Raw genomic sequence first — 143,305 nt, 5'->3', positions numbered from 1 at the left:
AGAGATGGGACAGGACATTTTCATAGCACTAGCTCTTTTGAGTATCCAGAGGCTGTGGACCCTTTTAAGAGGCTGCAGGCAGATGACCTCAAAGGAGGGTGATGTCAGCTAGCATCAGTGTCAGCAAGGATCTGCTCCAGCCAGACTCCTTTGCCCCCTTGGTTTAAACCTAATTCCTCTTAAACTTTCCCTCAAGACTTCTCGGTAAGTTGCTTTTTCAGTTAGCATTTTTATATCCTATTCAGTTAGCATTTTTATAGCTAATGAAGTAGGGATTTGTCACCAGTTTATTACCAAGTCTCTCTGCTTTCACTGAAGTTCGGTTCATTCTTGATTCGAGTCAGAGTCCTCTGGGTGCAGTTTGTATCCTGGGCAGAGTAGTGCTGTTCACTACATGAGAACCAGAAGCAAAACTGGCTAACTTGATCTTGTTGCCCAAGCTGTGTGCAGGGCAAAATACAAAGTAAAAGCAAGTGGAAACAACATTATATTGGCAAAACGCATTTTTAATAGTTTAAGCCCTGATTTTCTATCCTATCTAGTCCAATTAAATATTCTGGTGAGCCAGCTCAGAACTGTACGTTTAGATGAGAGAGCAAGATGGCTGGTAAAAAGGAATTTACTTAGATGTGTTTTCATAACTCAGTCCCTCTGTGCAATATGACTACATACTAAGTATGTAAAGAAATTTTTCTAGTCTGTTTTCCATAATAAAGAGTTGTGTAGATTCAGTATTGTTAGGAATCATATTTTATGATTTGTTTGTTTGTTTTGAAGTTCTCATTTCCTGCCTGGAAAAATTGCTGTGAGAGAAATTTCACAGCAAATTGGGCTCTATTGCATGTTGCCCCTGGAGTAGAAAATTAGGGAGTTTTATGGGTCAGGATTAGGAAAGAGGGCAGCTAAGCTTGCAGGTAACCTCCAATTGCCAGGCACATCAATCTCATATATTCTGCTGGGCTGACATTTGCTTTTCAGAAGAAATATTCTACTAAGCTGGGGAGGTGGTGTGTGATATTACCGAGGATAAAAAGGGGGAAAAAATGTTAAATACACACAAAAAAAGCAAACCACTGAGGAGCTTCGAGAACATTTCCAGGGACTAGCTGGATCACAGGCAAACAACGCAACTCGCTCAGCAAACACCGTTTGAGCACTTTGGTGGGTGACATGATGGGAAAGAGCCCCAGAGGAATCATGCTCTCCCCCCTCTCCGCTTTTCCCTAATTCCTCAGTCCAACCTGGAACAGAGACTTCTCACAATGCTGGCGAATGCGTACACACGTGCTCCCCGTTAAATGTACAGCTGCTGAGTTCTCCCCGCCCTGCTTTTTTAGGAAGTGCCTATTGTTTTTGTGGTTTAAGACAACAATGCAGCCCATACCTCTTAAAAATACAAAAGAGCACTCAGTAGGAGAATCCAGGGAGAGGTGAGAAGCTTGCAAGGGGAGGAGAAGTAAACATGAAGCGCTTGGGTAAGCAACGAGGAGGGCAAGGACCATGTGGCTGGCAGGGGAGCGCAGTATCTGTCACGTTTTCTCAGGGCGCTGAATACGCCTCTGTTCCCCCTCCCTAGCCAGCCCTTTCTGTGCAAAGCAGCAGCTTAAACCCCTCCTCTCTCTGCTTCCACTCCCGCCACCTTTCCCATTCCTGTTCATTCAGAATAGATGATGCTCCTCATCATATGCACTCCTCTCTCCTCCCTCCCCTCTGCCCCAGCCCTTTAAATAGCTTTATACCACCAAGAATTCATTTGTGCTGGAGCAGGAAAAGGGAGGGACATTTGACAGGCAAAAGTAGCATTGCAGCAGTGGAGAGCGAGCGCTTGGAGCAGCTCTGCCGGCGCGAGGGGAGTCGGGGATACCTTGGAGCAGGGGAGTGAGCTTTTAAATCCACAGTGTCACATAAATGTCTCGTACTAACAGGCAGGGGGAAGAAGGGAAGAGAGAGCCCAGGGACAAGAAGAGGATCCCAGCTCCCTGGTGATGGCATGGATTGGACACTTCTCCAGCCGCTGTGTTACCTACCGCTCCCTCGAGTCACCATCCAGTGTCCCCGAAGTGCCCAGGCACACAACTGATGCCCAGCTGCTCTTAGCAAGTAAGTTATGTTGTTGTTTGTTTTCCCAATTCACTTGCTTTCTTTTCTGGCTTTTAAGGATTGCTAGCCCAGAAGGCAGGACAAGTGGCTGAGTTATTGTCAGCTGAACACCGGGTTTCCAGGCTTAACCCTGCCAGAGTGACAGCCGGAGACCTGATGTTGTCTAACTTATTAGCTGCTTGGGAACTCTTTGGGAAGCTGGGGACTAAACGCTGATCTTAGGCAAAAGCGCTGTCAGACATAATAAAAACGTTGTGCAGAAAAAAAAAAAAAGAATTATTTCATATTAGGATGCTCCCTAGTGAGTTTAAGGTTTAAGAAGTCTCTCCAGTTTATTCTCCAGGTGATGAATTGTCACATAGAGGACAGACAGCGTAACATGTTGGGAATCAGTAGGGATGTTTATGGCTCTGGAATTAAAAACCTGGCTCCCCTTTGTACTAATGCCACGCTGAAGGGTTTAGAAAGGCACCTGTAGTCTTTTTGTTTATATTAGTGCATCCTGCTTGAGAGTAACAAGGTAACTTTTATATATGTGATCTCTTATTTGCTTTTGACCTGAGAGTTTCGTGCAGCCCATGAAGGACTAACAGAAACCATCCCTATCCCAGATAGCTCACAATCTGACTTTCTGGATCTCTGAAATCAAACAGGTCCTTCCTCCTGGACCCTTTGACTTGTAGACCTGTAGTGGAGTAGCTTGGAAGAAAACAAAAGGGGCTTTTTCTGCTAGTTCTCTGGCCAGTCCAAGCAAACGATATGTTCCATATCATGTGGGAAGCCTGCCTAGCTGTGTTTGTTTTGGGGGGGTTTCTTCACTTCTGGGGACTAGGTCCTTCCCTCATTGTTGTTCTTCAGGCGCAGATAAAGGAGCAGGATCACATTTTTGGTTCCATTAGGGAAAACACTCTGTCTCTGGAAGCTTCCTAATTATTTCCACACTCTGAGGAAAAAAAAAAGAGTAAGAACTTTGGAGTCATGCAGTTTGATTTTCTACAGCTCATCTTTCCTTGTAGCACTTCGCGGGGCAGAAAGAGCCTGTACTTGGTCAGTTCATCTTTGAGCTATTTGGAGTTGCTACAAAAGTGTGAAGTGGTATTAATACCCTTTGATTTCATTTTATCTTTTTAATAAAAAAAATCCAGCTGCAGGATTTGATACTGACTGTCTGTGGCTAATATAGGTCGATAGCTAAAAAAAAAATAAGTAATAGAAATATTAGTGCTTTGGGGCCAGGATTTTCTCTTAGGGCTGTGGTACTGCTTACTCTGGCAGTCAGTGTGTGTGTTCTGCATGTAAACAGTCAGCAGCAGGAGAAGCAGGGGAGTGTCTTGTGATCAGGACAAGGGGGGCTCTTTCTCTTTGTTCACTTGTGTTGGTTAAAAGATAACAGGCAAATTTTCAATGACGCCAAAAGGTCTTCCTAAAAATAGAGTCTGGGGTAAAAGTACAGGGACAGAGATGCTGCAGAGAGCCTCGGGCAGAGGCACTTCCTTGGAAGGGAAGGGATCAAAGCGGTTTAGTTTCAGGTTTTATTTGTTAAGGAAGCCATTATCATTTGACTGTTAGAAACCGATTCAGAAAAATAGCTGAGAACATAATCTTCTGTGTGCGCCCTTTGTACACAAAATTGTATTCACATTCCCCTTTGGTAATTCCCCAAAGACTAAAGAAATTAACTGAAGGGCTGTGTTGATTATGTTCTCCTGTGCACTCCATGCATTCGAACTGTGTTTGTATCCAGTAACAGATACCACTCCTGTTGTGGAGACTGCACGTCCTCTAGGCATTGTTCTACGGCACATTGTTGCCTGCATATCCAATATGTCCTGCATATTGGGATAAACCAGCCCCCTTTTCTCCCCCCTTTTCTTTTTGCATCTCATTTTTGGCTTGAAAACTTCTCAGTGAAGACAGGAATGTTATTTTACAGCATTAGAGGTAATCTGGCGTGGCTTTTTCTTTCTGGTGGGAAAATAAAAGGGCTAAGCTATTTCTTTGTTTAAATGTATGGCTGCAGCTCCCTTGAATTTGAGGCTAAAAGAAATGTTCTCACTAGTTGCAGATTTGGCAGTTTTGATACGCGGTGACCATTATTGAATGTTAAATACGTAGAAAAGTTGCCTGGAAAGAGCCCTCTAACCTAGAAGCGTTCTGTGGATTTTAATCTGAACATTTCTAGGGTTTACTGGAAAATGAGTTCTCATTTATAGACTTTCTGCAGCACTTACAGTTCTCCCGTGCAGAGTAACTCTGAGAACCTACTAAATTCCTCTTTCTTCTTTGCCAGCCATTCTATGGCCCTGAACAGCATTTCCTACTGTGGTACCTGGGACAGTTTGTACTGGAATTTCCTTACTCCACACAAGTACCATAAAGTCCGGCCTGGAAGGGCAGCGAGGGGGTTTGTGGCACAGCCTGCTATATAAACTGCAGGCCTGTTTGTAAAGCACTTCAAAATTCCCTAGGAATTACAATAATTCTTGCTGAAAGTTGATAATGTGCACGTTTCTCAGTGTACTGTACTCTTTAGATACACCCAAAACATACAGGGACTGTATTCACTGCTGGTGCAGTGGTGAAAGGGCAGGACAGGGATGTGATTACGGACACTTGCTTAGGGTTTTGGAAACTCAAGGTTCAATTCCCTGCCACAGACTTAGAGTGTGAGCGTGGAAGAAGCAAGCAGGGTCCTTGCGACGCACTTCCCTATCTAGAAAAACAGAAAAAGAACATTTCCTTATTCCACAAATCGTTTTTATTTTATTTTTATTCTTTTTAAAGTGCACGATATCTGTGTTGAGCACTGTGAAACATTCATGTATTCTGAGAATGGGTGTACCACAGCTTCCTCAAAACTGAGAGCAAAAGGGCTCACAGGTGTTAAAATTGTGATCATCCAACATTGTGGAGGGAAAGGGAGGTAATTAGCAGAATAAAAGTAAAGTCAACATATCCGTAAGCTCTGTCTTTCCCATGTCATGCTGACTTTCTGGTCACAGAGGTTGTTTTACAAGGATTTTACAAGGATATCACCTTATGATAGGGTATTTCTGAGCCTCATGACCTGCAAGCCAGCAGGCCATCTTCAGCCCAGCTCTATAACAAGCAACAAAGTCATCTCGCTTCCTTTGGTAGCTGCCATCAATCAGCTCCCAAGGAATCCTATTGTAAAATCGGGCCTGCCAGTGTGTTAGAAAAGCACTGCTGTGGCTTAATGAAAACCCAGAGCAGAAATGAAAGAAATCTTTCTAGTTTGGTGCTGAGGGAGAGTGCACTTTGAAAGGCAGTTATTTAGAAGGGGAGCTTTCAAACCACATGTTTATTAGTGCAGTGCTGTGGGTCCCGTTTTTATGTGGTTTCCTTAAATTGTTTGCCTGGTTTGTGAATAACATTGCAACAGCTGTTTAAGAGTAGCATTGTTTAAGAATGACAACTGTCGCCTAGTTCCCTTCACCTGTGGCTTTCCAAGCACTTTCCAAAAGACATAGCCATCATGATCTCTATTTATAGGACAGAAAACTGCAGGGTGACATGATGTGCTCAGCAGTGCTTTGTCTTTCTCATGTATATCCTATGTGCTCCTTGAAAAGTAATCTCAACACTGGCACTGTTGACTGTTTAGTCCTAGTTATGTACAGGCAGTAAATAAATGGATAATGGGAAAGCTGTTGTTCTGAGGGAAATCAAAACCCCATCTGTCAATCAGCAATTGACAGATTGTGGAAAAGAGATGAAAACTATATAAAAACCTGACTTGCAAGGGTTAATTTGGGAACAGTTAATAACTAATTCTCGTAGTGTAAGAATACACAAGCATCAGTTCAATGGAAACAAAAGGAACTAACTTGATGTGAAGTGTGTGTCTCTACACTCCTGTTGCCTGCCAGTTTAAACTTATCACGAGGCAAATCCTATTCCCATTGAAGCCTGCATTTACTTAATCGAGCTAGCAGTTATCTAAACTGGAACCCCCCCAGCATGCTAAGGGGGAAAAAGCCTTGTCTTGTTTCACCTTTTGCAATGTTTTCAACAAATTTCTGTCTTGGAGCTATACGGGGGATGCATCAGTGAGGCAGGGCTTGTAGAGAGCTCTGCAAAGCAGTCCCTTCTGCAGATATTTAACTAACCCTGGCTTGACTCTGCTTCAGCGTTTCTAAAAGCCCAAAATGTCACAGCCTGCCCCCAAGTCTGTCATCTGGGCAAAAGCTAAGCAACAGCAAGTCTGATTAAAAGCCTCTTTGCAAGGTTGATAACGCACTGACTTACGTCCTCTTCTGCTGTAGCTTGTCCAAAAGGAGAGTAGCTTTGTACAAAAGTGACATTTTTATTATCCTGGCCTTGTTTAAGCAAAGATGGTAAATGCCAATGAGGCAGTATGGGTGAATGTGACTACAAGAGGAATTTCATTTTGCAGATCTCTTTGCTGGAGAGAGCAATGATTTACAAACTGAAGTCCAAATCTTTGTGAGACGTTTGCAGATAATTATTGTCTGGGAAAGAGGTGAATGCTTGATAAGGGTGGCAGTGTATTCTAAAATAAGGGAGTAAACCAAATCCTTTCATTAGTAGAGTGCTCCCCTCTTGGTATCTTGTCATCTGTGCTGAAGTGTCCCGGAGCAGTTAAATAGCTGAGCGAGAAATAGCAAATTTCTTAGAGTCTTGTTCCTAGGATCTAACAGACTGTTAATACCAGCATCACAGATTTTACTGTTTGGGAAGGACTTTTTCCTTTGACAGACGGAAAAGCAGTGATTTGCTCAGAACTAGAGAAAAAATAATGAAAGCATTTGGAACAGAAGCTGGCTAGTCTTGAACATCTAGACCTGTGCTCAAACTACTAGATGATTTTACTCCTTTTTAAGAATTTACTGCAAAGATTCATATCCGTAATTATTTTCAATAACCGCATGTGCTCCCACTGTGATGAGAGCGTTTTAAGATTAAATATTAGAAGTTGTAATGCCAGTGAAGCTGTCAGTAAAGTTCATTTGTAGTAGGATTTTTTTTTCTGCTTTAATGGGCCACTTGCAAAGTGTTCCTAAAGGTTTCCAGAAAGATTTCACTTGACCTATTGCTAAAGATCAGCAGCATTAGGAAAGTGAGGTTGCCAGTCCCCTGAGGGTTTCAGTTAAAGCAGGTTTCCCTCTATTTTCATTAATGGAGAGCCCTTCTAGCCTGCTTCACCAGAGTGATATTTCTGGGGATTTGGGCTTTCTGGTTGTTTGTATTCTATTCTGATCTTTTTAATACATTGCAAGATCCTTGCAGTCTCTTTGGTGTGTATAAAGTATGGGGAACATTACACCCGTACGTGAATATCTTGTAATGAACTGTTCTGTCCTACTGAGTGTCAGTGAAATTCAGTTTCAAATATAACTGCAATAACACTGTTCTGTCCTTAACACAACTCTTTTTTTAAAAAAATGAAAAGATACCCTTGCCTATTTATTATTTTTACATGTTTAAACATAGAGAAATTGATCAAAAGCTTTTGAGCCCAAGTGGATTAATTTCAGATTCATTAAAAAAGGCAAACAAAGATCAAAAGTAGTATTAATTAGAAGGAAGCAAAGAGGTTCCTCCGAACCTGTTGCACTGAAAAGATGGGATGCTTCCTTCCTTAGTGTGTGATTGCTCCGACTTGTGCTTGGCGTATGTGTTCATATATCATGAAGTGAGGGTCAAGCTGAACTATTCTTAGGCAGTAGGAATGGCAGTCCTGGGCTTCCCTAACTTTCTGTCCGGGAACCACCAATTCCCCCATTAACTCCTTGCCCAGTCCTTTGGCTGGACCAGCCCTGGCCTAAATCTTTCCTCAGGCCGGACAGAAATTTGCCAGCAGTGGGAAGCTTCAGGCCTGGGCTGTGGACAGATGGCTGGGCTCCCTGGTGCACCGAGCCAGCGGGTACCGTTCCAGCAACCGGCTCCGGCTGCTTCCCTGGAGCAGCGATTGATGGTGACTTATACGAGAGCTAAGAGCATTTCTGTGCTGTAAAACAGGCTTGGCTACAGGAGAATGGAAGTGGGAATTTGTTACTTCGTTTATTCATCTGCCTCTGCTTCCCTTCCACCCACCCTTTGTGCTTTTTAATATTGAAAAGATGAAACTACTTTGCTCAGTCTTGAAATTGTCTTTCCCAAGATGCTGCTAATTGTATCGCTACACCTTTTCTGATTCACAGATGCATAAGAAGATTAAAGATAGAGGGTGCAGTAATAGATGTGGTTAGATTTTAATAGGATTTGCAGAGGACAATGCAGAGTTTGAATGCCACAGAGAATACTGGTACTCTTTGATATCCCTAAGGCTTCTTAGGTAATCTTTCATACAGTTTCTGCCTGTGCCCTGCATTCAGAGTCAAGACTCTCATTTTTCAAAAGAGGAGGCATTTTTCTTTTTCAGAGCAGCACCTAATCATCTCAGTAAACAGGATGTTAAAATAAAATGTGCACAAATCATTGCAGCTCTTTGTAACTCGTTAGGCATAGTTTTGGACTTAGAGTGTGGACATTTTAATAGCTGCCTGTTGTGATTCTAGTTCCGAGTGTCTAATGACATACATAGTAAAGGATTTCTGATACATCTGCTTAAGAGTAGGCCTGGATTCATCATATCTTCAGACATATAATTGCAGATGCTAAGTGAAAAGCCTATTTCTGTTTCAAATTTGGAGCCCAGACTCCCAGAATAATTAGTGGAGAGAGGTGGGTACTTCCAGAAGATGATTCAGCACGCCTGACATGTGAATTATCCCTGGAGGTGTCTTTGTCTGCTGACTGTAAGGGAAATCTTTGTGCATAATTTGGACTTGTGTGGGTTTTAGGTAGGCAGCGGTTAGCGCTCAGTGTTTCCTATTAATTTCTAAGTTTTATCTTGGTACGCACCCAAGTACCGAGGCAAAAAAAAAGCTCCAGTCCCATTTGAAAATACTTGCTCATGTATCTTTATTTCGCTCCCATTCATCCTCTCCGGCAAATTTCTGATGTAAAAAGAAAATCTTTTCCTCCTTCCCTGATACCTTAGACTTTATTTCTCTGTTCTATCCAGCCCAGCCATGGCCGGAGATTCTCGGATCTTCATGAACCAGGACATGGACATTGGAGTTGCATCCAGAGAGCCTAAAAAGATTCCCAAGCAGGCTCGGGATGACGTTCCCATTGCCACTGATCGAACCCGCCTCATATCAGCGGAGGGGAAGAAGCCGCGCCAGCGTTACATGGAGAAGAGTGGCAAGTGCAACGTGCACCACGGAAACGTTCAGGAGACCTACCGATACCTTAGTGACCTCTTCACTACACTGGTGGACCTCAAGTGGCGATTTAATCTCCTTGTCTTCACTATGGTCTATACCATCACTTGGCTCTTCTTTGGGTTCATATGGTGGCTCATTGCCTATATCCGGGGAGACCTGGACCATCTTGAAGATGAGAACTGGATTCCCTGTGTTGAAAATCTCAGTGGATTTGTTTCTGCGTTTCTGTTTTCTATCGAGACGGAGACAACAATCGGGTACGGCTATAGGGTCATCACGGAGAAGTGCCCAGAGGGCATCGTGTTGCTCCTGATTCAGGCAATTCTGGGCTCCATCGTCAATGCGTTCATGGTGGGATGCATGTTTGTCAAGATCAGCCAACCAAAGAAGAGGGCTGAAACCCTCATGTTTTCTAACAACGCGGTGATTTCAATGAGGGATGAGAAGCTCTGCCTAATGTTCCGAGTCGGGGACCTCCGCAATTCCCACATTGTCGAGGCTTCCATCAGAGCCAAGCTGATAAAGTCCAAACAGACCAAAGAGGGAGAGTTCATCCCCTTGAACCAAACGGACATCAACGTAGGATTTGACACTGGAGATGACAGACTCTTCCTGGTCTCCCCTCTCATCATCTCGCATGAAATCAATGAGAAAAGCCCCTTCTGGGAGATGTCTCGCACCCAGCTGGAGAAAGAGGAGTTTGAAATCGTGGTCATCCTGGAAGGAATGGTGGAAGCCACAGGTAAGGACTTGTCAAAATTACCCACAACTTCGAGCGGAGAAGGGAAAAAGTGGAGTGTAGTTTGGCATTAGGATGTCACCATTAATGTCACCTGGACTGACAACATATTGGGATTTTGTCCTTTTCCAGTGACTGATTCATATGGTATATTATGGTGTGATACAGGTAGCAATTATAGGGCGCTTTAGCTCATGATGTTAATGTTTCCCACTCTTTTAGGCCCTGGATTTAGACAGACAGGCTAGACAAGGATCTTTCCATAATCAGTTAGAATTGATCTGTGGGGGAAAAAAAAGCAATGGGCTAAAGGAATTCATGAGGTGTCTTGACACCCTGTGTTTTGTAATCAAAATTCATGGCCTAACTCTTTTTTTTCCATTTCTCCTGTGTATTTAAAATCTATGTTGTTCTAGATATTGTTGTGGAGGTACGATTTAATAGAGACTGTGAAGAATGTGCCCATATATTCCTGTATCCCATAAAACCACGTGTGCGAAAACGGAATGACTTGCATGCAGGACATATATTTTCAAAAGAAGGTCAGAGAGGAAAAATACAGAAACAGCTTTTGTGTCTCCGGTGGGATGGAATAGCTGTTTAATGGCATAAGACAATGCCGGGTCATGGATGAGTTAGGAGATAGATTTAGCTGATTCCCAGTTTCCTGCCAGGGGTATACTAGTAGCAAGAGATGAAAGAAGCCTGGGCCTGTATTGAGTAAATGTGGAAAGGTCCAAAGTGTGGGAGGAGCCTCTCAGGATGATTAAAGAGTAGACCCAGGGGCTTCTAGGCTCAGTTTTGCACCTAAAAGACATGGCACCAAGGGGTCCTTTTACTACTTGCACCTCATTTATGTTTGGCTTCAAGGAGAGGACGGACAGGCTCAGTTCTAGCCCGGCACCCAGGTCTAAGCACCCCGAGAGGCAGGTGCTCTCTTTGGGCAGACTTTCTGCACCGGGGGATTGTCAGGCTGCCTTGGTGGCTCCAGGACCTGGAAGGGGATGAGGCTGCTGGCAGCAATGAGGAGCAAACCACTATCTAGAGATGCAGAAACTTAGAAGGAGTCATATGCAAGAAGAGCTTTTGTAAGTAGTTTTGCCCTGTGGTGTTTAAGGATTTTAGTTACGAGACAAGGTTGTGAAACCAGGATTACTTTGATGGTAGTGGTTTTTTTTCCATCCAGATAAAGCATGGAAATACTACTCTCTGAAGTACTCTGTTGAAATATTAGCAAGGCCTTTCTGTTTGATATGAGTGCTCACTGGTATCAGTGCATTTTAGCCCTTGCTTACTATTAATACTGTTGCTTTCTTGTAGTTTATCCTTGTTAGTCTCTTAATAGCAAGACATAAGAGGAAATGGGCTCTCAGATTCCTGCATCTCAGGTCTTCACTCTTAAAGACAGCTCTTCAGAGAGCTAATTCACTTTCCTGCTATTTCCTTTTAGTTGTTAGACGCATTGTGGTAGCTGAATTTTCCAGAGCTAATGGGTGGTTATGTGTAGATTAAATTATACCTAGGTTGGAGCAGTGTACTGCACAAGTGAAATTAATTCGGAGCTGCTAGAGGAGTTACTAGGGCAATATTCTTTCCCAGCAGAATATTGTAGAGATGTGGCTGAAAAGCAAATCAGGAGCAGAGCACATCAACATCTCACAAAAGCTTGACCAGAAAACAAAGTATCTCATTATGCCAAAATACTGCTGGTTTAATAGCGGCGTTTCATTCCCAGATTGTTAGTTACAAGACCCTGTTGTCACATTAACTCACGTGTGTAAACCCCAGTCGCCACTGAATCCTTTCAGTCTCAATAGATGGAAAATAAGGTTGCCTCTAACAGCCCATTTCTGTGGGTAGGCGGCTAGGGGAGCCTTGAACTGCAGAAAAGGTGGGTGGCAAAGCTTTCAAAGGGCAGGATTTGTAAAGAAAGCTTAATTTGTTGCTTGCAGAATTACTAGAGGCGAGAACTTCCTAATCTGAGCAGGGAGTGCAGTTTGTTGTTTGTCCAAAACCTCTTTCCTTATCGCAAGATAGCACTGTCAAATTCTGCTTGAGCACTGCCTGCCTCTTGCAAAAGCTCAGCCCCCGCTAGAGATGTGTGAGAGGAAGTCATTATCAATAACAACCTCAAAATTAAAAGCGTGGCATAGAAATCATACTGCTTTATAAATGGGCTGCTGTCCCGGAGGGATTGTACAGGCCAGTGTGTAATGATATTAAGGAGTATACATCTGTGGAAATGAATTATTCTGGTCTCTGAAGGCAGGCTGTGAAATTCCGAAACGAGGCACGAAGAGCCAGTTTGCATTGAACTCGGAGCAGAGTGGACCTCAGATGATGCCATTAGCTGATTCAGAAGCTTTGCTTTTCTGAATGACGTGCGTGTAGCGGAGAGGGCGGTGGGGAGGGGGGCTGATATTTTGCCAAAAAAGACAAGAAAAAGCAGCATGCGGAAGCTGTGTTTCTGCTTTCCTGCTTTGTCCTTAGACCTCCTAAGAGTGATAAACCAGTTTGGATATATGAATCGCCACCTCTGCATCTTACCTTTGCTCTAAGCGAATTCTCTATGTTCTCTCCTTCTTCTTGGATTGTGCAAGCCCCATCTGCTTTCAGGAATGGCATAATTTATTTGAAAGGTGGCTCCTGTTACATCACAGCGCTGTTTCAACCTGCTCAAAGTCAGGACAGTATCAAAATATTACAGGCAATTTGTTAAAAACCCCTCTGGAAAATGGGGAAACACCATCCCTTATGTACAGAGGAGAATTGATTGGTTTATACAGCTCTGTTCCTGATGCACAAGAGGGAAGCAAGTCCTGCTTGCTCTCCCCGAGGTGGCTCAGCTCTGTAGCTGTTGGCAGGAATAAAAATTAATGGAAACTTACCCAGATTTTACAGACAGCAACAAATCAAACTCCGAATACACCCTGTGCTGCTGAGAAAAGAGACAGCTACATTTTTCATAAGATGAAAACAGGTCAAACCTGAGTACACTATGATGGCTGACAACATATAAATGACTAAAGAAATGTAAGCACAAGCCATCTCTGATTAATCAAAGTGGTGAATGTTTTTTACTGAAGCATTTGGGGCAGAAATTTATATCTATTCCTAATTGTTTCAATTATACGCATATTTGAAATGAAATGTATTGTCACCTCTCAGATAAGAAACTATGACATTTAAGTCTGGTTCTCATCCACTTGAAGGAAAAGATGATAGTTTCAAATGAGAAATGCACAAGAAATTCTGCAAACTTGAAAAGCTTCAAGTCTTCTTTTTTTTTAAAAAAAAAAAGTGAAACAAGCTATTGTTTAAAACAGTGTTTTTCTTTCAAGCTGGTTTCCAAAAGGATGAGTAACAGCAGACAAAAAAGCAGCATACCAGGAAGCCTGAAACGTTCTTATTTTGCCAAAAAAGAAAATAAACATTTTATTAGTGTAGGAACAGCTCTCCGGAGGCCCACAGCTATTACATTTCCTCACCCACAAGGCCAGCTGTGGCAGAAGGCTCACTGACAGGGGTCTTTGCAATCAATATTTTAGCGTGGTTTTGGCAATATGACTCATCAGGAGGTTAAAAGCACCAAAGGAAAACTAGGTTTCTGGGTAGATATGCAGTGATTATTCCTGAGCGAAGTGACCATGCGAAGGTAAAATCAATAGAGATGACAAGTGTCCTGGCTTGCTCTTTTTGGGCACCTTGAAAGCAGCAGAATCGCTCACAGCACCTACTTAATGAATTGGTCACAGAGATTACTTTAGGGAATTAATTCTCTTTTGACTTACCTTAAAGGGACACTTGTCAAGAGCAGCCGGTCCACATTTGGCCTCCAGTAAAAGGGAAGAAAGCGAAGGTGGAAAATCTCTTTGCCAAGCGAACACATTTTTGCTTTCAGTGCCTTTCCCACTGTGGAAAGGCAGGAAAAAATCCAAGGCAGCCGCTTGACAGAATAGGGCTAGGCTGCTGTTGGCCCAGACGCAGCCTTCCCCCTCGCCGCTGCTTAACGTAGCACTTGAGGCAGCTGCGTTGTGTGATGAACGACTTGGCTGATTGAATTAGAGAACACTAGAGAGAGCATTTTTATTTCTTTATTTCTTTATTTATTTCCTGTTCCTTCGTTCCATGTGATGAAGCAGCCTGCGCGCTCCAGAAGACTTTCTGGCTTAGGTTCTGTGGCACAGAATGCAGTCCAGTAAAAAGTAATGTCCTATGAGTTGGGCTTCTGCATCTCTTCCTCCCCCTGTCCCTGCGACGCCGTAGGCAACCAGCAGCAATTTTGCACCTTGCAAAAAGGGTACAGTAAAATCTCCAGGCTGTAAATATGGAGCAGTAAAAAGTAGCAGCAACATGGATGTAGAGAAATTAATCACGGTTTTCATGGGAGAACAAGGGAAGGGTGAAATTAATACATGAAATTTGGGTGCATTCATCATCTGGTTTAGGTTGTCTAGTTGCTTTGGTTTGTATTTTGCATATAAATAAGTATTCTTTCATTTTTAAAGCATTACATGTGTTAAATTGGTGTTTTATTACACACCACAAACAGGTGTTGTGATGCCTATTAAAGCTGTGGACATAGAGCAATCTAACCTGAAAGGAAGGGCCTTGCAGAACTATTTAAGGTGCCTTTATCACTGCCCCTGTGAGGAGCCTCACAGTATTTTAAATACCCATGGCAATACTGATATTCCTGGTATAAAGTAGGAATAATAGATGAGGGCTGTAGAGATTCCAAGTAGGATTCAATATGAGTATATATTTGCATTCTTTTTAACCTGTTTGCTTCACTAATTTTGATGAATCTCACCAAACTTCTTTGCATTTTCTGTTCTGTTCCACTGCTCCCTTGCATTTTTTCATTTCCAGTGCCTACAAGCTTTCCCATGCCTGGAGAACATTCAGAAAAATTAAAATCCCATTACTGTCCTCTGACATAAAAATCAAAGTGAATCAAGCCCAGACGTGTCCTCCTCTAAAGGAGACAAGCATAAATAATTGGAGAACCATGCTCCTACCTCCTAATATTCCTTTTCAAGTTGGAGGAATATTAACTTTTTGGAGGTTACAGTGTTCCTTGCTCTAATTAATGCAGAGGGACTAATAAATTTTGTAACTATCCAAATGTTGATGCTAATCTAAAGACATGTATTGCTTAATTAGACTGATAGAATTTAAAATTTTTATAACTACTCTTTGCCATCCTAACTTGCATCGGGCTGCTACTATACCTCTGAGCCCAGCAGTTCTTTGTAGTTTTGTAGTGTAGGTGGAATTCAGCTCAGGGAGCAGAATATAGATTATGCAGCTTTCGTGCATCCTCTACAAGGGAAAATGTCACCCCGCATACAATAACCCATGAAAACAAGGACAGAGAAGTGAAATCACTTCCAGCAAGATCTGTGTCTGAACTGCACGGAGAGCCTAGCAAATATGGCAAACACACCGTGAGCATCCACATGACACTGCCAGCAGATAATCACTTAGAGCTGAGCTCTGTGGCATTTAAATGAGTAGAGTTAATTTTAGGCTGATGAAAAATGTTGTCTTGGCAGCCCCAAGGGTCGGGATATCTCTACCCGCTGAGAAAGAGCAGGCCGTGTAACAGTATGGAGAGATAAACCACCCCGAAACCTGGTGGCAATTTCTTGGGCTGGTAGATGGTCCCTGCTTCCCATGCCCTCTCCTGCAGAACTGCCAACGGGAGCACTGGTTATGCTGGTACGTTTGGTGTAAATATGTGTCCTCCAACAGCTGGAGAGAGTCTGTCACATCGGCTCTGGATAACCAACAGCTGCAAGATGCAATTAGATTTGGCCTGTGATAACAAAGTTTGATTTTTAACTGGTAACCTCAGGGTATAGAAGGCCTGCAAATCAGGAGCAATCTCCTGCAGAATTTTTCCATTTCTTAGCGCTGTGGCAGAGCCAGGAGCGTCTGTTCCAGTTGTATAATCAGTGGCATTGCAAGCAGGGAAAGGTTCTGAAATCTGCAGCTCCCATTGAGTACAACTGGAGAAAAACTAGGCTCCTTACTGAGTGAGCCATCAAATAACTGCTTTTCTTTGGTACGTATTAACATTCCTTTGTCTCTGATAAAGTGTAAGCTGCTTGATCTCGCCTCATTTTGATGACAGAAAAGTGTCTTATTGGTATAATTCCCTGACACCTATTTTACACATCAGTCTTTCCTCAGTGACTCTGCCAGTGCTTGAATGTAATGAAGCGCCTGGATTTATACACATAGCAATATATTTCACATCTTTTCATCTGCTGGAAACGAGAGCTGAGCAGTTTAGAGGCATCTATTGCTGCCTTAAATAGGAACATGCACAAACTCTCTTACTGATCCTGTGTTGTAGTGACTCCAGCCAGCAGCCCAAATATCCACTCCTTAGGATTCTGCTATGAGTAAATTATCATTAAAACTCTGCAAAGTGTTTATTGCAGAACTTGAAACCAGGAGACAGTCCTGTGGTCTGCAGCTTTGCTGCTAAAAAAAACCTGGAAGTGGTTGCAGCTTTATTGAAAACCTGGTGCATCTGCTTACAACATTGGGCACTTTATCCTGGTTTCAATTAAAATTCAGTTCTGTTTGTGTCTGAAAGTTGAACTGATGAATTAAAAGATGAGAGGGCTGTAACTGAAAGTTGAAGATTTCATATATCATTTCATTTCTTTTTTTAAAATTGACACAACGTACATTTACATTAAACTTTTTCATTTTAAAATTGGACTATTTAGGAGCAATTAAAATTTTATAGTGGTCCTATCTGGAAAAATCAATACACTTGAAATACAAAGTGTATTTTTATTCAGAAAAAAAAAAGTAGTTTTAGGACAACATCGCCATGGTCCTTGATGGATACTACGTAAGGATTCACTACACCCAACATGTCCCATGTGCTTGGATCTCCAGTATAAGCTCATGAAATGACATGGCTCATTTTTACAGAGAGTGCAGAGTGAAATATGAAAGATATTAGTCTCCTGAATCACTCAGCCCCACTGCAAGCTGAAACTGAGGCATTCAGAGCACAGAATGCCGAGCGCTTGCTGTATTCAAGTGGAAGGCAGCTGCATCCATGTGTTCTTAATAAAAGTAAGGTTTATTGTTTCCACACCTCCTCTGTCGTCTTTTTCCAGTTACAGAGGCAATAATTAGCCAGTGTCATTACAGATGCATTAATTAACCAGGCTGGAGAGCACAGGGCAGGCTGCAAAGCAGGCGCTTAATGGAATTTGCAGCGGGGCCGGTGCCGTTGTTTACTGGGTGGTGTGGGAGTTGCCAAGTGTGTGTCCCCAAGCAATTAAAACGCCACTGCACATGTGCTGGAGAGGAATATTTGAATGGGATTATGGAGCAATTACAAGTTGTCTCATTGTGCTGGCTCCGTGTACCCCTGGGGTTACAGAAAGCAGCTACTGCAGGAGGCTGCCAGTGTGCGGTGCTTGGTTGATGGAAGTTTTCTGGCGTTCCCTTCTTACCTGCAAACCTATCCTGGGAGGTAACTGGGATTGGGTCTGTGCAGTTCCGTGCTGCCCCCAGGTCAGGATTACATGGCAGGGGTTCCCTTTGGACGTCCCAGACCCTAATGTTGTCATTAGGGAACTGTTACAGGGTACCTTTAGGCCATGGTAAGATCAGCCCGGTGATTTACAGACTGCAAGTACTGAGTGACCTCCTCTCCTGCTGGGCTTTCCAAGCACTCGGAGCCCGCGAGAGGCATGAACACTATGTGAATTCTGATGCAAACCCAGCTCTGCCTGAAGAAGAGGTTTGTTTAACTTTCTCCTTTCCATAATGCACCCATGTTGCTGGTAGTCCAGGACTCAGCTGCCAGCATGAGGGAGCTCTGGATGAAGGTGAACGCTGTGGTGTCATCTAAAGCAGAGAGCAGAGCGATCACCGTGTGTTTTCTACTCATACACAGCTGACAGGTTCCTGAAAAACTCAGAATAACTCCTCAAGGCAAGGACAGCTGGGGTAATTTCCCTCTTCCCTGATTTTATTTTTCATCGCAGCCTCTGCACTTCCTGGTTCCTGCCAGTGCAGGAAGCAGACACGCTAGAACACTGTGACTAACTCTGTACTTGCTGTTCCTGCCCAGAAGCAAATACTTCTGCAAACCTCCTTGGAGGGAAAAAAAATGGCTTGTCAGTCTGCAAAATAGAGCTGGAAATTTCTCGAAATTTTGCATGTCTCGTTGTCCCTCTTTTCCTCTTTCAAGAACTGGAAGCAACCATATATTAAGGAAAGTAATGAGAGAAGTGAAGCCTTCAGGAAATCTTGTTAGTGTGGGTGTCTTATAATGGACTGTAGCAATTTCGAGAACAAAATATTCATCTCTGCAAAAAGGTGCAGATTTGCTAGTTATCCTGGGACTTCATTCACTTAGTTGGGTTCAACCAGTGAGAATATCCTATCTTCCTTAAATCAAAATGCACCTGACACAGGGGGGCACTGATACTGCTGGAGCCGACTTAGAATCCAGGGCCAGGGCAGGGATCCAGGTGCTTTGGCAGGGCACTGGGTTCAGCCTGTTTAGGGGCCACGTGGGTCAGGCCTGGAGGTGCATTGGAGGGGTTGGATGTCCTCGCAGCGTGTGATTAACCACAAGTGTCGTTAGTCAGAGACAGCCACGCAGACACCACCTCACCAGAGCAATGCGAGGACACAGAGAAGTTGCTTAGAGGTACCAGACCTCAGACACGTAAGCACAAGGTTCAGGAAGCACTCGGAAGATGCGGAGATGAGGCCATCCCTTTTCCTTTGAGTGCTCAGCTTTTTCAGGAGAGGCTTTTGTGAGGCTTATTAAGCGAAGAACTTTTCTGTGTCCCAGAGCAATCAGGTACGGAAATAACACAAAAGTGCTTTTAAATGAAAGGAGTGGTGGGGGGAGTGTGTAATGAAGCTTAGCATTTAACATCCCTCTGTTTCTACCCAGGGATGACTTGCCAGGCTCGCAGCTCCTACATGGATACCGAGGTGCTGTGGGGACACCGCTTCACTCCCGTCCTCACCCTGGAGAAGGATTTTTATGAAGTCGACTACAACAGCTTCCATAGCACTTACGAGACCAACACTCCCGTGTGCTGTGCCAAAGAGCTGGCCGAGTCCCGCCGGGAAGGCCACCTCCTCAGCCACCTCTCCAGTGCCACCCTCCTGAGCGGAGGCAGAGAAGCAGCGACAGCAAAAGAGGAGGAGGAGGAAGAGGAACAAGAGAGGGAGCCAGCGGGGTTGAACGGAGCCAATGGACGAGCAGGAGAAGTGAAGGAAGACGTGTCTGTATAACGTACAAACTCAGCTGCACAGTAGATAACTCACATACACTGACTGGGAAACTGGCCCGGGAGAGTCGGGAATTGAGCTGGGAGCGAAAGACCTGAGATTTATATCCAGCTCTCTACTGAAAGGCGAGTCACTGCACATCACTGTGCCTCAGTTTCCCTCCTTTCATCTCCTTGTCATGTGGACAAGGCTTGCTAACTGTGATCACTGTTAAACTGAAATTTAAGCCGCTGGTTGTTTCAAAAGACATTCACTGGACAGTCAAAATTATCCCCTGCTGAGAGGGTATTTAAAATGTAGACTCTCCCATCACAGTAAGACGAATGTGGTTTCAAACTGTCACTTAATTTGTGAGTCAATGTATTGTAAACATTGTTATTGCTAAATTAAAAGAAGAGAAAAAAAGCCTCTGGTATGCTCTGGTATGTAGTGGAGTGTTTTACCTTTGTATTTTTTACAAAATTTTAGTGCATACCTCTAGGATCATGCTCACTGTGATTTATTTCCTACAAACTGAAATCTCTGACGTGACAAGGATAGCTTTCCCTTTGGAGGGTTTAATTGCATCCTAAAAAGCCTAATTGCATCCTGCAGACCCGTATAGCACACACACACACTCTGGTGTTGCAGGCTCTCCTCCCAAACTGTGTGTCATCCCTGGGTACTCTTTTTCTGGGAACTCTGATAAATTTCATAGGATGTCAATGATTAGGAAGAGTTTAGATCTTGTGACGGTGAAATTTTCTTCTTGCCTGGATGTCCCAGTTTCAGTTCCAGTTAATGATATAGAATGATGTTTTAAAAGAAAGTAAGTAGCCATCCAGGAGTCTGAATCTCTGGAATTGCAGACAGAGTCCCAGGAGTAGGTGGACTGACTGGGTAGCACTTTGTAAGATTCTCTGCTTTTCAATAAAATAGATACTTAAAATGGAACATCAGCATCTAAATCTCTAAGATCTCTATATTAGCCATTGGGAACATGCACTGACATAATTGCAATTTTCTGATCAGACTGGTGCAAACACATGGGTCTGTGTTTGGCCCTGCAGTGTTTCCTTCATTTCAGCTGGATTTACTTCTCTTCAGCACAGGTTTTTGTTTTTTCTCAGACCCCCATTTCTTGCTCTCTGTCTGTCAAAATTGTTTTTTTGGAATGTTTCATTCCATAGGATGTCTGGGAGAGTAATGGAAAGTGAAACTGCTACTGATCTGTGCGAGGCAGAGACAATTCCAGCCCCTTGGAGCAACGTTATGTAAGCTGTGTCTCGGAGTGGGAATTCTATTCCAAGCTATAGTGGGAGGGACCGTGAGGTGATCCAGCTCCAGAGGTCCCATAGGTCCCATCCTTACTGCGTGCAGAGTAGCTGTAGGATGCCCAAGTGAGTCTAATCTCATACCAAAAAGGGCGAATTATTTAAAGAAGGGTGATTAAAAGTGGAAACAATGCTGTTTTTTCAAGCTTCATCTTGCAATTGAGAAATTAATAAAGCTCCTTTTGCAGGAATATTTCAGGGATTCGATGCTTTTCACAATTACGCTGTGCAAATTTAGTAACACCAGCCTGCATTTATTGTGTGGAAATGTAATTTATTTTTGAGCCATTGTTCTTTCATTACCTTTTCCTTCACGTGATTTTTCATCAAATGGAAATACATTTCTTGTATTTTATAGTATGCACAACCAGCCATGAGGAGTTAGGCTGTGAAACCACTAAACTCATTGTGCTGGACAGTAAAGCCATATTGGTGTTCACATTCCTAAAATCCAGCCTTAAAACGTGTTCTTTTTCAACATTACCCCAGCCTGCAAATCCTCCATGGATGTCGAGCTCACAAAACGAAGTGCAGAGAGAGACAGAGGTTAATTAAAGACCCCATGAATCTGCGTTTCCATCCCACAGGGGAAGCAAGTGCTTCTGTTGGCCCAGCGCGCAGCGGCGCGTGCAAACCCGGCTGCAGCTGACTCAGCAGTGCGACCGAGTCATCCATTCCCAAGGGAATCGGGATGGCAAGCGCAACCCTCGGTGTTTTTCACGGGATCGTCGTTGAACGAGGAGAAAAAGCCACGGGAACGGGGCAATTTGGGAAGGCGGACCTGAAGCGCTCCGACTCGTGTTTGCTCCTGCTTGTTCCGCCATGTGTTCGGCGTTCCTGTGCCAAGCCAGCGAGCAGCACAAACGCTCCCCGATTCACGGCCCAGCTGCCTCCCTCGCACGCGGCAGCAGCGCTCAGCTGTGTCTGCGCCTCCCGGAATAGCAAGAGGAGACCCAGATGCCAGGGGCAGGCAGAGTCAGCGCCCCATGGACCTCGGAAGGCCAGGAGGGGCTGGTCCTTCCCGCAACGATACCTCCCTGTGCTGCCGGGCTGAACGAAGGGAAGGACCACACGGCTGGAACAGCAGTTGGCAAGCAAAGGAGCCCAGATTCTGGGGTGCCAGTTGGAACAACCACCGCAGGAACCTTTCAAACCGTATTTTTTTCACGTGTAATTTTACACGCCGTGCGAATTCATTGACTCATCGTTGCCTCGCTGCCCTGTGCTTCCCCTGCCTGCTTGCTCTACCCATCTGCTCTTTCAGGGCCTGGCTGCCTCTCTGTTGTGTCTGCAGAGCCTCGCAGTTGCTCCTGCCACGCACAGAGTCGTCCTCGTGGTGGCCTGAACGAGGAGCTTGTCCTAGCCGGTGTCACCGAAGAGGCAGCCCGAACAGGGGCCGTGCTTCACCCCGTGCAGTAGTGGAGAACTCAACCTGATTGAGGGCTAGAGCTGCAATGCAGAAAATCGGAGTTCCCATCCCGATTTCCAGTGATTCAGTACCGTGGACAGCATTTCCATCACGTCCCTACGCCGCCTTTCCCGCGCCGAATCCAAAAAACCCCCGGTTTCCACCCAGATGGAAGTGGGAATTGCTCTTTCTCACCACGACAGTGCAGGCCCTGTGAGGAACGTGAGCAGCTTGCGCCTTGCTTGCACGGGTGACATGGGCTGTGCGTGGCGCTCATTACAGTTTCTGTAGCTAAAATGATAATTGCTCCATTTGCATAAAGCATATGGTCGTTAAAGTGCCCAAGCAGTTGTACCCTTCTGATGGGCTTTTCTCCCTCGCACGTTTGCTCTGTTCCAAGCTTTATTTGTGACTCTCCCGACCTTTTCATTCCTCTAAGTCTCTCAAGGATCCTGTCCTCTCTGTGTTATCACATCAGTTTTTCTCGTCCTGTTTGACATTTAATTTTTATTAACTGCCAAGTAGGTAAAGCTGTTGCTCTGCCTTTTCTTTTGCCCTCTAAGCGGTAGAAACTTTCACTCCAGAAACACGTGAGGTATTTTTTTCCTGAAATGTTAAAATTTTCCATCAGGAGATGGAGAATTAAAGCCGGTTTTGGGGTTAACAACGTCTCCTTGAGCTGATGGCAATTACAGGGTACGTACATGGAAAGGGCCTACGTGTGTTGCTCGGTATCTTGTGGCACACCAGAAAGTTTCCACTGGTCCCTGGAAAAGACCCTTCTGTATCTCCTATTTCTCTGTGCAAGAATGGGAGCACTTGATTTTCCATTGGGAATGCTGGAGAGGCACAGTGGGAAGTTTCCCATCCCGTGGTTAGTGGATTTGCCACACCCTTAGATAAGGAAACTCTTGTTACCCATTTAACTGCAAAATCGCATTAACTCGTACCATGTTAAGCAGGAATACAAGTAAAGGCACTTATTTGTACCAACATCCCAAACAGACACACAGGAAGAGCTATGAAAGACAGAGATGAAGAAATTAAGGGAAAAAAAAGCTTAATCCGCTGAAACACAAGTTAAATCAGAGGAGTCCCTTTCTCCTTCTGCACCAGGTGCTTTTGGGGGTCCATGTTATGTGTTTAGTGGTGTTTCCATTCCAGAACAATTCCACGAGGACGCAGCAAAGCAGGGCCACTTTATTCTGGTTCATTCCTTGGCCAAAGTTTTCCAGGAGGTCCCAGCATAGATTCAGTTTTCTCTTTCCCATTTCTCGTGGGACACTCGTATTATTTGATGAGCAATCGTATTTGCTACTCTGTGTACAAGGGAATATCAGATGTCTGGAAGAATTAATGAATGAATGTGAAGATGTGAAAATAATGAATAATGAAGGAGTGCTGCTTTGCAGTGATCTTCAGCTAATAGCTGTATTCATCCATACACATTTAAGTAAAGCATAGATTGGCTCATTTTTCAGAAATCTTCTTTAAAAAGGAGGAAAACAATCAGGCTATGCTTTTATAGAGTGAATTTGAAATGAAAATATGATGGTTTTGGTGTCGTTTCAGTTGTTAAGTAGCCCTTAGTTCTGATGGGGGGAAACAGGGATTGCAATTATGTTTAATCTGCATGCACAGGGCTTGGTTAGCAAAAGCATTAAGGATTCTTCCTTGATCTTAATTTTCCTATAGTGTTCGTGGCTTTTCGGCACCATCCCCAAATTAGTTCTTTGGAGCAGTTGTTCACTATACTAATGTAATATATCCCACACATAGTAAAACAAACTGTTTGGCCTTTCAAACGAAAAGGACCCCCAATCTTCATAAATATTGAATTACAAAGTCCCTGCATAGGGAATACAAGCTAATTCTTTTCTTTTTCGCCAGCTGTGAACTGCTACATGTGATATATGGTGCAAACTCTCCAGGAAAGAGGAGCAAATTGAAAACACTACCCCTGTGGGTTCCCTTATTAGACTTGAAGTGACTGTGAAATTCACAGGACACAGCTCATTAAAACAAGGCTGCCAATCTGTGACCTCCTGAGTGGGAAGGTAAAACCCATGCTGAAAACCAGGTTGTTGCCTTGATTGTGGGTTAACTCGCTCGTTGCCAGGGCACGTTGCTGCTTACGAAAGGCATCTTGGAGAGAAGAGAAAGCAGAACGTGTTTATATTAAAATAACATAAAAATATAAATAGTTTTTTTTTTATTTGGAAAATACAGGTCCAGTACAAGCTGCATCTCTCAGCGGGCAGCTCTCGTGGCCACATCAAGAATCTCTTATGTGGCTTAAAAAATTCCAACACCCAAGTATTTAATTCAGCCGCATGGAGACTCCACACACTGCAGGACCATGAAGTAGTTGCTTTATTCATTACCGAGATGTTTAAACTGTATTTGAGGATACAGCCTAGCCCGTACACTGACCCAGGGTGAATATATCAACAGGAGGAAGGTTTCACCGACAGCTCCACCGTGAAATAACGCTGTCCTTGGAGGCTGTGCTGGCAAATCCTGGCCTTTGGATAACTGAGCTTGAAGAGCGCCGTGCTTTGTATGTGGAAAATTGAAGTTGCAGGAGGAAATGTCCTGGCTATTGTAAATCACCGTCGCTTTATAGAACTGTCTGAAGCCAGACAAGGCTGTAGTCTAGGGTAGACAATCTGATTTCTCCTCGGGCATAAGTCCTTCAAATTCGTGTGTGTGCCTGCAGTACCTAGGGGCTTTCTCTTATGTTAGCACCAAGGCTGGGAGAGGCCAGTTGGGTAGTGAATTCTCAGTTCTGAGGTGTTTGCACAGCAGAAAAGAACAGGATGATTTTTCCAGGAGCTCGCTGTAGGTGCTAGTAAATGTCATTCTCTTGACATGAAAACCCAAGGGAAAAGAAATACAGCCAAAAATGTTAACATTTGCTACTTGAAAAGAAATCTATCTCGAGATAGAGCTATCCTGAAATGATCGTCTAATTCTAGTCTGACATTTTCTGTAAGTGAATAAACCTGCATCCTAATTCTATGCCTGTCAAAGATTAAATAATGCAACATCATCTCTTTAAAGTGATTGATTCAAATAAAGACCATGAAAAATGTAGCCTAGTTGGAAACTTGCAGTGAAATAATGCATTTCAGAGAGGATTTCCCCACACACCCATTGCAGCTAGTATGAAATAATGGAATTGGAAAGGAGAAAAGATAAGAACATTTGCCTTATAAAAACCAGGCTTATTTGAAGTGCATCAGATTGGGTTTCCAAAATGTGTGTCCGTTTTGTAATCTAATGACAGTTCATTTAACATCTTCCTGTTTACAAACTTTGTAAAATGCCTGTGAAACAGAGACCTACCTCATTCATACTTTATTATTGCATAAGTAATTTTGGTAAGTGAACTTTACAGGAGGTAATCTTGTGTGCTGGGTGGAGCTGGCTTAAAAATGCCAAAGAGAAGGCTTTTGGAGTATCAAATCCACACAACGGACAAAAAAAGAAGGTAGATAAATAGAAAACTAGGGAAGGTGAGGTCTATTTTTAGGAAGTGTTTATACTTAGAAGTGGTAAGTGATGTTCTGATCTGCAGGCATCCAGATACCCTTTAAGAGCACCAACATACACGGTACTGGCCAGCCTTCCACTGGCATGGTTCATCCCAGGAAAAATGTGTGATTTATTTTGCACCTACGCTATTAATATCCAGAGTGGACGGGGAAAACGGATAGTTTTCAAACACTGGGATCATTCTTTAAAGTCAGGTAGTATTTGACCCAGATGTTTATTTTTGTCCCAATTAAGTGTATGATCCCCTTTCTCTCATAGTGCGCGACCCAAAGATGAAGGAGGTTCTGAAAGACTCTAAACTGACATCAGGAGGATTCGCATTTGAGACCTAGTTCTTCTCTGGATGCTTTAGGAGTATTTCCAAGACCATGTTTGGGTGAGTAACCGCCCTTTGAACAGAGCTGACAAAACTCATAGCCACTGTTGCAGAACAGGACTGATGCCCAACTATGTCCTGCCAGACCAGGCAGGACAGTTTGTAAGAATTAAATTCAAAAACCAGAGCCCCTGGCTGAGATGATGCCCTTCTTAAATGGCTTTAACCCCAACCAGTTTAGAAAGCAGGAAGGGAGAAGCTGGACAGCAACAGGGAAGGACCGAAGCGAAGACACCCTCCACGGCCACTTGTAAAATCACACCAGAACAAATGGGGCCTCTCTCGTCCCCCCTCTATAGCCAGAGGTGCTGACAGCATCTCTGGTTCCTGTTTGTTCCCCCCTTCCTATCGGAGCACATGGCTGTCCAGAGGAGGAATCCCTCCACGCCTCTCCGCAAGGTCCTTGAGAGGTGCTAAGAGGAAACTAGGTGTGAACAGCACATGGAGCGGGCACGCGCGTGGAAGCGGAGGCGCGAAAGCGTTCGCTCAATAAAAATAGCACCAGGCCCTTGGCAGAAAGAGGTGTCGCTAGCAGATAAGCCCTGCAGTGACTGACAGGCGTGGGGCTTGTGTTGTATTAACAACCTTCCCTTTTGAATTCCGTGGGGGAGGACTTTTCTGGGGTGAAACACTTAGAAATCAGGCCTTGTGTTGGATAAACTGAATTGCTGCATGGGTCTGATAGGAGCAACGCTCACGTGTAACCACCATGCTACAGATTACAACAGTGCCTTCAGTGCACACTCCTCATTCATTCCCATCCCACAGGGAGCAGCGTGTTACAAGCAGAAAGAGGCTTTCCAGGCAAGTCGTGGTCGCTGTCCGTGTTTTTATTAAGTGTGATACATGGCACATCCGATGGAAACGTAGCTGCGGCGCAATCAGGAAGCCTGTCTTGCAAGGCAAACAGAGAGTATCAGCCTAGCAGATCTGACACGGAGAAGACGAATATCTCCTTTGGATTTACACTCCTCGGCCTGCCGTGTATTTTGCTGTCTCATTCAGCCAGGCGAGCTCCAACCTTTCTTCTCTCCTGCCAAGGAGGCTAAGGCGGAAAACGAAATGACAGGCAACAAGAACGCGCCGTTCCTCACGCGGGCGAGCAGAGCGCTCTGTGGAACGGGCACCCAAACCAGGGGAGGGAAGGGAGAGGCGAGTCAGGCCCTGGGCCTGTTGAAATCAGCAGCGTTTTTGCCCCTGGCTTTGGCAGAATTCAGATTTGGCCTGCTGGGAGCGAGCGCTGCGAAGGAAACTTCAGACACCCCATGGCTATAGATGCACTTAAATTTTAAAAGCGTTCGTAGTGCAGCTAAATTTAGAGCGCCGCACTTCTGTTTCATTAAGAATTCTGCTTTGATTCCAGATAGACTCCACAGAATCTGTCCCCAGAAAAGACCCACGCTCCACTCTGCCTCATGCACAGTACAACAGGAGCTTTTATTTTTAAAACGGCCTCATCTAACCTGCAGCTGCTCAAAACTTGGCTTCTTTTCTGCTTTTGTTCTTGTTCTTGGAACGTGAACCTCTGCCACCCTCTGTCTTTATAGGGCATAGGGCAAATGTGGGGCTGAACTACTAAAAAGAGAGCAGATTTTAGCCTACAACTGAATAATGAAACCCTGAGTAGTTGCCTGCAAAGCAAAGAATCGCATAGCACTTTGCAGCATTATTTATATTTGTATTTATATTTATGGGACTTCAGATGCTGTCGAATGTCTTTCCGATGAGTCCTATGTTATAGGAGAATCTGCAGGTGCCTCTGGGGAAACTGGCTTAGGCTTTAGAAAGGACAGGTACTAATGTCACAGCTGAGCTCCTGACCCAAACCTTTGAAATTCGGGCAGTGTTTTTAATAGATAAGTGAGTAGACACACTGCAGTCTTCAAAGAGAATCTGTTATTTTCAGAACCCAAAAGGCAAGATCTTTATGGGAGGAAGAAATGACTCCTTTAGCTGTAAATAGAGGACCCTGCCTTTTTAGGGCTGGCACTAGGGAAAAACACCATCAAAGGCTTTAAATTACAGTATATTAAACTTTCCCAAAGTATTCCAGTAATATAGAATGTTAAAAGTGTGGGGTTTTTCCCCTTTTTGTTAAAATATACCTCAGTATGGACCTCTCTAACACCTGCAACATTTTGCTGCCTTTTATTATTTTAAAATGTCTAACATCCTTTCCACCAGTATTTTCTAAAATCTGTTGGTTTCGGCAGAGATTATATGTCACTTTTCTGCTCAGAATGAACTGAAACAGATGGGCTTGAAATCCCTATTTTGCATCTTGCTCTTTTTTTTTTTTTTTTTCCTAGCCACATTTGTTAAGGGCCAGTACGATTGTTAGACTAGAGGCATTTCTGTGATCTCATGGGAGATGCTGCCTGTGGCTTTCCATTTTCCATGGAAACTGGAGTAGGAAATAGTTAACAGCAAAAGCTCCTCAGCTCTACACTGTGAGAGAGCAGGTGAAAAGGTCTTGGGGAGAAAAGCAAAGCATGAAACCTCTTCTTTAGAGAGGTGATTGATTAATTCCAGCAGCTCTTGGACTTGGGGCCATCCACAATTAATCTGAAATTCCCAGGAACACAAGGTAACTTGCAGGTTGTTTCTGAAACGCTGCCCTGGCTGGAAAGAACCTCTCTGGGCATATTTTTAAAGTTACCTTCTTTCTTCTTTTTGCCCCTCGTTTCAAGGTCTTTCTCTCTTTGATTTATGTATTTGGAGACCATCTTTAATTACCTCCCTGCAGCAGCTGCCTGGAGCAACATTTGTGAGGAGCTGGACAGATGCTCTGCGTGGCCTCCTGGGTTTTCCAGCGTGGAATGACCATTAATACTCCGTGTGAAGGGCATGGATTCCTGTGGCCACACTATTTTGGGGACAGACACATCCAGATCTGCTTGGACACCCACACAGACCCTGCCACGCGCGCGTGCTTGTCCACATTTCCTCTCTGACCAAATTGTATTGGCTTGAGCTTGACATCAGTAGCTAAAATGCAGACTTTTGGGGGTTACAGCTACCTTCTGCATAGCTCCTTTTGCAGAGCTGCTGTATGAACAGGGAAGATTTGAGGCATTAATTCCCTAAGCCGAATTCCCCTTTGGCAAAACTGCAGGAATCGCAGCAGGCAGGATCACAGGTCAGTGTCCTTTGCTGAATAAGGCAGAAACCCCCAGCTCAGTTTTGACCAGGGCTCGCTCTTGAAAGCGTGGCTGTAAATCCAAAATACAGCCTCTGTGCCAAAAAGGGTGTTTTCTTTTCTGCCTAACAAGGCATCAGCTCTAAGTGCATAAATTTCTAGAAGGTGGATGTCAGAGGAAAAGGGAAAAATGAGTTAGTCCCTTGTGTAATACAACACATTGGTACTTCTGTGGCACTGCTGATAACTGAAAACTATTGCCAGGAAACTTTCCTGCTGCAAGTGCAGGCACTGGGGAGAATAACAGGGAAAATCTGTTTGCGCTGCTGGGGTTGCTGCTTGGTAGGATTCAAGAAGAGAATGCAGTTTCTCCTGAAGAGCACCCTTTTATCTTCTTTTTTTTTAAATGAAACCATTTTTCCCCTGAAAGGAGAGAGAATTGCCTTTTTCCTAAGTGAACATTTTCATGACAAAGTAGTTCGCAAGTTTTCATTACACTTTGAACAAGAACTCAGAACTGGAGCAGCTTTGTTTCCTGCGCAGCCTCCCTGCCAAGGGGAAAAAACAGGAGGAAAAAAAAGAGGAAAACCAGATTTTTTTTTGTGGATGAACAAGGAATATATAAAAGCTCCTTCCTGAGGTGCTAGGAATTTGATTGCTGTTCTCCTGATTAATCAAAAATCCCAGTGAATTATTTTGGAGGACTCCAACCCCCCAGGCCACTCATGGGCATGTGAAGCCCTGGTTTTGTTGGCAGCTGAACCTCGTTACTCCTCGCAGATGCTCAGGAGGAACCTCTTACACTGCTGATTGCTGCTGAGGGAGCAGGAGGTGTAGGCTGCTTTTTACTTTTTGTGATACAAAGTATGGCAAGGTTGAGAGGAGAGGGTGTCTGAGTATGTTTTTCTCTCTGTGCTGATGAGAGCTGAGTTTGGCCTTGCTCTGAGAGGGAAGTGGCTTTGGCTGTGGTGTGGGATGTGCTCCTTGGCTTCCCAAACCCCTTGCTTGGCGTTTTGGTGCCCTTCTGTTTCTTCAAGGAAGAAAAGCCATGGATGAGAAAGGAGGTAAGGAGCGGGACAAGGAGTTGGTGTGCTCTGGAGATCATGAACCTCGCTGCTTTTGCTCTGGCAGGAGCAAATGCCTCAACATCATGGGTTCAGTCTGCGTGTGCTTAGGAAGGAGTGAACAGAGAACTGGCTCAGCCCTGAGATTTTTGCCTTTTGAAATAATTCGGAGTTGATCTCAGTGCATTATAAAGGTTTGCAGCCACTAAGGGGAACGGAGTTTGCGGCGTACGAAGATCAATTCCGCGGAGCACAGGGCGCCTGTCCCGAGCTCGGTGCTGTCTTGGTCTCGCCTCGGGCTCCGGAGCTATTTCCAGGCCTCAGACTCCTCATTGCTGTCCAAGTTTCTCCCTCTGGATTTAACACCTACATTTGCTCTCCCAGAGGGAATTGGATCTGTCTCCAGCTTCCTTTGCTCCTCCTGCCTGAGTTCCCCGTGCCGATGACTGCCTGTCTGACACTGCTTCCATAGGGTCCGTCCTAGCTCTGCTCTGTGTCCCATTTCCTTAACCTTGACTCCTTCCCCTCGCTTCTCCCATGATATTCCATGATTCCTCCTCAAATCTCAGATATTCCCAGTCTTTCTCCACCACCAAACGCTTCTCCTTGTTTCCCCTTAGGTGCTCCCGTCCATGCAGGGAGGTTCCCTATTACCTTTCAAGGTTTTATCACAGGGAGAGAGAGATTTATTGACATTGCTATCCTTGAAGTAAGGAATCCCATGCAATTTGGGAAGTTAACGGGGAGCTGAACGCTGCCTCGGGATGTACCTCGAGGCGTGGGTGCAGCAGACAAGGGGGTAAATGCAGGTGCAGGATGAGGAAGGTAACGGACACTATTTCCCTGTCTGGGAGAAGGGAAGGCTCCCTGCCTAGGGAGCCCCTCTGGATGGGCAGTATTTTCTGTGTGTCTCCACGGTTAAGGCTGTGGGGAAGCGTCGTTCTGTTTAATGTAGCTGCAGTTGAGTTATAAATTAATAATCCCTGCTGCTGGGACTGCTGTGTAGCAAGATGGCATTTCTGAATGTATCTGTAAATAATTCATGCTATTAAATTAGTTGTGTTCCCTGTCCACAGCTCGTTTACCTGCTGCGACTACAAATATTCTTCTCTACGGTTAGAGGAGGTGTCAGAATCTGCTGAGCCTGAGAGGCTCGTGCCCTTTGGAAAAAGATTTTACCCCTTTGTAAGAGGCCAGAGAACTCTTAGAGCATCTCTATGCCAAAAAACAGTTGTCCTCCCCAGGTGAAGTAAAATGGGGTGCAAAAGAAAATGGGGGAGGATCCTTGGGTCTAAAAGTTAATGCACAGCCTCCAAAATCTTTGCATCTCTTTGGCAATACCTGCTGATGTTCCCAAAGGTTCTGATGCCTCCATGTTGTTTCTGTGTTAGTGAGTGATCTTGGACCACATGAGCAAATCTTTCTCATCTTCCTCTTGGTCTGATGTTGTCTTTTTTTTTTCCTCAGACCTCCTGCTGCTGTTGTCCACACCTGATCATCCAGGGCAAGGCTTGGAGGACTCGAGCAACATCAGCACTGCAACAGCTTCCATTCTCTCCCAACATATCAGAAACTTGATCTTCTGCCAGTGAGTAATAAATACATTTTTTCATGCAACATATATCACAAATAAATTCTATTGTTACCAGCATACATGATCAGGGAGCAGATTAAGAGTGTTTTAGCCACATACATAAATCTGGTGAGACATCTGAGGCATGTTTTGTGTAAGAAATACCTAGGACTGTATCAGGCTCAAACACATGTGAAGAAGATTGTTTTTTTTTTTCTTAAACTCCTGCTTAAAACCTTTTAGAAGGACCCTCAAGCATGGACATATCTCTATATAAAATACTGTTAGGACCAGTTTGTTTACTGAAAAGGCTTCTGAAGAAACACGAGTATACTGGGAATCACTAATAGGGATACATAAAAGATTTTGCTGTAATATTTATTGGGACTTTCTCGAGACGAATGCTTGCAGCACAAGGAGAGCAAGAAAGAAGACAGGTTTTGTAGTTGTGTGGGCTGGAAAAAGTGGGATAGATGCTCAGTAGCTTTGAAAGAACTTTGATATTGAGGAATTTCTACTGTTGGAGTTCGAACTTTACTTTTTTGAGTTAAAAGAGAGGTCACTGTCAGCCAGAGGAGGCTTTAGGAACATTTTAGACTGAACTTGTCCCAGCTGGGCATTGGAGGCCGAGGCAGGAGGCAAATGCATGGAGTGGTTACTGAGAAGCAAGAGAAAATATGGTTTATAATAATTTTCTTTCAAAGACTTGGCAAATGAGCTCAGGAATGGTTTATTGAGACACCACAGACACGAGTAATTTCTCCAATAGCCTCTCTCCTTGTTTCGACTGGCAGATTGTGCTTTTTGCTTTGATGCTGGCTGTATATTTTAAACCTTTTCTCTACCTCCAGCTCTTGCAGTTTGTGTAATGCTGTTTCCATGTAACATGCAGTATAATGAAACATGAAGTATTATGCTCTTCCCTAACCTATTTAAATGACTTAATTAACATTGAATTTTACTGAGCATGTCAGAATTGGAGACACACCATAAGAGAGAAATATAATCTAATAGGAAGGAATACACCTCTCCGGAGTAGTCAAGCTGGGAAGTGAAAACTGTAGCTTAGAACAGACAAATGAAGCGAGGCACTGGGGAAGGAAATTACCACACTCTTCTTCTTTGCAAAAATTATGAAAATACAAAGTTAAAATTCCTCCCACCACTTGCTGTGTTATGACAATATTTAAATGTCATAACCAGCGTGCATCCTTTTCCAAAGATTAAAAGGAATAACAAAGTGAAAGGTGATGGGAATAGATGGATGGTGGTGTGGTGGGAGCAGAGTCCGCGGGGGTTGAGATGTATGTAACGCTGGAACGTATTGATCAAATGTATTAGTGTTTCTTGATATCCTCTGGGCTGTGGGAGCCTTCCAGACTGTTTGCCTTGAAATGGAAGCAATTTAATCTTTAAAAATAATAATGAAAGAGCAAACTGTAAATGAGACCTTCTGGCAGACTGACGTGCTACAGTCCCAGAGGTAGATACACATGCTAAGATGACAAATGAAGTCATTAAAGTAAATAGTGAAAATTGAGTTTTGGCAGTGGGTAGGAATCCTTATTATGATGGAGAGCGTTAATATGAGCAAGGGTGGAAGAATTCACTGGTGACGAGCTTATCTGGGGCAGAGCAGCAGTGTAATTTTGCAGCAGTTCCAGCTATCTGCTTTGATTGTGAGGCAATGAGGCCATTTAATTTAGTGGGGAATTCAGTAGAGCATGTTTTAGAAGTGTATTAAAGATTATAAAGTATCGCCCCGCTGTAGAGGATCCAGGATATTACTTAACTCGGGGATGTTTCTTACTCGGCTGCTTCTGTGACTTTGTATTTCTAGACGTACAGATTTGTTGGGTTTGTGCAGTTTTGTGTTTGGGTTTTCTCACTGTTGGCTGAGGATCTGGAAGGAAATCCTGAGCCCTGAGGGCTGTTACCTTCATCTGCTCCACGTTGCCCTGTGGCCTTGGGGACATCCGTGTCCCAATTCACCCTCCTGTATAATAGACCTAATTACACGTTCCTAACTTATACAGAAGCACCTTGTAAGATATTGCTAATTATGTAGCAGTTTCTCTATACCTAGTTCTGTGTTTCTTGTTCCCTAAAGTTTAGCTCCTGGGCTCGTGCTAGCGTAAGGATAAACTGCTAGATAAAGCGTGGGGAAACATTAAGCAAAGACTCTGAAGTTTGACACCTAATTTGTTTAATTCTTGCTTTTATAATTACTGCAGACTGAAAGTCTGGTTGTCTTCAGATTGCATTTAACCACTGCCTGGAAAGGCGTAGCATCAGGCATTAAAATGCTCCTGAAAATAGGGCTGCATGTCTGAGGTTGTCCCTGTGCTCGGCAGGTTCAGGAAGGAATAAAAGTCTCTGTTACTGCACTTATATTGGTTAGAAACAGTCAAATGCTGGGAAAATGCTCCTCTGAATATTCATAAAATAACTGTATTTTTGCCAGGAAAGAACCTTTTAAGTAAATACAGGAAAAAACATTCACTGAAACGTCGGGAAACAAAGTTTTGCCTCCTTCTGTAAAAGGTTTCTGGATGGGGGAGAAAAGTTGCTAATGGGCAGAGTTCTGTTCAGTGAATAGCAGCCCGAAACTGTGGCTCCAGTGACACAAATCCCCAAGCACCAAATCCCGCTCAAATCACGGATTGATTTCCTTCCGAGTGCTTTTCCCTGAGCAAACTCGCCGATCAATAACTAATTATTTGCAGGAATAATTGTGCAAATTTTCCCTCATAAATAAATCCAAGAAAATTCTAAGTTGCTGCCAACCATTTGCGAGCAGAAAAAGGTAAAACTAATTATTCTCTCAGCCCAGACACTAATAGGCATGCTTTTTTTTTTTAATGCTTGTACTTGATGGGATGGCTGTGCTTAACCTATGGCCTTGTTTATGCTAGGAAATAAGTGATCGTTTAGCTACAGTGGTCCAAAAGTTGGGCTGGTTCATTAAGGAGACGTTTCTACTGTAGGCGCAGATTTAATCACTGTTTATATAAACTGATTGCGTGCGTAGTAATAAGGATTTGCACATGATGTATGACACTAGCTCCTAAGCAAGCTGTCCTGTGAGGAGCAAGAGCAGTGGAGCTTGGTTTCTTGTGGTTAAAACTGTTAATATATCTGTGGGTTTTTTTTGTTCTTTTTTCCTTTTTTTCCCCCCATTTTAAAGAAAAGGGTAAAATCCATCTTGTATATTCACATGGGTTTGTGTTTATGGAATGGAAATTAGCGTAAAGAGGCAAAAAGTCACATATCTTGTCACAGATGGAGTTAAAATTGTTCTCCCAAGTTGCCCAATGTCATTCCTTGCTGAAGGAGGATCCGTGCTGGCTGCCCTCAAATCATCTAGAGGAGGGAGTTCAAGGAGGCCCTTGCATATCCTCGCTCATTCAGACAGGGATACTTGGGTGAAAATTAATCCAAATTATCTCAGGGCATGAATCCAGAGTGGATGAAGTTGCGCTGGCCTGTAGCGTGGATGCTCTTGCTCGGAATTAAAGTGGCCTTAATTTGATTGTTTACTGCAAAGCTAAATTAAATGAAGCCTGCTTTTAATTCTGGGGAAATGTGTCCGCATGGGGATTCAATTCAGTTTATCTATCCAAATCTTACTCAGATGAACTGCCCTGAGCATCCACATGTAAACAGGCCTCCGGGGAGCAGGATACTCCAGGGGATAAGGGAGGTGAATCTTCCCTGATGGTCACCGGCGTGTGTAACATGATGTTTGCACCAAGGTTCAGTTCCCTGTTTTGGTACCTCCGGCCTGAGCCCTGGAAAAGCAGCAGTTTCCAAAGGAGCTAAAGCAGGAGAGGAAATAACCCCGGTTCGTATAATGAGGGCAGAAACATGGGGCTGTGCTAGAAGTAAAGACGACTGAACTTCTTATTTCCTTGCACCTTTTCTCTCCCGTTCCTTCCCCTCAAGGAAACAGAGCTGGCTCCACAGCTCATATCCTGGGAAATATCCATCATGAGTTTCCCTGTTCGCCACTGACTTCATCCTTGAAAAAACAACAGAGCAGACAGGGTAACGGGGCCAGCAAATCCCTTACTGCTTTCTGAGGTGGGTAGAGCACAAGGCCTGAGCGTTGGTGTTCTTGGCTCTTCCAAGAGTCTGGTCCCAAGAGTGAACGTCCCAAGAGGCCCATGCGCTCCCATCTGCTCCGTTATCCTTGCTCCGGGAGAGGAGGCTCAGGCCAGGAAAAGGATGCCAGGGCTGCTGAATTTGAGGTCGAGAGAGCGCCACGCTCTGCGCAAGAACGTGTAACGTGTGCTAATGTGTGCCCAGAGGTTGCCACTATAATATAAACACACACACACAAAAAAAAAGCTATTAAGGTGCCAGAGTGAAGTACTTAAAAGCTGGAAATGCCAGAGAAGAGGTCTCTGATCAAGCTTAATTTGCCCTGTCATGTATATGTATTTTGATACAGTCTTTACTGCAGCCACGCTGTCCTTCCCCGGCGCTCCCAGCCCGACGTGCTGGGTGTGCAGAAGGGCCGTGTTCATTGCTCTGGGTTTTGTTAATCTGTGTTGATGTCTCTCCTTGGATTTATTCAGCCCCCTGCTCTGAAAAGGGAATAGTTAATGTCCTCCCGGCTTCTGTGATGTGGGTTGCTCTGGTATCTGTGTGTCTCCCAAGCAGTAATTAACTTCCCTGGCTCTTAAGAAGGGGCATTTCTCTGTTCTCCTAATGATCTGTCTGAGGCTCAAAGCCTAATGTGAAAATTACTCCGTTAAATTAAGTTTCCGATGTCGGGGACCCAACGGGGCAAAGTACGTGGCCTCCGTCAGCGTTTCGGGGGTCACCATGCAGGCCTGGGTAGCAATTCCAGGTGCTTGGTGCTACTCCAGACCCCTGTGCTCATCCCAACAGGATCACAAGGGGCAAAAATGGGTTGTATTTGCCTGTTTTTTGAGTACTCGTCTGCTCAAGAGGGTACTTCTGTGGAAGGAGAGATTGTCTTCAAACATTGAGCACATTTGAATAATGCACAAAGCTCCAGCCCTTGCCAGAGTCGCATGTTCTTCTCTAGCTTCTTAAATGTTTGAAAAATAGATGAATTTAGTTTTTTTTTTTTTTTTTTAACTTGGAAACCTTCCCTTGCCCCTTCTGCAACCTGCTCCCCTTTCAAAGACGTCACGCGACTCCTGTCAACGTGGCCTCTTTCCAAATAAGCCCCGCTGAGGTGAGCAGCCCTTTCATGAGGGGCTCTTGGCTGATCGGAAAGGTGTGACACTGTCCTGGTGCAAAAGAAAAGCAGATCTTGACTGTATTTGTGTACTAGAATGGAACGTAATCCTTTTAACTGGCTTAAAAGACTGGGTTTTAGCAGCAAACGCTGTTGCACAGCGCTACCTGGTGGAGACGGTTCTTCAGGCAAACTGAATCATCTCAATATGGTTTTACTGCTTCTTTGACACTTTAGACTGGATTTTTTTTTTTTTTTTTTTTTTTTTTTACTTTATTAACCTATTTTGTAAGTGAATCCCCACCAGGAGGGTAGAGCTCGGGAATGGCTGGCGGAAGGAAGGGTAGTGTCTCTTTTGCGTCTCTTTTGGCTGAGCCCTGGCTTTGGGTCTCTGCTCCTGCCTTTCCCAGAAACCGGAGCGCTCGCAGTGGTCACAAACAGCAGATTGGCTTAATTTCTTCTCCTCGCGCGCTGTTAATTAACTGTGACTCACAGTGCCGTGGTGCCAGGATCCCTCGCTGCGCTCCCAAGGCCCAGGCGGTCGGTGCCATCTGTCCCCCATGTCCCCCCTGGCTCGGGTGCCAGCGCTGTGACGTTTCTCCTCGCGCTGAGAGGAGAGCCAGGCTGGGCAGGTCAGGTCACTTTTTGTGCTTGCTCGTGTCTTGCATGGGTTTTTTCTTCCTCCTTTTATGAAGCACTTCTGCTTCATGTGGAATTGAACAGCTAAGCAGGGGGAGAGGCCTTTAGTGAGCAATTTTGGGATGGATTTAGCAGGTGAAGTCCCACTTACCCATCCTTCATCTTCAGAGATACCAGCTCCTCCAAACAGGCTCTGTCCCCCCCGGCCAGTTCTTAATACACTACTAATTAATGAGGCAGAGGCACAAATACACGCGGACACAAAGGAATAGTTTTTAACCTGGCTTAATTAATGCTGTCAAGTTGTACATCTGAGTGTGGGCTCAGTGGGACTGTTGCTTTTGTTTAATACCACAAGACACCTCAGTCTGGATTGTTGCATTACAGTACAAATAAAAAACGGAAACAAAACCACGTCTGCATCTTACAAGGTGAGAAGGAGGAGAAGTCTAAATATTTACAGAGAGGGAGTGGGGAAACCACAAAAATTATTTACATAAAAATACAGGAGCTTGTCGGCATATACATTTTACACCAGTTCACAAAAAAAAAAGACACTATATAAATTAAAGAGAAGGGAACTCTGAAGGTAACCCAAGACTTTCTGGGACGCTTCTCTCATGCGGCTCAGGGAAAGGGAAAAAAAATCAAGTCTTCTACAGCAGGAAAATGAACTGCAAAACAACCCTTTTCTCCCCACATTAACCTGGACGAGGCCAAACTCTGCACGCGCAGGGGTAACATTTAAACCAGCCCGTGCCCTTCAGCAGGGGCTTTCTGCAGCACGAGGCTCAACTGAAGGGAAAGGGGGCTCGTCCAGGTTTCCTAACGCAGAACACGTCGCCCCGTCAGCGCCCCTCGAGGTGCTGAGGAATGGCAGAGGACACGCGGGGCGCGCGCTGGCTGAGGTTAGGGAGGAACGACGGGTTTTCAAGTCGGTTTTGGTTTCTCGGAGCAACTTGGGACCACTGTGCAATCCTGACTGACCCCCCTCCAAGCACTGAGCGCAAGACGAGGCTCTCTGGGAAGACATAGGCACGAAGTTGTGGGTGTGCAGTCAAATACACAGATTCCACCTGACGAGGCTTCCAAAAATTGTCAGTTAATGCTTTAAGACTTCACAGGGACTAGATCCTAGAGACTCACCTAACGGCTGCGCTCCCCCTTCTCCAGCAAAGGGCTCCTGCACATCCCGGTCCGAGGTGGAAATCCAGAGTTACTGACCCCCGGCTTTTGAAGGCGCTAGGGAGAAAGTCAGCTGGAAACTTAGGAAGCAGCAATTTTTAGAATGCAGGTAGCTCTTGGCAAGTATAGGGGAATTATATAAAAGCACAGCTGCTTGACAGCTGGTAGGGGATGAGGTTAGGCAGCAAATGACTCAACCTGAGCAGAACTGGACTTGCAGTTGGCTGTTACTCGCCTGGCTCTGCCCCTTCCTCCTCTTCCTCCGCCAGGGTGCGAAGAACTGAGCTCCTGCGCTCCCTCTGCATCACCCACCCTGCTTAGTCCCCGGTGCCGCCAGCTCCCCTCGCTCTGGGCCACGATTCTGGCTCTTCTTGACCCCATCTACAGGGAGAGGAAACCTGCCTGGCTAACGAGCATCAGCTTGACCACAGTGCAAGAGCAGAACTGCATAGTTCACGATATGGCTTTCGTGGGGTGGACGTGGGGCGATGGTGGGCTCGGGCTGCAGGCGGCAGCAACACCAAGAGAAGGGGGCTCGGGGGCCCGGGGAGCGGTAGCAGAAGTCTAGAAGGAGCAGAAATTGTCCAGGGATGGCACTTGGCACCTGGAGGGAGACAGTGGCTTTGAGCAGGAACATCCAGAGAGGCGTTTGCAGCGGGTGGGAGCCGAGCTCAGCCCCCTGGTAGGAGGATAGTCCTGGTTAACGTAAGGCCAAAACCGAGGTTAAGAAGAAGGAGTTGCTGGGGGAGCAGGAGGGGAGAGTTAAGGCTTTCGTGGAGAGGGAGGCTTCACCTCCAGCTCTCGTTACCTGAATCCCAAACAGCCTGAACCAAACGCGGGCCCCTGCCTCAACTGGAGACCTTAGCAGGTACCGGGCGGCGGGGGAGACTGTGCTACAATGGTGGAGCCCTAAAAAAAAAAGGGGGGGGGAACCCCAAAACAAACAAAGTGCCTCTGTTGGGAGCATGTCCTTAAATCGGGCTCCCTGGGCTAGCTTGCACCAAGGAAGCTGGAGCGTTCGGCCTCGCTGGGGAATCAGCAATGCAGGCAGGGCAGCCCGCAGGACCCCTCTTCTATTCGTTTCTTAAAAGCAATTTTTTCCCCAAAGGAACGAGCCCCTCCGCCTGGTCATTGGTCACGCGGGGGCTGTGGTGACCTGGATCACAGTGCTTTGCTTTGCTGCCCGCCAGCTTGATTTCCATAGCACATAAGAGGAGCTCAACAAAACGCCTGGAACAGCAGCACTGCACAAGAAAGGAGGAGCATAAGGTGCCGTTCCCTACGGAAACAGCCCCAGACAGGGCTACAAGATTAAAAGAAGCAGATGGTAAAGCCTGGCTAGCTACTAGAAGCACTTTTTCCTTACGATTTAAAAGCCCCAAAATAGCCACAAAACTTTTTGTTCAAAAAAAAAAAGCATGGGATACAAGTTCCCTTTAGCTTTCCCAGCTGCGTGCAAACCGCAGGACCTCCAGGTTAATAAGACATCAGGGACTCAAAGCAGGTAGGGAAGGTCTTGGACCAACCAGAAGAGGAAACGGGCTTGGTATTTGCGTTGAAGACTCCTAAATCTCAAGTATTGCTTGCAAGGCCTGGTTGGGGGGTGGATGTGCTTGATAAGTGGGGTTGTGCTGAGCTCGGGGAGGGCCGAGCGGCTGCAAGACGCTGCCCGACTCCTTCTGCAACGCACAAAGCTTTTAAATACCTAGGACAACACGAGCAGTGTGTTACGAGGAGGGCACTGGCCTTCTGTCCCTGCTGAATACTGGGGTAAGGTCTATGCTCACAAAAAGGGAGGCAAAATTATTTCACAGCGCCCAGGTAGCGTGTGACTCCTGGGCACAGCTTCCCAGGGTCAGCACAGGACTAGGAGGCTGCAGCAAAGCCACATCCTGCAGGATTCAGGTCTGGAGGAGTGTTCCCTGATCCCAGAGCAGCAGGATGTGGCCTAGAGAAATGCAGACCTGCCCTACTTGGCTTCTATAGCTTGGCCTCCAGAATTGAGAGTGATCCGATTGCCTGCAGTGGGAAGCAGCTCGTTAAGGAGGCAACTTCAGGAGTGCACCGTATCCCCAACCGGTTCCAAAGGTGAATTCCAAACGGGCTCTGACCCGCGTGAACGCAGCTCGAGTGGCTCTGCTGAGCAAAAACTGTCTGGTTAGAGGCAGGACCTCAGGTCTTTCCTCCCAGCTCTAACTCAAGGAGGATAAAGCACTGGTTCCCCCCAGGGATGGCATCCAGACCCTTCCTGGGAAGCTAGTGGTGGGAAGGGCCGCCTGGTACCAGTGGGATTTACACGGGGAACAGCAGCGTGCAAGGACCACCATGCACAGGACCACGCGAGGAAGCCCGTGTCGAAGCCAGGGAAGGAAAATCCTCTTTTCCTTCCCCGCTGCCCCTCTCTTCCAGCTCTTCCCTGCCTCCCTGGTGCCGGCCTATCTCCTAACCTCGCTGCGCGCCAAGAGCCTGCCCGAGCGTTCCAGTTATCCCAAACTACCTGGAAAAGCTAAATCTCTACTACATAAAAACAGTGAGTGGTGGGCTGGGAGGGGAGGGGTTGCTTTGCTCGTTGGGGTGGGGATGTGTCTTTTTTGTGGGATTTTTTCCTTTTTTTTCTTTTTTTTGCTCTTCTATCTGAAAAAATAAAACAGTCCGCTGTCCAGCAGAGGCTGCTTAGGCTCTATCCCCTCGGTCCCCCCCCGGCGGCAGCTCACTCGACGTGGACCTCGGTGTCGGGCCGCTGCAAGCACAGCTCAGCGGGGAGGAAGGCGCCCTGGCCCAGGGCCGTGGCGTAAGTCCTGGCGTGCGCGGGGGCGAAGGCGGGCGGCGCGAAGCCGGCGCCGTAGCCGCCGCCGCGCGGGTGGAAATCCTCCGCGGCGTCGTAGTGGGACAGCACAGTCACGTGGCCGGGGCGCTTGCCCAGCGTTTGGTAGGGGTAGAGCAGCGCCGAGTCCCGCTCCGCCGCGGCGTCCGGGTGCTGCGCGCGGAGGCTGTGGCTGCGCTCGGGCTTGGGCGGCGCCGCGTGCTCCTCCTCCTTGTAGCAGTCCCGCGAGTGCTTCTCCAGCCTGGCGCGAGGCCTCTCCACGTCGGGCCTCTCCTCCGCTGCCCGCAGCTCCTTGTGGTTGAGCCTCAGGTTCTCCTGGGGCGCTGGGATGTACTTGCTGCCCGCGTGCTGGTAGTCGGTGGGGAGCTCCGGCGCCACTTTGGGTCGGTACTCAGCGTACGGGGGCCCGTTCTTGGGCTCGGGGGGCGGCCGGTGGCCGGCGTCGTGCGGCGCGTGCACCGCGCAGCCGCCCTCGTGCGCCTTCCTGCTGCGCACGCTGCTCTGCTTCTGCGGCAGCGAGGGCTTCTCCGGCTGCCCGTTGCCGTAGGCGCCGGGGTAGTGGCCCCTGTCGGGCTCCGGCTCGCCGTGCGGCACGTAGTAGCGCTCGTCGCCGTCCGGCGTGGCCGCCTTCGCCGGGTACCTGCCCTCCTTGGCCTCCGCCACGGCGAGGAGGCCGCTCTTGCCGGGATCCGACTTGCTGCGCAGGTGGACGACGTCGAGGCCGCCCAGCTCCTCCGGCGGCAGCAGCGGGGCCACGTTGTCGTACTGCGACATGACGGGGCCCTTGGCCTTCTGGCGCGCGCGGCTCTCGCGGCGGATGGACTGCAGCCGGTACTTGTCCATGTCCTCCAGGTCCCACGAGGCGTACGGGTGCTTGGCGTCGGGCGCGGGCGGCACGTCCCTGCTCACGAAGCTGTGCTCCTTGCCCGTCACGTGGTTGATGAGGCCGCCGCGCGGGTAGGCGGAGAAGCCGCCGTAGCGGTAGAGGCCGCGGCTCTGCAGGCGCGAGGGGTAGGAGGCGGCGGCGTCGCGGCCGGGCAGCGGGTGGAAGGGCCGGGCCCGCACGGTGCTGTAGGGCTCCAGCTCGTAGAAGCCGCCGTCGGCGTAGTAGGAGGAGGAGGAGGAGCTGGAGTAAGGGCTGTAGCGGTAGTGCACGCGCCCGTTCTCGAAGTACGGCTGCAGCTGCGTGACGTGGTAGTCGCAGTGCGGCGGGTAGGGCTTGTACTGGTAGAGGGGCCGCGGGCAGTAGAGGGGCTCGTCGTCCGGCGGCACCTCGGTGCGCGAGATGGGCACGGAGCGGATGGCGGTGGTGGCCGGCGCGGGCACGTGCAGCGACTGCACGCGGCGGATGGTGGGGTAGGGCGGCGCGTCGTCGCCGTAGGCCGGGCCGGCGGCGCGGCCGCGGGGCCTGGCGTGGAGCGCCGCGGCGCTCTTGCCTTGGCCCGTGTACGTGTGGTAGCGCGCGGGCGCCTCGGCGCGTGGTGCGTAGCCGGGCGGCGCCTCGGCCTTGGCGGCGTAGAGGTGCGTCGCCTTGTGCGGCGCGTAGGTGTCGTGCGCGGCGGGCTCGGCGGCGCTCTCGGGCTTGGGGTGCGGGACGTAGACGGGCTGCAGCGAGGCCAGCTTGGGCGGCGGTGGCGGTGGCGGCAGCAGGGCCTCCTCCAGCGACGAGGCCAGCATGGAGGAGGCCAGCAAGGCCTGGTAGCCGGCGCCGCCGAGGGCGTCCGCGTGGCCGCAGTGCATGGCGGCGGCGAGGCGGCTCTCCAGCGTGCGCACGGGCGGCACGGGCGGCGCGAAGCCGTACGAGGAGGACGTGGGGACGGAGTCGGAGCGCAGGTGCAGCGGCGGGGCCCTCGGTGCTTCCCGAGGCTTCTCCGGGTGGCCCGCGGGCCCGCAGGAGGAGCCGCAGGTGGCCGAGTTGCTCTCGGAGACAAAAACGGGCACCGGCTCCGGCGGCTTCTCCGGAGCGGCTGCAGCTCGTACCTGTAGGGAGGAAACCAGCACAAATGAGCGGCCCCATGAGACCCCGCGTTTGGCTCCCAGCACCGCACGGTACGCGCGCGCCGCGGCCGGGCGCTCCCCTCACCTGGCCCGAGCCGCCCGGTGGCTTTGCAGAGGCGGCTGGCACTTGTCCCGTGGCTGCCTGGTGATCTCCCCTGGGTGCCGGAGCGGGCTGGCTCGCGGGGAGTGTGCGCGGAGCGGCAGCGACGTCCACGGGAGCCGCGTCCGGGGGCTCACTCGCTGGCATCGGGATGGTGGTTAGATAGAGCACGGAGCCCAGGGCCGTTCTCTCCGTGGCGGCTACGAGCGGCGGAGGCTGCGCTTTGTCCTCGGCAGGACCGTGGGGCTTGTCCCCTGGCACGCACGGGCGCGCGGGGGGCTTGTCCGGGGCCGGCTCCGCCGAGGGCGCTTCCCAGGCGGGCAAGAGGGGGAGCTGCTCCTTGTCCCCCGCTTTGCCGGGCTGCAAGGCGGATTGCTCCCGCTCCGCGTCTCTGCCAGCGGCCCCGGGCTGCAGAGGAAGGGGCTCCCGGCCGCCCGGGGCGCCCGGCGGGTGGTCGTGCTCCCCGGCCGCGCCGCTCCCTTGGCCATCCCGCTCTACGGGCGCCCCGGCCTGGAAGTGCAGTCGGTTCTCGGGCAGGCCCGCGTACAGGTGGAGCTTGTCCGGCGCACCGGCCCCGAGATGGAGCTTTTCTAGAGCTGTGCCGGCGTCCGCCTCGCCGTAATTTGTGCTTTCAGAGGGAGCCTCTCCTGGCCTTTTGTGAGCCTGAGCGGTGGCTTGCTGCGCGGACTCGGCTAACGCTAGGGCGAGCATGCGCGCTGCGTTTTTCGGAGGAGGAGGAGGGATAAGAGACACGGAACTGACGGGAACAGGATCCTGGGGGGAGTCGAGGGCAACTGCTCCTAATGGGGGGAAAATTGAGAGAGAGAGTGATTTTATGTTACCCAATAAGGAGCGACCTACCCTTAATGACTACTATAAAAAAACAGGTGCTTTTCCACATTTGCACGGTGGCAATTTCGTGGGATGCGGAATACTGTCTCTTCTGTCCCACATGCAAACGCTGCTCAATAGCACAGCAGTTCATCACAAAAAAAAAAGGGAAAAAAAAACACAAGAGATTGTCTAAAGGCTCCTCTTGCATTTCTAGAGAGGTAGGAAGTAGGTAGAAGAGAATGAGATACCCTTATACAATTTTGATCATAAGGTTTGGGGCAAAAATGTCCCTTCTTCAAGTGTTGGCAGATTTTTTTTTTTAATTGAAGTCTTAGATGGTCTATTGGCTGAAATGATTTAGGACATGCTATAGATTTTCACATATGACGGGATGGGGGGCAAAAAATAGCGGTATGCAAAGTGCTATGGCAAATATCCGAGATCTGTGTGATGTAGGGAGAAGGCAGAGGTTTCCGTTAGGACCTTTACGGATCTGCACAGCCCTGCAAGACACTTGTGATCAGAACTGACGGGCAATCCCCTCTCCTAAAAGGCACGCAGAGAAGGACTTTTTTTGTGTGTGTGAGAGCAGGTTCCCTTTGGAACTTAAAGAAAGAATGGAGGAAAATGCACTGTACCTGGCTGTGTGTGTCCAGTGGGTACAGTCCTAGTGTGACTGCTTGACATTGGTCTCTCCCCTTCTTCTTGCACCTCAGGTTTGGCAGCAGCCACTAGCTGACCTTGCTGTGGCTCCTGGTGGGCTCCTTCCCCTGCGGCCGTTTCGGTGCTTTTCAGGGGCAAGGCCAGCTGGGTTGGGGACCTGTTTGGGATCTCACTGAGGCCGATCCCTTTGCTCCAGTTGGAAGCGGAGGAGTTTCTGGACGTGCTGGATATTCCTCCAAGAGTCTCGGGCACGCGGCTGGGCAGCGCGAAGGCAACGGGTTCCACCGCGCTCAGCGGCGGGGGCGACTTGAGGGGTTTTCGCCCCATCTTGGGTGAGAAACTGTGGGGCTTGGGGGGCTTCTCTTCACTGGGGCTCAGGTCCAGCGTGAAGAAGGGGCTCATCTTCTCCTGGAAGGGGGACACTGGCTCAGAGCTCGTGGCGCTGCCGGGCGTCTGGGACTGGCTGCCCGACTCCAAATCCTTCTTCATGAGGCTGGGCCTCTCCTTGTGGAGGCCGATGGACTCCAGCAGGGACATGTTGCTCTCCAGGCACTCGGGCTCCGCTTGGGGCGGGCTGCACTGGAAAGACATAGGGTCGAAATCCAAGCTAGCGACTCCGATATCCGGCGGGCTCAGGTCAACATCTTCGGCAGATCGAGGAGAAATCAGGGCAGGAACGTGGATGAGGCCTTCGTCCCCGTCGCTGTCGTCGTGGGGAAGGTTGTCGTAAGAATTGCAGCGGTTCATGTTTCCCAAGAGCTCGCCGTTGAAGGAAGCGGAGAGCGCGTCGCTGCTCGATCTGGGTCTTCGGGGTCGGAACAGTTTGGATTCGCCTGGAAGAAGCAGACAGGGAAAGGTTATTGTGGAAATGCTGCCATCCAGGGGCACTGGCTCCGAGCTTCTGTTTCACTAGCTTAGAGCACGTGCACGGTGCTCACCCGGGGACCTCTGCACACCAAGGGAATGTAGCTCCTTAAGCAATATTCTGGTCTGATTTCAGTCTGAAATCAAGTTGTTAGTAAAAACAGGTTTAAGTGTGCATCAGCCTTAAGCTTTGCAAGACGTTTTGCTCTGCTTTCCAACCCTGAATGGAAAGGGCAAGTGTCGAGGAACACAAAAACCAGGGGACTGCTTTTTAAAAAATGTTTTTTAACACTGAAAAGTGAAATCTGCAGCATTTCTGCAAGCACAGCAGGGTCAAATTCTCTATTAATTAGCAAGTCCAGTTTTATCTCTGTGTGCCTAGGGGGGCTGCTTGGGGCATTTGCAGTCAGTGATGTCCTCCTGCCTTTTTTAATTCACACACATTGAGAGACGAGGTGCAATTCCATCTTACCATCAACGGCGTGCAGGGAGGTGAGCGATTCCTCGCTTTTAGCTGAGCGAAGAGTCCCGCTGTCCCCTCTGCCACCTAAGGAGACCAAAAGAGACATGATCGAGTGATATTTAGGTAGCAAATTCTATATGAGCACCCATCAGGTGCAGCTGTGAAAAAATGTCTTCCTTCTATTGGTGTTCTGATTAAAACTTCCTGCAGGAATAAGTTTGTGGAACACGTTCCTTTATCCAGGTTAACCGTGTGCCTTTTGGGAGCAGCAGATGGAGACAGAAATGTATTCTTATTTCATAAGAGTGTTAGAAGGAATTATTCTGAGAGTTATTGTGGTGGTGCCCATAGATCTGTCTTTAAAAAGCCACCTGAGAAGAGCTGGACCTGCCAGAGCTCCAACACCTGAGCTAACTGGGGAAAGGCAGCAGGTGACTCGGGATGTTATACATGGCCTGAACACTAGAAGGAGATACAAGCTCACTGTAAATGTTAATGCTACATTCCTGAAAAAAAAAAAGATTTTTGAGAGCTGGAATTGTGCCTTTTTTTTTTTTTTTTTTTTTTTACCTGCCAGGGCTATGGCTTTCATTTCCGAGGGCTCGCTGGGGTTGCGCTGCAGTTTGCGCTTGGACACGGATGAGGACTTGCCCAGGTTGAAGAAGGAACGCCAGCTGCCCACCGGCGACTTCTTCATCTTGCTGGGAGGCCTTTTTCTGGCAGGAGAAAGCAGAGCACATTGTTTGGTTCCTGCTGCTTGTTGTTTGCTGTTAGAGCTACCTCTTAGAGCCTCATTCTTAGAGCTCAGGCTTAGTCTGGCTGGGGAGATCCCACTGAACAAGTAGGTGCAGTGCAGGTGCGTGAAGACTTCAGATCTGTGCATGTGGCATCTAAGGGAGGGCTGTTATTTAGCTAGCAGGTGTACCAGCTCCTTCAGGAACTCTGCACTGCCATCGAGGTATTCCAAAGATATTCAAAAGCATCTCTGGCTTATCCTGTAAAGCCCCATAGCCTCCTGCCGTTGCCACGGCTTGTTCCTAGTGCCCTCAGCTCTGTCCAACTGCTCCACTTTGAGGAGAATAAGGATTTAGTGCGGGTGCTTGGTCCTGAAAGACCCTCTGGTTGTTTTGCCTTGTGCATGTATAGTGCAGGCATCAGTATGCATCACACAGCAGGGCTTTATACGTTTAATGCTGACCCTGCTAGAAAGGGGGCAACGGCATAAAAGTTACCTCGCTGGGTGGGCTCAGTTCAGCCAGATAAATAAGTGGAATCCTCCCGGAGCTGCTTACAGCAGCACCTGGAGAACTCCAGGCAAGTGCCCTGGGGCTCCGATTGGTGCAAGGCAAAACCAGTTTTACAAGGTAAATAAAGGAAACTCCTCTCTACCTTTCGGCCGGGAAGTCTATGACCGTGTGGAATTTCCCCTGCAGAGCCGCGGGGCCTTCTCCCACTTCGATGTATTTACTGTCTGCCACGATGGGGGAGTTGATCTGGGCTTGCGTCCGCGCCTGGGCCTCCTCCAGGGTGAGCAGCTTTGTGGAAGGAGAAGACACCAGCAGAGACTTGGGCCGCGATAAAGAGCTGTGCCCTGCAAAGGGAAACGAGAGACAGGAGGGAGAACCAGGAAAGGGCAAATGGGGAGCAGTTCCAAACCCAAGGCTGCGTTTGCTGAGCTGTAATATTCCACCCTGGCAATCTCCCCTGGTGTTCTTCCTATCAACACTGTCACACGTCCCCGGGAAGGCCCAGGTTGCCATTAAGTGTCCTTGTTGGATGCACGGCTGAGGAAGAGGCTCACCTGCTCCGTCTCGAATGACCGAGCTGAGCTTGGAACTGAAGAGGACGTCGACGTGGTTCAGGATGAACTCCACAACGACCGACTGGATCCGCACCTCCATGAAGGCAGCTGTGCCGCTGAAGCAGGAGGACTCGATCTGCTTGGACCTGCGGAAAAGGCAGGTGAAATCAGATGCAGCTGGAAGAAGGCGGAAAGACAGGCTCGCTGTGGGTAAGGATTCAGCATCTGGGGAGCTGCTGTGCCTGGCTGCTCGGGGCTTTGGGAACAGCTAAGAGATTAAATCTCAGCAAAGCCCTGTGCAAAGGATGGTGCTGGCTGTGGTGATTTATACCCGTGTTCTGGATTGGCTTGCTACTGAAGTGAGCCAGAGGAGCACGTGGGTCTAGAAGCAAAAGCAGTGCATGGGGCAGGTCTGGGTGGGGGTGAGTGTGCTGCATGCACAGAGTTTAGTTCAAATTCTTTCCGAAGGCAGCGGTTTAATCCAGGGGTGCTGGAAAATGCCAGGGTGAGCTTTGGATGTGGGGAACATCTCTACCTGCTCCTGCTCAGCAAGTACCCCAGTACTCACAAAAACAGACTCAGATGAGATCTTTTCATTGCTTGTGAGTGGAGAAGACAGCTCGTAAGCTGCACGCAGGGAAAAGTATAACCCAGATTTCTCAGCCTGGCGATGAACAAGTCCAGAAATCATTAGGATGGAGGCCAGGGTGACTATTGTTTTTATTAAGCAAATCTTTTAAACTATACCATTTATTTTGAACTGTACCAGTACACGTAGCCAAAGCGAAAATATTAGGGGACAGACTTACTGCCCTCCCTTTCAAGTTGTGCAGCCAGAAGCTGTCATGTTGGACCCCAGGAACTGAGGCACTGGGAAACCTGCCATGTCACAGAACAGCTTTTCCTCCGGGACCAAGGACAAAACAAACAAACGCGGAATACCTCAGGAGGTTGGGAGCCCAGACAATGGCTAAGTTCTTGGTGTGCATGTTTGTGATGGAGCAGTAATCAGCCAGGCGAGCTAAGTGCCTCATTAGGAACTCCAGTGTCCTGGAAAAGGAGAGATAGGCAAGTGTTCAGCGCCGGTTAGCAGGCCCTGCTGCAATCTGCCAAACAAGCCTCACGGCTCATTATTTTCTTGTGGTTTGAGAGATCACAGGGAGAGGAGGAAAAAAAAAGAAAAAGCTGAACTATGTACCCTAAGAACAAGGATAAAGTTGCCTTAGCAAATCATTAAAGGGGAGGTGGGGGAGGGAGAGCGTTTCTGATTTGTCCGGGCTCAGGGAAAAGCCTTAAAGCACCTGCTCTTTTTCCAGTGACAGGAATCATCTAGAGGCAGCGAGCCTGGAAAATTCATCGGTTGGCTGCTTTGCTGCGCTGCAAGATTTTACACACACGCCTCCCCCTCCTCCAGGCTTTGGAAAACCAGCATCTCCTTGTGGAAAAAGCCAGGATCACGTCAGTATTCCTGTGCGAATTCCAGCTTGTGGAAGAGCTGCCTCCAGCTGTGTTCTAGACAGAGAGGGGAGACAACAGCCTACCCTTCCCAGGCTGTGTTCTCAGTAAATAAAGCTTTTTTATTATTATTTTAAACGCCTTTGAGGGCAGGAACCCTCGCGGGGAGGCAGAGGGACTAGAGCTCTCGCTTCCACCCGCCGCAGAGCTGGGGAGGAAGACGAGGAAGACGCTGCTGCCTCCTCCTCCTGCTCCCTCCTCCGCGCTGTCGCTTAGCAGCAGCGCTGGGGACAGGGGCGTTTCTGCACCCAGGCAGGCTCGAGGCTGCACAAACGGCCGCGGCGGAGACGGTGCTGCCCCAGCACCAGCTCCCTGCCTGCCTGTGCTGCTCATCCTCCAGCGAAGTGGGTTTTTCCCTCCTTTCCTAAGTAACTCGTTGCTAAGGGAGGAAACAGGGACTGCAGCAGAGGAGAGGGAAGCAGGAGCCCCTTTTCAGAAACAAACTGGCTCCTGGGTCCCCTTTTCTCTGGTGCAGGCCATGGTTTTCGCAAAGTGGCAGCAGGCTGGGCCGTGCGAAGCACAATTTATTTCTGAGCATGAAGTCCTTGTGTCCCAGCCTAGGGCTGTTTTAGGGAGAATGTAAACTGTACTAGAGAAAACCAGACCCAGGAGCACTTTTGCAGAACATAAACTGCCTTCTGTGTTTGGTGTTCTCTGGTGCAGCCATGTTTTTCCTAAGACAACTCTTAGCTGGGACTTGAGCACATACTCAGACCCAAACGGTGCTCCTCGAGTCCCAGCCACTAGTGAGGACCATGGACCGCACCAGAGAACATGGGACATCTGAGATGGATTATTTCTGAAAAGGGGCTTTGCGAGTCCCTTCAACCTTATGAAGACTGCTATAGTTAGCAATTCATAGATAAGTGCTATTAATAGACAAGTTATTCATGAATAATTATATATGTGTTTTAATAATTATGTATCCATATAAATCTACATATCTATATATCTCTATACAATATAGATATATAGCTCTTAGTAAAAATCACCTATTATTGATAGTTTATTTCTGAAAAGATACTTTTCAGGTCCCTTCAGCCTTAAGTAATAGCAGTTGACCATTATAATTAGTCTTTAATAGATAACTGCTGTTAATTAATTGAGAAGTCTTAGTCATTAATAATTATATACAAGGAATTATAGATAATAGGTAATTTTACAAGGAGCTAGTTATTGACATCACTATTCTAAATAATATAATTATTATCTAAAACTATGCTATTTATTAGCAAGATTATTATCTGTTTGTTATCTAAAATAAGAGAAGTGCTTTTAAGCCACTCCTGCTATTTGTGCATATATGTACTTCTTTTTACTACATTTCCCTTTATTGCTATTCCTGCGTAGGGTAATGTGCTGCGCTCCTCCTGGAATAAAAATATTTGCTTGCTGTTATCAGACCCTTTGGGCACAATGAGCCTGCACTTACCTCCTTGCAGCATTTTCTAGGGGAAATCAAATAAGACGTACACGAGGTTTATGGTATTTGTCTTGCTACTAACTAATTAAAAAATAAATGAACTTTATGCAGCCACACACCATCCTAATACACTAATGGACCCAGTAATATGTAATATGTAATGCAGAGGCAAAATCCAGCTTGGTGTGGAGGAAAAGCTGGAAAGGCTCCGTCCTCTCCCGCTGTTGCAGTGCTATTTGTGATGGGAATCAGGGTTGTACTAACCTGTAGTGAGGAGGAGGCAGCTGCTGAATGACATCGTGGATTTTAACCAACCGCTCCTCGTCCGTAGCAGCAGAAACAGCGTCCTGCAACACAGCGAGACGGCCTCTACGTGCATGACCCACAGTGCCAGCGTGTCACTGACATCAAGACGCGGTGATGTTCCCGTTAAACAGCCGCCGAGGAAGGCGGCCGAGGGGCTGCCGCGTCCTGCGACGCCTCGTCCTTACCGAGAACTTCTCGTAGAGCTGGTAGGTGAGCAGGGGGTTTGGCAGCTCTCGGAAGTAGAGTTTGCAGAGGGAGCCCACGCAGTGGATGTCCTGGATGTACGTGTCCTTGGTCAGGTCGGGGATCTGCTCCGAATCAAACTCGTGCCTGGGCAGGAGAGCGGGAAGACGGGCAGGGGGGTGAGCGGGAGGAAAGGAGAACCCAAGACCGCAGTGTATGAGTCTGAAGAAGGCCTGGAGCACAGGGAACGTGGCAGGATGTTGCTTGGGCACAAGGCGGGCACGAGCAGAGCCAGCGACCACATGAAGCAAAGCCCGGAGCATTCCCGTGGTTTTGGGGGGGAAAAAACCCCAAATCACAACATTGATGAAACAGAAGCAGAGCTCAGAAGGCCAGGGCTGGCTCCCTGCTGGAATATGGGCATGGAAATTTCTGTTGCTCACCAAGCCACGTTAGGGAAGGAGGGCTGCACTGTGCCCAGCCTTTTCTTTTTGTGCATCTCTGCTGCTTGTTATAAACTACAGGTTATTTTCTGACCCCCCAAAAAGGCTCAGAGTATCTTCAAAAAGATATCAAATGCAGGATTAAATATACCAAATTAAATACACTAAATTCAGCGCTTGCTGCCAAAGAAAGGCACTACTAAGGAGCCAGCCCTTGCCTTGGAGTCCCTTTCCCATATGGAATAAATTTCTGTCCAAAAAAAACCCTTTAAAACTGGGAGATTGGTTTTTCCTCCAATGTGAAAATTAAGAACAGTTGCTCATGTATAAGGTCATTGCAGATGGAGCTTTGAAATGGGCTTAACGGTCTGTTTATGTAGCTGGGAACTACAGCAACGCAACGTGTCCAGTGTCGATCAAACTCTTGGGAAAATCCGTGGCCATTTAAATGAGCAGCAGGAGCAGCGACTCCAGCTCGTGCCACGCGCCGTTCCGTTCGCCTTGGGGACATCCCAGAACATTCCAACTAGCCTGTCCCTGTGTTCCCCACCCTATACCGGGGCATTATACAAAAAACACCCTTAGAAGCCACCCTCGCTGGCCGGGAGGGGACCGTCCTGCCAGGTGTCCTCCTCGCGGGCCCTTACCGCAGTTTCTGGATGTTGGATGCGATCCCGGACAGGCGGTAGATCCCGTCCACGATGCCGTGCTTCTCGATGAATTCCGTGCAGCTCTTGAGGACCTGGGGGACTAACGGGGACACGTCATTAGTGGGACCAAGCAGAGGCTGGGTACGGCCATCCCGCCTCCTGCTAGAGCTCTGCTGACTCCAAAAACGCTACAAAATGGGGCAAATGCATTTTCTTTGGCCAAAAGACTTCCGTGGGGTTTGGATCCCTGTGACTTCCCCAGCTAATTCCTCACGGTTGGCATTCCAGCCAATGACATCCAGGGGAATCCAAGTGCTGGAAACGCGGATGCGCTAACGCAGGAAACCCCTCGCGTATCCGATCGCCACTCGGAGCACAAGGAGCTTTTCCAGCTCGTTCCCGAGCACCCCTCAGCTGCTTGGAAAGGTTGATTCCATCTCCGAGGGCTCATCTGGAGCCTGAACGAGCTGGTTAATTATTCCCCATTAACCGAGAGGGAAGTTTTATGGGTTTCACTCTCAAAACCATTTCAATTCTTCTTTAAATCAGGCACATTCCTCTCCTGTAATCTCGCTTGGGGTTTTTCTTTTTTTTTCCTTCCCTTTTTTAATCTTTTGTAAGGTTCCCACCCTGGGCTCAGGGAGGTTTTTTTTATTATTATTTTTGTTTGTTACATTTTTTTTTCCTGGAATCAGAACTATTTGTTCAGCCTGGGGACCGAGGCCTCCCATGGAGCCGCTCGTTTTCCCGATATTCCGGCACGGGGTGAAGTGCCGCGTTGGGCAGGTTACCAGAGCACGGCATGGAATTCCAGACGTTGCAAAGGAACACGGAGAACTGCAGGGACACTGGGAGCACGAGCTGAACCACCCCATGGGCAACCCCCAAGCAAAGGTGGCAACCGGGGCTGCCCTGGCCACGCTCGGGAAGAACATGAAAAATAAAAATACAAGTGCACAAAGTCCTGTAATAGGAGAGGAATGGATAATTTCAGCAGGAAGGCGCATTTCCAGCTATTCCTTTCTGCTCCCTCCACCTCACAGCGCCAGAAAGACAAGAAATTCCAGTAAATCAGCCCGAGCCTTCGGGAGGGTAATGACTTCCCTTTTATTGCCCTCTGCACCACCCAGCGAGCTGCCTGCACCTTCTGCTATGGGAATTGAGGAGGCTTCTGCCTGCGTCCTAACCGCCCGGATTGGGAGCGGGAAGCGCCACCAGGCACGACGGAGCTTCCCTCGGGACGCTCCCTTCCCACGTCTCCAGTGAGCGACATTCAAACTAACGTTGCGGAGGGGCTAAAGTCCAAGCGGCGCCGCTTCCTGCTGGAACGCTCCGGTTTTTATTGGAAAGTGTGACTTTTGTACTGCAAAACCCGAGATAATGGGGAGGGAGGCCGTAGAGCATGAGTCAGCCCCGCGCGGACGGTGCCCGGTTATGGAATCGGCTTTTTAAGAGCGGCCTGTTTTGATTTTCTCACTTAGCAGCTTAGCCAGAGACTGCGTAAAAACAAAGTGCAAGGGCCACGTTTCAGGGACGTAAATCCCGCTGGGCTGCGTCCAGGGAAGAGCGGGTTATCCCCGTGTGGGGACACTGCCCACTTCTTTCCAGTGCATCCATCTCTGGGGTTGTTCCCACCTACCTCTCTGGAGTTTCATATCCACCACTGGAAAAAAATGCCCTAGGAATTCATTCCCATGTAGAGTGTACGTTGCTGTTACCTTAATTCACTACAATGCATTGAGAGGGGGGAAAATACCCACCTTGGCCCCAGATAGCTCAAAGCTGACTCAGGTTTGCCACGTTGTGACCCACTGAGCAGCCACCTGGACTCTGGGTGGGCTCCACGTGCCTGTTCTGTGTTTAAACTGGTTGCTGGCTTCACCTTTGATGCTAAAGGCACCTAAACATTTCACTTTAACACTTACAGAAGCAGCTGAGTGAATTAAGCACCTTCTAGCTCCCAAAGTGCCCTATTTAGCTCTGTGCAATTGCGCAAAATGCAGCTAAGGACCGAAATGAGCCCAGGAAATGCGCACGGATTTACAGTTTCCTGTGGACAATATCAACTATTTACAAGGTCTTTAAGGGGCTGTAATGGAAATACGTCCTATTGCCAGCTCCTTTTGACATTTGTGCACCTTGAAAGAGGAGGACTAAAAACAGGACAGCAGATTTCAACTGATTGGAAGCTTTTTAGCTCACATTCAAACTTTTCAGCTTGGATCCGTGGAAAATACCCATTAAAAATATGACAGTGCCCAAGGGGCTGTTCATGGGCTGAACAAATCTAGCTTCGAGCTTCAGTCTCACCCATAGCCAACATCTGTGAGGAACGAGAGCGCAAACGGGGCTAATTCACCCTCTAAGAGCTGAGGCATCAAGAAAAGCTAAAACAAAGCCATAACATTGAGCTGTCCTAAATTCCAAGGCGGGGCTTTCTTCACAAACAGCACTGATCCAAAGCCAGCCAGTTATATATTTATTATATTAAAATAATGAGCTAGTAAAACGCACTGCTCAGATTAATACTGGGACCCAAAGAGGTGACACAGGGATTACCAAGTTTATCCTCGAGCTAAGGGGGACCAGATTTTCACGGATAACTCCCTGCCAAGATGCTGCCCGGGATCTCATTCCCTGTGTGTTTCTCTGTTGTGGTAACAATATTCTTCCTATAGTCAAGCCTGTAATAAGTTAGCATCGAAAGCAGCTCGAATCCTGGCCCCCCGCCGAGCGCTGAGGCCGTTCCCTGTGGAACGCTGCCGCGGATCCCGGTGCCGGAGCCCTCGGGATGCTCCCAGGCACCAGCGAGGCCGTGGCGCCGCTGCTGCAATGCAGCATTCGCCGCCTCCCACACTGAGCGAGCTCGGGCTGCTCTAATTGGGGTCAGGCTAAATTTAAGTTCCGTCTGCTTTCCTTTCAGAGGAGGATTTTCGGGGAGAAAAATCACATTTCTCCAGCTAAAAAAGGGAACCAGGGCTCTTGGCTGCTCAGGAACAGGACTCTCTGCGTCTTTGCTCGCACGGCTGGTAACTCCGTCCCCAAAAGGGCCTTTGCTCCGAGGGCTCGAGGCTGTAATTTGCTAGAAACCAGAAAAACCAACAACAAAACACCCCCTGCCCTCGAAACTACCCGCCCACAGCTGCCAGCTCAGCAATCCCCGCAAGCGCCGACGTGAATCATCACCGGCGTGCAGGAAAATCTAAGGTGCAGCCCTCGTTCCTGCTGCTGTTACTGTAAACACCGCTTCACCCTAAACCTCCCTCCTTCCCGTGCCACATCTGAGGGGGACAGAGCCCCGGAACTGGAGTCTCCTGCTCTGGAGACCTTCCAACCCACCAGGATGCCACCCTGTGTCCCGTGCTCCGGGTGTCCCTGCTGGACTGGATGATCCCGAGAGGTCCCTTCCAAGCTCAGCCCTTCTGTTAGCTCTGCTCTGTGCTCCCATGACACCTCAATCCCTTCCTACGATCGGCTCCGTAGGAGCAGAGCGAGGGAATCCTAAGACACCGCGTGTGCCCAGAGCTGGGTTATTCCCTGGAGCCCACGAACGTCTCCACAAACCCATCCCGGGGATGACATCACTTGGAGCACAGGTCAGGGCGCTGAATCACGCAGCAAAAACCAACCCTGCTGTGTGGAACGGAGACGTGTCCCTGTTAGCGGCGTTCCAGCCGGATCTGCTTCACTGCAGGGAGTTAGGAAAGAGCTATTAAACCAAGGCTGAAAGCAACTGGTAACTCCTAGGCCTCATTAGGAGAGGAGAGCTCGCTGGGAGCCGCGCAGATGCAAGGGATGGGATGGGATGGGGAGAGACCTGCACGAGCAGCGAGCTACCACGAGGCCCTGTCACACGGGAGGCACAAGGGACATCAAAATCCAGCGCAGGGCTCAAGGAGCAAAGACACCAAACGGAGCAGCAAACCGCACCGGGCCGGCAGCAACGCCAACGTCCCCTTCTCTGCTGGCTCTAACTGGCGAGAGGCCAGCGCGGCTCCACGCTGCTTGCCCAAACAGCCCTCAGCAGGGGGGGAAGCGTTTCTGGGAAGTGACCTGTGAAGGAATTCGAGTCCTCTGCGTGCTGCTCAGCAGTGCAGGTGCCTCCCTGATTTCACAGGAAACAAAGTTCACCCAAGGCAAAGGAATAACAGGGCCTTTCTCCTCGGAGCGGACACCTCTTCTCCACTGTTTCCCCTAATTGCTGCCCTCAAAAGGGGCAGAGAAAGGCAGCAGCAAAGCCAGTGCGACAGACTGAGAGGAAGGAAGCTCTGAGGAAACAAAATACCCAGGTAATTCCTGGGGCCTTGGGGAAGCTGAGGGAAGGGCAGGTGAAGGACCTGCGCTGTAGACTGCCCTACCATCACACCAAGACAGTGAGAAACATGCAGGCTTGACCTACCTGTAACCTCCTCGCTGACACTGATCACATAAAAAGTTTATTTCCCTGCCCAAACAGTGCTTATTCCGCATCTGAAGGCTTCAGGAGGTGGAGAACTGCTGCAGTTCTGTCCATCTCCACGCCTGCACGATGCTTACGCGGGTCACCCCGCTCATCTTGCAGCCGCCAGCTCTTGCTACGTGGTTCTGTGCTAGCAAACACCTCCCTAACAGCAATAAAACACCCGGCAGGGAAGGAGCCCAGGCTGCTTCTTACCATCGTGGCCCGAGTTGAGAAGATGCTCTCCCAGGTCGCAGCCGAACACCCTCTCCTTGAGGATCCCGCGCTGCTTCAGCTTCTGTTTCGTTGGCCGTGACTTCATGAATGTCCGCAGGAAGGTGATGAGCTTGCCGTGCTTCTTGGACACTGCAAAACACAACACGGTTCCTTTTAGGTTCCTTTTGGGTTCCTTTTCTCCACCGGGCCAATGCAAATAGGAGGATGCAAAAAAAATCAGTGCCAATGATGAGGAGGACGCAAATAAATCAGTGCAAACGGGGCAGACGGGCTGGGGTAGAGCTTCCAAGGGGGAGCAAAGGGTGCCCCTGGATGTCAACTTTCCTTCCGGAGGCCCCGCTCCGGAGCGGCACAAAAGGGCTCTGCCTTCCCCAACAAAAGTGCCATTGTGCCCTGATTTAAAAGCAATTTAGCCTCCACAGAGGAGCTCTATCAAGAAGAACAAGTCTAGGTATAAAAGGAGTCGCCTTGGGAGGAGCTGCAAGGGTCCCCCCTGTGCTCCTGACTCAGGTACCAGAGGGGAACACCCGTGCATCTCACCCCATAGGACCTCCCGGTGCTCTAACAGACCTTACACCAGGCTCCACTCCATGATATTTTAGTATCTCTCCCCTTCCACCAGGCACTGATGTAGCCTCGCTAGGTGCAATGAGCCTGATCCCAAAGCCCTGAAGATATTTCCATTTATAGGGCCAGCAGGTCACCAGGCAACTCCTGGGTTTCACCTTAGGCATTACAGGAAGGTCCAATGGATACAGTTCCGTGATCCAAGGATGCACTTCGCTTGGTGTTTACATGTTAAACCACTAAAGGAGACCCGGGTTTTCAAACCAGAGCAGGTTCCTTCTGCAGGTTCAGCTGCCACCGCGGGAGCCTCAGGGGTGTCTTTTGGCACCGCTGCTCTCCCTGCCGGCGTCTGCTTGCACAAGCGGGGCCTCAGTTTCCCCCGGCGCTGATAAGAGCTGTTAAATAAGGATTATTTCACTCCTGAGAGCGGGGCCCGTTTGCCTCGCGGGGCTAAGGTCGAAGGTGAGAGCACGCGCGGCCTCCCGGCTTCAGGAGCACGAGCAGGCTGCAAAATGCGAGTGTGTTCAAGGGGGTTAATTCCAGACTCGTTGGATAGCAAAAACATTAACTTTTCTCACAAGAACGGCCTGGATTTCCTGCCGTTGTAGGAGCAGGGATAGGGAGAGGAAAGCAGGCTGCTCAGAGCGGCTTTCTTACCCGCTCGAGCCTCATCCGCGCTATTGCTGCCTCCGATAAAAAGCGGGAATGGTGCAGGAGATCCCCAATGCTGGCAGCAACAAGGGATGATCCTGAGTGACTCCGAGCGCTTAGGATGGGGACCTCGGAGCCCATTCCGGCCCCATTCCCATTGAAACGGGGGCGGTGGCGGCTCCCGGGAGGAGGCGGGTGGTGACAGGAGAGGTGACACGGAGCAACAAGCAGCAGCGGATGATTCATCTGGAAAGGCCTCGCCAGGACCCCGGGAAAAGCAGCCTGCGATTCCATCGCCAAGGGATGTGGGAATCCACCCGGGCAAGGAGGACAACATGCAAGAGCTGCCTGTGCGGGCTCGGGAATGCGGATTTGCTGCTGTTTCCCTCAGAAATAACAAGCCCCCGCAGGGCACTCGCTCCTCCGAAGGGGCTCGCGCTTCCCGGAGGCATCCTGGATGATCCAGGATGTTTGCAAGGTCGTCTCCATGGGAATCGCTCCGGCTGCCCCCGGGCTCGGCAAACAAGGGCCGGCAGGGGCAGAGCGAAGCCCCCTCTCTCCCCAACAGCAGCAGCAGCAATAGCAATGCCTGGGAATGCATCCTTGGGAATGTGTCCCTGGGAATGCGTCCCCGGGAGCGGGGAGGGGAGACAAAGGGATAAAGCAAGGCGCAGAAATCCATTGAAATTCCAATTGTCGGCATTCCCGTCCGCCTGCTGCCTCCCGGGGAGCAGGGAGCTCGGCTCTGGCGGCGCTGCAGCCCTCGCACACGTGGGAGCGGGGCCGGCGGCTCCCGTTCCTGCAATTCCTCCTGCCCCGGCATTTTGGCAGTGCCCAAAGCACGGCACAAGGCAGCCGGGAGGCTCCCGTAGCCCCGCGGATCCAGGGAGCCCCTCGGAGCCTCTTCCCCCCACAGACACCCCAAGGAACCCCCAGGTAACTCCTCATCCGTCCAAAACCGCCGCCGCGGCACAAACCCTCGGAGAGCCTCGGATCTGACCTGTCCCGCGCGCCGCGTCCTTCAGCCCGGAGCCTCCGGAGCCGCCTCCAGCCGGAGGCTCCGCGGCCGCGCGACAAATCCCTCCTTCCCCATCCGTCCCCGCCGCTCCCGGCCGGAGCCGCCGCGCGGAGGGAAGCGCCGCGGGGGGACGGTGCCTCTCACCTGGCCGCGCCGCCGGCTCCGTGCGGGCTCCGAGCGGCTCCGCGCGGCTCCTCCCCGGGCTCCTCCTCCCGCAGGTGCCGGAGCGGCCGGAGCGCCGGGCGGATGCGCAGCCCCTCTCCCGCTGCCCCCCCGAGCGGCGCGGGATTTGCCTTTCCCGTTAGCAGCGACCTCGTGCCGAAGCAGAGGGATCTGCTTCCGCCTACGCGGCCGTCCCGCAAAACCCGTTTCTTTCGGTGCTCCCGGTTTCTCCTCGGGAATGATTTTTCCACGGTTCCTTGCTGAGTCCTGTCTCCAAGTAACGCTCGTCCTGCAGCTACTTCTGTTGGATATTTTGCGCCGGCAGCGACGCGGGTTCAAGTCTCCGCAAAACTCCAACCGATCCTGATCCTCTAGAAGCTCCTTCGGCTACAAGCGCCGGGGAGACGGGATCAATGTTCCTCCATGGGCCTTTCCTTCCGCAAAAGCGTGTTCCCACGGGAAGCTCGGGAAAGCTCCTGGGAAGCAGCTGTGTGGCAGGGGATGCAGAAAGGGATCCCGCTCTCCCTTCGAGCTGCGCCCTGCGTTTCCCTGGGATTTTGGAAGATTCCCGGGTTGCTTCTCCTCACCCCGGCAGTGCCTCCCAGTGGAGCTCCGCGGGCACCAAACACACCTTGGGACACACGGATATCCCAGGTTTCCAGCACGCTGCTCTATGGGAACATCCCTTTCTCCAGGCTACAAACGCTGCATCGATCCCAAAGGCCGCCCAAGACCCCCCGGGCAAGAGAAACAACAAAAAAGCAAGAGAAACTGCCCAAAAAGCGCTGCCAAAACGGGCACCCGCTTCTTGCTACCACGGCCAGGAAACATCTGCACTGTTAAAGCATTAAAGGATTAGGAAACAACGGAAAAATCACACCTCCCAGTGCTAGGAATTTGTGCGCAACGCAGTTTACCGCAACCCAGACAAGGGTTTTGAGGAGTCTCCCCCAAAATTCAACGGAAACGGGGCTCCTAACGTCTCATTCTGTGTCCAAATCAAATTCAGGCTACACCGTGCTGCTGGTTTGCCCAGTAAATGGAGAAGCTGTAGCTTGGGCCTTGCTTTCTTTCAGCCTCTGTGCCTAGAACACGGGCTCTAGGAAGCTGCGATCTCAAACGCCCGTTTTCTGAAGAAATCGCAGATTTTTATGGCGCAGGTTTCCCGGGAGACCAGCTGAATCCCGAATATAGCAACGTTTCCACGGCTCGGCCTACGGCTCCGCTCCCTCTGCGCCAAGAAACGGGAAGGGGAAAGAACCGCTTCACATCCCGGAGGGAGCACAACGTATAGATTAGCATCTACTAACCTATAGGTTGCACCCAAAGAGGGCATAGGGACCCTCTATGTGGAATGCAGTGATTCAGCAAAGGAAAAAAGCATCTCTGTGACCAAGTCTCTCTCAGGAACCCGTCAGGTTGTACCCAACATCTACCAGCGACGTTCCTGAGCCCCTCCGCTCCGCTGGAACGCTGGAATTTCACCCCACGTCGGTTCTGAGGAGCCGCGGCGACGCTGACAACACAACACGGTTGTTTTCCGCTAACGCTGTGCAAGTGGGGACGCATTAGAGCCATTCCTGCTGCCACAGGACTGTGGCATTTAACCACATTTCTCCTCTCTCCCCTCGGAGCAAGTTCTTTCCTCCGGAGCACGGCCAGAGGGGTTTGGCACACGCTCCGGATGGGGCTTTCCGAGGCACGAATGGAAAGCACCAGGGAAGGAATATGAAGGAAGCTTCATATTGTGGCAGCCACACGAAAGGAGAACACCCGGATTCCTGATGCAGACCATGGCCACGCGGCCACGGAGAGAGCGGAGCATCCGCACGGGCAAAGCCCAACTGCATAAAACCATTTGCAGCAGCTCTGCTTGCTAAGGGGGAGCGTTTGCAAAACCTGGCGTTGACCTTTCTAGCCGCGAGATGCTAAAAAATACAAAAAGGTGAATCTAGTTCAGCTACGTCTAGTTTCTGCGCTCGAACCTAGGGTGTTAGTACGTGGTTATTGCTAGCACGACGAACAGCGTTAGGCTGGGTTAGGACACCGAGAGACTAATGAAGGGCTCTACCTGAGCTCAGCTGGGCCTGGGTCAGAGCCTCGGGACCATGTGCAGAGCCTGGCTTTACACTATCCAGCTCCAAATCTGCGCGCGGGGAGGGTCGGGGGCAGACACGAGGTGGGAGAAAGGACAAACAGATTAAAACACCCGCTGGAAAACCTGCAGGGGCAGAGGGAGAGCAGAGAAGTGCAGGTTTGGGGGGCTCTGGGGCGGGCGAGCAGGACCTTTGCTGCGGAGGGATGTTCTCAACAAGAGCACCCGGGCACGTTCCCAATCCCAATCCCGGCTGCCCAGAGGGATGAGTTTTGCCTGGGAAACGAGCAGCCCGGCTAATGAGCAGCTGTGTTAGAGCTGCTCCGGCCTGGGACTCTTCCCTCCGCACAAGTGGCATCCTCATTTGGTGCGCTCCGCACTTGAGAGCAATTTCTGTTGATTATGGTTTTATTGATGCTAAATGATCGCATCATTCTAGCAGAAAAGAGTTCGAATTGCTGTTTTTTTTTATTTTATTTCCCTGCTATATTTGTTTTATGGCTAAAGAGCTTTAAAAAGGCCCATGCTAAACTAAAGCTTTGGTTTCCCTGGATGTCTTTTAAGGCACCAGCGCTGCTGACTTGCACGTGCGGAATTCAAAACACACAAGAAAGAGGGCGAGAGAGACGGAGACAGAGAGGGAAAAAGGAGTCGGTGGAAACGTACAGGGGGGGAAGTAGCTCCAGGATGCTGGGCGGGCTCCGTGGGCAGGGGAAACTGGGAAGGTATAATTAAAAAAAAGAAAAAAAAAACAACAAAATGTTGGTTAAAACATGCGCCGGTCGGGTTAAAGTCATACAAAGCTCAGCTCTACACAGCCCCAAGCCTTCGAGTTGCAGATTCATTAGGATCCTGGAATTCCCCACCCGGCAAGCGCCCGTTTTTTCTGGAAAAAAAGCCATTTCGGGGGTTTGAACTTTGAGCCCAAGCGCCGCGGAGCCGGTTTGCGCTGCTCCCCTCTCTGCTAAGCCTGTGTTTATGGTTAAGCCTGGGTTTAAGTGCTCTGTGAGTCAGGAGCAGGGCTGGAACATGGGACATTTCTCTATATCCAGGGACGAGGACAAGCACTGGAAAATAACAGCTCCCCAACTGGCAAATGGACATTTTGGGCTCAGTCTGAACGCAGCTCAAGGGGACAAGGAACCACCCCCTTGTTTATGCAAGGTTAACAGGAATGGCACTGGTGATTTCTATTAGATTTTTCCATATTTTGCTTAGGAAAACGCAGGCCTCCTGCAGAATGCAGATGCTGTTTGCACCTATTCTGCCTGATCTGTTAAATTAAACAGCACCTTTTTGGTTTAGGGATTAGCAGCCTGCTCCGAAGCAGGCACCATCTCTCAGGCATCTGATTGCAAGGGCTCTTTAGCAATGAAGGTAACTTGATTTGCACCTTCGCAGTTAAAATTAATTAATTTAGGGCTGTCTTTGGGTCCAGTGCTCAGAAAGCTTCGTATTGGACACGTAGAAGGGGCGATGCACACAACAACACGCAAAATACAGGAAACAAATGGCATGTATGAGGTGAAACATGGTAGGAGACTGGAAATACGGGTAAAAGCACCACAGCAAATAGGCACAAGTAGGAGAAAAACATGGAATGAAACGGAGACAAATGCACACAGTGTTCCTGGAACGGACCAGGGCTGGACACGACTGAATGAAAGGAGCGAACGGCCTCAATCTGCAGGTTTTTCCTAAATGTGCACCTAAAAGCAGCTATTCTTTCTGTCCCCAAAGCAGCACAATGGATATTTAGAAGAGTTACTTCTCACCAAGAGGACTGTCTGCATTTCAGATACAATCCTTCATCCCGGATCTCTTCAAAACCCTTTTTATGTAAGACCTGATTCCATCTGTAGGAATTGAGCTAAACTGTCATGGAATGGCATTAGTTATCAAATTCTGGGTACCGATTCAGTATAATCATTGAGCTCAAGAAATAAGCCTTAGAATACTTGATCTGAGTAGGAATTCAGGAATATTTTAGAGGAGAAAACACCCAGGATTGAGACAAATCGGTTGGGATTTGTTGGTCTCGCACTCCCCTTCTGGATCTGTGCAGTGGGTTTTTAAGTAAATAGAAACAGGCAGGACATCACTTTGCATTTTGTCTAGGGAAGTAAAATAACGGATTTCCTCACAGCACTGAACAAGAGGATTCAGGGCACCTTCTATTTTCCTTTTTTTTTGCCTTTCTCGTGTACAAATTGAGCCTACGAGTAATGAGGTAGCTGGTTCATGGGATAGATCCTGAAATGTGCTTGGAATTAAGCTCTGTATGAGCTGTTTGCACTCACAGAAACACAAAGTACCTTCCTCACATGGCAAGGGAGCTCCCAGCCTCCAGTGCTGTGTTGCTAAGACCACAAGCAGTATTTTGGGAGATGGCAGGTTTACCTATTCCAGAGATTATTTAAGAAAAAAATAAGTTCTTTCCTACTACTTGGAATTTTCAGAATTGAATAAAATGGTTTTCCTGCAAGGATAGTTTGCCTTCTGTTTATCTCAGACACTGGCTGCATTCTCACTGGTGTGAGCATCTCAAAGAAAATATTGTTTTAAAAGCAGAGTTTGCATTTAAGCCCGGCCTTCCTCTCTCGTTGCCTGCCTTTCATTTACATTTGAATTTCAATCCTTATTTGTCCTGCATTTAAGACACAATGCAGTGTCTTATGGTTCTATTAAAACGTTGTCCTCATCACTTCTGCAAATCAAACCCTCTAATTATAAATAATAATAAAAATTCAGGGCAGGAAGTTCTTTGTTTTCCATCTGCTTTTCATTAGATTACTCAATCCAGCCAAATCTAAGGACGGTTACACAACACAAGCAGTTCTATGCCCGTAAATTCCTTCGTGGCAAAGCTTTATGCTGCAAAATGTCCTAGATGCTCTGCAAACGATGTTTGGATTAGAGGGAAGAAGGTTGCACGTTGATAAATATGCCTTATCAAGCCCAAATCTAGAACTTCACGTTCATTCTGGGTGAAACGTCCTGCTAATGTCAAGTAAGGACAAAATCTGTGGTTCTGTTTAGAAATTTCTTGCAAAAGAAAAGGCAATCTAACATTTAAAATGTAGGTAGAGGGGGTTTCGCTGCAGTTTTTTGCTTTTAACTTTATGCAGGGAGCAGCTATGGGGGAGCTCAGCAGTGATGGCCTCATGGCAGTATCTCACAACGTATTAATTTAACGGGATTTGGGCTTTTTGCATCAACTTTGTAACACATTTCCCCCGACTGAAGGAGGAAATCCACTCCCTAATGTGTGGCTCAAGTTAGATCTCACACAACCTTCTGAAAAAGGTCAGCAATTTTTAAAAAATGCATTTAGCATTACCTTAAATTTTATATGTCTATATGTATATAGGTATTTTGAAAGAATAAAATGAAATGTTCAGCACCAGTGAATTCTGCAGAGGCCTCAGCTTTCATTTCCAGTGCTGCCAGGACGGATGCCACTAGAATCACATCCCAGATCCTGCCTTCCATTTAATTTTCCATTGAGCAGCAGTGCCTGGTACCAATTCGCCTGTATCTCACAGGATACATAAGTGTCCAGAGGGATATATCCAGCATGGAAGCAAAAAGGGTCCCAAGCTCCGTTATATCTGCCTTCCTCCAGCAATCTACCCAATTCATCAGTTCCATCTATGCCAGCAGAATCTTTTTTGCCTCACTTATATGTTGTGTATGAAGAAGAGCTAATGTGCAACACTCTCAAGGCACCAAGAGCTGGGATGCTGCATAGAAACGTTAGTTACTGCTTGCTGAAGGCATCTCAAGTTCTTCTAAGCTTAAAATCTTTCCAAATATGCAGGAGATGAACATTGATATTAGCTTATGTAACACTGCAGATGAAAGACTGTAATAGCAGCTATTCAAAGGCAGAAAATGTGTGGATGATCGACACATACAGAGGGTGACATGGCATGAATAAAGGATGTTCAACACATACAGAGGATAACAGGGTAGGTCTAATGCAGATGTTAAGCATGGAACATCAACAAAACAACTCCTTTTTATTTCATTGCATCTTAAAAACTAAATATACATACCTGGTTTTGGCACAGAATTGGTCACAGACTGAGGGACTTTGTCATTAATTAATTCAACACATTCGCTAGGGAAAAATCCAACCTGTAATGAAAGGAGAGACAGAATACTGAGCGCTGTGTCTTTAGATCAGAATTGTTAAACCTGGGTCTAATTATAGCTTTTATGAAGCTTCATGTAATCTTTAGCTCTGCTTGCCTGGCAACCATAACATTATCCAGTCTAAAATGACCCAGCATAACAAAAATAATTTTTCAAATTGATGCAAGCAAAAAATATGTGTATATATATATATACCCACATACCAAATGCTTAGTTCTGTAAAATACTGTTATAAATCTGTTTTCTAAGGACAGAGGTATCAGCCTGCACCTGTGTGTATGGAGGGGAGAGGACAAATGTGCTAGATGCATGTGAAAACAACACGATTCCATGTGGTTTTGGTTAAACTGAATTCGTCTCAGCATTAGAGAATAGATTTAATAAAATACACAGAGTAAAATGTGACCTTCGCTTGTAACTACGAACCCAGTAATTTGACTAGTGATGAACACAAGTATTTTTGCCATAATGAACATAACCAGACACAATATACAAATCCTAACCACGAATTTAAAAGGGAAACAAGCCTCATGATGGCCCTGTCACTGCTTCTCAGCGTGTCAGAAGGTTTCCCTGAACATTCCCTTCTTGCCACGTTCACAGAGCAATAATTAGAGTGGACTTTTTGGGGAAAGACAACCTGAATTTGTGCTAGTCTTGACAAGCTCTTGGATATTAACTTACTGGTAAGAGTTTGGAGGCCTTTACAGTTTCTGAGTGATTTAGCTTTTCCTCCACAGTCCTCAAGGGATCGTCTGCAGGGTCCTAACCCCTAACTTGTGCCTCATTCCCACCCACTTAAAAGCTGCTGCTTTCCCTTCCATGGAAAGTTTTCCACGATTTTGCATAAATAAATGACTTGGGTCCCACAGTAAAGCTCAACAGATGTAGCAAGGCACTGTTAGAGCTTGATCCAGGATTAAAGGATTTGGCAACATACAAAAACTAATAGCAAGGGTAATATATTTAGATAATGTAAGGTCATCTGAAGGGTAAAAAAAAATCACTACACACCTTAACGAAGGAGGAAAACACAGGTTGCTGCTGCAAACATCTCTGCAACAGCTACGATTTGATCTTTGTTTGATTTTCTACACAAGGCTTTATGGGAAAGGCTCAAAAGAGCAGTAATTATTTGCAGTGCACGAGGAGGGAATCCAAGCAAAAGAGAAGGCAGCAGCCACATAAATGGCACGTTGGCTTGAGCTACACATTTATTTGAGCAGTGGCTGCAAGTGAAAAGCAGCCTCCAACACTCTGCCCTCAGATGCAGAGGGAATTTGCAGTAGAATTTATGTATGTGACAAGAAATAATCGATTTTTATGTGTGTCCCATGTAACAGCATATTCCAGGTAGAAGTTTTTGTGAAAGAAATCCCATGATAAAGCCATGGGCTAATGGCCAACTGCCCTTCTTTTGCTGTGTCTCAAGATCTATACATTTGCTTCCTTGCTTTCAGAAAATATAAGTTACATGTGCAATCCTGGACAGTTTCTTGGTCAATAAAAGGCCTTAAAGGAGTTTGGTGGCCAAGACTCAGCTCTCCTTCCCCAGGGTTTAGGATCTCCTCTGCTTAGAGGAAACTTCTGCAACATCTTTGGAATTTTTAAGTGCAAAATCATTCCCCTTTCCGCCCCAACAACACGGATGCGGTTCTTAATCTGAATGATTCACACCTCTATTCACTACCTGGCCATGCAGAAAACTCAAGAGAGCGGCAGAGAAATTCAGAGATGCTGCCCAAATCCCCCCACGTCAACGTTTTCAGGATGGAAGTGGCCTCCACCCCCAGGTGCAGACTCCTGTGCACCGGGTTCGTGCCGCAAAGACGAGGGATGAATAAAAAGATGATGGGAACAAAGAGAGTTGGGCGGCTGCGAACGCGGAGGTGGCTGCAGTTTAGGGAACAATCTCACAAAGAAAGCAGTGAGTCACCAAGGACTCGCAAATTCTAGCTTCAAGCAGAAAAAAAATGCCTTGAAAATCATTTTACTTTAATCAGAGAGGCTGATAAGAAGCCTAATGGGTTGTTTTGTTCTGCGCAGGATTAAGAGGCTTGCACTGCAGTCATTAGATGAGCTACTGGGAGAAAGGCCCCTGCAGCTGGGAAATTCAAAGGATTAACCAAAAAAGGTGATGCTGCCCCAAAGGATTGGCCTGCCTGGCAAAGAACAAACTCATTTCTGTGCTGAATCCAAGCTGCCGTTAGCTGAACCCAAACACACTCAAAACCTGTTGGATTTGCTTATCTCTGGACGTTGGTAGATCCGTAGGAACGCTTCCTACACTGATTTTATTCGTATTATCTTCATCCTGCGACTGTAGGTGCTTCTCCTAGACGTGAGGTAGCTCAACAGACAGGGTCTACACACTGAGCCATGTGTTGTAGACCTGGATTTGCCAGCAGGACTTCCAGAGAAGACTGCTAGTCCCAGGATGCAGGGTATCGTCATGCACATAAAGGTAGAGCTGCTTTTCCTCACATTCCTAGGCCATTCCAGCTGGGAGGAGTGAGTTCTTCTTCCCATTTCCTAAATTTCTTCCACATTTTCCTTTTATTCTGCCTCCTCTTCTCAGCATATCTCTCTACCCATCACCTGATTTGTCTTCTTTTCCCTCCAGCTACTTATTTTGCAGCTCTTCCCGATTCCCTTCCTGACTCGAGTTGTTCTGACAGCTCCACACTTCTTTACTGACCTGTACCACATCTGTGCTTGTGTGTGCATTTAACCTACAAATTTTCTTCTGTATTTTACAGCCCTTAAACTTCAGCCTGGGTTAAAAAACCCCCCTGTGTCTTTGTGCACCACTGGGATCTGCATCTCTTGCTAGCTGAGGGTGATCCAGGCAAGGAAAAGCTCTGATGTGCACGTTGAGAAATGCCAGAAAGTGTCAACTGAGAGGAGAAACGCCTCTCTGCCCATGAGAGGCACGTTTGTGTGAAGAGAGATGTTTGTGTAGGAATAACCAAGCTAGCACAGCTCATGAAATTACTGCCTGTCAAGTGAGATAGAGCAAAGATTGTGCAAACACCATCTGAGAGCTACTGAAACATATATCATAGGGGCTGTATGTCTGTTTGGTGCTTTGGGTAGGCCTCTGGCTTATAAATTAAGAGGCAAAGGTACTGCAGCCTTGATTTTCTATTAAGTAGTTCTGCTTTATTTTGCAGGTTCCTTCAAGACCTCCTCCTACTAAACTGTATCACTGATTTTTGACAGTGCAACAATACAAAAGTCCTGCCAAGACAAAACACAGTCGCTGACTCCAAATTTCATCTGCTTGTGAAGAGATGGTCACATGAAAATCCTTCCATAGAGAGACACCACAGTGTGAAGGGGTAGAAAGTCCCCCTGCCTTTCAGTAGCTTTGGGCTTTTTTACTGCTTTTGTGCATAAAGACCTTGTTTTTTATTTCCTAAAGGGCGAATCCAAGCTGCAGCATAAGCCAAGCACAAGGAAAAAGCCATTCTCACCCAGAAGGTTTCATGCCTAGTTCTCAGATGTTTTAAGGATCTTTTGAAAATTCAGTCTAAATCTCAGCTATATTTTTTACAGGGACCTGGAATATTATCACCTTTGAATAAATAAAGATTTGGAAGCACAGATGAGTTGGGTGGCTCGTCCAAGTCAACAACAGAGTCTCCTCACTGGTTTCCTCTGAATCCTTTGTTCTGCCCTGTCTAAATGTTAGACAGTGGAAAGAATGGGATGATTTGGATAACAGTGGCAGCTGTCGCAGAGAGGGTGCAACATAATCTCCTACCAGCACCAGCCCAGCTGTCCATCAAGATCAAAGGGTTGGGGCTATTCCTACCTTGTGCAGGATTCTTCCAGTGGAGACCCCATCTAGCTCGAGTTCAAAGAGCAAGTGGAAGTGCAAACACCCTCTCTTCATATTCCCAAGCAATCGTGGGCACAGCAGTTGCGGGATTGCTGAGTTGATGTGTTTATGTGCTGAGTTTATGTGTTTTAATCCAGTTTAATCAAGCTTACCTGGAACCCATGCTTGCCTCTCCACCACGTGGTCAGCTCCTTGGGGGGCATGTCAATAACAGACACGATGTCTCCGACCTGCAAAAGATTTGCAACATCAGCCCCAGCTTGCAAGGAGAAAGCAGGACTCCAACCCGGGCGTCCCTGCGCGCTGCAGGAAATCCCCAAGCTTGTGGACACCTTCTCCAATGCGAATCCTGAGACATCTTGGGGAGCAAACTGCGAGGTAGGAGACTTGCAGTGTTACACAACCTCCAGCACACAGCTGTGGCAGCTATATTCATAGGGAAAAGCCTGTCAAAAGCAGCAGGCTCTCTGCCAAAGGGGAGAGAAGTGCTCTGATTAAACGGCAGTGATAGCATAAAAAACTTGGGAAGATATTTTCAAGTAGCTGAAGTCATTTTTCCTTCTTGCCATATATATATCTGAATGTATGCACCTACATATGTCTGCTTGTTTCCTTTCATGGCAAGATGTTAAGAGCTCCCTGAGCGTTCACAAGCTGACAGAGACTTTTCTGTATTAGAAAACGAACGGAGGAGAGATGAAAATGAGAAAATCCAGAGCAGAATGGGCAGAACCTAACTTAATACTGCAGCTTGGTATGGTGAAAATTATTAATAATAATGCCTAACTTTTACCTGGTATTTTGCCCTAATGGCTCTTAAAGTGCTTTTCAGAGAAGATAACACATCTCCACCTTTCCGACAGGGATAACTGAGACACAGGTATGCGAAATGACTTGCTCAAGGGAACAGCAAATCCGCAGGGGAGAAGATTCCCCTGCATGAAACCACGCTGAGCAGAGAAATCCAAATTATTCCTGAGTACTGACAAGCAAACGCCAGGGTCACCTAGCTGCACAACAGCTAAAATATAAAAAGACAGCGTGGGTTAGGGCTCCTATGCCTAATAGCAGCTTGCCTGCCCACCTGGGTGTTGCAAGGCCAAGGCAGCTCGCTGGCTTTTATTAATATTAAAACACTGACTAAGAGCCTGTATCCTGAGCTGCCTGCGTTTTAACTCGGAAGATGACAAACCCACATGTCTTTCTGATTAGCTCTGCTCGTTGGTGTACGCTAATAATTGCCTCGGCTTTGAATGCAAATAAAACCCTGGCAGCATTAGGTTATCACTGCGATTGTTACTTCCCGTGCCGCACGCTAAGACTAGGATCACAAAAGCTCCTTGGGGCACTAACTCTTTTCATTTTTACTTTTTTTTTTTCTGTCTAATATTACAATACTCCATTTATGCTAACATTGCACATAAGCAAGCAATCAGAGCATAAAATATGGCTTTCTGGCTAGCCAAGACAAGGGACCTGGATATTGAAGACATTCCAGAGCCTGATCTTCAGTAACTTTGCTTCCCAGCAGCTCCTATTCTGCATCAGGTAAGATTTTCCTAACAGCTTTGCATCACCCCCTAAGCCCTACAGTCTTTGATAATCTGGTTCTTTACCTTTTCCAGGAGTAGAAATGCTTAAAATTTTAAGTGTTTTAGACCTGCACCCACTTACAGGAGCACAGGTTGGGTAAAACCAGCCAGTGGTTAATTAAATTGGCATGTGTCCACATACACACACACGTAGACTGTCTTCCTGAACATATTTAACATACTTTGAATCCACGGTACAACATGAGCTATGCAGGGGCTGCTGCTGCTCAAAGACCACACTGGAATACGTGGCAGGATGGGGTTAATCAGAAGGTGCTAATGCCATTAAAGCTGTATTTTAAAGATAACTGGACTCCTCTGTCCAGCCCAGTGCAAGGGTATTTATCCCAGTCTCCTAAGCTTCAGCACCCAAAACATTCTGAAAGTGCATGAACATATTTCTGTTGCAAACCCACAAACATTTGGCAACAAAGAACGTTTAATTATTTACCTCAAAGGACAGCTCATCTGCTGCCTGAGCAATATATCTCTTAATAACGTGGGCAGCAGCGATAGCAGGAACGTTAATGGACGATTCCTCATGGACCAGCAGGTGATTCCCCTTGTTATCAATCTGAAAGAAGGAGCACAGGAGACTGTGAGGCAGCTGAGGACAAGCGGCTGTGAGGATGAGGGTTATTGGTGCTCATACGTGGCAGGGGCTTCAAGCTGATGCACAGAGACAGCACAGCTTGGGGGCCCTTCAAGAGACAGCACGTCTAGAAACGAAGAGGAAGGGCAACCCAAAGTGCATTTCACAAGGCCCACTGTCCCCGTGCACGTAACTGAGGAGGAAAACGCTGTGTTTGTGCATCTCTGGGTACAAGCAGGAACATGACAGTGGATGTTTACACCTCCCTTTAACACTGGATTGGATTGTTTTCCTTCAAGCGCTTCAAATGCCAACATGAAAATAACGATAAAAACTCTGCAAAGATGGATGAATGTTCAAAGAGAGTCACCACGGTAACGGGACGATGATGTCAAACTGGGAATGAGCGTCGGATTATTTGTGTCTTTAAGAGAACATGGTTCCTTATCCTGCGCTGCAGGCATCAGCCTGCCTGAAAAGAGCCTCCACTTCTGCACTCGCATGAAATTCTGGTTAGATTCTAGGTTAATCAAAACGTTTATCTGGAGAAATCCAGTTGCACCAAAGCAATTTCACTATCATGTGCACTAGATTTGCTGTAATCGCTGCTTCCACTGTGTTGCTGTAAATTCTGCAGGCTCATTTGCCTCTCTCAACTTCCTTTCTACCTTTTTGCCGAGAAGCTTTTCAAGATTTGTCTCATCCCCAAGGATTTTGGGGTGGGGAAAAAGCAGAGCAGTGGGGAAAAGGGCAGGAAAATGCACTCGGTCCATAAAGGAGCGTTTAAAGAAGCTTTGCAACTGCCCAACAGCAGTTCTCTCTATTCCTGGTGTAATGCACCAGTGTCATCAGGCAAGATGCACACATTTATACGCAGACTAATCCCTCGCTGCCAGGTGGCCTTCATCACTTAGCCCTCTTCCTCCTGCACCCTTTGCCCAATCAAGGCTGTTGTTTAGGGTGGTACAAGACCATTAATAGAGCAACCAAAGCTACAGCTGCACAATATACAAGCAGGCCCTCTGCAAGCACAACGCGGGCTCTGTTGTACAGCTGAACCAACAGCGAGGGCAAACGGCAGCAGATAAGATTGCTTGTTTCTATGCAGCAATTACGAGGAAAAATGAGAAGAAAACAGGACAAACCAGGACCGTAAGGGAGTCAGCTTGAATTGTTTTGGAGCTTGTCACGCTTGCAATGTTCCCCTGGCAAAGAAAAGGGCATAGGAATGTGTGCCTTACCTGCAACCTATTACTTAAGAGACCTCGGGCATTGATTAGGTTTGTCCTGGCTTCACTAGACTTGCCACCTTCCTGAAGATCAGGAGGATGTCTTATTTTCCATGACAAAATCCAAGCACAAGGAGCAAACAGCTCTCATATTCTGGACATGGGACCTGCTGCTGCTTGCTCTGCGCTTTTGGAGACCTGGTGCATGTCTGCAACAGGGAAATAAAGCTTTTGGGGCGGGATTTTGCAGCAATAGCTCTGCAAAGGATTGTACTTCTCTCTGGAAATATAGAGGGAACTTATGGGCACTTTGCTCTCCTGGCAAGGGTCAGGAAACAGAGCAACCTGAGCTTCAAACTGTACCTCCATCCACGTGAGGGCTGGCCCGCAGTTGATCTTGTTGCCTGCGATGGCAGAGAGCCGGGACAGGTAAGCCATCAGCATCTGGGTGACCAGCTGCAAGGGGGAGGAAAACACACAGTTTTGGAGGTGCTTCTTCAAAACTAGCACCACTTACCCACTGGTATAGCTAGAGAAATATGTGCCCTTTTGCAAGGGTATCTGTCATGGGGAGGAGGAGGAGGAAATGCATTCAGTGTTGCAATAAATTATGCAAAAATTGTGTAAAGAAGCAGTTTCTGTAAGGATAATAGTGTCATATGGAGATTTTTGGTAATTTTCCTTGTCTAGGGTCATTAAAGCCTTCCACTCATCATGAATTTCCCATACAAACAAATCATTTATATGACACCCATCAAACACATCTGAGGAGCATTCACTGAAACAAAACACAGGCTGCCATTTTCACTTGCAAACGCTTAAGAACGTGGCAACTCCAAGGAGCCCCTTGGCAAAACGGGAATTTTTCGAACAACAGATGAGGGGTTTAAAAATACACTTAGCAACGTCCCTTCCACAGTTTTAATAAAAAGGAACCTACCGAGGCCTTTCCACAGCTTCCCTCCCAACATTACCAAGCAATATTGCAGCCCAGAGTCTGCAGGGCTGTTTGAAACACTGTTCTCCTCCAATATTTGGTCAGATTTGGTTAATTTAAACTAAAATCTATCTTCTAAAAGGCTTACTGGTGCCTCTGTGCTCGCAGTGCTACCGAGCTGGTACTTTACCTCCGGACTGTCCTTCAGGGCATCGGAACGGGGAAGCTCCGAGAGCTGGGAGAAGCGACGGTCATAAATGCACAGGTGAAGATGTTTATCCAGCACTCGGAAATCCTCATAACTGCGCTTCACGATCCAGCTCCTTCCCTGCACGGGCACAAAACAGCACCACGTTTTAATACCGGGTTCACCAACTCGGTTTAGCGGAGGAAAACGGCGATTCTTGCAGAAAAATGCTTCCGAATCCTTGCTGCCCGGATGAAAACTGTCCTAAGGATGGAGGAAATCACAGGTCAAAGCACTTGAGTAACAGTTATTAATCTTCTGGGTGCTCCCATGGATGATCCTCTGCAGGGTACCACGAGGCTGTAAGCGTCACTTTTGTATTATTATCTGAAGCCTCTATGGCAATTTTAAATGTAAATCCTATAAGCTACTAGGCATTTAGCTGCTTAGCTACAAGCTCCTGCGAGCTCTAGTCTGTCAAATTAATTTCAGCCAACTCCAGGCTGCGAACTGTGCCCCTCAACCCTGCTTTCACATCGCGAGAAATCATCTGTATTTCACAAGCCCGAAGAGCGGGGAGCAGATTCCCTCAGGAGACACAAAACCTGTAACGTCGGCGAGTTCCCGGAGGAGCTGAGGTGGGAAGGGACCCTCGGGGGCTCACCTAGGTCGGAGGTTCTCCGTGCGCTGCCCTCCGGCTCGCGCAGGGCGCGGGCGCCCGCTGCCCGACGCGGCGGTTGTGCCCGGTGCTCCGGCGGCACCGGGTTGTTTCCTTTAGAACCGCAGAGGTTCCGTGGGCGCCCGGTTACCGGCCGGGCCACCGACTTCCACGGCAGGGGGGGGACGGAATCGCTGCTGCCAGGTGGGTTTTACCATTCGGGATGCTAAAGTCCCATCCGTTCCCATTTCTAAACAAAAAGCACCACTAAAACCCCCAGAACAAAAGCCAGAATCTATGTTTTTTTGCAATTTTGTTCAGCAGAAGCGTTTGCACTGACAAGCACCGCGGCAATCATGGAATTTCTTCCAAAACAGCCAATCTGGCCACGCTCCCACCCTCGCTGCCGGCTCATCTTCCACTTTCCCTCGCCTTAGCAAGCTGCGTGGGACTGAAGCAGCGCAAAAACCTGCTGAGATTTCGGCACGTTGCACAGAGCTGCTTGTTTCCTCCCCATTCTCAAAGCAAGGAGAAATGTCAGGCTAAAAAAAAACCCTTCAGAGATTACTGATGATTTCACTTCCACCGAGCCGGGGATTTGAAGCTGCGGCCGCGGATGGTGCAGAGGGACCCAGAGGTGGCACCGCTCGTTGCTGCGCTGTTTGGGCAGGGAAAAGCAGCAAATTGAGGAGCGAGGCTTTAAACAAGGATTAAAAGTCCTCTCCAGTTTCAATCCCATAGTTAAAAAAAGCACCTCTGCTCCGTCATTTCTGAAACCACTCGCCTGACCGCTACAAAAAACCTACACGTGTCCAAGGGAAAAAGTAAAATACTGCATTTCTGGCAAAATCCATCAAATCTGCCCAGAGAGGCCTCCTTTCTTTGCCCATCAAAGCACCTTCCAGCACGCACCAGTTTCCTGTCCCACGGTCTGAGCGTGTTTTCCCTACAGCATCTCTGATTTATTTATCTTAAGCCAGGCCCAGACCTTGCCTTTCTGGTTCAAAAGCTCAGTTCCTGAGAGAAATCAGAGGGATGCTCCGGTGAACGTCACCAGTCCACCCGGAGACCGAGACCAGGAACCGAGATGAAAGTTTAGAGCAAAAGTCACTTCGGTTTGACCCTACAGTAAGAAAATACCGAGTATTAAATGGCTGGAAAAACGCCTGCATCCACCAGGAGAGCTTCGCTCTGCCATGTGGGTGACTGTTACAGCTGTCTGGGTCTTAGGTTGTGTGTGTTATTCTAGCACGACCCTTCGGCCCTTTTTTATTACAAATCACGCTGGAAAACGGCTTAGAAATTCAGTCAAAACAGAGAAGGGGCCTGATAAAATCCACTGCTTGCTGCTTGCGCAGGAAGTGTTTTTAGCTGGTGCTGTAGGTGGATTTCTCCGGGCTTAAGGCTGTTTACCAAAACGTCTCGGATGATTTCACGCCTGCTGGGGTATTATTTCCACTTGGGGGGGATGAGAAGACTTGAAAACTCGGAGGGAATTTGCACCGGAGTGAAATAAGGCTACGTTAGCTGTGGATGAAGCACTCGGCAGCGCAAGGTGTTCCGGCCAGCGCGTAGTGCTAAGCTCTAACAGTGCACGCACGGAGCACGGCGTTTAGAGCAATGCAAAGCTTAAAAGCATGGAAATAATTGAAAACACGCTGTATCTAACGCTGCTTCCAAGCAAGCAGGTGTCTGGAAATGTAGATAAGCACGAGGCAAAAAAAAAAAAAAATGTGTAGAATATTATTTAGAGAGTGCACGAAGCACGGGAAACCTTAGAGGGGTTTTGTAACGGAGCTGGAGCGGGGGCCAAATGGAAAAAGAGCCGCTTTCCTGGCAGCTGCGGGAGGCGGATTTAATGCCAAACTTTCAGGGCAGGTGATGGTTAATAGCCAGCATCCTTAGGAGGGTCTTTTCAAAAGGTAAATGACAAAATGTAAAGTCAACACCGCATTCTCAAATGAGAAAACGGTTTAAAAAATTGTGTTTTTTAGCAAAGTTGGGGCACAAGCGTGTGCTGGCCCTGTGAGACAGCCCGGTGGCAGCCTGCAGGGCTGGATGTGCTTTGGCCTGCCTGTCCTGAAGGGCTGTCTGCCTTGCAGGGAAGGCTGGAAGGAACAGAAACCTCGGGACAGCGCAGCAGAACAGGCACATCCAGCACAGCTCTGGCTTTGGCCTCGCACCAAACGCGGCTCTCGCAGAGGCTGTAAAACAAGTAAAGTTGAGGATAAGCTGCTCCTCTTGGCGCGTTTACACTTAGTGCTGGGGCAGAGCCTGGAAGCCAAGAGCTCTCCTCAATTTGTGGCTGGGCCCAGCCTTGTCTGCAAAGCACCAGAGGCCCGGGAGAAGCCCTGCCAAAAAGCATCAGTCACAGCAAGGAGCCAAAAGTGCCAGCCTGTCCTCTTGGATTTCGCCAGCGATCCGCGTTTTCGCTCCGGAACACGCTGGGATACGGGAAGATTGGGCTCATTCGGAGCTTTCTTTCGGAAGGCGAAACGCCCAAGGGACACGACACGAACAAACTGCCGTGTAATTTTCAAAGCTTTGACTGCTTCAGAATAATATAATAATAATAAAAAAACTCGCATGGCAGGATATCCACGTGATTCTGCGCTTTATTCTGAGGAGTCATTTGTAGTCTGAGAAACAAAGCTTAAGAAGCAGAGCAGCTTTTCATCTCTTGGTATTGCTGAATCTGAATTAGCTCCTGAGAAAAGCGAGGTATAGCCCTGTCCTTAATGAACATCACCCTAATTCATGAATGAATTCATCCTTCAGGATTTCCAGCACAGTTGCAGAGGAATAGATGTTAATTAGGCAGCTCTTAAAGGTTTCTAGACAAGCTGTGATATAAGTCAACGCTGTTTCCTCTCCTCCCTCCAGCTGCTATTTTGCTTTGAAAAAGCCTGGAACGAACCCAAGCTTTTCAAAGCCGCGACCTTGCCAGGGCTTTGGCATCGTCTTCGCTCTGTGCAGAGCCAAACAGCCCTTTGTGGGCTCCTTGCCAGCTTCATAAATTCTTTATTAGCCCCAATTACTATTGTCACTTCATTTGTATTTATCGCCGGCGTGTAGGGTATGACCCAGGATCCACTGCTTGAGCACAGAGCCCCACGGGATGGGGTGGTTTGGGGAAGCAAAGGTCTTTGTTGCTCATCCCGTGGGCTTTTAGGGGGAAAAAATCTTCAAAAATTAAAGGCAGAAAATGCAATCAGGTAAGAGACTCTGCAGAACAAGGGGTAGGGATTTCACACGAAATATATATATCACGTTAATGCAGATGATGCAAATTTTCATATATCCACACGGATATTTGTGTGTGTTTTAGCATTTGCTCCCTCGAGCCCGCCCGCCTGAAGAGCTGTTGCCTCTCCCAGGAGTCTATGTAGTGCTCAATAACTGCTCTCTAGGTGTTTGAATGCCAATCACACGAGCTATTAATACATTAAACAGGCCCTTAAGACAAAAAGAGAAATTCTATAGAAGATTTCCAGGGTTTAACTCAAGCAATTTGTGGTTTTTAGGACAGACTATCGCAGGCAAACAGAACCAGCAAACCATGTTTTTGACATGAGTAGCCCCAAACTTTCGCTTCTGTGAAAATATATTCCATCCTCCCACCCCACAAAGCATCCAGGACAGGGAATCCTGTCTGCTCTTCCCACTCGGACCCTATCTTTTCCTGGAATTCTCTCCTTGGCCCTTGAAGCTCTTATTACTGCAACCACCTTCCAGTTTTGCAGCCAGCTTGACCACACGATGGACGGATTAACCTATTTCACCCTTTCTCTGGCTCTTTGGGCGTTGATTTATTCTTAAGGCCAGTTAAACGTGGTGCAGACCTTGTAAATTCTTGTAAAGCCCTTGCAGAGACGTGTTGCAAACACAGCTCAAAAATTCCCTTTTTTTCCAGCCTTATCTGGGGGAGGGGGGTTAGCAAAACAGTCAGCAAACAGCAATTCTCTTTACACCACTGAAATTCGACGTACAGATGGGAAAGAGGGAGATAGAATTTCCTTACCGTAACTGCCTAATTGTAGCCTGCCAAGCAGAGCTGACTGAGCTGGATATTGGAAAAGTCTAATGTTCAAACGCCTGGTTTCCTTGCCTGCTGCCCAGTGCACTGACAAAAGAGAGGGGTTTTTGGGGACCACACAACACACAGATTGTACCTGCACACAGGCCGAAGCGGGCACAAAGGTGTAGCACATTCAGCCCCAAAACCCCCTTTTTTCAGCTCATCTGTGGCCTGAAATCACCAGGATGGCCAAATGCCCTTGCTTGGCACCTCACTAGCTGTTCTTGCAACAAGTCTTGGTATCTTCAAGCCTTTTAGTTTATATGGATTCAGCTTCAGTCAGGAGAATTTGTTTCCTTTCAGTCCATCTGAGAAATCCAGCATTTTTTGCTCTAACAGGCTGAACACCAGAGCTAGGGACATGTCCAAACAGCAATCAAAGTGAAATTTGTTTTACAGCTTTTTTTTTTAATCCTCCCTCCTTCAATATTTTTGGCCCGATACAGATGCATCCTGCCAAAATCTCTCCCCGCTGCACTATCATTCCATGAGCTATTTCACACCTCCCTTCTAATTCCACCGTGGAGCCAAATCCAGCCCGACACCTCTGGTATCCGACACGTGACAGAAGGGAATCTTTCCCTGGACATTAGGAGAGGCCTTGAGATGTCAGGGGTGAAGTATCTCCATGGTGGGAATGATCCTCAGCTGCGCTGCTCCTTCCATGCCTTTCATTGGATCCAGATGCCATGAGTTTTGTGAGCATCTGAATGACAGGGATGCAGGCTGGAAGGAGAGGTGAATCCCAAGCATGGGGTAAGGGAGAAATTCCAGCTAATTGAGAGGATTACTGGGAAAATAAAAAGGAGGGAGTGACTTATGCTGTGTCCACCCCTTAAAGGGATGAGGCCAAATCCCAACGATTTTAGTTTGGTAAAGCCCTGAAGAAGAAGGTGCTGGACACCTCTCAGCAGCTGGGCAGGAGTTACAGCCCTTTTCCTCAAAAATTAGCTGGACACAGCCCCACAGCCAGCCTCCTTCTCCTGGAGCTAGGGAATACGTAGGGAAAAAAGCTCCTGCAGCAGCAAAATACCACAAGGCCGTGTTCCCAACCATAAAGTAGTGCAGTCTGCTAAATAAGAGGGTAGAGGAAACCCTGGTATTTACCTGGCAAGAGACCTGGACAAGGTAGACGAGTTCCTTGGATTCGCAGCCGTTCCTCGTTACTTCATTCTGTTCCTCCGGGAGCGAAAGCTGGAGCCGGGAGAGGAGGAGAGAGAGAGAAGGAGCAGGTCAGTGAGGAGGGAGAGCCGCATCCGCGCGCTCCGAGCGCCCGGGAAGGAGCAAAGGGCTCCTCTGCCCGCAGCTCTCAAACAGAAAATAGTCAGTGCTCGTCGTTTGCGGAGACCTTCTACAATCTGGCTGCATTTTGGCAACTCACCTGAGAGTTTAGAAATAAAAATACGGGTCAGAAACCGAGGATTCACAGCCAGGGGATGGGTTCGAGGCAGGGGTTAAACACCCACCTTGACAGGTCTGTCAAATCAACTGGCCACTGAAAGTATCCCCATAAATATCCAGGTGATAACAGTGATTCCTCCTCCCAGGATTATTTGCTAGATAATAAAACATATCTCTCAATATCAGTGTCGTGAAGCAAGAGAGCTTCATTCACCCAATACAGGACACATCCACACAACCTCAGCACAGGCTTTTTCCAGGGAAACTGCTTCATTCCCGTACGTGTAGCAAGTGTCAGGGAAGACCGAGTCTCAGCCTGTACTAAAAAACTCATTGGAAAACAGTTTATAACTGTGGGAAGGAGCAGGGGAGAGGGAAAAACAACCTTCCTGCTTACAGGGCTTCCTCCAAGGGAACATGTACATCAGTAAGGGCTATAATTTTGGAACGATGTCTCCCTAGAACAGACGAAATAGCCCCAAAGATTTCCAAGAGCAGGAGCCTGGCCAAAGCAACAACCATGATCTCAGTGTGTCAACCAATTTAATAGAAACAGCTTCGCCCTGGTAACTTGAAAGACAAAACTAAACTGCAGAGCTCATTCCTAGGGATGTATTGCCAAAAAAAGAGCAGGGCTGCCTGGCCAAGACTTTCTTGGTCACGAGTACAGACGGGACTTGCAGATACTTCAAGTTCAGTTGGTCTCCTTCCCCCCAAGGAAGAGCAGCTCATCCCAAGTAAGTTAGCAGATAAGGATGGTCATTAGCAGAGCCTCCTGCAGAGGGTGAGTTATTCATTATTCCTCCAACAGGGAGAGGGGCAGCAACAAAATAAACTGGAGAAACGCTCAGGAATCTGCTCGAAAACTCACGGTTTTGTAGCACATGGGTCGAGGTGGCAGCAACGCTGCAGCAGCCGCTTCTGCCAGCGGCTCCAGGGCCGTGGAAAGGCTGATGCTTTTCCTGGCAAGGGCCGTGTCATTGTTCCAAGGAAACCTGGTCATCCATCCTCTCACATTTTTCCAAGATGGAATTCAAGGTTTGCTCCCTGGCAGAGGCAGCCAGACACACGCGACTGAGATTTCTCAAGCTGAGCCATAGCAAAAGCTCATTAAGTTTCCAAACCACTGTTGCATCTGCTAGTTTTCCTGACGATATTAGAAATAATTCGAAATACTTTTTTTCCTTCTTTCTGAACCTCTGCACTTCCAATGTCTCCTTCGTGTCTGTCCTCTCGTTAGCTCACGATGTTTGTGCAGTTGAGCAAACCAGAGGAGTGAGAAACCACAGGGCAAATACCACCTTTCTGCATCGCTTTGGAATGCGGGTATTGGGTGAAAAGTATGTCTGATGGCTAAGAGCAAGAAACATGAGGCTAATTTTCCCCGTTAAGTATTTCTCTGCTTTATTTAAAAAAAATAAAGAAAAATCTAGGGCCTGAATATCTTTGGGACAAATCCTGAAGCAGCTAAATGCCTAAATACTGATTAAAGTCAGACATGCAAAATCACTGTTAAGAAAAAGCCTCTCTCAGCTCTAGTCTCGTCAGTAATAGGTGCTACTTTTGCTATCTCTTAAATTAGGCTGGTGATTCAAGCACCACTTTATCTTCATTTACCTCAATCCATTATTTATATCAAGTCTGGCTAATGGAGCACCTTCAAAAAACCGGTTTTTGGTACCTTTGAAGTTACTATTTTATTATACTCAAAGTGAAAACCTTTTTCACACGGACGGACACATTTTCCAGGCAATTATTCTGATGGCATAAATGTCTTTATCAGGCCTCTTTCACATTGGTTTGTGAATCGTGTATGATAAAACCGTGTTCAAGCACCAGGGATTAATTCCAGCCACATAAGTTTGCTAATATGGGAGCTGAGGTTGCCCAAGTAACTTAAATGCTGCTTTGCAATGACAGGGCAAAAAGTTTCCATGAAGATCTCTCTTTTTCCATGGCTTGGACATGGCACAATTGAAAACAAGGCTGGAACATGTTAAGGAGGATACTAGTGGTAGAGGGGAAATTACACACATGCCTCAGATACACAAGATCAGGGCTCTTTTGGTGCCATTTCCTTGGTTTTGGGGTCTTCAGTGAGGTCGAGCACTCTGTGACTTGCCTCTTTACTGCAACGTCTGGCTTGGAAAAAACTTCCAGCCCCTTTCCCAGGACGAGCTGACAACGTAGACTGCCTATGTAGACACTGCTGCAGTTTGTTTTCTTCTTAAGCCAAGTATATTTGATCCCTGAGCTTGCAGAGACATTAAATCTCACGGAGTTTTATCAGAGAGACTTCTTCCAGATTTCCCTGGCTTGCGTAGCAAGTGTTTTCTCATATGGTCTCATCCATTTATTTCATCTAAATGTGCAAGAAGGTCACTCTCCACCACGAGCAATGAAATATTCATAAAAACTTCTCAGATGCAGCCATTGGGGACTGCATTAGGCAAAAAACAACTTCTTCATGTTTGGAAACAGAATGTTTTCACGCAGCTAAAATATCTGCTGTTAATAAAGACACCCTGTGCGGAGCAGGGTTTTCAATTCCTCACTCTGTGCTTCTAATTCCGGAGGTTTCGATGCCAGCAACACGTAACTTGTCAGGGGGTTGTGCCCTGAAGCTGCAGAACTTCCCAAGTTGCTTCCTGGGAATTCATTGCTTTTAAAACCTGGAGGAGAAACACGCACCAAAGCAACACGCTGCAGCGCACTGCAAGGAATCAGGCAGGAAAACCAGGAGCCCCATGGAAAGGCTGCGGATGAGGAATTTCCGTCTCGCAGCAGGCGAGCGGGGCGCTGGAGAAGCCCTGCCACGCGCTGGAGAGCAGCTAGGCCAGGGAGGACCACGTAACCGAGGCACAAAAATAACCCTGCTTTGGCTCTGGGTACAAATTACGCGGCTTTCCGCAGGCAGAGAGAAGCTCCTGCGTGTCCCGTCTGCAGCCGTGGGGCAAGGGGCAAAACTCGGCATCGTTCCGTGTCCTGGACCTGTTGGCACCACCTCAGAGCAGCCCCGAGGGCTAAAAGGGCAACTTCTGAAGCAGCAACACGGGCAAAGCTGCTCCTCGGAAGTCCGGAAAGGAAAGGCTACTTAGAGCAAGTTAATTATTTACTGGCTGGGAATCCTGCAATCTAGTAACAACTTAGCTGCCTATTGCAGATGTTTCTACAGCAGGGATAGGCAGGGGTTTTTCTTTCCTTTTTTTTTTTTTTTAAGCAATAAATATTACTTTATATTCCAGGCGGTCTTGAAGACAGACACAGGAAGGAATAATGAAAAGGAAGTGAATTATAATATTTTGATCTTACGAAGAAATTGCTGGTTGACCTACCTCATAAAATGCAAGCGTTCCGGGTATTACTAGCAGCTGTTTGGAACACGTTTAGTAGTAAACAACGCAGTAAATGGTGTTAGAGGGATCTCATTTTGGTAATCAGTGAAAGATTCCCCAAAATTAAATAATAAAAAAGGGCCTGCAGAGCCACTCACCTCCTCTGAGGTGAGAAACCCCCCTGGGTTGTTCCTAGCCCCTCTCTCAGTGCATTCCATATACACCAGCAACACGGCTCCCACGCTGACTTCCCTGCAAAAACGCTCCCAAAGGCCACAGGGTCCTGTCGGGAAGGGCCCTGCCGACCACGGAGCGCTGCAATCCGCGAGCTCACACAAAAACACCGTAAATCCCCCCGCTTCCAGCCTGCAAAGAAACCGCTGCCTGCTAAATCACCATCCGATTCCATCGTTTCGCTGTCACCGCCACACTTGGCGCTGCCCTGAAGGAATCCTCCCGGCTGCCGTTATTTTTATTTTATTGTTATTTTAACATCGTGCCGGTAGCAACGTAAATGCCGACAAACCCCCCGGGGGCGGCGCGAGGATGCCCGGAGGCCGCGCGCTACTCACCCCCGCGCGGGGCTCCTAGCCCAGGCCTAGCAGCTCCGCGTCCCTCCGTCGCTTCCCAGCGGCTCCTTGGAAAAACCTCCCGGGCATCAGCTCCGACAGGGCCGCGCTCCAAAAAACCCGCTCAAACTCCCCACGTCCGCCGCCTCCGCTGGTGCCGCCGCTTCCTGGCGGGGCCGTGAGGCGCCGCGGGCGGCCGCGCCGCCCGGTTCATGCTCGGCGCTGCTCTCCCGGCCGCGCGCTCCCGCATGGGGAAGGCCCCGCGGGACGCGGCGCCGCGGGGCCCGCGCTGAGGCGGCCGCCGCCGCCCCGCGCGCCCAACGCGGCTCCGCGGCGCCTCACGGCTCCCGCGGCGCCTCACGGCTCCCGCCGGGATCGCGCCGCGCGGGGAGGCGGGATGCGAGGCCCGGCACAAGGGCGCTCTGTTCCCTGGGCGGATTCCCCGTTGCCACGATGACGAGTTCGCTGTGGAAATCCTCCGTTTGGTTAACGGCCCGAGCAGGCAAAATGCATTTCTGCAGGTCGTTATTCACTGACAGGATTGGAGCAGCCCTGAGCAGAGCCAGCCGCTCCCCTCTTTCTCCTCACTCACAATTTTGGTTTGATTTTAAGCACGTGTGGTAATTTAAGCGTTTATAGGAGGATTAGCGTGACTGAGCACCGGGTCACGCTGCGACTGCGATGTCACAGCCTTTCTGCGAGCCCTAGAGCAGCAAGAACTGCTCGTTCCTGCTCAGAAAGAGGCATTTTGCACGTGGGTCTTTCCAGAGCATCAGGAGGTGACCCTGAATCTGCCAGGAATCTGTCATACGTTTCATTACTCTATACATATATATATATATATATATATATTTACCCCTGTTTGAAGTTCCTGCACTGCCAGGTGGGCACACGAGGTGACAGCGAACGGTCACATAGGCATCTAGTAGCATTAACACTGCGGCTCGTGTCACTAACACACACTAGGGACTCCCCAGCTCATGTCTGGTGCCCAACTCTGCCCTGATTTTAAAGAAAACTCTCTTTTTTCACACATTTCAGGGGTCTTTCTGTAGTAAGAGCCCTCTTTGTACGTCTGAAGCGCCATTCCCGAATCCGTATCGCACCTGGGCTTCCCCTTCTCTATGAGGGAAAGTGACAGGGAAGAAAATCACTTCTGAAGGCAGAAAGGCATCTGCAAAGGCAAAGAGAGTCCTCGAGTGACCCGGGAAACGTGAGAAACGTGAAAATGACATCTCAGCAAGAAGCGACTTATTTTCTTATTCAGAAATGTTCCTATTACCAGCTACAGCACAAGCAAAATCAGGTGCAGGTTCCTTTCCCTCCCCTCAACCCCGCCGCTGAATTAAACAGTTAACTAAAAAACCCTCCTAGCTGCAAACCAAGCTCCGTTCCGACACCAGTTCCCACAAAATGGGAATCAAAAAGGGAAAAATAAATATTTTCCACGTTACTGTTCAAAGCGGTACTAGCTCAGTGTAATGAGGGGTTTCCATAGCCTCATTTGGTGTTTCTAACACACAGCAACTCTAGGGCTCTGCGAGGATCCTGGCATGTTGGATACTTGTTTTTTTATGCTGCTGACCTTGCACTTAGCTGCAAAGCAGCACATTTTCCAAGGATCCCAGTTAAATGCATTTTAAAGCGTATGAATGGCTTCAGTTTGCTTTTTTAATTAGAGTCTGTGCTGATTAACATGTGTAAATAGAGGCATCTGCTGTTACCACTCTCTATTTCCATTTCACACCCTATTAATGTCTCATATTGCAATTAATAGAAAGCAAAATTGGATTATACAGAAACTAATGCTCTCTGACACTCTTTGCCATGCTGAGGTTCACACATTACTGGGAGAGATGAGGATGTTTTTACTGGGATGCCAGTAAAATGGTACCTTTCCCGAGTGTTTCTGCCTTTCTGGTTGGAGCCTAAAATGAAGCAGCACCTCCTGGTGCAAATCACTGTTCTGGCACTATTTAGAATTAAACATTTTGGCTGCCGCAGTCCCAAAAAGAAGAAAATCAGATGGTTTCTAGCTTGGGATGGGATCTATGCTCCGGCCTGGATTTGCCTGGGTCACTCTCTCACCTCCACAACCACTAATGTAATTTAAGAGATGTATAAATGCTAAGAATCCATAGGAAGCACTTACTGGAGCGGGGTTTCCTCACCCCTGTGCTCGCTAGAGGGCATTGCACGACCGAAGATGCCTGTAAAAGCGATGCTCGTGTGTCCCATTCCCTTGCAAAAGCTGCAGATCCCGAACAATGGAGAGCTCGGAGATGGGATCCGGCTGCTCGGGGTGTTCAGGCACAAACAAAGAGCCACTTAAAGGGAAGCTGCATTTTTGCTTTATTTGTTTGAAATCAAAGTGCCCTTTCTCGTGCTGCCCGCCCCAGGAATGGGCTGGCTGTTGAATTTTCGCCCATCACGGTTAAAAGGCTCATTTGACACTCTGGCAACACATTTTAAGGTTATAAACCGGCTTGAACCTATAATATGTTATCGTTCAGGCTTATTGAGAAATGCATCCGTCCACAGGCAAAGAGCAAGGCAGTGAATATGAATTTTTAACAGCTCTGTAAGAGATATACGCTTTTTATCTTCCTGCTCACAGGATTTCATAAAAATGCTGACTTTCAAGGGAAGTGCATTAAAATCAGCAATTTAGTTACGACCCAGGGTTCTTCCCTGAGCTCCAGAACCCATTAAATATGAGCAAAAATTTGCTCAAGATTTGACGAAGCTCATGACAGAAAAGGAGTGAGGGGAAAAACAGAATCCATGTAGCTGCAACCACCTCTGAGAACGACTTCAACAGGAAAATTAGTTATTATTTGGCTAAATCCCAACGTTGGTTGCTGACAGGAGACGTGGCAAGCGTGGAAACGGGAAATGGGCAACGTTTTTAAAAGCAGGCTGTGTAACATTGGGCATTAGAGCCCCCACTTTACGTGCAGGTTAAACCTAGAGCATTTTAAGGGAGCACAGACCCAGGGCAGAGCTGTGAGATCCTCATGCTCCCCAATAAGGAGCTTCACGCACTTGTTTGAGCGGGTGCTAAAGCAAGGAAGAGACTTGATGGAAGCAGCTCCCTCCCCTGCTCCACTCTGGAGCTGGGGAGGGTGGAAAACGAAGAGCAGGGGTACACAGAGCAACCGATGGTTTTAAAAATAGTTTTGCTATGAAAAATGAGCAGAAACGACCCACCTTGGCCAGATGCTGCATAGAAACGTCAGTCTAAGAGGTCCAAGAGAGCATCGCTCCCCCTGTAACTCTTGGCGCACGGACCCCGCTCGTCTCTGCGGCTCCTCACGTTCCCCATCCCGTATTTTTCAAGGTCCAGCTCGTGTCTTTCCCAACTCAGGATTCACCAGCAGGTATCTCCTGTAGGGCTCCTACTCCCGCCACCATCTTCTCCTTTGAAGGCAGGGGTGCCCCAGGGTGTCTGGGCAACCTCCCCCTCAGACGAGGGCGCAGAATTGGAAACGCGGCCGAGAGGCTCCTGGCACTCGGGGAAGGTCTAAGGCACGGGAAGCAAATCACCTCTGCTAATGAACCGCCCTCGCCAGCCCCACGGGCAGCCCCAGCGACGTTACAGCCGGGGTGATTAGATAAGGGGGGTGATTCAGGCGCCCGCAGTGTCACGAGGGACCTCTCTGCTTAATGGCCCCGCATCCCCGCCGACACGCGGAGGGATCCACATCCTTTGGGAGCGGGGTGACTCCCAGGGTGATTAACACCGAGATCCCAACCTCCAGGGCCTCCCGAGCCTCCGCTCCTTCCCCCCAAACCTGCTGCTTTCCCGACTTTCCAAAGCCTGATGAACTAGGAGGCTAAGGAGCTGAGCAGGCTCCCAGCGATGCCTCCCTAATGCGAAAATAAACCCTGCCCGAATCCAAGAGGAACATTTGTACTAGTTACAGGATGAGCATAAACCAAGACAAAGCGCTCGAAAAGTCTCCCTCCTACACGTATATTATGCTTTTATATGAGATCTCACATTATGCTGTAATTATACAGTTACATGACACAATTAGGCCTTGTGTAGGAAGGCCTGAGCGTATTTATGATTAAAAAATGGCATTTAAAATAGTTGTGCGAGCATTCAATGGCATTTAAAAGAGTTGTGTGATTTGGAAAAATTACCCTCAGCTCATGAGAGAAGTCTTCCCGAGCACAACCATATGGTTATCTATATGGCCAGGGTATATAACTATAGGAGTTAAGATAACTCTGCGTAATAGCTGGGCTGGGGGCAGATTGGAAGCACAAACAGGGAGATAAGACCAGTTTCTCCTGCCAGATCCTGGTAGGAACTTGAAGGAATTACTGATTTGAATAGTGAAAACAGGATTAACAGCTTTAATCTGAGTATTAGCATCTTTTTTTTCTGCCAAAAAAGAGATGTTAAACCTTTAAGAGGTATAAATATGGGCATCAATACATAAATACCTAAACTCAGTGGGAACTGTGGTTTTATTTAAACCAAATTAAGGAGGGAAATCTTTAAAAAGAGACTGGAAGTTAGATGTTTTATCGGAGGTTTTGCTGCTGAAAGGCACCACTCAGCACACACCAAGCTGCAAAAATGCAGCTTTCAAACCAGAATCCTTGACACTTCTGTCATCAATTTTCAGTTCTACAATAAAAGAGCCAGAGAAAGGATAAAAACAATCATGTTGAAGCCTTAAGTCTCCAGCAAATATGTGAAAAACTCAAATTTCTTTAAACCAACACAAAGCTTCTGGTCGTCACTGCTGTTGAAAAAGGCTCCCACAGAAGAGCCTCTAACTGAAAATGAGGTTTATTTGTAAACTCCCCAGATTCTTAAGCTGGTTTTAGGATTGAGTTTAATACTATTTTTGGAAGCTATTGTAGAAAACCTGGAAATGTCCGTGCTGGAAAACCAAAGTTGTAAGATGGCACCGAGAAGCACCCTCCTAATTATTAATTGCGATTTTATGACTAATCAAAAAATTAAGTGTGTGCGTGGTGCATATATAAAAAAAACAGTATGGGATGGCATAAACAGAGGCTGTATCACGAAGCACGAGGCAGTGTAACCTCTGACATTTTCTGTCACCAGAAACTATAAGCACTTCATTAACCCTGGCTTTTTTTCCCCTGCTTATATGTAAATGCATTACATAGACCCAGAAAGGCCAAATAGAAATCATGAGACTGTATTTTCCAGAACACAAGTACACACAGGGGTTACCCCTTGACTTGCCTGCCGCAGATTATTTATGACATGTGGCAAGGGCAGTATATCATATATACGTGCAGAGTCTCAGGGGAGGAAGAAAAATGCATTTGCAGATAAGGAGAGTGCTGCTCCTGTATGGTAGCCACTGAAGAGCAGCAAAAAAATAGTAAATTTATAGATTTACTTAATTAAATGTACTATTATTTACCCTTAAATGTACTATTATTTGCCCTTAAATTTATAAATACACGTAAACCTGCATAAGGGGTCCCAGACAGCTCTGAACCTGTTTGATTTTCCCTCTTGAAACTTGTGCTCCGACGCCGGAGGCAGAAGATTAAAGAGAAAGACCTGAAGCGAATACTTTAACCTTCAGATTTCCCAGATGGCAGCTCAGGGAAGGGGTTTTTGGTTCTTTTTCTTTTAAAAGCCACGCAGGTCACATTGGAAAGGGGGCTGGTGATGCAGCCATCCCAACCTTGTTCCTGTGTCACCCTCATTCTCCAAGCAGAGGTGGGACCCTGTAGACCTCGCTGGAGACGTCTGCGGACTTCACAGCGACGTGGCTTGATGATTCAACTGTTTAATGCACAATAACGAGGAAAAAAGTGATATATAAATCAAGCTGGAAGGGTGTCTCGGAGGACACCCTGGATTGACACCCTTGGCCAGCGAGGAACATGAGTCAGTTCCTCTCTGGCCCGGGCGGTGAATCACGCGCTCCATGGGATTCCAACAGGGAATTGCGGCCCTCGGAAAACACCACTTTATAGGAGGGATTCAGAGCACAACAGCCAAAACCAGCTTAAAGCAACTCCATGGCGTGTCCGAACGAGGATCTGGGATTGTTAATTTGCTGCCCTACGCTGGCCATTCCCGCTGCTGCTCTTAAGCTCCGGAGTCATGGAGCGCTGTACAACTGCCCCCCTTTTTCTCCAGGAATTTCGGGATCCCTAATACTAACTAATCCACAAACCCTTTCAGGAAGGGATTTACTCTTATTACAAATGTCTAAAGAAAAGTCTGCAGGGAAACACAAAAGATCACCTAGCCTAAGATCAACTATATATACACATAAGTTATATATATATATGTACACACACACACACAGATGGACGGACTTCGGACAAGATCACAGGTAAAGGTGGCAAAGTTTGGGATATAACCAGGTAAACTCCTAATTAACAGCCTTCAAAAAACCAGGGGCAATTAGAAGCAATTACTATTTTTGGCCTCTCTGGGAATGAATAGTAATTATGGGTAATTAATCTTAAAAATATCTTACTACTTCCAGAGAGCTCCCGGTAGCAGGGCAGGCAATGAAGGACAAGGCCCCACTTTAGAGGTAAGAAAGGGTTGTAGTTTTTTCTTGTTATAAAAGAAAGAAGCAGAATGAGTAATGCTTTTTAATTCACCACTTAATCCTGTTAAAAGGTTTCTACTTAACTTCCTCAGGAGAAATCTGAAGTAACCTTCCAAGTGGACAGGTCTAAAAAAGCAGAAATGGAGGATACAAAAAAAATTAAGGCAATAAAAATGTTATTTGGGCACAAATTTGCTCTTCTACTCCAGCTATCTTGGAGCAAAGTGAGCAAACCACATCATCAATGCAAATTGGAGATTGTGAGCATGGCTTTTTATTTGTCTGTTTTATTCATCTGATTATTCTCTTCTCCTTATCATTATAGGAGAGTAAGATGATCATTATTTGAATATTTATATGTCTCTCTGTATTGATGATTGTCTGGTGATTGATTCGTATTGATTTGGGACATAAAGCTGCTTTTCAGCTTCGCAGATAACCTTAAAACCTCCAAGAAGAGGCGTCCTCCTCTCTGAGGCTTTGGCACTGAAGTCATTCCCTGCGTGGCAGATACTTGGCATATATTTCATCACCTGTGTCTTTTGTGATAAACATCGTCAGGAATTAACGCGTCATTTGGAGAGCTCTGAGCTCCTGAATTTGCACGCCCACTTCCCACCTCCCATCAGGAATTGTGGCTCCATATTTATTAGGGATCTTTTAGATGGGAGAGGCTGAGCATCTTCACAGCTCAAGGAAGGACATCGAGTTTAAATTCTCCTTAGCTTAAAGCAGCTAGAAAGTGAGGAATAAAGGAAGGTTTAAAAGAGCCTGAAGAAATGCAGAGCTCATGTACCAGGGGAAATAAAAAACAATAGAGCTTGTCTATATTCAAAGTGCACAAGTAACTGCTAAAATCCATCAATAATTCAGAATTCATGTGCTAGCCTCAGCACTGGCTTCCCGGGAAGAGCTCCCAGACTGAGTTGAGTCTTATTTGCCCTTTAGACAAATGGAAAAACCTGATGTTGGATCAAACCTGGAGCCAGCCACAAGACAAGGGTCGTGGCAGGGGCCTTGGTTCCTCCTCAGCCTCACAGTGCCTAAGTATTCCACAGCCCTGATGTCCCTATAGGATGACTCACCCTCTTCCATGTAAATCCGTCTTCTCTGAGGCTCCAGCTGCCACTGGGTTCCCTGCTCACTCCAGGCTGCAGCTATAATTATTGCAGGACTTGGCACATAAAGAACTATTCCTTAGTTGACCAGAATTTCGAACGAAAATCATGAGATTACATTGTAAAAAAAAATATATATATATATATATTTTTTTTTTACTACTTCAGCATGAAAACTGGAATCTTTGTCCATAATCCATCATTTTAAAGCCTGACTATCTAGACATATCCTATTTGGAGTAAATAAAGGTGTGTATTTGAAGTAAATGAAGATATGTATTGAAAATACATACCTGAAAACACACGGCAAGTAATTTAGTAAATATTGAGTAATTTTGTGTTCTCCCCTCCACAGGAGGGCACAAACCCACCTCGTCACTATAAAGCCATGAGAACACCACCAAGTTTGCTGGTTAATAAAACCAGCCCTTCTTGGCACACAAGATCTACGAGTGCCACAGTGTGTTGTATTTTAACAGCAGTCTTCTTAACAGGGGGAGTTACTATATATATAAGTGTAAGAGTTTTAATTCTCTCTGCAAGTATAAAATGCTGGTGAAATAGCGATTATTTTCCCGGAGCACAGGGATTATTTTTGAATTTTTAATATATTTTAATGATACACATAACAGATCTTCCTGCTTTTGCAAGTCATTAAACCTCCAGGAAGAGAATTTTTCCGACACAACTCTCTTCAGTTACTAATTAAAATTATTATTATTATTTTTTTACATTTCTGGGGCATGGTGCTAAAGACGACTTACGATAGCAGCAGACAGCAGCAGGTCGACGCCAAAGTTAACAGTGGGGCTTTTTATGGTCTCTTTTTGTGTAAAAACTTAAGCTGCACAAATACTCTTGCTGTATCTTCAGTGTTGAATGCAGGTGGGAAAAATAATCTGGATTTCTGCAGGAGGTCAGTTTTGACAAACCTGAGTGCCAGAAGGCTTCACTTGCAAAGAGGAGCCAACTAAGCCCCGATTTCCCTGGGATAATTTTGGCCCTGCCAGAAAATATTTGGCCTGCAACGAGTAGAAGATACCTGTGTTCAGATACTGAAGCCTGAACAAGTTTAATCCCAATTTGCACAAGGGGGAATAGTCAAAATGAGGAAGGCAGGGACAGCGGAGGGGCCTGCTGGAAAATGGCATTTTGCCACTTTTTGGGAGGGCTGCACCAAATGATAAGACACCTGATGTGAATCTGGAACATTAGAATGTAATTGTGCCCAATTGTAAAATAAAGAGTAAATGTGCTAGTAGCACCTCTGTACATGAAGTTATCCCTCTCTTTTAAACCCATGAGGAATTTCTCCCGGTTTCCCTGGAAGAGGACCAAAAAACAGGAATCTCACAGGTGTGATCTTGTGCCAGGAGGAATTCTTTGGAGGAGTTAGTGGCAAGCTGGAAGCAAGACTGGGAAATATAAGAATCCAGCAACTGAGGTGAACTTACTTGACTATTTTCCTAACTTTTGGGGCATTGAGAAGCTTGGCCTCCGAATTTTCAAAATTTGTTGATCTTGGCAAGAGGCTGCGTCAATTTTCAGGGAGTTGTGGCTGGAATTATGAAGTTATTAGAAACAGTTTCCACATACATTATGAACACGGTTGTTTTTATATACCCACGTCCTTAAAGCAGCCCTTGCAACATCATCCCCTACCACTTTGGAAGGCAACAGGAAAGAAACCATCTGGAAGAGAGAGAGGGAGGCCTTGGTGTGGAGAAAGGGAAGATTTCATGTCAGAGCAAGACAAATAGACACTAACACACCTGGAGATGGAAGAGAAAAATTCCTTTGCAGTGTGTTATAGTGAGAAAATGTATTAATATTAATTAACGGAAGAGACTTTCAAAGGACATTCCCATCCCTTTCCAGGGGGTATTTTGACAGAATTAAATTAAGCCAAAAGACGACCCCAAGAAGGTCTTCCCAAAGGCTTTGCTCCTAGACCTCTGCGACGCTTCCAGCCCTTACAACCCAACAGGAAAACCCTCCTGCAGGCTCAGACCGCATCCCGCCGGGAATTCCGGGCGGCCGCCGCCGGAAGCGATTCCGCCTCCAACGCTTCCCGAGCGCTGATAAGGGGCTGCTGCCGCTCGCGAGGCTGGATAAGGGGAGGATCTCCCGGGAAGGCTGATCCAGCCCCGCTCTGACGTATCCGCTGCTCCTGGCTTTATTCCTAGAAGGCTGCGGCGAAGCCAGCGCGCGTGCACGGGGCAGGACAAGGCTCCTGCAATGTCACTACGCGTTACGGCGCGTTTCCTCCTCTCTTGGTGTGTTTTCTGATATCATTCCACTTTGTATAACTTGTCTGTGCTGCAATGTCTAGTGCAGGAACACCCCGACCCCTAAGAATCGAGCTTTTGCACTGGCACACCTTGAAATCCTGCTTAAACTCAACGAGCTGCCTTGGATGCTAAACACCCTCTCTGAAGTCACACTGCTATAATTTAGGGGCTTCTTTAACTGAACACATGACTAGGTTTTTTGCTTGAAGGTGTTAAATGTTAGCAGAAGACCTGGGAGAGACCCCAAGGACTTCACATTCCCTGTTTGGTGCTTAACCGAACATTAAGGTGCCCTGTAGAGCAATCAAGTAATGGTGGCTTTGTATTAATAAATTGAATTTGGCCCAGAGCATCTCTGGAAGAGGAAAACAGGCCAAAAAGCACCTCGTAAGAGAATGGAGCCATTTTTATACGTGTCACAGAGTTCATTTCAGACAATCTCCTAATGTGAAATGCCAGGATATTAACACGCACTGCACGACGAGACCATATTATAAGTGACACAGACGTTACCAAACAGTTTGAGAGCTGGCCAGGTTGGTAACAGACAGCGTTACACAATTCCCGACGCTATCAGGCAGATAATGCTGCATTTCTACCATGCAAATTTTTAACAGTGAATAGATTTGGAGAGTTTTACACCCACTGCCCCGTGAGATGCAAAGCAGTAACTTGCTATTAGGTGCCATTTACATCTTTTCAGCCTACTGCTATTCTCTATTCGCCTTTACTTGGATATCACCAAGTAGAATTAGGCATTAACCCTGGATACTTCTTTGCTGTTTCTTTTATTCATGTTCTGCAACTGGACTGCCTTCCCCAGGGAGGGATTGATTTTAAACAGGACTCAAACTCCAGAGCACACCTTCCCGGTAGGAATTTTCCAGAGATTGGGGAGAAAAAAAATAAGAGGGAAAATAAAAGGATGTATAATTCTGTTTGCCTGTCAAGTAGGGAAGCATAAAAGGCAGTAAATAATTCACTCTGTGTTACAGGTAATGTTATATGAGTGAAAAGGTTGTAGCCTCTTTCTGGAGGCATCCCTGTTTTGGGAAGCGCGGAACACGGTGTGCCCGGATCACAAGCAGGGGTTCCTGCTCCTCAGCTCTGCCCTGGTAGTGCTCACTGGAAATGCTGCTGTTGCAGGGATCACAAGGGAATAAGCCTGCATCCCTCTGGAAAAGCAACTCTGAGCAATTTGGGGGGATATTCTGGCGACTGAGCTGCTGCAATGCACAGTGCAGAGCTGATAACACACACACACACACACAAGCTAAAACACATATGCAGTTATTACAGGCAGCTCAGTGATGACTGTTGGATGCAGTGACATCATCACATCCCATGGAAATAAAATCCCTTTCCAAGCGCCAAGGGGTGGCCACACAGCTGGGAACACGCTCTGCTCCAATACATCCAACAGCTCCAAACAGAGAGACCCTGTGGCTTTAACTTCCCATCCTTGAACACTTTGCAAAAGCCCTTTGGAAGCTTCCCCCAAGCCAGACGACCACGATGCTGTTTGGAAGGCAAGAGAACCGTGAAACTCACCTGTATGTTGCCAAAGTCCACGTTCTCGTAATGGAAGTGCGCGCACTCGGCCATCTTCGGGAAATGCCCCTTGGTGAAGGACAACCTGAGGCACAGGAAAAGCCCGGGATGAGACGCCGCTCGCCAGCCAGCGCTGCCCCAAAACGCAGCTCCACAACGCGGCCGGGCTCCCCCTGAAGCTGAGGAAGCAGAGGGGGCTGCTGACACGAGGCACCGACACCGCGGAGGAAGGAAAACTAAACGGCAAAGAGGCTTTTAGCTTTGCAGCCTTCGGGAGCTGCGTGGCATTCGATCGCCACCCGGGCTCGTGCCTGTGAGGAGGGGTGCAGGGAGAAGCCGCTGTGCCCTCCCAAACGCAGCGTTGGCAGCGCAAGTGAGCAGCCTTACACGAGACACGTAGGAAAGCAGCACTTTACCTGTGAAAGGCATCACAGCCCATCAGTCCCGGGGTGAGGTATCTGAGGGTGCAGAACAAACGCTATTTATCCTTTGCCTTTGTAAAATTCAGAAGCGAGGCATAATTATTCCCGAGTGTCTCCAGCTACAGCGATGGCTGACGGGGAGATCCTCTGGCTCTGCAACGTGCTCTCGCTTCTGCTGAAGCTATTATAGCCTCCTATAGATATTGCTGGTGGAGAGCCAATGAGATTGTCATTATCTAGCTCCCTCTTCCCACGGGAATGGAAGTGGGAAGGGAGATGCAGCATCTGGCTGCTCAGCACTAGAACAAAGAGCCATTTCCCTCACAGCACTGCAGAGAGGTGATGTGAATGCCCAGAGCAGGCCTGGGCACTTGCAAGGCCTCAAATCAGCCTTATTAGCAAAGGCAGGGCGAGGAATTTCGATTATTTTGGAGCCTTTTGGCAGGTTTGGGGCTAGAAACCTTTACTACAAGCACAGCAAGTTCATTTACATTCTGTGGGAGAGAGTGTTAAAGAATGTGAGCCCACAGGGAAAGAAAGAAAGAAAAAAGATCGGATATCAGAGCAGAAAAAAAAAACCCTAAAAAATAAAGTGAAAAACTCATTCAAAGGACAGGTATGGGGCAAAATGTAAAAGGAGCAGCCCTTCCTTTCAAAGGCGAAGGAAAAGCCAAGAACCTGCTCTTACTTTTTCACGTTCTTCACTTTCATACTTGCTGTGCTGCCACACGTCCGGAGCGGCAGCTCCCCGGGGATGTCAGGGATATCGGCACCTCTGGCCTGCAACAAAAAGGAAAGCACCTTAACAGCTAGATAACACATATGTGAATGCACATATGTGTGTGTTTTCACACGTGTGTGTACGTTCAAATCTCACATGTGCTTCCAAACTGCACTTCAGCCTTTTTAACTGAAAACCTGAACTTTATATATGACCTAATATGTGATTATCTCCTCTTAAACCCCGTTGTAGAGCCCTGCTAATTCTTAGTAATCACTGGGAGATGCAGTATCTTATTTGTTACTCCTCTTTGGCCTAAAAAGGAGAGATTTCCAGGGCCAGGAGCCTAAGATACTTTTTAAACTCTACATTAGGCTCTTCGTTAAGTACCTGATTTCCAAAACAGCCATTCACCAACACTGATATCCCTAAATAAACACATCTTTGGCTGACTGACTGGTATTAGGTACCCGGTTACTGAGTATCTAGTAAGATGCTTGAGAGTTTCATTGTGAATTAAGAGGATCTCCAATTTAATAAACCTTACAGGTCTTCTACATAAGCAAATAACTAATTGCAGTAATAAATATGCCATTTCTGTAAGCGGCTTTGAGGCAGAGCTGGATGTGCCAGCTTTAATTTGCCAAGGAACAGAATTTCTGTAGGAAGAAAATTTTTTTTTTCATTTTCATGAGCAGGAGAAGCTGGTGGGATACCAAAATGGGTAAACAAGAGTGGCAGAAAAAGATGGGCTTTGGGCCAACTTGCAGCAGTGGGTAGAGCCTACCCTTGCTCTGACTCAAAGCAGCGTGGGCAAAACCCACACCTCCAAGACCTAAACGGCAGCATCTCTCTGAAAAAGTCGTATTATTCTCTCCTTCCCAACGGAGTGAGGTCCAAACCTTGCTGGAAAGGGATTTTTGCCCCTTGCTTTTGCACCAGCAGGGATCTCTTCTCCAGCTGGAGCATCCGCGTTAATTTGGGATGCTCCTCCAATTCGATTCCTGCAGAAGAGCAGCCTCCCGGGGGGTCTCACAGTCAAAGAAAACGGCTCAAATGGCCCCAAATTAACCCCATAGACACATAAGGAAAAAGAAATAAAGCAAGCTAAAACTTACTGCAATTTTACGAGCAATGCTACTCCAAAATAAGCTGCAGCTGCTATCCCTTTAAGCAAAGATACCCTGCTGCATAAACGCACGCTTTATTCACTATTAGTTCGCACCTGTTTTGATCAAAAACCTGTCTTGCCAATTGTCATCCTAGATCACCTTTCTCTCAAAATACAAACAAAACGTTCAGGATAAGATTTGTCATCTTTTGCGCTTCGAGTCATGGTAATTTAATATTAAAAATCCTTTTGAAGCAGCTGAATTATTTACGTGGGAGAAGGAGCCAGCCAGCATCCTCACTCGCTTCCTCCTGGTCCTTGTTTTCTATGCACCACCGTCCTGTGGAAACCCAGTAATTGCTGAGCAAATCTGTTCACGAAAGGTCTTTAGTCCAGTTTTAGGGTCCCTGCTGCGTCCACGTGCTCTGGTCCAAAACTCAGCAAAGAAATTAAGGCTCGAGGCAGAATCCAGGTGAGCGGCTTCATCGGGAGCTCCAGGCTGTTTATTTTTGCTCCCAGGATGAGAGATTTGGGGAGAATTCCTGTCTGTCCATCCACCCTTCTCAAGTCTCAAGTCCTTGCATTGTTTAAAAGAAACTGTCCTGCAATTGCTTAAGATATTGGAACAGAATTAAAATGAAAGAGCACTGGCTCTGAGAATCTAAACAAAAATACCGAATTATTGGGCTATAGCAGCGATAGCAGAGAAGGGAAACGACTCTAATTCCCAATTTATCTCCCTCAGATGGAAAATCCATGCTGTTCACGGGCTGGGCAGCAGAGCGCAGCACCAGCACGTTCAAAATCCACTCAGAAAGAGGCAAAACTGCCAAGCCAAGACTCTCCTCTCACATCCAGGAGGCCTCTGTACCCACCTCCATTAGCCTCCACTCGGCTCCTTGCCCAGTGCAAACTGCTTGCTTTTGGGATGGGGACTGGAGAAAGGAAAATCCATTTTTTTCTGGCTCATTTTCTCAACATACAGGCAAAAAAAGCCTATGTGGAGAAGTGGAGTGACCCAGCTAGACCAGCCTTTTAAATCATGCAGCCAATGTGCAATGGGATAGAGGAAAGACAGCAAAAGACGGGCACGTACTGAAACTCTTGGCACTATGAGCATTCCTAATCCCTGGACCTGGAAAACCTGTATTAATAGACGAGATAATTTAATGGGCCGTATTTTTCTTTTGAGTTTGGGACTTTTAATCTCATTTTCCACGTCCTCTGTCAATGCCGAATTATTCAAGGCAGTGCTTATTGCACGGCACAGTTAGCAGCAAATTATTCTTTTCTTTCACCAGACCACACAGGATGTGTGTTTCTATTCCCAGCTCCTCTTCTCCAAAGGAAAAAAAAAACATAAGGGAAACCTTTTAAGCATTGCCATGGGCTGGCAAATTAAGGGGAGCCTCTCATTCCAGAGCTTTAGTCCTGTAGAGTTAAGTCCAGGTCAAGCACTTAGCATAATTTAAAGAAAGAGCCTGTATAGAGCAACGCACAGATTCACGACAACTAATGGAGCAGTTTTGAAATGAAGTTTGCTGCGTTCGTAGATCTAGTTCACTGATATGGGATTAAAATCATCTCTAGCTCTTGTGTAAAACAGTTTATTTTGTATATTGAGCCTGAGACATAAAGGAACCACCCTGGCAGCAGCAGGGACTCACTTTGGCAGTGTCGTTACCACTTGTAAATAAAATTCGCCTCCGCAAAATAGGTGGATTTTATGTCAAGGCCAAACTTCCTAAAAGGGTTTAAACGGACACCTGGACTTGCACCGACTCCATGCAGATGGATCGACCCCTCTGAGAGGGATGGAGGTTATTTCCAGCAAAATGGACCCACGCTTGGATTTTCTTCCAGAGCTACCGGTTGCTTCCGAGACAAAATTGGGTGCAGCAGGTCCAAAACGAGTGGTTAGTTCCTGAGGACACCCCTGGCATGATAACTACCTGGGAGCTTTACGGCTGGACTCGATCCTGCTGCAGGGAAACAAAAGGGAGAGCACGGACAAGGATCGCGGCGCGCGGCACAGCGGAGCGCCTCGCAGAACAGCTAAGGAATGCACTTGCTTTAAAAACAAAAATCCCACAGACAATATGCGTGGGAAAGGCGGCCAAGTCGAGAGGCCGCCTTCTGTACCGCTTACAAAGCAAATTTCAGGGAAAAAGGGGGAAAAAAAAAAAAGGCCCAGCGAATAGAAGACGCGACGAGCGCAGGGCTTGGATTCCGGCTCCAAGACACACACGCACGAAGCCCTCGTCCTGCTCCGTGCTCCGTTTCTCCAGCCTGTTGTTTCCTGGCGGGAAGGGGGGTCCTGGGATTCGGGTGGTTATGCAGGAATGCGATTTCTCCCGGAACAAAAGCTCCCGCGCTTAATTCAGGCATCAAGGAGCAAATGCCCCTTCAGTAAAGCGACCGTATTCAGGGGCTATGGAAATGGCACTGCTAGGTTATGTTATACGTATGCATTGGGTCAGAAACCAAGGAATTTTTCCACTGCCGTGGCTGGAAGACTGGGAAAACAGCAAAAACAGCAGCCCGAATGACATTCGACGCCAGTAGATGGTCGAGCCAAAGGCAGTTTTTCCTTTAGAAAAATTGTGATCCTAATGAAAGGAAACACGCAGCGGGTATAGGGTGCCCTTATTTCGTGCCCCTTTTTAATATCACAGTAATGTGAGAAATGTGCTTACCCGTAGCGTGAGGCTTATACCACCAGCTCTCCAGAAACCTCTGAACAAAGCAAAAGGTTTTAAGTTCTTCAGGTTTTATCGAGTGCTTGGCCTGCGATCACACACCCTGCTCTGGCACTTCCAACTTCCGTCACTGGAACTGGGCAGGATTATGTGAAAATGAGGGATCTCTTCCCTCAAAAAAGGGAAAACTCTTCCCCTAAAACTCCCCTGCTTTTACACTGAGCAACACGAACACTGCTGGCCTCCTATGTCCTGTTTCAGTGGCTACGAGCCCACGAAACAACCCGGATTAGGAAGAAAAAGGGAAGCTGGACTTCTTTTGGAGGCTTATTTCTAAATGAGATTAGCTCAGTGATCCACTTCCCAGCACTTCATCCCACAAAGGGTGTTACTGGAGCAGTCCTGGGAGAGCTCCCTGCCGGCCAGGGCGCCTCTTAAGGCCCTTTGTGCAATATAGGGACTATAGGGGTGCAGACCTGCCCCTCTCCTGCCATCCCATACGGACACCGCAGGGCTGATCCACTCGCTCACGCGACTCAGAAGAGCAGCAATTTCCCATTTTGCAAGGAGGCAAAGCAAGACTCCTGTCTGAGCACAGCAGGTCACGTATCCTCACACAGGCAGGTGACAAGAGCTGACGAAAACGAAGCTTCTAGGGTGACAAATAATTCCAGGTCTTAATGGAAAAAGCACCGGCTGCAAAGCCCCTATAGCCTCCCTCCCGATCCGTTCCCAATCCTGAATGTTCCCTCTTGCTTTCAAGCAGCTGGGGGCTAGGAAAAGCTGCCAGATTATCAAGTCTATGATTTTTATCTCCCCAGTAAGTACATTTCACACAAACAGCAGCTCTGTGAAGCAAAACGGGCCTTCCTTGCCACACAGGCATGATAAACACGGGCACTTGGGCTCCCTCCTGACTTAATCAACGTGGCCTTAAGTGCCCAACATACATTTTGATGCCTTTGGGAACTTTGGCACTTTGGGAAAGGGCTAGTGGGAGTATCCAAAAAAGGAGCCCTCCAGAGCCATCGGCTTTACCTGCTTGATCAGCCCCGTGCCCTGCAATCAAGTAAAAGAGACCAAGTGCTGATGGGGACGTGCCAAAAAGCAGCTCCCTTATTTAGGGATGTGCCTTGGGTTCCCTCTGGATCTTGACACCGTTCCCACAGGGATTTGCATTAGCTGACACACTCAGAAACGTGCCGGATGCTTTCAGCATTAAGAAATAAATAAAATCAAATAAAAATGATACAAAAAATTATGTACTTTTGCTCTTTCTACCAACTGCTGAAGAAGCCACTGTCAAGACCGCAACGCTCCTGTACAACAAGAAGGCACCACAGGAGGGTAAAATCCTTCTTTAAACCTTTACAACTCACTAATATCCACACGTTTTTGTAAATTGAGTTTAAAAATAGCTTTCTCCTCACTCCCGCCCCAGATTTAACCGAGTGATATATTGAGGTCTCATTAAAAGCCTTCGTTATCTGCATGAACCATGGTATGTTACCTTGGCAAGTATCAAAAGCTGAAGACACTACACTTGCCAGGATTCATGTGAAGAAAGCACTGTCATCACAGGATTTTTTACCCAAAATATTTATATTTAAAAATTCCTGTTTCTAGCTCTGGGCTCAGTATTTTCACCTTATCTCCTGTGCAGGGCTGCCTGTCAAAGGCAGCTTCCAAATGGTGGCATCTTCCTGTGACTGCAGAACATGAAAAGGGTGCAGAAATGAAGATGTTTATAGCTCCTCTTTTAACCCTGCTCTGCACAAAAATTAGACAAATGGGAGAAAAAGGCAACGGAGGAAGAGAGAGGCAGGGACAGAGATGGGGAGTGCTGGGTGCTAGAGGCTGTGAGTTTTTAAAACACTGTGGATTAGGGATTGCATAAAGAGGTGCAGAGCACAAGTCAGATGATCAAAAACAGAAGGAAGCTGTAATATTACAGAAAAATACCAATTTATGCTAAAGTTAATGACAGGCTGAGGACAGCTGTTTTGCAGAGTTGCATGAGGAATTATTGATAAAAATACTCCTCAGTTCCCTGCAAGACAGAGAGGTTCTTTTCCTTTAAAGCATCCTACCTATTTCAGAGAAATTTTAGGAAATATATACCCAGCAAAATGATTCAGTTCAAATACAGCTTTTCCTCTCTAGGAGTCAAAAGGTTTTTACAAAGAAAGTCAGTATCATCAACTCCATTTTCCAAACTGGAGCAGAGAAGGCAAAAATGGCATGTTTGAAGGTTACCCAGCAGGCCAGTTGTGCAGTGGGAATAGGAGCCTGAGACAGTGAGAAAAATAATGTGACTAATAAGACCAATTTCTAAAATTACACAACATAAGTAGGGGGAGATGTAAAATATGACAGTCCTTGAGAATCGGTTGGGCAGCTGTCCTTGTATCTAACCCTATAAAGTCTGTCCATCTAGAGTTGCATCTCTATCTAGTTCTTCAATTTTACTGCACAGGATTTCATAAATACTGCAAGGTCTCAAGAACCACCAGAAATGCCCCAGACAAGCCAGATCCCCAATGCAAAATGACTTAGATCCTTGCTGGAGAATAAACACTAACAAGAAGTTTAAAAACGCAGATCGAAGTACAAATGCTGAATGCAAAGATGATAAAAGTAGCATCAAAGTTACTCAGGTGCCCAGAATTTATGCCAGAAACATTAAAAATAGTTTCTGCCCTACTATATTCACAGTACAGGTGGACATTCAACCTCCAGACATTTGGAAAGATCTTTGTTTTAAGAAAAAAGCTTTGGAAAGTGACTTTTCAGGCTCTGCAAATGCTGGTGGGAGTTGGGAAGGGAGACGGCAGGTGCTTTGCTCACTTGTTTAAAGAGAAACCCAATAAATACACACGCTTCTCCGTGGCCCACTGCCCACACGTGCTATCTTCATTAAGCTCAGGACCTTTGTGCTTCCTTTCTGCAATTCTGTTTGGTCTGACGGCCCGCCAGCTTTCAGGCTAATGTTATTTTTTTTGCTGTAGACTTGGCCAACGTTTTGCTAAAACGCTCCTTTTCCACGATGCTGCATGCTTCAAAGAGCAGGTTTTGAAAAGTTCCATCGTGCTCAAAATTCTTGTTGGCAAAGAGGTTAATGCGAACTGAAAATCCTTGTGACATGATGTACCTTTTAATTTGTTAGCAGAGCTGCTTTGGGGCACACTTTAATAGGGCAGAAGCATATGCGTGCTCATTCTCTCTCTCATATGAATTGCCAGAGGAAGAGAAGCATCTCAATATTCTTGAAAGTAGCATGTAATCCATTTAAGAAAGAAAACCCAGCAGTGCAGGTTATCCTGAAGCTGCTCAGGACTGAAAACACAGCATATCAAATCTATAAATAAAATAAAATGCAACAGGGTGTTTTACCATGGCGCTGAGAGTCTCCTCCCAGTCCGGCCTCTCGCGGGGGTGGATGCTCCTCTGCAGCTCTGGCACAAAGTCATCTTCTTCTGCGTGGACAGAGGACTTCATCATTCTGCAAAGAGAAAGAGCAGGAAGGTTTGATACTGGGTGACAAACTCCAGGTAACCTGATCTACAGCTCGGTCGTGGTGCTCAGGTAACCGGCTCGTGTGACAAAGGCTTCCAAATCCTGCAGGCTCCTGTAGACTTCTGCTTTCTCCTTATACAAGCAGGACAAAATCTGATCAGATAATCAGATAATCAATCAGATAATCAGATACTTTTGTTTCATTGCTGCATAATTTATATACAGAAAAATAACATAGAAAAATAAGGATTTTTTTCTATACGTTTCAGCCTATATTGCCCAGGCAAACAACATTAGCCTTATCAAGAGAAACATACACACTTGATGCCCAGTTGTCTCTGCATTATTTTGCCTAAAACAACCTCAATTGATGTCCCAAGGCCTGATCCCTCGGCTCTCATAGCTCTCACTGGTCTATCTGCCACCACAAGAGCCTTCAATTGCCCCCACTCTGCAGGGATGAGCTCGAACCGATCTCATTCTATCAGGTAAACTCCCCTTAGATATAGGGTTGTCTTTCAAATATCCCCACAAAGGAAATTTTAAGCCCACAGAAAGATCAGAGGCTCAAAATTAAAAGGAAAGAAAATATTCGTGAATGCTTCTCAGGCCATCCCTACCACAAGAAGTAAAACAAGAGTGGCATTAAAAGTGGTGCCTGCAGGCCATATAAAGTGCCTGTGCAGGCACTGCAGAACAGGCCTGGAAAAGCCAGCGGAGACTCCGCGTTATTCAAAAGATGCCAAAAAAGGAGAGTGCAGAGAAATGGAAAACAAGCCCAATAAACCCTACAAGGTTCAAATTAATGTCAGAAAGAGGAAACATGGTATTTAATATCTCTGTTGCAGAAAGCAGCAAATCCCCTCAAAAGCTGCCTCGCTCCCCAGCAAGGAGCAGCCTTGGGAATGAAATTCCTACAAGTAACCGGGCCAAAGAATTTCCATTGACTTTGTGCTGCGTTAACGGAGCTAAGAACGAGGTAATTAACGCCCATAATAACAGGACGGCGGAGGTACAAAGTCATATCCCACCTAATTTTGTACTCGGCTTCATTTCTGTTCCCATAAAAAAGGCATCGCAGGAATAAAGAAAAATAAATGCACGATTTTAACCTGCTGGTTGCAAAGGCTTCAGAACCAGAATCCAAAACTTCAGGACAAGGGAGAAACGTAAACTCCCACGATTTTCAAGTCAACCTCGCGGTTTTGAAAAGGGCATGGTGGCCTTTGCTGAGGGTTTCCAAAGGTCTGGGTTTGGCAGTTTGGCAGCTGTGTTAAAAGAAGCTGAAGAAATGATCCCACAAGAGCTTCACAGCATTGGAATGAAAGGAAGAGGAGGGTTGGATCCAGATCCACCTTCCTACGCATCCCCATTGAAACTAGGAGCTTAGCAAAGGGATGCTATTGCAGATTATAGATTGAAAAAGCCCAGATTTACATCTTTATGACCACTTTGGATCACAAATGAATCCAGTGTACAACTCCTCAAAGGGATGGCAATTCCGCTTGCCTTGCTCATCAGAAAACTGGTTTCTACGAGTATTTTCCATCCAGAAAAATGCTATTTCCTTTTGACAAGCCAATCTCTTTAATGCCGAAAACCTGCCAGTAACACAGGGCTGCCCAAGGACAGAAACAAAATGCAGCTGTTTCACTCAACTTTCCTGCTCGTCTGCAAATTTCATTACACAACAACTTGACCTTCAAAACCGACAGATTCTCAGAAATTTTCAAATCCGATTTAGATCTAGAAACGCAGACAATTAAACAGGAATTCTTACCTAGCGGCTTGCTTATTTTTCCGAGCATGGCATTCCTCTTACAATTATGGAAGTAACGTTCACAGCACCTGCCCATGGTGTTTGCAAAACACTGACCTTCATTCATACGGAAACAGCCAGAAAATAAAATAAAATAAATAAAATAGAGGCGGATGGAGCCAAATGATTCACTGATACCAGAGCTCAGCTGCAGCTGTAAGGAACGCGCTCACCTTGCAGCACTACTGGGCTCAGCTAATAAACGAGTACAGAAATAAGTGACCTTTGAGGTATGTTATCTATATGTTATCTTAAGGGTGGCTGATTGCTTTCAGCAACAAATTATCCCGATTCAGGTGGAGACCTGGAAATCAGGCCTATGTTTCAGACGTGGGGATTTTTCCTGGCCACGAGGATGGGCAAGGTGGGTTTGGAATATGTGTATATACGTGTATAAAACACTGCCACGACGTTTTGTAAACATTAAAGGCAAAGCAGAGCAGGGAGCTGTGCTATAGGGCTACATTGGGCCCTTTCCTGGGGGTTGAGAGAGGCTGGAAAAATAACTACAAAATCTAATATGGTTTTTGGGGCCATCTGGACGCTGCCGACACGCAGATTAATCGCTGTCCTCGAGGAGGACACAAGGGGGTGACAAATTTCTTGCTGATTCAAAAGCCACCCGTGAGCAGGGGACATTAGGTGTCCTGAAGGCCACGCTCCTCACAGCCGACACTTAATTGCTTGGCAGATAAGTCATTTGGGGCTGCCTATATATTTTTTAAATTAAACACCAGGCCTGATCTTTAGGTTTGTTCCCCCAAGGGGCCATGGAGCATTTCAGCTTTCCCTGCTGCCTCCCCCTCGAATGAATTTTCTTTCTGACCCCAATTTGGGGGCGAGAGCTGCTGCTGACTGATTTATTGGTGTATATTATTTATATAGCGCTGCTGTTGTGCCTGGAGATTTCCCAACCACTGGGAAGCGGAGCTCTGCCCTACGGAATTTATCATTCCAGAGGATTTAGGAATCCACAGATCGTGATGTTTCCCAAGATATTAATTCTACCCAAGAACCCGCCTTTAAATAAAGGTCTTTGCTGACACAAATCTGCCCTGAAAACCAATACGCTTCAAACACTATCTGATAAAAAACTGGTATTTTGAGAAACATAAAAAAATATAGAAATATACTGAAAAATATTTGAAATATATATACACAAATAAAAGGTAATGTCAACATAGAGCATACAAAAGCAGAATTAAGAGGGCTCTTCATACTATATAGGAAACAAGAACTGAGAGACCTGATCCAGAGCAAAAAGTTGGAATAAAGGGAAAAACATTGATGTTTCTTCCTTTCTGACATCAAACTTATACCACAAAAATAGCTATGTACTTTCTATCAACTATGTATTTGGAGGAAAAAAATAAAGAAAAAGGTATATAAAAAATACCCCAGCTGCAACCCCATTCCCAATTTCCCAAATAGACTCTGCAGCCACAAAACTAAAGCTAATACAGTGGAAAGGAAGAATATAATCAGGCAATATAGAAAGCAGAGATAGCCCAAGAGCCCCAGGGAAAATGCAACAGGAATTGAAGGCTGACAGTGCTGACCTGAAAGAGGATTTAATTTCCCCCCTTTTAAATCAGCACTGTCAACACCTTATTGATTACATTACGTCCATCTGCATTATATAAAATAAGATTTCTGCAGTCTGTCTCGAGGCCTGTAAAAGGGGAGGGTGGAAGAGACCTGCAAGGTCAGCTTAAAACACACCTCATAAATAAACAAAGGGCAAATGGGCTGCGTTTAATCCCGGCCACAGAAGGAAAACCGCGCGGAACCAAATGGCTCGTTGTGATTGATCGCGTGCCCTACAAAGTGGAAACCTATAACTGCTGCTCTTGACGGAGGGTCGGACAGTCGGGAAGCCCAAATCCAGTTGTTTAGGGAGGCACGGGGAAGAAAAAGGAATTTGTAGCTTTTTCCTACTTGAAAATTCCAAAGGGAGAGCGGAAAATCATTCCTACAGCAGGGAAGGCAACAGTAACTCGGAGACCACCAATATTATGATGGAGCTGAGAAAATGACACAACTGCTAGTTCTAATGAGCCCTATTCAACACCGTGTTTAGAAGGCAGTTTACAAGGTCACAAAAACAAATTTCAAGCATCTTTTCAGTCTGGGAGATTCTACTGGGGATTTTTATTCCTATAAAATAATTTTTTAAAAATTATTTTCTCACTTTTCATCACCAGCTGTTAAATTAGATCCTCAGCCATCTGTCAGAAATCTCTCCCTTTTTTCTTTAAGCTTTCCTGCAGGCCTATGTGGCATTTAAAAATAAGACTTTTAAAATGAAAGGTAGAAAGTTTTAAGCAAAAGTCTGCTTTAAAATCAGCAGTATCGGCTGATTTCACTTGCAAAAGTGATAGAGGGGACAAGTCTGATCTAATATCTAATATCTCTCTCCGGCGCTGAGGAGCCAAGGCCAGAGCTTAATGAACATATTGTTTCCTTGCCCCATTCCAACTCTCTGGACGTGCTTTTAATAAAGGGCCCGACACGGTTATCTGGTTAAATTATCCTTGCTCAAGGGTTCAGCTGAACTTGCAGACTGCAAAACGTGGGTGCTGTTTGTTCCTTTGCATGCACATTTAAGCAGCAGCCTCCGAAGTGCCCAAGGAGCAGGGATTGGAACATGCACCTAAAAGCTCTGTTGAGCCAGGCTTTAACAGCGTGCACCCACTTTTGGCCTAACTGGAGTTTCCTTAGGTGTTTTTGTCACTCCTTAAGTGTTTCCATAATACAAAGCAGCGCTAAGAGCCCTTACATTACAGCCCTTCCGAACTACATCCCCAAATTTTGAAGCATTGCCTGAATCTAAGCCCAAGGGCATTAATTTGGGCTCATCTCTTTTGGCTGTTGCTCAGCATAATGCAAAGCAAAGGTAAATCTCATCCTTCCTAATACGTGTGACAACTAGAAAAAAAAAAAGAGGCTTTAAGAACGTGGAATAATTAAAGGTAATCAACTAATCAGTTACAATTAGCCTCGCGTGCTCTTAAGTGACAACTGTTCCTAACACCAAACAGCATCTAAACTTGTCCAGGCAGCGGCTGCTTCGCGGGGAAACCCCATCCCTGCCTGGAGTTTGCACGGGGCTGTCACCTACCTGGGGCTGCCCTTTCTGTTTCAGCAAAGCGCCTGCAAAAACGCCTCTTTCCTTCCTTTCGGAACGATTTGCAATCGTAAAATATCCATAGCATTTTAAAAAACAAACTATGAGCCACGAAATAAATGAAAACAAAGCAAGAGAAGCAACCTGCGACAAAGAACACCACCAAAAGTGGCAGCCTAATTATAAAGCACGAGCAAGGAAGAGAAAAGATGAACTGCATATTCATAGACTCCCAAGAAGGAAGTGATATTTGAAGGTGAACTACAAAGAGATTCCTTTGCTAAGAGCTATGAAGGAGGGGAAAATAGGGGTTTAATTGCCTAAACAGACGCCAGCTGTGGGATGTATGGAAGAGCAAAAGCAAGCAGGGTGGTTTTTGGCTCTTCAGCTACAAGACAAGACTCCTGCGTTCTCAGCCTAGGGAAGAGGAATAATTTTTAAATGCTTATGTTATTACAGGGGGGATAACTTAGCTCTGCTGTTAGCAAATGCCCCACTCACCACGGTCACCGAGAGGAAGCGGCGCAGGAGCATCGGGAGGGGGATCGGGAACGCCGAGGGAAAGAGGCAGGTCCGGGGGAGAGCGACTCCGGGATCCAGGAAGCAGCGCGCGCGGAGGGCTCTCCGGTCGGGCAGTGACTCAGCAGGAGGAAAAAGGGGAAAAAAAACAGCAGGTAGGGCAGCCTTTTCCCAAAGAAACAGCAATTATCACCAGGAGCAACTGGAGCAGGTGAAGAGAAGCGCGGCGAGCTCCGAGCCCGGGGCTTTGCCTAGTCCATGAGGTGCGTGCGTGACGCTGTCCGGATCCCGCTGCTCTTCCCTGCACACCTGAGCCGGCAGGAAACGGAGCTGCCTTTAACCCCAGCCTGCCCGCGGCCCTGCCACGAGGGCGCTTTTTGTGCCAACGCCGTCGGAAGAGACGGCCGAGAAAAGGCAGCTGAGAGCACGGAGGAAAAGAGTATAATGGAAATGGGCTTTTGCATGTGGGTAGCAGAAGATTGGAGCATGCCAACAGCTTATACAGATGGTGCCTATTGCACAGGTAACTTGGCTGCAACAGTAGGTTTTAAAGGGGAGTAGAGGAATGAGCTGGGCACACGTGAGCGGGTAACACCACCTAAAAGCAGCAGGGAGGGAGCAGGAGGGACCCTGCAGGAGCAGGCAGTCGTTCTGCGTAAGGAGCATCTGCATCGTGACACCTACGTCTGCATCGACATCCCAAATACCTCGAGGAGCCTATAAACAAGGAGCACGCTGCTGGAAATGATCCCCGCAGTCTCCAAATCCTTATTTTGATCCTTTTTTTAAAAAAAAAGCCTACAGAAGACCAACAGGAATCAAAGGGATTTTTGCCCTTAAGTGCTTTTTCGCCCAGGCCCTGCAGTGAAGGGAAAACGCTCCCGTAAAGCGGCGCAGCGCCGCTCCCCTACGTTTTGGCACTGATAAAATACTCCCTAGAAGAGGCAGGGAGGGCTGGAGCAAACCCCGGGATCCTGGCTGCCTTCCCTGCCTTCCTAACAGCCTCCTGGCCACAAACCGCACGGACACGAGGCGCTTTTAACCCCCTGCTGCCGCCCCGGCTGCCCACGAGACACCCAAGGGCAGGAGCCCTTCGCAGCGGCTGCGCTGCAGCCTCGCGCCGTCACCCATTAAATTTCCCTTGGGGAAGGAGCAAATAATTAAAATAAAGGAGACGCTGCCCCGCTGATTATTTTTAAGACATCAAATCTGTTAATGCAATGGGGTGCAATGTGTTAACTTGAGAGGACGGGCCTTGAACAAAGCTTTGCTATTTTATGTTTTATTTTCCACGTAGTAAATGCATAAGCAATACCATCCTGCACTGATGCCTCCCTTTAAGTTTTGGAACAGAGTTAGTCAAAATGCCAACTCCTCTTTTCTTGGAAAGACACCGATACCATCTTGTATCCCCATTATATAATTACGGCTTTCAACACTCTCTTGTTTTATTGTAAATGAAGTAGTAATTAAACGTGTTCTCTCAAAGTGACATAATTTGCTTTTCCCAGCGTGTGCAAACAGATGCAAGGCACCGAGAGGAAAGACGAAGATTTCCCACCACGAAGAACATGTTTCTGCCTGAAGTCACCTTGGAGGCCGCACAAACACCCTGACACTTCCCACTTTTTCCTGCTGGAAAAAGGGGCCAGCAGCAATTTCTCCTCAAAAAATGGTAACTAGGAAATGGGGAAATAACCCCTTTTCTCGGACGCGATGTCTTATCATGCACCAGGATGTGGCCTCACACTTTGTTATGGAGAGATCTAGTAAGATTCAAAGAGTTTCTTTTGAGCCACTCAAGATGTATATGTAGAAAGCAAACTTACTGGTTTTATTAAGCTCTAAGTTCATTGCAGTAAGAGAAGATATTCCTTGACGTGGTATTTTCCCTTCCAGTGGGAATGGGCAGTGCTGCTTTGATTTAGCTACTCTGAAGAGCCTTTTAGGACTGGAAAAAGGGAATGTTTGGGCAACAAACAAGCAAGGAGAAGCAGCTGTAGTCTCCACGTCAGTATTTCTCCTGTTAAAACAGCACAGATGATGATGAAAGTTATTTCCAGAACCTGTATTTCTTGTTTGCTACCTGTGCTGCGCACCTGATTCTGCTCCCTACGGATCAGCTCCGATAAGGAAGCATTTTAAAAACCCTAAATGCAGAAGCCTCCCCTTTCTGGCTCGGGTTTCCTCTGCACAACCAAGCTGCCATTGGGTTCCCTCTGCAAAGGCCTATCATGTTAATTTGCAATTACACTAATGAGTTACCTAGTGCACATCAGTTATAGCCATAGTTACAGGGGGTTTAGAGGCTGTGATTGTGTCAGTACCTTAGGCAGGGCCTAAATAAATCTGCTCTTCCCCAGGTGACCCCGTTCTGGCTCAATATCATAACTCTCGTTTTCATCAACTTTTTAACTAGTTTTAGAAAAACACGTAGCATAAACGTCCCTGGGACTGTACCTGACCTTGAATTATAGGTACATCGGGACACAAAACGCAAGACTTGCTGTGAAAAATCTCTTGTGGTTTCACTGTATCTCAGCATTTTGTATTTTCGAAGCCCAAGCTCATGCAGCCACGCAATTCGGAAATATTCTCAGCCTACACTTTAATTAAGTCACTTTGCAGAGAAAAGCTGAACAACTTGACCATACTTGCACCTCAAAACCAGAAGGCAAATGGAAAAAATAATAATAAATAAATCATACTTTAAAAAAGTGCATTTTTTAAAGCCAACTTGGTCATTTTTCAGCAACTTGACTCCTACTTTTTAAATACCTAAGAGGGAAAAGGTCAAAACCCTCCTCGAATGCCAAAGTGAGATGCTTTAATCTCATTCATCCATCAAACATTTGTTCGTAAACAGTGAGTCAGACCTGCTAATAAAATATTTGCGATGGAAGGAAGGAAAATACAAAAAGCATAATTATTTTCCCCCATGATATCTCAGATAATTTTCACCTGCTGATTCAATCTGTGATTGAAATTTCCTTGTGCTGTTTTCCAGGATTCCAGCTCTATTAACCCCACCACATGCAGGCCCACGACTATGACGGATGCAGGGAGTTCAAGCAGACTGAACCTAGAGAGAAACAGAACTAAAAACCCAACTTTTGCAGGGAATTTAGTGTAGCAAGAACCACTAACTGCTGCGGAGGTCTCTCAGGGACTGAGCTGCAGCCAAGATGAGTCATTCTGGAGAGCAACACGTTGCTGACGGAGCCCAGGCTTGCAGAGCCACTGGTAACTGCAGAGCCACCAAGGCTTAGACATGGATATTTCCCATTATTTTGGCCCTTGATCCATCTTTTTCAACGCATGCACATTCTCTGCCTGAAACCCCCCGGGATTTTGGGAGCTTGGAAGCTCTCGACTCCTCTTCCTGCCCCTTGGCCCGAGCCAGGCGAGGACGGGGGGACCAGGAGAAGAGCAGCTAGTGCTTCAGGGTAGCATCATGCACACACACCTACCTGGGGAACAAGGCCAGGAAATGGTACCTCTAACAGGCTATGTGGGGCTACAAGGTGTTGGAGGGGCTTTTTCAGCAGCATAATTATCCTCCGAGCCCAAATTTGCTGTTTCTTCAGCTTTCGGGGGGAAATGTGAGATCTTCAGGGGTGTCTTTGCCTCGTCTCTCCAGCCACAAACCCCCGTTTTTTCCTTCTTTAGACACCCGGGCTCCAAGGACACAGAGCAATGTTTAGCTTCTCCATCTCTGCAGCAACCAAATCTACAACTTCTTAAACAAAAGTAACCCTGGGCTTTGCCAGAGCAGCCTCCCTAGGGCAGGAACAGGGCTCAGACACGTCCACAGCTTCCCATGGGGATTGAAGTCTCACACTTGGATGTCATCAGAGGACGTCCTCACGTGGCTCCTGCAAGGAGCTGCGAGCGGCTGCGGCAGCATTAGACAAATTAGTTTGTAGATGAAGGAGCCAGGGCCGCTTTGGTCGGCCTTCGGGGCACGCACGTAGTGTCTCTGCAACCACAAACTCTGGGCCTGAACAGCCAACCATCCTCCGAAGCTGCTGCCTTGCACTTGCCTTGTTTCTCTTGCTCGTTCCCTTTCCCTTGCTCCGCTCCACATGCCTTGAAGGCCAAATTCAAAAGCCTTGGGTGTTATGTATTTACCTTTTAGAGAAAAGTCTTTGTAATGCCTGGTTTTGCTGCACTTTTCAACGTGACAAAACCCTCTGAAATGCAGAAATGAAGCAACGTATCCAGAAATTAAAGCGTTTGGTCTAAATCCTTCTGTAGGGCTGAAAACTCATTTGCTACATTGCAACCCTGCACAGGCTTTAGAGCATTAATTTATAAACCCTAGGGGAAAAGCGTGGAGAAACCCTTGACTACTCAATGGCACTTTTAATAGGGAATTTGCTGGATAATACATAATGAAGAGAAGAAAACACATTGCTGGAGTTCATTAGCGTGTCACATCGGGTTTGCAACAACGAGCTGCACCCGGGGACTCGCAGCAAGCGGAGAGCCCCAAACAGAGCTGCCCCTGCGAGCCCAAGGGGTTAAATCCAAGGAAAAACAGCCACCACAAGGGATCGGGTTCAGCGCCCGGCGATGCCGTCGCCTCCCTGCAGCTGAAGCAGGAGGATGCGGGTGATCACCCAGCTGAAACCGCCTCCAGCTCGAGCTGTCTGAATCCAAAGGCCAGGAGCCGCGTTCGGCTTTCGGCAGGGAGGGCTCCGCAGCGCCCCACGTTATGAGGAGTGCCAGGTTAAAAGTCCTTCTCCGCGTTTGATTAACGAGAGGTTTCAGAGCTCTGAGGAGTTTTACAATGAACCTACAACAGTGGTAAATGTGTAACCCGGCAAGCAGCAACGCGCTGTCCTCTCCCGGGTGCTTCAGGAGTTTATTCAGCCATGGAACTTGCTGAGATGGAGGGCAAAGCTAAACAGTCCTTCAAAAAAAATTAAAAATTAAAAAAATTAAAGTGGAGGCCACGACAACCCAGCACAGATGATGCGACACAGGTAGGATCCAGTTTCTCATCATATAACCCATTTCCAGCTTTCCCTCAAGTTTCACGTGTATTTGAGACAAATCTCTTAAAATTTCCGGTGAATTCTTCCATACCAGGAACATTTACCCCTTTCTGCTTTGCGGTGCAGGGTGAATTCGTATAAACGGCTGCACAATGATCAGAGCTGTGCGAATTAGGAGGTGTTAAGAGCCTGCAGATGGGAAAGGCCTCCTAATTCAGGACTAACGCAGGAACAACCGAGTATCTGATACTGTATGAACGGATACCGGGACAGTTGCAGGCAAAAGCTGTTGTTATAAAGACTATAATTAATCTATGGAAGTCGCTTCTGCAGGATCTAGTGGAAACAAGTAATGCAGGGAGATGAAAAAAGCAGCTGTGATACTCGCGCAGGAATGGCATCTGTTTCCAATAAGTTGAATTTTTGTAGGTTATAGTAAATCTGCCAATTGCTGAAGAGAGGCTAGGACAAACATTCCTGCTTGTGACACGGCACCACTAGTGAAAAACAGGGGATTTTAGGGAGGGAGCTTAAGCTTTTGGGGTTGTTTTTTGGTGTTCTTGAGGGGTGTAGAGGTCCAGTCCCCCAAACACACGGGAAGTCCTTGGGGTAGGAGCTAGAGGGCACGCAGAAGTCATCACTAAAAGGGAATTTTGCAGTCTGGGCAGCTCTAGCAGACACCTATATAGAGAGAGATACCCTCTGGGGTCCCTCCTAGATTTACCTTTACATCAATAACCAGAAACTCCCCACGTTGCCACCATCAGCGTCAGGAGCACCGGACTGAAAATTACTTCCAGAATCCCGATAAATGCAAGTCTTGCTTACAAGGGGCAATGCAAATTCTTATCTGTGCCCTGAAAAGCAGGATGCTGAGGAACCCCGGGTGCAGGTTTTCCCTTGGGAGAGCCCACAGTAAGGGAACGCTCAGGTTTGTCGCGCTCTGGGCTACCCGCACAAAAGAAGGTGGGAGGAAAGATGCAAAAAGGACTGTTGCTACCAGAACCAAAATTAATTTGACCTGCAGACTTCCCAGAAATACAAGAGCTGGTTGGATGAAAGCTGCCCAAAACTTGTGTGTCTGTCCGTGGAGGGACTTACACCAACAGCACGAGGTGTTTATGAACACCAGGAGTTTCCAAAGGAATTTACACCAAACAAAAATCCTACGGGATTCGCTGTAGCACAGGTGTGCACACACAAGCAGAATATACATAATGCACGATGCTTTTCCTGACATAAAGCAAATTGAGGACTATAAGGGCTCTAGCATTAGCACACAATATACGTGTTTAGTTTTTAAACACGGTTTTGTTTTCAAGAGCAGCTGTCCATAGGTCCAGGATTACCCGTGGAAATGTCTCACCGGGTCGAGTTGCAACACTGAGAAGCAGCTTTCCTAAAGCAAAATACTCCAAGGAAGAAAACACAGACAGATGGGGAGGAATTTTGCAAGCCTGGTAGGAACTCCCCTCCTTCGCTGTCGGAAGGAGGAGTTAGCATAAATTTTCAAGGCAGTTGATAACACATTATACAGTGAAATAAGAGAACTTGTGTCCTTGGCCTCCTGCAGTGCCAGCCGCAAATAACTTGGGGTTTTGTTAGCAACAGCCTTGATCTGTAAATGAGGTGGAGGGTAACAGCAGGCTCGGGAAGGCAAGTTTTAAATCATACTGGTTCCCTAGCTCCTCGTTTCTCCCCACCAGGAAATACTTTTGAGTAGAAAATCCCAGTTGAACTGCAACGGCAAGAGGCTGATTTCATATCGGCTCGGCACACATCCAAGCCCGGGGTGCAGGGGATGATTCTCTCCGAAGATAATCGGCACTGTCTCATTCCATGGGAATTTTTACTGCACGATAACCTGGCCCTCCAGAACCGCCGCTCCTAATCCCTCCCCGTATCAACAGCACTTAGTTATCCATTAAAAAGGAAAAAAAAAAAAAATACGCTCGGCACAAAACTCCAGTCACTACAGCTATTTTCACAGACCTGAAATAGAGTATGCAATAGAGGATGGGTTTTCTCCTGCTACGGACAGGATATATTTCATTTTCTATTCAAACAAATGCAAATTTCAATCATATCAGCATCCACGTACTACACTATTTACCAAAAAATGCCTCAAAGAACATTGTGCAATGAAGAAAGGGGGTGCTACTTGGCTTTCTGGGTGCTGGTGTAACCTATAAAGCATCATCTGCCAGAAGGATGTGATTAACCCTTTTTCATTCAAATCCTCAAACACTTAGACGATTTAAGGTCAAATACATATGCTCAGGAAGGCACTAACAACAACGAAGCTGCATTTGCTGGCTGAGGATGACACGCTTGGCTTTTTCACCATCACCATCTTAGCCCAAAACGTGCAATAAAACCCCAGAGCGATTGTGAAACCATCGCATTCCTTGGAACGGAACCGCACGGCTTTGAAATACCCCGTTCAAGAGACAGGAGGGTTTTAAACGAGACATCTCCGCGGACGCTTCACGGATCGCACTGACCTTTCGGCTCCATCCAGACGGCTCCCCGCGGCGAACGCCGCCGCGTAGCTGCTGGCGAACGCGGCCGCCGCGGTGCCTCCCTCCATGCTGCGCGCGGAGCAGCACGGAGCGGGGCCCCGAGCCCAGCTCGCCGCTCCTGCCTCCATCCGCGCCCCCCGCGCGCGGCCTATTTAGGGGCACGGGGCGGCAGCGCCATCTGCGCCGGCTCCGACGTCAGCCGCGCCGAGACCTTCCGAAACGCGCGGGGTTGCGGGGCGGAAGGGGAGACGTAAAGGAGCCGCGCGCGACGCCGGCCGCCCATCCTGCCCTCCCGCACCGGGACTGATTCATGTTTCCCTGAGGTGGCTGCGCGGCTGTAACCCTTTCCCAGCCGGAGGAAGGGGATGGAAAAGGATTTCTTTGTCCTGGGCGCTTCCCGCCGTGCCCAGGGTGTTCTTCCGCGATTCGGTCGCTTGATCCCTACATAAAGCTGTGGTAACGCGGAAGCAAATGAGGAGTGAGGGGCATTAACGCTGCTCCCAGGCTCTGCCAGCTGCACTGCCTTGAATATAGCACTTTAATGGCTCTGCTTGCTCCTTGGTGAAAGGCTCGGCACGTTTACAAGGCTCAATTCAGCAAAAAGGAGCTGTGCAAAAAAGATATTGCAACTTGCAGGCTATACGTTAAACCCTAAGTGGGGGATAGCATTAGCACCTCTTTCAGATCCCACTACAAGGCTGCAACCTTTTGTGAGACCCCCACTGCAGTGTGGGCAGTGAGATACCCATAGGAGCCCGTGAGGTCCAGCACGCAGGGTGGAAAAGCAGGATGATGGATGAGCGGCTTTCGGTCCTCGCTTGGCCATCGCGCTTGCCGCGTGACCTTGACCAAGGCACTTCAATTCTCCTGTTCTGGTGCAAAACTCCCGTGTTTCACAGCCCAATTTTCGGGTCTGGAACACACACAGAAGGAAACGCAGCCAACGCAATTCCCTCCTGCCCAGCCATGTCTTTGAAGGGCTCAGATCACTGTTGCTTGCTACCAACATATACTTATTAGTTAGTCCTAATGCACAGGAACAGTGATGCTAACCCTTAGTTCGGCAGTTACAGGAGGAGGAGGAGGAGGAAACCAGAAGGTTTTCTGGCAAAGACTTACTTTTATTTGCATGGGATTCAGCACAGCCCAGTCTTTGCCTGGCACCAGGGCTCTGGGTTCTATAGTGTAACCATACTAATAAATATTTACTTTTAGAGTTAACAAAACATTGCGTATTAAGAAGCATTACTGCAGACATTCTTAAAGGCCTTTCCAAATTGTGCCCCTTAAGAGCACGGTCTGAGAGCACTCAAAACTGCACTGAAACTGGGTGTAAATGAATGCAGCTTGGCTGGTCTACACATGAGCTTCATTACTGCAACTTGAGACAAGTTTTGATAGTAACAGATAATTTTTCCAATACAGACAAGATCCGGTCTCCAGTCAGCTACTTTTCGCACTAATTTGGGGCTTAAATTATCATCATAATAACAAAACAAATTAAACTTTTTGACCCAAATTTAATTATGAGAACAGAGGAGAATGGTATCACTTACTGCAAGCTCCAATTTGCTGTTAAATTAACAATGGGCTTGGAAGCGTTTTATCTCTTAATCCTTGGGGTAACGGAGGGTAGGGTAGAACCAAATTAAGGAACAAATCTCCAGTATGGAAGGTTTACTCATGATAGTTGCATTCATGAGTGATTTGCACAATTATTCAGCTTTCTACTACCTAGATAAGCTTTGGGAAACTGCACCAAGAGCTCCCGCTTCAAACGATTCACTCCCAAAAAAGGCTCCCATCATCCACATATAAAGTTATCCAACATCAATTCCATTCGGCATTTCTGCCAATACCTCCAATTCTCCTTTGAGTTTCCTTGAATTTAAAACACTCCGTTTACAAGGATAAAATCTAACCTAGCTCAGAATTTCTAAGTTTAATCTCTGTGATGGCTTGAGGTTATCTAGGCAAGGAAGGAGCAAGGATGCTGCAAGACTTGGCATATTTTTTCATTATATTAAAAATGGATTGTAATTAATAATGTATGCAGGACAAGATAATGTGCTTTGGATTCCAAAAGCAAACTAAGTTTCATGGGGAAATATTTCAATGATCATATATGTATGTGTGTGTGTATATATATATTTGTAGAAATGGTTTTAAGCAACATCATTTATATTGGGTATTAGAGTGCCAATCTTGGCCAAGGCATCGCTCAACGTGCACTGGAACAAGCACCAGGACCTAATGACCAGCTAGACCTGACCCAGGACAATAGTTTAAATTATGAATTGGCTATTTCATTGCTGATTGATAAAACCAGTCACAAATCAGCCTGGGGAAGCATGAGACAGGACATTTACCTCCTGAGTCACAGAGCACAGCCACTCACAGCCCGTGCAGTCCTTCTTGCTAAGTTTTTTGGGTTTTTTTTGTCTTGAAAATAAAAGGGTTTTCTGTTTTTTTCTCTGATTTCTCTTTAAAGAGGAGGAACTCATATGGTGTCATGGAAATAGGAGGATGGACAAGCCCTCGTTTTCACAAACCTTGAGCAAAAAGGGAGGAACGGCGAAGCAGACTGCACCCGCGGTGACTAACTCCTGCCCCAGCCCAAGAGGCCGGACGAGCCGCCGCTCGGTGCAAGTTCATGTTTGCACAGGTGCTTTGCAGGGGTTGCACGCAAGGAGCCTCCGTGCCATCCACCTGCAAAGCAGCCACCTGCCCTCCATGGGAGGAAAAACAGGTTTCCTGGCCTCGCTCGTCCTGACGTTCATTCCTCTTAAGCCTGCCTTGCACGTGGGCGGGGAGAGGGAGAGAATTCTGCACTACCAAAGAGCAGGATTCCTTCGTATTTAGATCTGCAGAAGTTAGCTGGGTAGGAATAAGCCATCAGCCTGCTCAGGAGTAGTTTATGCCCTGTAAGGGCTTCTGTTCCTCCTTTTTGGAACAGGATTTGACACTCGCCAAAACTAGGAAAAAATGCCAGGTTACTTACCAGGACAAAAGTCCTGAGGGATGAGGGGCAAAGCCCCAGGAGAGGAAGGGAGACAAAGCAGTTAGCACCTACCAGCTTTGGATTTCCCTGGATTCAGGGAAAACGAGAGCGGATGCGACAGCGCAGAGGCAGCAGGGAAAGGGTCAAGGACAAGAGGCTGCTTTAGACCAGTGCCACCTTGAAAACATCACCTTTCCATGAAAGTTTCATGATGCATCTGCCCGCCAAAGGGAAGCGGCGTCGGAGAAGCTCCGTGGTGGAAGGTGGCCAAGCCTGGAAGCGGAGGGAGATTGAGCAATAGGAAATTAGATCAAATGACAGTTGACACGGCCACGCTTCGAGGCAGCCAGGTCAAAGCCCTCAAAGGCGACAGCTTCTTGGCCACCCAAGGGAGCACCGTTTTCTCACACGGGAGAGGCCAGCAGGGACAAGAAAGTTGTAAGAAGAACTTAAAAGTGATGTCAGCATTCCAAGAGATTGCCCAGGAGTTTAAAAGGGTTGAACGCTTCCTCCATCTGCCTGGCCTGCTCGTTTCCGAGCATTATTCCACATTTTTTCAGGTCCCTCTCCGACTAGTTGCCCTTCACACACACACACCGATCCTCTCCGAGCATCCTGGTAGGGGTGATTTTGTCACACGAGCTGAAAAAGGTGTCATCTGGCACCTGACCAGTTCACAGAGAGGCCGCACGTAAATATCTAATGGGATCTCGGAGTCATTCGAGTCTCCCGGGTGCGTACGAGCGACCTTCCCACCTCTCTCGGGTGGGAATCTCATTAGGAAACCCTGCTAGGTAGATATCACTCACCCAAGAGCTAAATGGACAGACTAGAGGAAGGATCCTGCAAGGATTTTGCAGGAGACACAAAACTGCTTCCCCACTAAGGGCCACATTCCACCTGGATTCATCATCAGGGCTGCATGCAAACTAGTCGTCAGCTTCCAAAACTCTTTTTTTTATGGACTGCTTTAAATACATAACCTACGTTTACTTCCAAGACCCGATATTTGCAAATTGAGAGCCTTCCATAATCTTAAAGCAGTAAAGAAAAGCCACTTGATAACATGATATTTTTACAGATCAAAGAGAACTCACAGCTGATTTAATTCAAATTCTGACAGTGCCAAATACCCAACATTTGAGAACTAGTAAATTGTGTATCCAATTATTGCTTGTATTGTTCAAGGAACTGCATTTCAATTAAGATTAGGAAAATGAAATGCATTCATTTTCTGAATAGTTAAAAAATGAAAGAGTTCAAAGCAACAATTGCTCAGAAAGGTGGTGGATGGAAGAAATGTAAGACAAAACTCGCCTTACATCTCACACGAGGAAAGAGAAGTCTGGGCACGCTGAACATGGTAATTTATGTAGAAATGCAACTGGGCAGGTTCATTTAGTGCAGAACACACACAATTTTAGGAGCCTCTACATCCAAATTCCTCCTCACCCCTTCTGTGCTGAGCTGCCTCTCCCAACAGAGCGAGTATCCCCTTGACCAATACACTAGCAACATGCACTAATAAAACGTACATTTTAAGCTTAAAATGCCTTTAAAAAATCCATGGGGCAAACTGAGGAGAAAAACAATGTTTCTATTAGACAGAAGTTTCAGAACAGTCACAGCTATGTTCTTCAGTAATCTCAATTCCGGTGCTTAACGCCAATTTTTTCTTATGATACTTTGTTTCCAATGCAGATAAAACACAAATGCTTAATACAGAGGCCTAGGAGAAATGCCCCGGAATAATGCAACTATTAATGGTGGGCAGCAAGTGAAGGAAAATGGTTCCAAATATTCCCGAGCTAAATTACTACCCTGCAGACGTACCTGACGGATTTGACACTTTAGTTGCATGCCTTGTCTATAATAATGTCAACTCTGAGAACATTCTGGGGGGGATAAAAGGTTTGACATCACTTCAGAGCTTGAAAGATGGTTTCTCTACTTGAAAGGCAGCACAAAACTCACTCGGGTTCGGGCTCCAGTGCCAAAGTTGCTCTGGGTGCTGCTAGGCACAAAGCGCATTGAAGATGGCAATAAATGCTCTGCATTCTCCAAGCTGATGAGAAAACCTTTCTCAGGCAGACTGGTGCGAGGCAGCGCTGCTCTTCAGGAAGAGGATGCACAGAGAATTGCACAAACACTGCAGGCACCAGCTAAGATGAGGCAGCAGCCATGGTAGAGCCCGGATACCCCTTTAGAAATCTCAACTCCAGTCACAGATCCCACAGCGCGAAGGTTTTTCTTCCAGCTTAACTAGTTGCACTTTCCAAGCAGAATGACGCTGACATTTGCACGCGCGTCTTCAAGCTTGCAGCTAATCCAAAGAAATTTCCAGGATCTTAGCTTCCATCTGAGTGTACACAAATAAATCAGCCAGGGCAGGACGTACTTCTGCATTTGGAAATGAGTAAGAGGAAAGAACAACTCTCCTCCTCCCTTGATCCAGGGACCGAGGCGCAGATGGACTAAGTTGCTCCGCAGTTCAGCCGGTCCAGGGGATCCGACGCTTCATTTATAGAGCCCACAAAATATTTCAAAGCTTTCAGTTATTTACATTAAAAAAAAAATCCTCGATAGGTCACATAGGAGGATGTCAACATGCAGCATCCACCCAGCTGCTGGCTCCAGCGCTGCCATTTCAGTGCTCTAACTGCATTGACTATGACCAAAAGAGATATCACAGTTGAGAAGGGACGAGGAGAAAAAGCAAAAAAGATGAGGCAGGTGTCCTCAGAGCAGCCTCGAAGGACAGTCATTTACCATTATGTGATTTTTTCTTTAAACAAAGAGGCTTTCTTTCCTCCAAAGCCCATTTTTCTGTCCTCGGCATGGGGCAGGTTCTCCTACATGCTCAGCAGTTCTATTTAAGGATGTGACTCACCTTAGAGCCGCTTTGGAGGCTGTGCTGCTCTTCCACGTTTGCTGGAAAAGTGCAGGATCGGAGCAGCATCCGGAAATAGGAGAATCCAAGACATCATCTGCATGCAGTAGGGAATTTCAAAGGTATCTTCAATGGTCATGCAAGATAAAGTTCTTTTTGTTTGTTTGTTTTAAACTGTAGTCCCTTAAGTGAGTTTGTAGGTTGCTTTTTATTGTTAGAGTGAAGACATTCTTTTAAAATGGAAATACAAAGTCAAAAATGCAGTGAAGGTTCACTAGAAAATCAGGTAGACGTGTCCCTAGCCATCTCCTAAGCTCTGCAAAATACGGTACCTACTTTGGGACTCCATAGACAGTAAAAGACTATTTTGCAGATAGCTCTCCTGAGCAGAAACCCCCCTGCTAAACAGACCCAAAGCCACTGAAATTATGTTTAGGATAAAATAACCTGTGCTTCTTGGGTACATGTCCTTCCTGGCCCAGAAGGTTGTCAGCAGCCTCAGTTTCAAGGGCCTACACTAAAACTGGCTGTCATAATATTTCCAAAGGGCTTAGGAATAATTTATTGGTTTATTAGCAGTATCATTGATTTCATGAACAACATCACCTTCCACGAGAAGCCAATAACCAGTTGTGACAGAAGCAAGCAGGGACTCTCAGTCTGTCCTCGGTGGCATCCCAGTTATTTCAATTAACTGCAGATGCTTTGGCATCTACAATCAGTTGTTTAAAGCCACATACGGTGCCAACTGCATGCTCCTAAAAACCCCTCTTGTTCTAACAGCATTTTCTTGGTTTTGTTTTAAAGCTCAGTATAAAATGAGCAGTTTCTTCCTTTACCCATACCCGATACCCACCCGGGCAAACTTCCCTGCACACCTTTACTCAGAAGAGGCTGTTTCGTCCATCCCAGATTCCTCAGCTCCAAGGAATCTCGTGCAATCCCCTGGGAATGAAGTGAAAACCAACTTGTCCTCATAGGCAAACGTGAGCTGAAGGGCCCAGCGAGGTGCAAGGCAGAGAAGGCCGCTCCGCACACAACACTTCAGCACGTGCTTAACTTCAAGGAGACTTAAGTACTTTTAGGAAGCAAGGGGCCAAGAGAAACCCACGTGAATAAAAGCCACTTCTCCTGGTCCCTGTGTGCTGCACTGAAAACGCAGCTGTCTGGGGTCCCCAGACTAGTCCTCTGCATTATTTTACAGCAAGAGAAGCCCAGCAGGAGTGCTACGAGAGGGTTTTTAAAGAGCTAAAAGCCATGAATGATTTCTTTTTAGCGACAGCATTCTTCTCATGCAGCTTCTTTCATCGAGTGCTCCTTCTAAGGTTAGGCTCAAAATCTACCTCTGCAGCCTACAGACTTAGAAGTTCAAAGAACAGCATGAGGAAGCAAAAAGACTGAAGAGAGGGAAAAGCTGGACACAATCCCATAAACTTTTCCACCCAGAAGTGACCATGAGAGATAGTCTGCGCAACTGGCATCATGACTTACCATTGATGGAACACAAAATACAACTTTTTGCTCTCATCTTGACAAACTGCACAGTCCCTTAGCAAACTCAGTGAGAATTGCTTGCAATTTAAGAGCTAAGCGCGTGCAAACGGCCCTCGCAAAGCTGGAAACGTAGCTGGAAATCTGAATGGAAATCCTTCTGTGGTGCTTTAGTTTCCTTAGAGACCCCGGTAAATCACAGCTGCCAAACACACTGGTTGAAAACAAAAAATTCCGACAAATTCAAGGATAGGGAACACTGTCGGCCTTTGTTGAAGCTTCGGGAATGACATCAGCAGCTCCCTCATTACAAGAGCTGGTTTCTGGGGCAAGGAGGACTCTGCTAACTTATAAAGTTAGGATCAATTAAGAAATATAATAGCCCTATTGGAAAGGCAGGAAAGAAGGAGCAAAGGAAGCTCGGTCAGGAGGGGTCACCAAATGGTGGGGCAGCAGTTTAGCAAGTGCCATATTGACTCTGTTAGATGTTCTCTGTTTATGGAAAACATTCTCCATTTGCAAGGAGAACAAGTGCACTTTATATTGATGACTTTTCAGGAAAATTTTACTAAAACTAAAACAATCACTGCAGACTTGCACCAAATGCAGGTTAAAAACTGAGGGCTCCACAGGGCTCTCTGGATTTCTGCAGGTGCATCTTGAACTGTATTGAGGATGACTTGGCAGGGAACCACAGCTTTGTCTTGCAAAGTAAATCAACACAAACAGCCCTCTTCAATTAAATAGAGTAGTAGCTGTACAAGGTCAAATATGCCCCTTACTTAGGTGGCAAAACGAGGTCAACAGAACTGCCTGGTTGCTTCAGTTTCTTGCCTGCAGCTGATCCCCTGGGAGCAACGAAAGGGAGGGCTGCAGCACTCACCCAGGACAGGTTTTTAAGTCTGAGACTTACCTGAACATGCAGGTTGAGTATTTATGAGCCAAAATCATGCAGAAATTGGGTTTAGTGACACGGGAAAAGAGCAGAGCGGGAGAACAGCTGGATTTACAGAGCTCTGAAGTTTGCATGAGGGTAAAAAATAAAAACCCTTTCTATTTATCCTGTAGATATATTTCACCTGGAAACAGAAGGAAAAATCATAGAAACCCACAGAGCTCTGGTTTCCAAACAGCTCCATAAGCAAATCTGTAGGTAAAATTGTCATATACAGGTAGCTGCCAAGCTTTTTAGCTTATTTTTTAATACTTTTGGTCACAATTATAGTCCCAATTCCAGGTGCCTTCTGCACTAATGTTCCAAATAACGCAGACACACATGCATGTTTGCATGCCAAGAAGTCCCAAGCAGCTCCCATAAAGGACATAGATGCAGGTACATGAAGCAGAAGCTGATGTACAACAGCTGACCCCAAGGAAACACACATGCAGTATCCATACATAAATACAGCTGGTAGCTTGCTGGAAATAATTTTTGCTCAAGGTCATTAGTGGAGTTATTTTAATGGGTTTAACTCAAGAGCATTTCGAGGCATTTTTAAAAGTCAGCATAAAACAGTAGTTCCTGTGAAGCACAAGAGGCCAAGGACTTTGCATCAGCTATAAAGTAAAATAATAGTCCCAGCTGGTGTTAATCACACTGGGAGAGGGTTAACGGGATTCTGCTGACTCACGAATGCAGCAGGATCATTATCCGCTCCAAACGAGATGAAGATTCATCCCCTGAAAGGCAGGACCAGGACAAACAAAGAACCACTGAGCTAGGCAAACTCCAGGGAAAAAGCAGCAACGAAGTGTGAGGTGAGCGGTTTCCTACGGTAGGAAACAGGCAAAATCAAAGAAAGATGTTAATAAGGATTTCACATGATACTTTCAGAAATCTCTACAACAGAAAAAAAAATTATCTGCTCAGAGTGCTTTTCAATATTTTTTTTTCTCTCAAGTTCTACAGGGAAATAACGGACTTCTCAGTCTCAAATAGACAGAGCAAAATGTTTTCAGCCTGCACTACTAAAAACAGAAGGGTCAGCAGTTAAATACACCTTTTTCCCCTCCTTTCACAAGGTAGCAATTCAGTTTAATGCTCAGAAAGGAGGCCCCCAGCAACAAAATGGAAGAACAGCAGCCAGAGAGGATGCAACATCTCAGAACACATTTTAAGCCCAAACAAGCAAATGCGATGATTTTCAGGGTGTTTTATTCCAAATGGCATGTGACCTATTTTAGGACACACTTTGATTCAGCTATAATTAACTGTAATTTGTACAGATTTCAATTAAATACGTGAAATGACTTGCTAAAAGAACGAAAGCAGAGCAATTCCTGAAGTTAAAAAAAAAAGTTTCTGATTTTTTTGAAAGTTAAAAAAATGCACAGATATGAATCAAGCTGCACTGGCTCCAAATGGATATCCCCTCTGCAAGCCCCGCAGTGCTACCTGGCAAACCAGAGAGGGATGAGGGAAGGAGAGGCCAGAATTCACAGGCAGCCAAAGGGGTGACATTCAAGCCAAGGAGAGGCGATAAATGCAGTAAGACACTCGTTAAGTGGAACTTCAGATCGAGAAACCTCAAGTTGCCAGAGCCAGAATCGCTGCTCCTGATGCAAAAGCAGGGTTAGGAGCACCTGTAAATTTAACTTTCTCTGCAGATCTTTCGTTTCTGCAGTCCAGCCAGAACATTTTGCCACCCTGCAGTGTCAATGACACCCTTTCTCTTTCTATGTTTTGCTTTTGGCTGACAAGAAATTATGTCTTAATTCAGGAAAAAATAGTCGTATTCAGTGGAAAGGGAGGTTCAAGCATGGCAGTAAGTGAATGAAGCTAAACACAGCAAAGACACTTGCAACCTGCAGTTTGCAGGGCATGCAAAAGAGCTCCTGAATTGATGCCAAAAAAGGCAACATCTGATCAGAATAATCACTAAGGAGCTAAGGAAACCCCCATGTAAAACAGGCACAATCCAGACAGCCTTCAGTGCAAGCAGAAGGACTCTGTAAAACTGTAACAAGAGGTTTGGGCTTCAATGCGTCCGCTTTGCTGAACTGCATCCCAGCAAAAATACTTTTAAAGCTATTTCAATCATGTGCTTTAACAGTGGAGGTGAACAAAAAAGGTGCCAAATTTTAACAAGTTAACTTCAGCATTCTGCAAGTGCAGAGCAGCCAAAGGGAGACCCAGTGGAGAGGCAATCCAGGGCAAGCACAGCCGTGTGACCCCAGATGTGCCCTACTTCTCCCTTGACTTGTCCTCCTCGCTCCCCTTCAAGGGCAGTCTGCAGGAACTGCTCTTTCCAGGCACCATCTGCCTCTGCTGCTGCTCTTGGCTCCCGCGTCGCTCCTGCATTTCCCTCCCGGCGATCCCTACAACCAGGGCTCCAGTGAAGGACACTTGATGGGAGCTGCTGTTAAGAACAGACGGAGGATTGGGGCCTGCCAGCAGCACCTACATGAGGAGAAGGGCTCTTAATACAAATAGTGCCGATTAAAAAGCTTCCTTAACATTCAGACGCGCAACTTAAAGCCCATGCCCAGTTCTGCCTTTCAGACAGTTCCCAAAATAGTGTTGACTGTAGCTACCCACTTTGTCCTCAGCGGAGGTGAGCTTTTTCCTCTTGCAAGCCCTTGGGAATTCCTAACCATCCCACACAACTGCTCTTTCGCTCACGTCAAATCAAATTTTCATCTTTTTTTTCCTTCTATGCTCTACAGATTAACATGTCATGCAGCAGCAGAGACATTGTAGCACTCAACAGGAACACAGAAAAGGTGCTGCTAATTCTGAAGCAGAAAATCAGGTCATCAAGCAAGCTTCCTGTTTGAACATCACAGGAAAACGATCCTGGGATCGTTTCCTACAAAACCATCACGCGGCTTTCGAAAAACACGGGGCTTCATGTATTTGAAAAACCAAAACTCCAGCCACGCTGGCCACCTCGCTCAGGTTGTGCCTGAGAAAACATTCCCTGTCATAGAGGTGCTCCTAGAAAACAAATCAACCCCCATTACACAGAGCTAGACAAGCAGCAGCAGTACCCTGCCCAGAACTGCTCGTATCGTCACAGCTCCACGTTTCAGCTAAATAAATTAAACAATTTAACACAGGGAATCGGTGTGTTTAGCACCAATCTGGTCTGATGAACGAGGCTGCTGAAGCGTTCTGATGCATCGCTTTGATTTTTTGATATCCAACTTGATGTTAATATTTAAGATGGCCATTGACGCCACGCATCTATCCCACTCCAGCGTGGAAAATTAACACCTAGAAAAGCTTTACCCTCTAACAATCTTTGCCCACTACCAACCACTGACTGCAATGTAGTAATAAAATCACCTTCACTGAACTTTCGGCCCTCAGATAAAGCAATGCATATTACAAATTAATGAATATTTATAATCCGCTGTCTTTAATCTGCAGCTCTAGCTAAACTAGATTACATCTCAGGACAACAACAAAGCCACTCCGCAAATTCCTGCCCTAACGGGCCCTGCGTTCTCGGAGAGACCTCGATTATATTTGTGTGATGGCTTCTTCGGGAGTTTTGGGAAATAAAAAGAACATCCAGCATCATGTCGTGCACGATGAAACCCACCTGCTCCTGAATAAACACTGCAGACTCACATATTCCACCTTCTGCTCTCCTATCGAGCACCCTTCTGCCAAAGGACACCGAGATGCTCACTAGCCAGCAGGTCCAGAGCACAAGAGCATCCAAAGGGAAAGTCCCACCAAGTCTTCCCCAGAGGTGAGGAGGAGAGACCTTCATAGTTTAACATGAGGTGAAGGATGCAGAAAGAGGGGAAAATTAAGCATTAATAGTTAGGAAACCCTGTACCTTTCTGCAACTCATTCCATGTGCACAGAAGTTTAAAACAAAAAAAATCATGTCATCGGCCAAAGAGTGTTCAGAGATGCCCCAGTTACACATATCTAAGGTCCACATGCATTGCCATTCATGTCAGAAATCAGCCAGTGCAAAAAACCTGGCACCTCTGCATGGGAATTAACCTTATCCTAAGGTTAATTAGGACAGGTCAGACACATCACCCTCCAGAGGGGCTTATTTATCTGCACCAGGTGCAGCAAGGAAGGCCCGAATAAGCAGCTTAGACACAGGCACAACTTGTGAGTGCTCCAGGTAGGGGAAGTTCCCTCTCATAGAGGAACCTTCCTCAGACAAACCATTAAGCTTCAGGTGTTGATACAAGCAAAGATGAGGGAAGTTCACCGTGCAGATGTGGTTGAAGGGCAGGGACATCTTCTGAGGCAGATTTAGGGGAGTGGAAAGCCCTGTGGTCACCACACGAGGCCACGTCTGGCCTGCACGTTAAAGGAGTTTTGGGGGTTGTTTTGACACCAGGCTTCAAGTTTGGCTCTAAGCAGCTGAATCAAGTGGATGCTAAGCGCGGGAGCCTTAGTTTTGCTGAAGAACTTGTCCACACAAGAGTTATTTGCAAGACATCTACTACGGCCATCAAATGTGGTTATCGGGGACCTAACGGCTCATTCAGCCCTTTATCCCAACAGCCAAATCAAGGTGGTCTCTTCTTCCCCAAACCAATGATGTGTTCTGATGTTTAAGCAATCTTTACTGTTTGACAAGAATCTCAGGCAGCTCTGAAGGTTGCAGGAAGAGCCAATAACTGCCATAATTTGTCTCGTTTACTTTAGACACGGATATTTGCTTTCATAGTAAGAATATCGATTGCTTTTTTCTCCATATGACTAAAGCACAAATAAAGGAAGACAAATGTTACTCTGAATGAGGGCCTAAGCTGTAGTCCTGCTGCTTACGGTTACATCTGAGTCTCTATGTGCTCTGTGACTACTTTCTTCTAATACATCAATATAAACAAAACGTGGGATTCACTGTGGGCACAAGCAGCGTTTATAGAAGTTGATGCTGCATTTCCAACAGCCCTGACCTGCAATTAGCTCATTCTAGTGTCCTGCACAGAGCCCACATATGCACACACAGTATACGAACCTGTTCTAAAGTGCCTCTATAATTAAGTCAAATTGCTGTATTTCAAAATTTTGGTAATTTTGGAATTCAAAGCCTAGCTAAAAATAATAATAGAAAGCACACACAGGAGAAATGCTCCCCATACTTGCTGCCCATGTGTCCAGGAAGCATCAGTGTGAGAGTATCCTTCCTACCTTTAAAGTGATAAAGTGAAAAAGGATCTGCGGTGAAAAAAAGACCTTCCAGAAAAAAAAAAATAATAATACAAAACACAAATACTACTCCATTGATTTCCCCGAGAATCAGCGCTCATTTCATTTCCACAGACACCCACATTCGAGCCATGATTCACCACGATTCCTGGCTGGAAGCCAGTGCTGCAGCTCTAGTTTCTATGACAATATCAGTAGCTCAGCGCTCCGCAGTCCTGGGGGCTCATTGAGCCTCTAGGTTCATTCAAAAATAAATTTGGGGCGGCGGGGAGCATCCGTTCGCTCCTCTTAAGGGATACACTATAGGTCCACATACCTTTTTGACCCAACTACTGATCTTTGCTGCAGTTCAAATAGTGAATCCTTTGCATTAGAGGAAAACGCCACGGGAAAATTCTATTCACACAGCTTAAAGTGAAGGGAAACGTTGACTTCTTGACAAAGAGCACACAGGTTGAGAAATCATTGCACATTCCCCAAACACTCGAGAGAAACCACAAAACTGAGAGAAACCAGTTACCAGACACTGAGGGAAAGAAAAACCAGCTGGGAGAGGGGAGATGGGGAAGGTTCCAGGTTTACACTAACTTAAGAGGTGATCGGTAAGACCCGTCCTGCTTTTTGGTTACTTCTAAGCTGTCAGAGGCAGCTGATAGCAGGAATTCCTGCAGAACAGCAAGTTTTTGCACACTGTTTGCTTTGCAGAGCCCCGTTCTAGTGGGACACAGCAACACCTTCATCACCCACCACAGCAGCTTCAGGCTTGGGCCTCTTGCCCAAGGTGTGCGGGTCATCTTGCAGGCACCATACAGCAGCAAACAGCTCTGAAACTTTAAAATATTTCTCTTTCCCCGCTTTGGGGGTATTTTTAACCTGACATTGAACAAAATGCAGGTGTACAGAGGGTTAATGGATCAAAATTACTTGTTTGCGTGTCACCTGACAGAAAGAACATGGCACACATCCATTTTGGTGGGAGCAAACGCAGCTCCGAGGCCTGGGAATTGCAGGAAAACGTGCAGCTCCGCGGTCTGCACCGCTCAGTGGCAGCATTTCCATTTTGCCCGAAGCTTTTGAGATGCATTTCCACTATGACAATAAACATCTCCGAGATGCCACAGATCATTTAGTTGCAGCCTAATTGCTTCTATACAGCTGCACTGTCATTTCTGCTAATTAGAAGGGACTCAGCAGTTGCTTCACTGGTACTGTGCAAGTCAGCATTGCCCACGATCACTCACCAGCCTCCACACCTTTTTTTTTTTTTTTTAAATTGCAATTGAGATTTTTTGCCTTTTCATCTGGGCAAAGCACTTTTCTTTTGCAACCGACTCCAGTGCAGAAGCTTTCTGCTTTATGGCCTCGGTTTTGTAGCAGAGAAAAAAATCTGGGCCTCATTAAAGGTGTAGAGAAAAGTGCAGGTTTTTAACATATTTTCTTAAATGTGCATAAAATTTACATTTAAAAGCTTTCTAAGAAGAGGAAACCAAGTTATTTAATCATGTAGGGGAAAAAAAATCCCACCCAAAGTGATTCCTAGTGCTCTGGAATTCCAGGGGGGAAGAGCTACAGAAACAGCTGCATTTTTTTGAGAGCTACATATATACAGACGCTCTTTAGAAGGGAATTAGAAACATGTCCAGACAAAATGCTTGCCATGTCTTGTCTTGCTTAAGTCGTAAGGTTTTCCAGGTGTGCTGGAAGCAATTGCCATTGAAAGGGAGTTTTCTTTTGTGCACAGCGAGCAGGGCTTATCCTGTAGCAGTCAAAAGAGTTTTTTCTCCATAGCTTTTCTCTTGCAGTATTTAAGGTCAATGATAGCGAGGAGACAAAAATAGCTCTGTTCCCATTCTGTTGAAAACAAATGGTTACTGAAGGCACTGGGCTGTCCAGCCACATTTCAGAGAGTTTGAGCAAGATTTAGAATATTACCCTGTGCTGATCTCCTCAAACCTCTGTAGAAATGTCAGAAAATAACAACTGCTTGTCTGGGTATTTGGGGCCAGATCTCCAGGATTACTGAGTACCCAGAACTTCAGGTAATTCCCCAAGGCCTGGAAGGGCTCACGCCTTTGGAAAAGCACTAAACCCAAAGTTTACCTTTGCCAATCTTCCATAAGCACCTTTTCATTCCTGTAAGTAACAGGGACTAAAAATAACAGTATTCCTAGCACCCAATGTGAAAGAGCATCTTTCAACTCAGAGGGGCCTCTCTGGCCACCTAAGAAGGGAAATTTCAGCATTTCTGCATTTCCATTAAGTACAGTTCCTTCCCTTATCAGTCACATTTTAGGATCATAAAGGTATCAGAGAGCCTCAGCTGTTTGCAATGGCTTTGACAGGCTTGTTTGCAGACATTAAGAGAAGAGCTAACAAGGTTACATTTACCCACCGTGATTTTCTCCTAAGAGTTGAATTGCTTTAGAGTCACCAGACTTCACTTAATACTACCAATTTTAGCCAGCAAGAGCCCTCTAAAACACCATAAAGGAGCATTCAGCCCTTCCTCAACAGGATCAGACTCTTTGATACCCACAGAAATAAGTAAATAAGGTCCTCAAGCTCTATTTCCACTCCCTTAAAGCTGTATCCACCACACAAGCTGCCTAAGTAATTACTTTCCAGCTGCATTAAATTTCCAGATTTGACCGTACTATCCAAACATGCCACTCAGGAAACCAATCTGACCTTATCACGATGCATCTCCTGCTTCTGTTAAAACTGAAAAAGAGGCTGGAAAAAAAACCCCAAGAGCCAAGTACTACCAGCCCGATTAAAGCCAGAATTACTTAGGCCCTGACCACAGAAATAATTATGTGTACATACAATTTTGGCTCTCATGAATTGTCTCACTGATGCAACACGACTGCGTGCCTCCACTCATGAATAAATGCATTGAACAGTACAATTTCGAGAGCATGGAATGTCACTTGTGTTTAAAAAACACCATGTACACGTATGATAAAGTACAAATACCAATGTGAATGCCTAATTTGACATCTGAGAGACTATCTTCAAAGCTCTGTTCTGTGCGGAAGTAAAATGGAAAAATAAAATGGGAATGAAGTTGACACATCGATTTAGTTTTCTGCTAGATACTATGAAAAACAACACTTAATATTTCTAAAATATTTTAAAGCAGCAAAACAAAGACAGCTGCCTCAGTAAAGGCACTACTGGCCGAGTTTTACATCCTGCAATACTGAAAATACATGTGTATGTCCCAGACACAAACAAAATCTTCATTTTTAAATCCCTACCTGCAACTTCGGTATAAATTACGCTTGGGGCAAATACGGAACTCTCCCAAAATAATTTTCCCTTAAGAGTCACAGAAAACGATGTTAAGAAGGAGGACCATTTTGCCACAGGCAAAGAAATCACCCTGACTTTAACAAGGTGCTTCTTGCTCAAATCACTATTTGACATTATGCTGGTTTATGAAGTGGAAAATAAAAGACGTCTACGAATGAAATATATTCCGTGCCAGGGAAATTCAGAAAGGAAGCAGCAAGTTGTAATAACCTACGGTTCTGCTATTAATCACTGATACAGCCAGCTGATACTGCTGGAAATACATCATTTAATAGGACATTCCTTTGAACAGTGATGAGATTTTACTCCCCAGACTAATAAAGATGCAGCCCCAACCATGTCCTGCCCTCCTCGGCTCAGGCAGGACTAACCCTAGGGTGAAGTCCTTGAGCCTTCTCCTCCCGGGCACATCCCAAAGGACAGAAGCCAGCAGCAGGATAAGGCTATTGCCTCAACCAGGATTAGGATATGAAGGACCCCAGAGTATTTTCCTCTCACATCCAGCTGCAGGGCCTGTCCTAAAATGCTAATGGAGGGCCCTTTGCAGAACCTCTCCACGTCTGCAAAGCCGGTGATAATGGAACAGGGTAGAGGAGGCTCTGGAAAGCCCCTGGCTATGTAAAAACAAACCTCTTTCCCAAACTCCAGGGGCTGGCAAGGACGGTGCTCCTGGAACGGCAGCGACAGTGCTGATGTCGTGTGAACTTATTGCTAACACCAAATCTGTCTTCTCTGCATTTCTAACTGTCTAGTTTTGAGGAATAGCTAAAAAACTGTTCTTATCTGGTCACTGTCTTCTGCAAACACCTTCTGGTCTGCATCTACTTCTACTCTCGAGAAGCAACCTCCTACATTGTGTTCACAATTACGGGCAGCAATAGCAACACCAAAACACAAAAACACAAAACAAAGCAGAACAAACATGCCTGGCTCTAACAGAGAATGGCTTTGGCAGGGTATGTTCTATGTCCTTAACTACAAAAATCAAGATCTGGAAAAAAAAAAAGAGACAAAATAGTTGCCAGCATCTTCTAAAAGCGCTGACCCCACCTCCAAAAGCTTTTAGTAACATCAGACCCTTTCAGGGCAAAGACACTTTTTTCAGTGCAATTTGTCCTGCAGTAAACAAGGCCACTCACAGTACTGAAGATTTCCCCCTGCAGCTCGTGTATGCCACTTATTTTTCTCCTTTAGTCCAGGCAAAACGTTCTTCACACAAAATCCTCCATCCACCACCCTGGGTTTTACTTCACATCTGCCTATGCTCTTCCCAAACACGTTCCGAGTGCTCCAGCCAAAATGGTTTCCTCCTGGATTGTCATCCCTGAGTAAAAGCCTCTTCCTGTGGTCCCTTCTTCGCCTCTTCCCGCAGCAGCCTTCTGAGCATCCTCTGCTCCAGCCAGTCCCACTGCTGCTTCCCACCCTGCTGCATCTGCTTGGAAAACTCCTCCCCTTCACCCTTCCTAACACCCCCCAGGCACCTCTGAAAACCCTGTACTGTAAAAAAAGCTTCATAGCTGTTAAATTCACTGCCTGGCACTGTTTACTAACAGTAAATAGGCTGTTTACCAACTCCTCAAACTGTCTGCATTACAGGTGATCCACAGTTCTGATGCTTCAGGTGAGCTTTTTGCAGAGAGGATTCTGTGCTCTGGAGCTTTCTCCCTAATATAAAACCTCCCACTGAAGCAGTAATTATAACTCTCTCTTGATGTTTCACCAAGAAGAACTTGAGATGACAAGTACCTTCCCCAAGCGTTCAAAGAAATCGCTCTCTAATTCATCATAACAGAAGTCATGCCAGAATAAGGGGAAAAAAAGAAACACGCCCTGCAGAAGTTTTAAAGTTTTGAACTTAAAGGAAAAAAAAAACAGGGGCCGCTGACCAAGTGAGCACAGAATGGGTTTCTTTGCATTTATCAAGTTCAAAGCATTACCTAAAACCAAGCATGGTAGAAGATGACACTCTGCAGAACTCAATCCTGATTTATCAGGTGGGCTGCTATTCCTGCCGAGCTTTGAAGAGTGCCCGAGAAGCTGTATCCTGAGGAAGGATGAAAGAAAAGAGTAAAGCCAGAACATTCACCACTTATCCTCTTTTTAAGAGCGGGTTAAAACCCTTCATTTTCATCCTAGCAGGCTGAAATAGGACAATTCACCTTTACCAGACCTAAATCTTGGGAGAGAAAGGAAAAACAAACACCCAAAAAGGATGCAGTCTGAATTACTGCAGGTTCCAGGCTGTGTCTGCTCTAAATATAATCACCAAAATCTGGCTCAAGTCATTTTTAAGGAAATGTGGAGCCCCTTCCGTGACTGGGACTTAATTGGCGACTCATTTCACAGAATTGCTGAGGGATTTGTGCTCTCTTCCCTTCTCCCCCTGAATTCATCACTACAATCCTGCCGCTTTGCCATTAAGCTTTATCATGAGAGCCCCGTCTCCCGCATCTGTTGCCATAGCAGCCACAAAGTAACAGCACGTAATGTTAACACAAGATGACTTTTTAAAATTTATTTATATATAAAGTAGTTTAAATCTAAACTCACTGCTGTTGTCATCTCTCAATGGGTTACAAGAGGCACATAGGAGGATATATTTAACATTATTTTTTCAGGGACATGCTATAAAAAAATAATTAAACCTCTTTTGGAGGGGGAAAAAAATCCCCAACTTCTTAGGATTAACAAAATGCAGCAGAAGATCTGGATAGGAGGCTGATTTTGAATTAAAGTTTGGCTGGGAAGGAGAGAAGATGAGAGGGAACAAGCTTAATGCATATAATGCCTGAATATCACTTTCCACCTCTGAAAAAGCTGTGTTAGTCACATTAGAATAGCAGCTCTGGAAGAACTTAGTTTTTTAAATCAATTCTCCCTCTCTGTGCGAAGCAAATTACTTTTCATTTTCTTTCCTTGCTCTCTTGTAGATCTTCAAATAATTGTGTGAATTCTGTGGGGAAAGAAGAAAACTGTCCCATATGAAACAAGAATTTTCTTGACTATCTTCATGCCACAAGTGATATCTAAAATCTTGGGAACAGAAGGAGGACAAGCAGGCAAACAAAACCACACACCACAAAGTGCAGGCACAACAAGACAAACCCCCTCCACCTTACCATAAAGGTTTTATTGGCGTGATCTGTACAATGTGAATACAGACTGAAAAAAAAAATCTATGGATTGTATGGATCTAGGGATTATTAGAAGTCACTTCCAACACAAACACACACAGATTTGGCTATTTTAATGACAGGAGAAACAAACTAATTCCAACAGAACTTAGAGACACACCAGCCTTCAGGATGCAGCACTAAGTGCAGCAAGCACAATATTCTCTGCTATCCATTTCGATTCACGCCTGCCAAACGCACGGGCCCAATTCAGAACAGCATTACACATAATGTACGCCTGTTCTCCAAGGAATTCGGACACAAGCACGCTCTTTTGCAATTCAATAAACCACTTTTTCTCACGCTCAAGTGGTGACCTCTTCTTAAATACGCAAGTCGCTGACGAGAAGGTGCAGCCAAAACCCAGGGTTTGTCAGAAGAGATAATCTACATTTAAAGAGGCCAGACAACACAAGCTTCAAAATTTTGCTCCTATAAAAAGGAGGAAAAGAAAGAAGTGGAACTCGAGCCATGGCCGAGACTTCAGTAAAGCGAAGAACGAGGACTGACCAAAATAAGGCTCAGCCAAAATAGAAACCCAAACAACATTCCAGCATCTCCTGAGGATGAACGCGCTCACATTTGTGATGCTGCAACAGCCACTTGCCAGGGTGGTGGCCATATCCACTGCCAGTTACCAGATGTGATGCTGAACAACTGAATCGGGGTTTCCAATACGGAGCATTGCCCCAGATCTAACGTTATGTAGGTGATTGTAGGAAGCTCACTTTGCATTACGGCTGTTGGTTTAGGAAAAACATCTCCATCCTATAAGGCTGTAAAAAAAGTATAACCAAGTCACAAACGAGGCACTAGGAGGGAAAGAGGAGACCCTTTTACTCCCAGAGCTCCAGAGAAATAAGTTAGAAACCACACACTTCAATAATATTCTGAATTATATCTTATTTCAGCACAGCATGTGCTTTAAGAACATTAGTTCCCTTGACATCTGCTTGCATTGAAGGTCCAACAACTGTTCAAACACTGTCCTAAACCAAGTGCATCTGTGACTTCAATGAACAGTCTTTATGAAGTCAAATAGTTACCAAAAGGTTTGGTTTTCTGCACCTTGAAAAGCGTGAACACTTGTAATTATATCAAGCAAAAAACTCGATATAGCTTTGTGAACAGAAGCAAAAATTACCACCCTTTAGAGCAGCAGCCTTCCTACGTAATTGCTCTAGCTCAACAGAAATTATCTGCATTTACATCTGGAAACCACCACTGAGCTTATAGGCACACATGGGGCCTGGTTGGTCTCTCTTCTAGAGCAGGTACTAGAAGACCCACGTTTATGTGGGTCTTCTGTTCCAATAAAAAAACAATGTTGGATGAAAACTAGTTTCACCTTTTGGCTAAAACGGGTTCTTCTTAAACAGATTTGTCTTGTCATTCATTCACTTTTCCTGCCCGTCTTGCTTCAAAGTAATATGTGAGGCTATTCAAAGCTACAGTGATTTTGAAGGGGTCTCAAACCCTCACGTATCAAAGGAGGCAAAACATTCAATTGCTTCATTCTCCAAAGGATGGACATCAAAAAATGAAGCCAGGTTTGTTAATGACACTTCAGAAAAATGCACCTCCACTGCCAGAATCTGGCAATTTAATTTTCCTACTTCTACATTAAGGGAGTGAAAAAAAAGAGCAACCTAAGGAGTTTCTAATAGCATGGGTTATATTTTTAAAATAAACAAACAAAAATAAAAATGACAACCAGGTTCTTTAAAAAAAAAAGATTTTTTTCACTACAGTGGGAGAAACAAACATATTCAAACGCAATCTATAATTAAAGCATAGAGAAATTAAAGTAACAAAGACAGTACCTGGCCCAAGGGAAGACAGGCATGTTACACACACTTGCTCACATATTTCTTATTTTCCTGTTGAACTTCCTCAAAAAAACACCCTCTCCAAACACAAGCCTCATTTCCATCCAGGGATTAAAGTGTAAAAAAAGAACTGACTAGGAGATTCGTTAGATTTGGTGAATTCTGACCATCTGAAACGGCTAAAATAAATTATCCACGTATCTGCTCTTCCAAAAGGACACGTTACCTTCTGAAAGCCACACAGACTAAGTGGATTTAGACTACGCAACGTTCAGGAATGAAAACAAATTGATGATGATACGGTGATATTTTGAAACACCAAATATAACAATAAGTTCTTTGAAATGTCGCCTTCCTACACAGTTACTGTCTAGCCACTCATACATTGCATGATCTAGCAACTTGCAAGCAAATGTCAAACAAGAATTAAGTTTTAATAGCTAATCCCCTGTTTAATTCATCTAGGCATACGCATGCATTAACACGTCAAATACCTCCATCTTAATTTCTAAAAGTCACTGCTGGTAGATGAACTATCACTACTCTCCTAATGCTAACCAGGAATGATCTTACTTCAATTTAAGGAGATTTTCACCACAGTCTTCAGTGTCAAAGAAGTTTTCTCCAAGGCAGCATCAAGGAAGCAAAATGGAAAAGACAAGACCCTTGCTGGTGCGTGCAAGAACCGTATGAATACAAGCACACACTTAGGCCCAGAAATGAATTCCAGGCACAAAAAAAACCCTCCTGTGCGTTACTATCATCTCACTGAAGGTGCTATAGTCGAAGAAACAGCTTAGACAACTTGTGAAAGGTATTCAGTTCAGCCCCCTAATGTTATTTTTAACCAGGAGCATTATTTTCCCCCAATGTATTCTTCAGAAAAGACATGCAAATCTCTGCCTGCCACCAAGCTTATCCCATCAGATGCAACATACCAGTTTCCTATATATCAGGAGACACTGATGGTGCAAAACCACGTGGCTATCGCTCCACAGACCCTTCCTTGCAAAGGGTGCATCAATCAGGAATCCCAGGAGGGAATTCCCAACAGACCTTCACCAAAACCAGCCTGGAAGCCCCGTTCTGCCAGCAAGTTGCTTCCAAGATGACAAGGTCACCAGGTTAAGCGTAACAGCGTTTTCTGGCATGGGTTACAGGTTCCTGATGACTTAGCTGCTCATACTGAAAAAGTCTTAAAACCTGTTTAACAGGTTGTCAGCTTCAACTCTGCAAGCCCGTTCCACGTTCATTCCTCACATAAATTGGTGCAACCCGCGGCAGAAATTACAATTCCTCATGCCAAAGCTGGAGTTCATGACAAAAACACCAGTCAGGAGCTACTCGTTATTTTTGGAGCACCCTACCAGATGAAAAACCTATTTTTGAGGTTTTAAGGAGCATTTTGACCATGAGTCTGCTACGTTAGAAGCTAATACAGACACAGATACAGCCATAACCTACATCTATTAATTTCTTATGCATTTTTGAGCCTTTGTTTTCAGTAGCAACAAGCTCAGTTATATATATTAATGAGCACTCCCACCTATTGCTTGGGTGAAATAGGTATGTTGAAAGGAGTCGTGCTTTTCTCTTCCAGACACACAGGGTAATTTACAGGGGTTACCACCTTTAAATGATATTCCAGATGAATCATTGCTCCATTTGGAATGAATAGTCTTATTTTGCCATTTTTATTCTATTCTCAATGTGTAGGCTACAGGCTTTCAGAGTGGAATGCACTCTTCAAATTCGTGTTTTCTAATGCAAATTAAAAACAATTACCTGGGGCAACCTTGGAAATCATGCACCCACATTAATTCCTCTTCTCCTTATGCTTAACATGATTAAAAAATAAAATTATTCGTAGGGTGAGACTGAAAGACACTTGCTTAAGCATGTGTCCCATACTTTCCAAGGCTGAATATCCATTTGCAGCTCCTGTAATAGGAAAACTGTGACCCAGGCTTTCCCAAAGAGTGGTTTCACATACCTGCTCTCACCCCCTGCTCTCAAGGGCACGCACAGAAACCTCCAGTGCTTTGTCCCTACAGGAATATTCACACGGGAGTTTCCAACATGCATATGCATAAGTGTTACCACTCAGATGCAAATTCAAAAACGACATAAGGAATTTAGGACTACTTTATGTATTTACGGTCTCAAAAGCTGTAACACAAATGAGAGAAGTAACACAGCCATACGAACTAGCCGAAAAAAATAAAGCAGTATCAGGAATTTCTGAGCAACAGCCCCTGCACCCGCTCATAATGCGGCGCTTGGCAAACCCTTCGACACCTCCATTTTAAGGAGTTCCTGGTCCAAAAGGTAGGGAGCATTTTTAATTCTCTCAGAGGACTATTACGAAGATGAATTAAGGCCTGGGCGCTGCTTTGAAGATCAAAACTGCTATGCTGTTATTCATTATTAAAGAACAACAAAGTGCATTTTTGCTGTCTGCAAGGCGGCTTCATAGAGAAAACAGTGCAAAAGCACAAGTGCTGGAGTGCATACGTTAATTCTTGCTGCCCTAACAAGCTGTGATTTGCATAGCTGCAATGTTACCACAGCCCCATCAGTGCCTTTGAAATATTTTAAAGGCCTTAAGGAATATATCCTATACAGTTACACTTCTGATTCTTTTCCAGGATATATTTTTCATATCAGACATTACCGCCTCAATTCAGCGTTGCCTTTTATCCTATCTGCAGCCCGAGGATTACTCACATGCTAAGATTAGGCATAATCTAAAATGCTTTGTTAAATCAGAAATTCAACACTTATTTTGGACGTCTCCATTCAAAAGTTGAACTAATAAAGCCTGTTCAGAAAAGACTGTCTTTAGTTATAAGGCTACGCACATTTTAGTTACAAAAAGCAGTGGTTATTGGCTTAAACTTCACCCAGAGGACACAAGGTACAAGCATGGCAGGAAAACAAAAACCCACAATTATTTTGGGGCTCTGTTTTCCTCAGACTCAGACAAGTTATACAGCAAACTGTTTGTCTAAAGCGTCCACTATTGGCAGCCAAGTTTGATCACTATGCTGCACAACCTGTACTACCACTTTTTACTTCCCTCATAATGAGATACATACACAAAGTTTAAAGTAGTTAACGATGCTCTACCAGATTTCAGTTATATTTGCTTTCTTAACACACAGAATCATCTGTATCACTTTCACAAATGCGTGAAAGGTGAGTAGTGTTAACAAATTCTTCAAAATCCATAATAAGCACCCTCAAATTTTCTCACCACAACTATGTTTTCCTGGTCTTATTCAGTCAAGCACAGTAAAATATGAGTTTCTCGAGCAGCTCCGAACCGGGGTGTTATAATGGGGAATTTGTAAGGAAAACAGCCGTAAAAACTCTCCAGATCTCTGGGGTAGGGAACACTGACCACCTGGACAACAACGACCACCCTTACACTAGACACTAACTGCTAATAGAGGCTCTAAAACCAGCCAGGTGTTGAGCATCCCTTCAGCATCTCAGACAACACCTCCGACCTCCGTTTTGTTGGCTCACCTTTTGGCTCCATTCCCATTCCCTTAGTTTGTACTCGTAAGATTAAAACCTCCAGCACCTTCCCATTAAGGAGGCAGATAGCAGATTGCGAACTTGTGTACTTTTTAGACTGCTTTCAGGAAAAAGTTGTGTTATATTTAGCAACCATATGGCATCCCTCCTCCACACACATGTTTTCCAGTGATAAGAACTGACAAATTCAGCTTTCTGAAACACTGATCTATATGTTTTCATTTCCAATGCTAATCTCACAAGGTAACTGTAGTTTAGTTTTTAAAGGCAG

General features: G+C 46.7%; 2 protein-coding genes across 2 annotated transcripts; one reads left to right on the top strand and one right to left on the bottom strand.

Annotated features, from left to right (window-relative positions):
- Positions 1-9,154: 9,154 nt before the first annotated feature.
- Positions 9,155-19,392, top strand: KCNJ5 (potassium inwardly rectifying channel subfamily J member 5). Its single transcript, XM_010219718.2, has 2 exons — positions 9,155-10,098; positions 19,046-19,392. The coding sequence occupies exons 1-2, from the start codon at positions 9,159-9,161 to the stop codon at positions 19,390-19,392; spliced, it is 1,287 nt and encodes a 428-aa protein (XP_010218020.2). The 5' UTR covers positions 9,155-9,158.
- A 22,078-nt stretch (positions 19,393-41,470) lies between these two features.
- ARHGAP32 (Rho GTPase activating protein 32) lies at positions 41,471-135,713 on the bottom strand. Its single transcript, XM_088522035.1, has 25 exons — positions 135,629-135,713; positions 104,550-104,658; positions 97,314-97,405; positions 96,620-96,661; positions 96,204-96,288; positions 80,474-80,560; positions 74,634-74,771; positions 73,870-73,962; positions 72,137-72,259; positions 70,246-70,323; positions 66,150-66,231; positions 62,758-62,808; positions 62,068-62,142; positions 57,578-57,727; positions 52,921-53,023; positions 51,833-51,977; positions 51,606-51,688; positions 49,346-49,453; positions 48,404-48,549; positions 47,992-48,193; positions 47,173-47,318; positions 46,612-46,686; positions 45,251-46,108; positions 43,764-44,578; positions 41,471-43,660 (listed from the first exon to the last, which is right to left on the bottom strand). Exons 2-25 carry the CDS (start codon positions 104,655-104,657, stop codon positions 41,567-41,569), a joined length of 5,979 nt encoding a protein of 1,992 aa, XP_088378161.1. The 5' UTR covers position 104,658; positions 135,629-135,713; the 3' UTR covers positions 41,471-41,566.
- Positions 135,714-143,305: the final 7,592 nt, after the last annotated feature.

This window comes from Tinamus guttatus, unplaced genomic scaffold (genome assembly GCF_059628265.1).
Source record: "Tinamus guttatus ecotype Peru unplaced genomic scaffold, ASM5962826v1 Tinamus_guttatus_pri_ptg000143l, whole genome shotgun sequence".
Classification (NCBI taxonomy): Eukaryota; Metazoa; Chordata; class Aves; order Tinamiformes; family Tinamidae; genus Tinamus; species Tinamus guttatus.
The sequence above is the reverse complement of the archived record's forward strand: the minus strand, read 5'-3'. Positions and strand labels throughout refer to the sequence as shown.

Coding starts and splice junctions, on each gene's coding strand:
- KCNJ5 (XM_010219718.2), top strand. CDS start 9,159: ATGGCCGGAGATTCTCGGATCTTCATGAACCAGGACATGGACATTGGA. Junction 10,099..19,045: donor AGGAATGGTGGAAGCCACAG/GTAAGGACTTGT, acceptor GTTTCTACCCAG/GGATGACTTGCCAGGCTCGC.
- ARHGAP32 (XM_088522035.1), bottom strand. CDS start 104,657: ATGATGAAGTCCTCTGTCCACGCAGAAGAAGATGACTTTGTGCCAGAG. Junction 46,687..47,172: donor GAAAGCCATAGCCCTGGCAG/GTAAAAAAAAAA, acceptor TGGTCTCCTTAG/GTGGCAGAGGGGACAGCGGG. Junction 46,109..46,611: donor CTCCCTGCACGCCGTTGATG/GTAAGATGGAAT, acceptor TGCTTCTTCCAG/GCGAATCCAAACTGTTCCGA.